A 144,179-nucleotide genomic window follows, 5' to 3' on the forward strand; every position below is an offset into this window, starting at 1 on the left:
CCCCAAGATATGCTGCCACTGTCCCCCCCCCCCCCGGAATATGCTGCCACTGTCCTCCTCTGCCCCCCCCCGACTTACCGGAGCAGACTCCCGGGTGTCTTGCGGGGCCGGCGGGGGACATCTACGCAATACGCGTATTCAACTTCCGGTGCCGGCACTGTTGAAGTTGTATACGCGTATTGCGTAGATGTCCCCCGCCGGCCCCGCAAGACACCCGGGAGTCTGCTCCGGTAAGTCGGGGGGGGGCAGAGGTAAAACGCATCGTGCGGACGGTCCGCACCATGCGCTTAGAAAACCTCCCGTGCCGGCACCCCCACCGTGGGAAGTGCTGGCAGGGGAGGCTGTCTGAGCGTATCGGGGAGTAGGATGCAGGTCCCCTGCACCGCTGTGGGGGATCTGTATCCAAACCCCGCTGCCTGCCCGGCGCCCGGGACTGCATGTCCCGGGCGTCGGGCGCTAGACCCCGAATATAGGCCGCACCCCCACTTTTAAGACTTAAAGTGGGGGAAAAAAGTGCGGCCTATATTCGAGCCAATACGGTATACAGTATGTATATATAGATATATATATATATATATATATATATATATATATATCGTGTAAACAGTATGTATATATATGTATATATATATATATATATATATATAGATATAGATATATCGCGCTCTCTCTCTCTATATATATATACCCATACAGATATATACATACAAATATGTACACACGCATTTAAACAGCCAGCCCAGGGCATTGAAGATATTTCAAGTATTTATTTTTTTTTGCAAGTTGCTATTTACATAACCGAATATATCCAAATGCAAAAATGTGCACTCTCCAATGTATGCATGAAAATATATGATTTGCATACTAAACAGGAATATTATTGTCGAATCTCTGCCGCACATTCATGAAACAGACAGGATTCATATCCTTGTTCTCTACTTCTTCTGCCCTGGAGCCATGCAATTAAAATACACTAGTTTCCTGCATTTACCTCTGATGAGTTCAATATCAGGATAGCGCGCCCAGAGACCATCTGTATGGTTTTTAATAAACGTTGAACATACACGTCTTCAGTTATCTTTTGGTTAAATTTGCTTGAAAGGTTTTGCTCTGTAAATAACCACTTTATTCAAGTCTTTAGATGTCAAAAAGCACAGCAAACAATAATTTAAAAGATAAACCTTATTATTGCTGGAGGAAAAAAATAAAAAACTATGCAATCTAGTCCCCACATATACTATAAATATCTTTTAAATGCTGAGTACTGCAAAATCTGCTGTTTCTCTTTCATAGGCAATATGCATTGTGGGTAATGATTTTTTTTTATTATTGCATTATTCCCCTATATAATGGAATCTGTTAAATTATGTGGAACCAGTTTTACTTGCCTATTTTTTTTTCCTATTTAAAACATGCAACTTAGATTATTCTCTAAATTATGTATATATAGTAAATTATCAAATATTCACAGGTTTAGTTTATCTGGAATGAAGCTGAGGTTTTAACAAATATACCCTCCAAGGTGCATCTATTTCCTAAAACACAGGTCATGTTGCCATGTGCACTTTACAAGTCTATGGTATTAATGAGTGGCATTTTTGTTGGCATCTAGTTATAGGGTGACCAAGGCTTCTTAATAATTAATATATTATAAAATGTATTTTATGTGCATGCGACGGTGTGTATATGTGAGTCAGTGGGCATGTGAGATATATATATATATATAATATATAAAATGTATTTTATGTGCATGCGATGGTGTGTATATTTGAGTCAGTGTGCATGTGAGATATACAGTATATATAATATAAAATGTATTTTATGTGTATGTGACGGTGTGTATATGTGGGTCAGTGTGTATGTGAGATATACAGTATATATAATATAAATTGTATTTTATGTGTATGTGACGGTGTGTATATGTGAGTCAGTGTGTATATGAAATATATATATAATAAAAAATGTATTTACGTGTATGTGACTGTGTGTATATGTCAGTCAGTGTGTATGTGATATATATATATATGTATAATATAAAATGTAGTTAGGTGTATATGGCCGTGTGTGTATGTGAGTCAGTGTGTATGTGAGATATATATATAATATAAAATGTATTTACGTGCATGCGACGGTGTGTATATGTGAGTCAGTGTGCATGTGAGATATACAGTATATATAATATAAAATGTATTTTATGTGTATGTGACAGTGTGTATATGTGAGTTAGTGTGTATGTGAGATATATATAATATAAAATGTATTTACGTGTATATAGCCGTGTATATTTGTGAGTCAGTGTGTATGTGAGATATATATATAATATAAAATGTATTTACGAGCATGCGACGGTGTGTATATGTGAGTCAGTGTGCATGTGAGATATACAGTATATATAATATAAAATGTATTTTATGTGTATGTGACAGTGTGTATATGTCAGTCAGTGTGTATGTGATATATATATATATATGATATAAAATGTATTTACGTGCATGCGACGGTGTGTATATGTGAGTCAGTGTGTATGTGAGATATATATATATAATATAAAATGTATTTACGTGCATGCGACGGTGTGTATATGTGAGTCAGTGTGCATGTGAGATATATATATATATATAATATAAAATGTATTTTATGTGCATGCGACAGTGTGTATATGTGAGTCAGTGTGCATGTGATATATATATATATATATAATATAAAATGTATTTTATGTGCATGCGATGGTGTGTATATGTGAGTCAGTGTGCATGTGAGATATACAGTATATATAATATAAAATTTATTTTATGTGTATGTGACAGTGTGTATATGTGAGTTAGTGTGTATGTGAGATATATATAATATAAAATGTATTTACGTGTATGTGACGGTGTGTATATGTGAGTCAGTGTGTATGTGAGATATACAGTATATATAATATAAATTGTATTTTATGTGTATGTGACGGTGTGTATATGTGAGTCAGTGTGTATGTGAAATATATATAATATAAAATGTATTTACGTGTGTATGACCGTGTGTAAATGTGAGTCAGTGTGTATGTTAGATATATATATATATATAATATAAAATGTATTTATGTGTATGTGACGGTGTGTATATGTGAGTCAGTGTGTATGTGATAGATATATATATATATGATATAAAATGTATTTACGTGTATATGACGGTGTATATATGGGAGTCAGTGTGTATGTGAGATATATATAATATAAAATGTTTTTACGTGTATGTGACGGTGTATATATGTGAGTCAGTGTGTATGTGAGATAGATATATATATATAATATAAAATGTATTTTATGTGTATGTGACGGTGTGTATATGTGAGTCGGTGTGTATATGTGAGTCAGTGTGTATGTGAGATAAATGTATATATATATATATTTAGGTTATGGTGTTATATTTAGATGGTCACCCTAGTTCTACGCCCAGGGTGGGATTTGCATTCTTGATGCCCCAGGCGCAAGGACTACTGCCCCATCACCAAGCAGAAAAAAAATAGAAAAAGCTTTGTACATGAGCAGAAAATAGATAGAGCATGAGCAACCATTGATCACGTGTATATTTGAAATGGGAAAAGCATGATAAAAAATACCTGAGGCAGGAGTAGGCCAAAATATCACAGGAGCATCATTAAGTCAACGGTTTTGTTTGTTTGTGTTTGGTGTTTTAGACATGCCTAATCTAGTTATTGAAGAATTCTAAATTGTAAGTAAATGCAAAGTTGCCAACATTATGTGTTATAGGATATATGACGATTAACGTGTGAAAAGGTTTATATAAATAGAAAGACCAGATGGATGAACTACATCAAACGTTACATGTTCAAGATACATGTATTCAATTGTGAATCCATCATATTTTATTAAAATCAAAATCAACAAAATAAGAGCATTATCACTCGACTCAACAGCATGGGAATAAAATTTCAGTAAAGCATCATTTTATTTTATACATATACACACAGTTTAGCTACTACAGATACACAGAAAAAAAATGACATTTAGTTGGGAATTTTCAGTTACATTTTACGACATTATTATATGACAAATATTCAGTTGAGCAAAAATTAAATATTTTTCTTGGTAATTCTCATTTCTCGTCTGCAGTGAAATTTTGTTTCACTGACTAATGTGTGCCACTGGTATTTATTTTGAGCCTATTATCCTCAACATTTATCAATCTGGTTAATAGCAGTATCGTAATTACTTTACACAGGAGAACAGAGCACAGCACTGTACATTAACCTTTCCTTACGTCGACAGCAGCTAACAGTATAATGCTTACCAAAATGTAGAGGGGTTTGTTACTACATAGAACAAAGTATTATTATACTAAATATAATACGCCCATGGAATTTGCTATTATTAAACACTGAACGAGCATTAAAGCTTAACAATACATTTCTGTTATTTGATGAATAAACTTTATTTTTTTAAGATGTTGAGTTCTGCATTTGATTTGTTCTGCATTCTGGTTAAAATGTCTGATGTCGGCTCCGATATTAAACCTAATAGTCTTAGTATCACTAGCAAATGTTCATCTGTAACAATAAAGGAAACACTTAATGTATTTGCAGCAGCCGCCAACTCAAATGCCACAGAGAATGTATATATTCATAAATCTCGCAACGTTTGGATGTAGCGGTGTATCAAAAGCTCACCGAGTATAACGGGTATGTCTAATGTCAGCAATCCACCAGGCTGCAAGCAGGTATAAGGAGCAGAACAGCATGCAATAAAAGAAACTCTTAAGCTTCAAAATATCCACAATTCTCCAATGAAGTATAAAACAATAGGTCTGGTAATGTAGCATTCAACAATAGGACCACAGGGAACATAAATTAATGGTCTGGTGGACAATAGCAAAAAGGGCTTTAAACCACAGCATATGTGAGCTCAACTAGTTTCTGCATTATCGAGGTGAGTCTAGTACGCCGAAACCGGACGAAATCATGTATGATGTGGTTTGGGTCTTGGATTGGCTTCGTTTTCAAGCATTACTCTACATATGTTTTTTTACTCATCCCAATAGCAGCTATTATACATATTCACTGTTTATACCACATTAAATTAAAGTGAACTGTGTCAGTTATATTATAATACGTCACTAAAATATTGAAGCCAGTCTTTCACAAGGATTTCAATGGGTTTATGGTGGAACTTGATCATTGAGGCTACAAGTATTCCTGTTAATAACTGCTCTTTTGGTGGAACCTCACAAAGTCACATAACACCTCGTCTGCTGTGGACCTCAGAAAAACCCACATAAAGCCGCAAAAAAGAATGAAGGAGACTATTCCTTGATGCCTGATCTACCCCCGGGAACTTAGGTGAATAAGAGCGGTCTAGGAGGCAGATGAAGAAAGAATACCAAACCCTAGCATGCTGCATGTGTATTCTACTTAAGTGTCAGAGTAAGCTTGACACACTGGCAATATTTCCACTTTTTGGTTTTTTCTTATAAGTTTACCAACAAGTCTCCTCAATAGATTCAAAGTAAAAGATGTCTTTGTACTGTAAACATCAAATAAGTGGTGGACATAAGAATCTCATTGTAGTTCATGGAACAATAGCAAAAAAGGGACAGTTCCCCTAAGGGACTCAAGACATCAGTAAATAGTACAACAGACAACTAATTAAGATGAGGTAGATGATGAGGAACAAAATAACTGGGCAGAATTTAGTCAACTCATCCAACTACCTTTGCCTAAAGACTTTTGCTGAGATCTGCTGAAATGAGTCCACATACATTTAAATGAGGACTTGAGGTTGTCAGCTTAAATCTAATAAAGCTATTCATTAAACCAGTGTTGTCTAGTTTCTAAAAAGGATGTCATTGGGAGGCATAAGTAAGTTCTGTAATGCAATTTAGCCTAAGGATTTTTTAGATGGACTGTGGCTAAATAAAAGCTCCCGAAGGGCTATGTGGCCCCCGGTGCTATTAGCTGGACACACTCCACATTAATAAGTAACATGGTACGTCTCCTCCAATGTCTTTCATTTATCTGTAAATACATGGGTAGTCTGTATATAACAGTTATTATTATTATCCTTTATTTATATAGCGCCAACAGTTTACGCAGCGCTTAATACAATACATAAATTCAAGGGATATGACAAGACAAGAATTGACAGACTAAGACAAACCGATACATTTGGTGGAGAGAGCCCTGCTCGCAAGCTTCAATGAACTCTAACAGCGAGTTATCCATCCTTCACTGCCCTTGAATACATTTTGGTGCACTCTCATAAGGGGACCTTGGTGGCCAATGAACTCATTTGGCACAGTGACCAAGTAAGGATTATGACAGTAGCATATTGTCGGAACAATTGAGCTAAAAAAGTAGAATAACAAACAGAATGTGTATTGGTAATTAACCAACAATATCTATATCTCCTGTGCTCCTGCGTTGCAGTGTCCACTTTATTCATGATCCTTCTTTAAGGTGTGGGTTTGTCTCTGGGGCAATGCATTTTCCCTAGGATCAATTTTTGCATTGGGAGTGCATCCACATAAAATACATTTTGTAAATCATTCAGTCCATATTCGGGGTTAGGACCGATGTGTTTAATGCACCCCATCCTTGGTATATTATACACAATTGTTTTCTGTTTCTTCTGTGAGTGCCGCATGGATTATTATTCATATCTTTTCTGTACACTACATCCTATTATTTGTGCCTTTATTGTACCTTTAAATAATCGTTGTTGTATTTCCACTTTCACACCACTAGAGGCAGCATATTACTTTCTTTTGTATACTTTCAACACACTAGGGTTAATATGTACATTTTTAGGCCACACATTGCAGGCTCTTTTTAAATCAACGACAAACAACTTTTATTGTATTAAAACAAATAAATAATTTGCCCACCTATACAATTTCTGCAATGATTACGTAAATCGTTGAACGAAAAAGCGCATTCCTACTACATGCTAAATCTCTGGCATTCCCTTGGCTTTATATTGATTTCAGGACTTACATTTATTTATATAGCAGCAACAGATTCTGTAGCGCTGTCACAATAGGGGACCGTGAAAATATTTAACAAAGACAATTTAAAATGACTATAACATTAATGCACAAGATGGCTTTTGCTCTTGTGAACTGACAATCTATTGGCTGGCAATTACATTGCAAATCACAGAAGAAAAGTTAAAATGAATGGCGTGTGTGTGTGTGATTCTCTGGTGGATCACCGTGGGATGAGTACAGTATGAATGCCTAAAGCACAGAGAATACTTTAGTGTCTTTACAGAAGGGGCGGGGCCGTGTGGCCACAGAGAGGGTGGGGCTGCGCCTTTACCCCTCCCACAATCACAGCAAGAGGTGAGCTCTGTTTTAGCAGTCTCACAACACGCAGCCAGAGGAGCTGTCAGCATTCTCTCTCTTGTGCGGCGCGATCGCAGCTCCTTGCAGTCTTGTACGCATGGCACTGATTGATTTCTGAAGGCTATCGTTGGGCTGCAGCAAGTGGTTTCTCTGGCAATCAACAAGTGAAAAAGGCTCCTTAGGGGAGATCGGTCACTGCGTGAGGGTTCGGGCTCTGCCGCTTTAATCCGCCAAGCTGCTCTTCTACATGAAACTTGCGGAAGAAGCCGACTTGGAAAGTGGATGAAGGATTACGGTGTGAATGGAGAAAAACGAAGCTGGATCTTACTTGACACATTACCTGTATTCCTTGCAGCACATGTGTTTTCCTGACTGGGACAGTAAACTAGCACTTCATCTCTGCTAATTCCCTAAACATCGCGGTCAGCGTCACCTGTATCTCTCCGTCCGCGGAGAACATGCTTTTATTGGCTTAAGTCTTGTTTTTGGAAGACTTTTGGTAGCTATTCATATCCGCCGCGTGTGATCAGCGCTTGCCTGTTAAGCGATCGCAGCGACAGCCATCAGGTTTAAGACTCCTGAGCCTGGACCTGCCAAGGAACCTCATCTGTTTGAGTTGATCATCTTCTCCGGGGAACTGTAACGTTACCCCCGGTGGAAGTTCGCCGGGTTCCATGTGAGCACCTTACGGAGGGGGGAGTGTCAGCGGATCAGCTGCTGCAGCGGGAGATCAGACGGCGAGCACCGGCGAGGCTGATCATGGCGAAATGGCTGAATAAGTATTTTAGCCTGGGCAATAATAATAACAACAAGACCAAGAGCCCCCCGCAGCCGCCCAGACCGGATTATAAGAAGAACGGTGGCACCGATCGCTCCTTCCACCTGAGTCAGCAGCAGCAGCAGTTCCCCCAGTATCACCACCACACGTCCCCGCTGCCCGGGCACTGCAGGGAGGAGAGCGATCTCATCCGAGCCTATCGGGCCCAGAAGGAGAGAGACTTCGAGGATCCGTACAACGGGCCCGGCTCGTCCCTCCGCAAACTGCGGGCCATGTGCAGAGAGGAGCAGCAGGAAGAGGGCATAAGGGGCAGCGGCAGCCTCTTCCAAGAACCGTACCCAGGCTCCAGCACCAACACCACCTCCTCGTCCTCCTCCTCGTCTTCCTCGCCGCACCTGTACCGCAGCAACAGCGAGAGGAGGCCGGCCCGGGCCAGGCAGCAGCAGCAGCTCCTGGGGGGCTCGGAGCTCAAGTACATCGTATCCCCCAAGCACCGGCTTATCAAGATAGAGAGCTGCGGCTGGGGGGACAGCGGGGGCAGCACGGGCACCGCCGCCATCACCTGGAGCCCTGCGCTCACTGCAGCGGGTACCAAGAGCGAGGAGCCGAGCAACCCCGGGGGCAAGAAGGAGAAGGTGAGCGCTTCGGATGAGCTGCCTGGAGGGCATCCTAATCATAATTACTATTATTATTTAACAATATCCTCTTTATTGTGGCTGACACTTTTATCTTATTATTTCTATTATTACTATTTAATATTATATTATTTATTATAGTCACATTATTATTGTTATTGCCAATAATAATATATATATATATATATATATATATATATATATCCTCCTTATTATGGCTTTCTTTACCATTTTTTATTATTAATATATGATGAGTTGGTAAAGTTCTTTTATTAAAGTAGACTTGATGCAATAATGTTGCAACAGTTGTGAGTCATATTTGCACCCGCTACATAATGCTTTCACAATAAGTGGGTCCTGTGCTAGGTACTATCCCCCCCCCCCACTTACCTGGCAGGTGACACAATTATCTGTGAAGGAAATGACATTTTATTATTGTTTCCCCCCTTTGAAGTGTCTATTTTGTGTGACCATTAACCCTGTCAGTGCTGTCGGGTTACGCAACACCTTCCTGGGCATTCTATAGCATGCCTGTTGAGAAGAAGGTTAAAGGTGCTCTGCTGAATTTAACAGGTTGTTGTCATCTTTAAAGTTTCTTTAACGCGTTAAAAGATAAAGGAATAAAATGCCCGTCCGTGTTGTGAAACATGCACTGTCCCTTTAAGAAGTGTTGCAAAGCTCGGCAACACCATAGAGAAGAAATGGTACTCTGGAAACGGAGAGCTGTCACACTTCACCGCTAGTTTGGTAACAAAAGATTGGTTAACAGTAAAACCAGTTTATTTGATCGGTTTAAGGATTAGTTGGGAAATTACATCTGAACAAAACTATGCGCCGCAGCCGTAAAGATTATCTTCTGTCCCATTCTTAAAGGTTACGAGGTTTGATTCGATATTGGACGTACACCACGGGCAACTTAGATACATGGCAGACCCAAGTCAATTTAGACATATTTCAAATACAGATCTGTACTTCTTGGGTTTTGTCCCTCATCCTGTTTTGTGATGCAGCTTTCACATGCATGCATGTTTATGGACTGTGTGGTTGTCCGTCAACACATGGCAGTGTTTGTGCTGTATTGTGGTTACAACAGGCGTGTTACACATGTGGTCCTTCTTGATGGTTATGCTGTACTCTCTATGATACCTTTTTATAGTGTGGTTTGGCAGAGTACACCAATGCCCATGACCTGGGCTGCAGATGTCCATCACTGTCTATCCCTGTCTAGTACTTTTGGCCAGGTAAGGATGCCCCATTAGTGTGTTCCCACTGAAGGGCTCCATGGTGGTGGCATCTTATGTTTTGCTAACTGTGTGGTACCTTCAGTGAAGCCGCCCTCACCTGTCCATGTGTTGATCATGAGGGTCTGCTGACACTTGGATGCTGCAGGATTTCCAGCTCAGGAAATCCTCTGAGACCCCAGTCGCTTTTCAGCTGTACCATAATACTTGACCTTGTTTGTTTTATGCAGGCAGACATGCTGTGCTTTTGGCCTTCACTACTGCTGTCATTCATAACTGTCTGAACTGTGGTGGAGTATTTTCAGCTGTTCTCATCATATTTCTCACGTCAAGACTTGTAGAATGTCTTCTTCCTATTCTATAGCGCATACTGCTATGGATGATAGACACTTAAGACTTAAGCTCAGTGATGTGTAATATAAACACTTTAAACCCTCTGCAGCTCTTTTGTCAGTTCTTTCTCCCATTCATGAATAGAATAGCAGATTGTATTTTTCATGGATCCCACTCACCTTAGTACAATAGCATGTTGTCAGTGTGTACACACTAATAGTGTTTTCTCACTGCGCATGGTGCTGTTATGTATGCACACACTCTTCTGGTATGGTTACTCTTATTTAGTGTATTAAACTTGGCCATGCTCATCGACACTAAAGCTTCTCGTTCAATGATGGAGGGGGAAAAGAATTTTCAATCTGTCACATAGTCCAGCATCAACACAGACTTTTAATGATTGAGATCTTGTCTCTTCTCAATAGAGATTTCTCTTCTCATGCTTTTTTTGATGAGGTGAAAGGGACACTCCAGCCATCATTATCACTTTTATGCATATGATAGCTGAGGGGTCCCTTAAATTTTTGTGATATCCTCCTTGCAAATGTAGGGGAGGAGGATTCTGCAGAATCCTTCCGCCACCCCCTAGCTATTTTCAGTGTAGCAGATGTGTTCCGTCGATGAGGCACCTGATCAAGTACGCTAGATAATGAGTTACCTAGACACGTACGGCCAATGTACATTAAGACAATTAATTAATATGGCAGATGTTCGTTAGAAACACAATACAGCTATTTTCTAGCCCCATTTATTAGACAATGTTCTGTAACGAGTGTCTTCTGAGGTATATGGTTCATAATGACTTGAACTGTACGGAACTAGCTTTCCTCGGTATTACTTGTAGGTCCCCCTTTATTTCCAGTAGGTGATTACTAGAGTTGTGCATTCAGATTCGTACAAATCAATTTTAACGAAATTAGCCAATTTTGTCAATTAATACGAATCCCTGAAAATGAGGGACCAAGTGAAAACGAAGCAAAGAGCTCTGAATTAGCGTTTGAATTTTGTTGGTTCTCTTACTCTCATTCATGCTCTCACCCTTTCATTTACTCTCTTGTTCTGAATGTCTCCCTACCTTCTCTGCCAACCACTTCATGTGAACCGAAAGGACAAAAAAAAAATGAAATTTGCTGTCCAGAAACAAAAAAAATGTGTCCAAATAGTTTAGTCCATTTGCAGAATTGTAGTGATTACCGCTTCTGTCTTTTTCCTGGGACATCAAATCTAAATGTTCTGTTTTTGGTTATTCCTTCATTCTTTTATTTACGATTATTGGAACCAGGAAAGTCTTAGATCCTTGGAGATCAATATAAAGCTGCGTAAATGATTGTGGTGCTATCGGTATATTTCTAACCAAACCTGCCTATATGAATGAGATTGCATTTCAGGGAGGATTTCGCATAGGTTCAGATAATCCAGGATTTGTTTATGTTTATTGGGCTTGTTGCATAAAAGTAAAGTATGAATGGAATTCTTAGAACGAGCCAGCTACCGCCTGCTTCCTACTAAGCCTAGCTCAAGAATTGAATTCATATTCTGATATTTCCTGAAGAAGTTTAGTGTATGACAGCTGTTTTAGAAGGAACCTTATCTGCCTTGTGGCTATAACAGCAACAAAACGGTGTACATGCCTTCTCACCCCTATTAACCTTTGAAATGACGGAAAAGTCAGGCAGAATCTAGTTGTAACGTAAGCAATGGCTTTTAAGCCAGCACGGCATGTTTTACCTTTGCTCCGCTGAGATATTACTTGCCAATCAAATGATCCACTTAAAGAAAAACCCCAGGATCCAGCCATTTGTTGTCATAAAGGTTTGCATCATAGTCTCCATGCAGCCAAGAGAACAAAGCTGTCCTGTTCAAGCCATTAGCAGTTCTCTTGGTACGTCTGGCAATCGGCATTGTACAGTCGTGCATATGCTATGGGCAGTGTGAATACTCCAATGTAGACAATGAATCGGTCCTTCGCGTGTTAGATACAGCAGAAGACAGACATTCTTTTCTTTCTGGCTTTCTCATGTCATGCTTCATAATGAGAGGTACTAATGCTTCGACGAATTGCCCTTTGCCAACAGACTGTTTGAAATGCATATGCATTGTATTTATTAAAGTGATATCGCAGATGTTTGGGTTGAATTTGATTTCCCCTGAATTCTTAGGTGTTATCCACCTTTAAACATCTTTAAAGGAAAATCAAAGGCAGAATATGCTGTGCTTAAATATATACTTTTTTTATAATTAACAATGTTTGAAACTCAAATGTTGACTCAAGTCCTTTTAAACCACAGATGAACTTTGTATTGTAAATGATGTGCAGGGAGTCTTGGCAGATCCACATACACTTTGGGTAGGTAAGAGCTACAGGCTGTGAGGCTGATTTTAAAGGGACATTGTAATGTAACATTGACTATGATATATTGTCCATTATTAATCATGTAGCGTCATCGCAATATAATGTTGTTTGTCTTTCTATTCGCTATGACATTGATCATCTGGGGAGTCATAGGGAATCGGGAAAGGCCCATGTGTTGTGGCCCCTGAAGTAGCTTAGGAAGAAAAAAAAGTTTTGTTTTTCTTTTCTTCAGGATTTACATCTTTTCAGATTTAGTTTATTTTTCCACAAGAGATGGTAAGCATTCCATCTATTAATTTAGCTGTCCTGTAGAGCTGAACTAGCAATATTCACATTATGACCTTCGTCACCAAACACCATGTTGTAACCATGAACAGAATTTTACATTGTTGATTCTCATAAACTATTAAAGCTACTCGCATTGCATTATAATGCATGTTATTCTGACTATGGGATGTGGTTTTTTTGAGTGTGAGAATTTGAATAATATCAAATCGACATGCTTAAAGTAACATTTTTACATTGCATCTGCAGTGTTTTTCAGCTGGTGGTGTTCTAGATCATAGCTAGTTATGTGGATTAATTATTAACTTCCTGGCAATGTATTATTAAATAATGTTGAAATGGTAGACTGCATTGCTTTTAGGCCTAGAAAGCGTGCACACCAAATAAATGATTTGCACGCTTTTATCCTTTCTGCCTCAGATTGCTAGATGCTTCAAAGTGTTTTAGAATAGGATCACTTAAAACTCCCAGACAAGTCCACTTAGTTAACTATCTCTCTCAGTGCTTCTTACCTTATCACAGGCAAAATGATTTGCTTTTACATAATTGCAGGGCTTTTCTGGGCTCTTCCTTTTCTCTCCTCATCACTCCAATGTGCAGGCCTCTGTCGTTGCATTGGACTTTAGTGTAGATCTTCTGAGTTCTACGGTGGCATCAAATGTTCCATGAGATAATGACTAATCTAGAACCTTAGACCTAAATTTCTTTAAAGGGTTTATCTACTAGTGTCTGATGCACCCAGCATCATAGATATTCGTGAATGCACTCTTATTTATGAGGGATTCTGGAAGTAAGAAGATATTTTCATATAATATCATTAGTTACTTGCCCACTTTAACTTCCCAAGCAATGTAGGCTATTATTCTAGATTACTGCAGTAGAATGGCCATAAATATGATCTGTTTTTCACAGAAAAGCTTTTGGATGAAAAAGAAAGCCTATTAATTTTATAGAATATAGACCCATGAGAATATGGGCCCATGTGTTGTAAACTTACTGTGACTAAGTTGCTATATTTTTAGCTTAGGTTCTTAAAGACATCTTGGTGGACATGGTGCAGATAGACAATGCGCAGCACTAAGGACTTTCTTGGAGTTTTGCCGTTCGAGGGCAGATACTGAAATACTTTTTGTTTGTTAAAAGGCGTGAGGAGTGCTGTCAATGTTATCCTTTCAGTGTTAACTGATAACATTAAATACTGTAAATGCTTCAGGACTATTGAGGGCCTTTTAAGACAACTGACAACTCGGGCCCTCGTCCTGAAATCTTGCAGAACATTTTTACCTTTTCCAATGCAGTTCTTTTATTTTTACCCCTAGAAGTGTTTGGCAACGTAACTAGCCGTGCTGAAATAATACCATAAACATTCTCGCCTACCAAGAATTTTCAGGTTCAGCCCAGATAATTGTAAAATAACTCTTATGGTTTTGTACTTGAGCCTGGTGACAATGCCCTGAATATTTAACATAGATAAGAGACTGTGACTCGGCAGTGATAGAGGTCGCCGAGGGCTGTCATTGCCAGAGAACCGTGTGTACTATGTATAGCCTTAATGTATCAAAAGGCTTGGGACTGTGTGACACACTCATCAGTGGTAGGACATAATAATTGTTTAAAGCTACAGCAATACATGGTTCTGTGTTACTCGGGTTAATAAGTAATTATTTACTTACCCTTTAAAGGGCTAGGAAATCAGCACACATTATACAGCATTGTACAAAGGGTATAGAAGAAAATGATTACCCAAACCCAAGGTTTCAAAGGGCCACGCAGGTGACCCCATTCCAACTAAACCACTTTCTTTACCGATTTATTGGGATCTGCCCTTTTTTCCCCCCCGTCTTCTTTAAAATACTATTGATTTTGTCGCGAGCTAGACAATCATATGGTATTCTTTCTATTTTACTTGAAATTTGACAGTTCTGCATATAGTCTGTTATCCAAGTATACTACTGTTGTAAGATCACATACAGGATACATTTTGGCATTGGACCCATTTGATGAGGGTACAAAGCCACTCGCCAGAACACATTGTGTAAATATTTTATAGCAGTTTAATATAACACAAATGTCGTGCTATTCCCTGCAGGATGTAAGAGTGACAGGTCCCTTGGGTTCTTGAGCAGATTTTTCATTTGTAATGGGGGAAAACGTTTTTTTTTATATATCTATTTATAATAAAATGTTTCAATGTACTTTCAGCTAACCCTGTTTTCTTCTTTAGTTATAAAACAAATATTAGAAAACAGTCACCTCCAACATGCTACCCAATTAATTCTACTCAAGCAGAATGTGACTATTCCTTTAAATTAGTAGCCAGTCGTGAATGGATGGGTCGGTTATTACGCCGGGACATGTCGGCTCCGCAGAAGAAACAGCAAACGGCTGTTAGTACAATCATTTTGAGGAAATATATGGGGTGTTAAAATAATCAATAAAAGACTTGGGGTATTTTTTTTTCTATGCCATAATTAGTGTACAGGTTTTTTAGCTGATAGAATCTCTTCATTTATTGCGAAGAGGATATTACAGCCATATAACCAAAGTCACCTTGAGTATTTATTGCACCTCCTGTCTCTTGGTCATTACTGAGCAGGAATTCCTCTGCTGTCTGCGAATCTTTTTGTACATCGGTGTTTACCGAGGTTATATTGTTCTGTACATTGTCTCTGTGTTAAGAAAGCAATTGTGGTTTTAATAAATATATTGTAAAAATTAGGTGTTTGGTGCAAAATGGGGGGGGGGGGGTATAGCTGTATTAGCCTCAGAGAAGACAGACTCTTTAGTTGAAGTAGATAACTTTTTTTGTTGGACCAACAAGAAGAAAGATGTAAAGTTTCAATAGCTTCTAGGACCACACCTAGAGGGTGATCTTCCGATTTCTTCTAATATTTTTTATCCCACCACCATCAAACCAGACTTTGCGCTTTGTATAGGGATCCGAAACTCGCGTAGGTTTTAGTAAATTACTAGCCCTCAATGTGTGTGTCAAACCTTTTCTTTATTCTTACTATAAAAAATATATAAAATATAAAAAGCTTCTGTGGTGTATAAGAGTTAATGTGCCTCTTGGTCTTTCTGCCTCCAGCATGCTAAAAGCAATACGGCGCTAACCCACTTACGTTATGGAGTCCATTACGATTTATCACTCGTGTCAGAAAAGAAGCAACGTCGACCAATTGTTCTGACAGATCTGCTGTAATATAACCAGAAGGAGGTATTTGGAGTTAATGAAAAGCAACTAATTAAATGCAGTTGCTATCAATTGGCTGCTTCTTCGCAGATCGCTTGTCTTGACAAGGCTGGTCTTATTCAGGGTCAGCAATGGAAGAAAATGAAAATGCCATCTAAATCCACCCTGTCTTCCATCCGCAGAAGCTGCATAGAACCTTGCTGTCTACGTGCGCTTCCCAGAAATGGGTTTGAAGGGAAATTGACCGTCGGAATGTTTATATGCCATCAAAGCAGGCATCCTGTTGAAACTCGTCCCCTGCAAGACAATGTAATGTCTACCGAGGCCTACAGTGCTACGCAAATTTGATTTTAATATAATTAAGAGCCTGGATTTAACACTTTTCTATCTAAATGCTGCATTAGAAACATGACTTCTAGCACTAATAAATGCCCAAACCCTTTCTAGAATGAATTCCTTAATCGTAAAACAAACAAACAAAAAAAAATGATCTGATTCCTAATTTCCTAATATTTTTGCAAATACATTCACTTCTTAGAAGTCTGCAATCGTAACGGGCAGCGGTATTTGGGATTTCGCTTAACCCTTTCACATCGCTATCTTGGAATCTGAGCAGAGGCGAGCTTACTGCTGCTCTTCCTCTGTTGGAGTTCAGTGGATTTGCCTGGGAGTAGCTGGATAAGGGTCATGGGACTTGCAGTCCATCATCAGCTACAGAGCTGCAGACTGTTTGCATTGTGCCTGAATTTTATATATAAATATATAAATTATATATATATATGTGTGTGTGTGTTATTTCCTTCTCATCTGGATTATAGGACGCCTTAAAAGGTAGCAGCCAATTGTTAACAGGCAGGTTGGAATTATCATCTGTCTGATCAGGCTGTTCAAATGCAAATGGCAAGTTTTTAACTATGTGCTAACATCTTGATTGTGTTTAAACCCTCCGGTGCCACACAGTGTAACCTATATGCTCTAATGTTGTGCATACAGAAGGGTAATTGCATGTAAACAGCTTTTCCTCATATTAGCTTTCATGTAAATGCTGATATCATTAAAATGGAATGGGACTCCCTTCCCTGAAGAGTTAACACACAGTCCCTTCCACTTTCAAATTCACGAGAGTTTCACTTTTTACTTTATTTATTTAAATAAATAATCCCCTTTTCTAAATCTAAAAACCTTCTGTCCCCCTCTTAAATGGAGACTCCCCCGTACGCAATTAACCCAATGTCCCCTTTGGAAATGCGTGGATGATTCTGTAGACTCACCCCGTATGGATTTGCCCCAACCACCCCTTCCCAGCTTTTTGCTGCGCGGGAGATGTGTTTGGCAGAACACATCCCCTGACATGCGATACGCGAACCGCTAGTCAGCTCTGGCGCTGGCTGTTTTATGATGATAAATAGTCCGATCCTAAGCCAGTTCTTAAATATCTTTGTCTTCGATATGCTTGGTTAATAAACATTGTTTTCTTTAATGATTGATTGGATGGCAGAGAGTTATTGCACAAATGGTTAATAATAATAAAATATATATATAATATACGTAATATATATTTTTGTAATCTCTGGGTGACGTTATCCAACATCATGGCAGAAAACCCTTGCGTAGTCATTTGGCATAGTTCGGGTGTACTTTAAGATGTGTTTATATTGGTGTGTCTGCCTCGCTATTCACGTGGTTTGTAGTCTTCTACATAGAATGCAGTTCCAGCCGCACAGGTTACCATCCTTTATCAGCAGCACTTTTCAGCATGTGTGTTGTTTTACTGCGGGTTCAATGTCTACTCCAAGGTTTCTTTACTTCTTTCCCAGAGCCATTCATTGCTGGAGTGCCTTTAGTAACCTTGTAGTCCTTTTAGTTTTCCGACGCACGCCATAATACATGTTGTTGTTGTTGTTTTTTATCAATTCTTTTCTTGGAATGAGATTTGAATTCTTGTACTTTGGCCAGGTTTGACCCTCCAGCTTCTGTACAACTCTTGCCATGCTGAGCCAGCATTTACCTTCATGAGCTTATCTGGTTGTGGTTCTCAGCAGCTGGGTTGCCTGGGGTGGTTCATGCGCGTATTGCACCGTGCAGCTGCGTATTAATATGAACAATAAGAGTTTGAAGTGCATACGCACGCTAATTCCGAATTCATTTGACACATCCTTGAGCTATGAACTTTTTTGTCAAGGAATTCTCATGTGCGATAATCGAACACGATGATCTTTGAGTACAAAAACTAAGAAATGCCAACGGCCACGGTTTAGTTTTCTTAATGGAGTTTACAGTCCGCTGTCAAACAAGCAGACATGGGTGTGTGAATTTCGAGGGCTGAGTTATGAGGGAGACTAATACCTTTGGCATGAAACCAGTTTAAAGAAGTTCAGAGTGTCAAAGTTCTGACTCATTATTCTTCCTCAGATTGAAACGACTATGACTTGAGTTACGGGAAAGCTCTTGATGCAGTGAAATAGTTCCCTCTCAGGGCTGATGAAAGGACCTTTCTAGCAATTTTTACACCGTTACCATTTGGGATCTAGAGGAGCTTAAGCCATGTGGTGGTTTAATGATTCCCCCCCCCCCCCAAAAAAAAAGTGGTGGACAACTGGCGTTTTTCGTACATTAATCTAACAAATACTGCAGGTTTTTAACAAAAATGTTAATATTCTTGAGGAAAAAAAAACAGCTTTTCCTTAGAATATCTCCAGTTTAATACTGTATTCATCTTTGTATTTTACAAAATACAGATGTTTGTAGGCCTTGGCAAGCAGTCGTATATATTTCAATACGATAATATCACAAAATAAGTTTCTTGAGATGCTCCTGACAGGCTATTAGGCTGCCGTCCATTCTTGATGAGTTTTTTTTTTTTTTGTTTTTTTTTCCCCCCCCATCAATATTTTTTTTGCTATTTTTGTTTCTAATTGGAACATTTCTATTTATAAGCTGGTAGTCAATAAAAACGGCTGTACCATTGTGTCTGCTTAATTTTTCTGCTGTAAAGACTTTAAAACCTTAATCGGTCTAATATTCAAATTTCCGGACACCATTTATGTTTACATTTACTTACAATTGTTATCTTGCAAACCATTTTAATTTACTGAACACTCAGTGAGACCTTTTATATATTAATGCTAGAACATTGCAGTGGCAGGACCATGTTCTCTGGGTCTATGTGATTGATGATTTTTAAGGCTGCATTTGACACATGTAAATTCCATGATGTCATCATGCAGAACTGAAAGTTATGCCACACTATGCCCATTCATCCCTCCCTGCTCTTTCCATTATGCGTAGATAAGAAAATACATTTACTGACCCATGATGAGGCTCTTGAGTAACAGCTTTTGGGCATTCTTAAAAAAAAAAATAGGGATGTTAATGTCAGCAACAGTAGCAAAAGGTACAATTCGGTTAAAAACCCAATGAAGTCACGATACTGCCGTACAGCACATGAACATGTTTTTCAAATTTGTTTTGCTATTTGCTAGTTTGTTATGTCATAACCGATATGCTATCTTTTTGACTACGACAGTTGTAATTCTTTGTAGGCCACTGTAGAGCAGATATCTGTTTCTGTCTGTACCTGTAGCCAGGTATATAAAAAAAAAATATTCTACTTTTATCAGAGAGCCTTGCACAACATAATGTTTTTTTCACAGCTCTTCAATATTCAGTAAACTGTTCCTGTAAATGTCAATTTGTTTCAAAGCCGAGTAATCTTGTACGCCGCGGAATTTGAGAGTGCACTTGTATACCGTGTGAATTGGGCCACCGGTAGCTGTACGTAGTAGGGAGACTGTTAAAATGTTCTCACTCGGAACCCTGATTAAACCCTAGCCTGCCAAATGCTTCGCCGCAAGAATTACTCCAAGCTTTTCATTATCCAATTTTTCATTGTCGTATATTACTAATTTGGAGTGTAGTTGTATGGCAACAAGGAAAACATATTATTTTGACCCTGTGATTTAAACTTTTTTTTTTGTAACAAGTACGCTTAGTCGTCTAAAAAAACAACACAAAACAAAAAAAACTCCCTCAACTTTAGTGCTCCTTTCTGGTGCAGTCTTCCGCTGTCCTAAAATGTAGAGTTTATGAACCTATGTAATTTAGTATTCTATAATATCCCGGCGTACTTTCGGTTCAGGTTTTGCCTCAACCGCACTTAACTGAAGCCTTGCACTAGAACTGCTCTCTCCGAGGAATTTGGAAGGATAATATATGGCTTCTAAAAGCATAGTTGTCAGTTTTACAAGTTTGACAACAGGCTGTTTGCACTTTGACACTGCCTTCCTCTCCTGGTGGATACTAATTCACACAGTGGTTTCAGTTGCCAAGAAAATGCAGTAATTCAGGGTTAAAGGAAAAGTGTCTTAAATTTTTTTTTTTTTTCTTTTTCTGTATTCCAAAAGTCCTGCGCTAGACCCTTTCCTATGGCAAAGCTTTATTTCTGTGAGAACCCTGCTTCGTGTCCGAGCCCTTCCCTTGCTCGTTCACCGGCAGGCTAGCCTTTCAAACAGGGCTCTACTGGGTTCACTGCTGTACCCCGATTCTGATACCCGCTCTGTTAAGTGACTGGCATCAAGGGGCAATCAGAGGATAAGTCCACGGAACAGTGTTCATCTGTAAAATGATCCAGGATTGTCTTTTTTTTTATTTTTATTTTTTTTAAGATAAGAAAAATTTGATTATATAAAACCTAAATTCCTTATGTGTATATCACTTGAACATATGTTTATGAAGCAATGTTTGTTTACAAGTAAAGTTTTTTGCTATTAAATTAGGGGGGAAAAAATCTTTACAATTGCAGTATCATATAGTATAGTTCCACATTTCTGCCCCTCTGTGACTGTTAATGTAAAAAGAATCCTGGATTTTACAATGAACTTTTTTTCTTCTTGAAATGTAATAAAATACGATATTATTTATCTGCCACATATATAAAAAGCATAATTTATTTAACACAGAAAAATAGAATGTCGGATAACCATTTAGCCCACTTAGTCGGCCCTTTTTTCTCATGTAAAGTCCCTCACTATTTTAATTTACAATCCACTTATTCTGGGGCTGTAAAAGGTCCATACATTACATCTAAGCCTCTGACCCTCTGGTTTTAGATTATGATCTCTTGTTCTGACATTCTTCTTTTGTATTTTGTTACATTTCTTAACATTCTTGTGTTTAACCTCTGGTGTGTTTCTATTGTTAACAAAATTTTACTTTGTCTTTGTCTTACCGTTATTGGGAATTGCAAAATGAGGAGTAATGTCTGCTGTTCACCCCATCCTCTATACGCTTGCCTAATGAAATAAGGGACAACCTGGAAGTGGTGCCTGACCCACCTGGTCAGCACCCAAGACAGTTGTCTACACCTCTTTTTGGTAGAGCTCTCCATAGTTTCTATGCATATAAGAGAACCTAGTTTACAAATTCTAAGCATATGTTATACTTTTGTGGTGCAGGCTTGCTTACTCATCAGGAGTTTTACTAGAGAGCTAGAGTTACACATTCCAGGTGTCCGCCCGACCCCTTTCCAACTTGTTTCCATCAGCTGTCACTGCAATGGAAAGGACTGCAGACTTCAGACAGGGTTAGTCACAGGTTACATGTGACGGGGAAAGGTGAAAACGCAATCGCTTTCCTCATCAAGTGTTTCCTTCTGCTGCAAGCGGCCCTTCAATATTAGTATCCACTCACAACTGCCCTCTTTATCTTTTATGTAGATACATTGCATCGAGTCTTGTATCAAGAGTGCTTCAAAATTTGTGTTGTGTTACTTAGTTTGTAAAACCAGATTAAACAAGAGAACCCAAGAGACATAGGGGAAAATATAAGGCACATACAGCTTGAACGCCTGTAGGATTTACGTTCCTTCATTCTGCTAGATGTGACCAAACGCCATTCTCTGCATCTTGTGCTGTCACTGGTACTGTTGACTGTATGATTACGATGTAAGTGAATTTGAAAGCTCCAGTTAACCGTTCAACTTTGTTAGTGAAAGTAGAGGATTCACAATGGGAGCACTGGTAAGTAAATAAAGCATAACCCTTCGTATAGTAAGACCGGCAAAGCTCCGGTTGTAAGTTCTAACATTCTTTAATGTCGGCAGATATCCGAAAAAAGGAAGATTTTTGTGTGTATGTATATATAATCTCAAACATCTGCTTAATTTACTTCATTCTAGAACATACACTTTCACCATTTTGTGTAAGGTAAAGATACAGCTAGCTTTGAAATGATGTCCTGTTATGCCCCTTTCCCATCTGTGGTGATTGCACCAACACTCATACAGTTCAGAGTGCATTTTTTTATTTTCTACTGGGTCTCATATGGTGACTTTGGGCAAGAAGGTACCATGGCTAGCAGGTGAAAATATGTTGACTACCAGGAAACCAAAGGCATCTGGGCTTCTTTAGTACCTGCTCTTGGCCAAGTAAAGCAGATCTGTTTATTTTGGACATGATTCCTATGTAAGAAGGCCAAGTCTTGTATTATAGTGGAAAACACTTCCTAAAGTACTTGCTTCTCGTTCCCAGTGGCAATTAGGCATCCATTCAGAATACATTTCTGATCTGTGGCTGGTATGAAAAGGCAGGTCTAGTCTGGTTACGGTTACCCTTTGAGACATGCAGTTTATTAGATCGCTTGCGTTGTAGGCACTATTGACCCTTTAACCTTACAAAACATCTCTTTATTCCCGGCAGCTGTGTTCCATGGGACATATTTGACCACACACACACTGTGAATTCATCATGCTAACCTGATATAAGATTATGCATGCATGTCATTCCTGTGAGTTTCATTTTTTTCTTTAATAGTTTTCGAAAATTATAGCTCGGTGGAACTGCTGCACTAATTATGGTATTTCCTAGCCATCTGTGCTAAATCAATCTTGTTTAAGTAATTTCTCGAAATTCTATTTCTTCTGCAGGTTTTTTTTTTTTTCCGCCAGTGTGCATTGCAGGCCTTGTGAAAAAATTGACAAACAAGCCCTTTTTAGGTTAGAATGTTGAATGTTTGTACCATTAGTGAATATGTAAATCCATAGGGTCAGGTGGTAACTCCTTCATATTCTTTGGTGATTCGATTCAGAACATCTTCACCCCGACACATCATGGGTATTCACAAGGACTGTTGCCACTATTAATGATTTGTTAAAGTAAAGAATGAGTTGGCTCCAGACTGTGACCCTGAGAATTTGGCCCTTCATCCTGAGACTTCTCAGGTATGGGCATGGGAAAGATGCTGTCTTCACAGTGACAATCTTATACCCCTCAGGTTATTACTACATTTTGCTGCTTTTGCATGTGTGAACTTGAAATCTTGATTATGAATGCGGAGTCAAAAGTATAAAGAAAGCAAGTAATCCATGCTGGTATGCCCAACTGAGCTTGAGAACATTGCTTTCTAAAACTACAAACTATGTAATTTGGAATTTATGAGGTAGATGGTTATGGAAATATAAATATGCTGCACGAAAGAAAAATGTAGACCCATCTCTTAAATTAAAGCTTTAGGGAACAAGTGACCGTGGCCAAAGCTTCCTCAAATGAGGTGGCTATGACCTTCCATCTTCTCTCTGAACTGGAAGTGATGGGTTTTTTTTTTTTAATACAGGTTCTGGGATGTGACATAGATTCTACTCTAGGGTACGCATGAAAGCATGTTAAGAATTAGGTTAAGTTACTGGGCTCCAGGATAAAATAAGGATTCACTATCGTACGTTAAATAAATAAATGTGATTTTTTTTATTTTTTTTTAAATTTATTTATATATATATATCTCAAAGTGCCATATAGACCAGAAATGGCTCTAATTCTTATGTTACAGACTATTAACATATCATTATTAAATTGAGATATTGCATTAGCCGTTACACGTTATTGACATGTTGATTGTATAAATAGGATTTATGTATAGTGGCAATCTGTTAAATTATTTTGTATTGGCGCTGCAATGAAGTGACGGCTTTAATCATTTCATCCATTTTTTTTATGGTTTCTAGTTAATTTGAGAAGAAATTAAATCAGAGATAGCCAGGATTGACACTTTATCATTTTTATGGTAGTTAATTACAGTAATGGCAAATTTGGAAGGACTATTTCAGAAATTTCTAGGGCAGACAGCTGTTTTGTTCAGAAAATGATGTTGCTTACTGACGGTGTTGTATGTATGTTTGATCAGTAAACCAATTTGAGTCAAGCCTTTGTAAAGAAGAAACGATAAGAAAGCAGTAGGAATAGTAGATTGATTGCTCTTTTGACTTTCTAGTGTGTTACATGTGGCAGCGTCCTGTCCTGTGTCTTCTTGGATTGAGAAGAGTAGACCAAATATACCTTTTTTTTTTTTTTTCTTTTCTTTTCTTCTTCTGTCAAGTGCATTTGAATTTTGAGTAATGAAAAAAGCCTCCGTAGTTCTTAAGATTTTCCTTGCCCGGCAAAGCACATATTCCTGTGTCCACATGTGGGGATCATGGGATTTGAGGTTCATCAATAACTAGAAATTCGACTTAGATTACCCCACAAATGGCTTCAGATGTGGTGGTTGCTTTGTACTGTCTATATTATAAGATCAACGATAGATTTTGTGAAAGTAAAACACAAATGACAGCAAGTCTGCTCTCCGCTAGATCACCTTGTTAATACTTCGTAAGCAGTTTAATGCAATGGACATTAAGAAGTTCGTTGGGAGGACTATCTGCTTGAATAACTCTTCTGAGTCTTAAAAATGATCAATACTCAATCTGAACAGTAATCCGAGAGAGGTGTATGTGCAGATATAAAACGTGCTCTGATGACAGCGGTTCCACTTGTATCTCTTTTTTGCTTTAAATTTAAAAAAGCTTATCATTTTGTAATGTAAATTATGTTGGTGTATCACACATTTAGCCATGAGCCTCTGGATGTCTGTTACTGTAAGAGTTAATGTGACATTCACTGTCCTTGAAAAGGCAGCTAGCATATCCAACATAATAAAGCAATCTCCTAGCAAAAAACGGTATCAATTCCATAAAGATGGAAAGCAGATGTACCCAAAGGAACTTCAAAGCTGATGTGTCGGCTGTACATCTTGAGATGAATTTTTATTATTCTGTCTTCAAATGGTCTGTGTATATTGTAATTCTGATCGCAAACATCTGCAAATCCTGGAAGAAGCAGTCTTTGAAACTTGCTTCAACTCATGTTTCCTTAAATTGAATGTTATTTTCAGCTTTAGATATGTTGACGTTGGATTATCAGCTAGCCTATGCATAGCCAAAACGTTCTTGAGTTGCAGTTCCACTACACTGGTTTCCTGCCTTTCTTATAACTACTCTTGACTTGTTCTTAAAAAGTTAGTTCATATCTGTATGTATGTATATTTGGATAGGGATGGAATTCTAGCTGAACTAGAGATAAATACTAGAAATCTGTATGATTAAACCCGAAATCAATTAAAGGAACCCACCACCCTTCCTGTGGTCCAGTTTTCTTGCTGCTTCAAGCTGCCAGTCCATGGCAGAAAACTGCTCCCAGTAAAATTAATAGGCACACTTCCTGCGTGCAGAGGGTCTCGTCGGCCCCCCTGGAACTGTCACGAGCCAGTTCTGGAGTTGATGGTTAGTATTGTGCCGGTGCTCAATGATAAAAGAGAGATGTGTTAAGCTAGACACATCTCTTGAAAGACAGGGACAGAGACAACTCCTGGGGAATTCTGCTAAATCCCACCATGCTTTTGCAAGGAGGGGGGGGGACGATTTAAAGGGGATACTGAACTATCCTATATATTAAACTACATATGAAGGCTGGATTGTTCTTTTATATTTTATGTTTTTAAACATTTTTATGTGCCTGTCGATGGCTTTGCAACAGTAAAGGAATCTGCAGTGATATTTAATTAGTGGTCTGAGTATTTCTGTTCCCAGGTTTTCATGAATTCTTTACTTTGTTTGCATGTACTAATGCCACTACTGAATATACGTTTAGGAAGTCCAGACTCTATAATCTGTTTGAACTGAAGACATGAGCATTGTTTTTTCTTTCCCTTTTGAGGAAGGGAATAAACCTACTGTCACAGTCAGTGACTGCAAAGGGTCAGTTGAGCCAAATGAGTGCTCAGGATTCCCTGTCTGCGCAGACCATGGAGGTCTATTGCTAATTTATGATCACACACACATATGCTGCTAATTATTTTGGTCAGATGTTGTCTATTATGTTGGAGTAATTACCAAGACAAATCTGGCTTGTCTTCTCTTTAAATCATACGTGTAACATAATGCTTCGTCCCCTGGTACTAATTTTCAATTGAACTCCAACACAGCTATCCTCGCTCATCAAATCAGTCAAGCATTTAATATTTATTATTATTATTAAGTAAAACTAATGTCCAAATATAATTTTTCTATGGTATTTACAGTACTTGTCTCTGAAGCATATGTAATGTAAATCTTTTGATTATTTTTTTTTTTCTAAGAACAAAAGCAGTACTGAACAAAGAATGGAAACCGGAACCAAAAATAAATTTAGTGTAAACAAAATATGGACTTTAACACTTAAAATTAGAAAGTGTTTTCTTTTACGTATCAGAGAGGTTACAACACCTGAAAAAACGGTTCCAGGTTATTTTGTTTCATGTAAGTTTATTTCAAAGGAGGAAAAATACTAGAAGTGGTCATAATCTAAGACTAGAGGGTCAAAGGCTTAGATTTAATGTAAGGAATTAGGCAGTGGATAATACATTAAGTGAATTAAAACATGCATGAGATAGCCTTATGTCTATCTTGCACATACAACAACACCAAGGATTGATTAAGGTTTTAGTGTTTACATCAGGAAAACTAGATGGGAGGAATGGTTCTTATCTCCTGTCAAATTCTGTGTTTCTATGTATGTGGGTGCATAAACTTTCAGAAGGGAACTGGTTACTCGCAAGGCTGACGTCTGGGTCTCCAAGTCCCAGGCCAAGTTGAGGTTGTGGGGTCCCTTTGTCCTTATGGAAGGGCACGTGGACCAGTGGGATATGACATCATATCTTAGGGCTCCTCTTTACTCAGTGATGCAGACTCCACAAGTGAGGATGAGAAAAGTGAGCAACGGAACTTCTAGGCCCTGTATTAGGGCAGCCCCATTAACTCTTACATCTAGGATTGCCATATATGTATTTATTTTTTGCAAACATTTAATATTTACATGTTGCTATCCGCTACTTATGGCAAACCTACCGACATGCTTCATCAGGGCTCGACAAATCCCAGGCGCCAGGTCTGTCCTGGCGCCTAGGTGTTTTTGAGCCAAACCTATAATTGGGTTTAGGATCCAGATCCCCCGCGGCGTTGCAGGGGACTTGGATCCTCCTTTCTGGCAGCAGCGGGTGTCTGTGCGATGCAGACAACCCCGCTGCTGCCGGAGGCTCCGCCCACCCTCCTCACTGAACGGGGCTATCACCGCCCACGAAGGTCACTGAGTCGCGCTGGCCAGCTGACTCAATTCTGTTTCGGATCAACGTGGACGGCTTCTTAAAACGCCACCCTTGTCGATTCAAAATGGAAGTGAGTCAGCCGGCGCCGCTCAATAACTTTCGCGGGCGGCACCAGCGCTGCTCAATGAGCTTTGTGGGCGGTGCCAGCCCGGTTCAGTGAGGAGGATGGGTGGAGCCGCCGCCAGCAGCAGCGGGAATGAATCCAACAGAGTGCACATCGGGGTCAGGAAAGTTGAAGTAACTGGGGGCATGCTTGGCAGTGGGAGGCTGGGGCAAAGATGCCTATGGAAGACTGGAGGCAAAGGCAAACTAGCCCCATGTTTAATGACAAAGATGCCTTATGGGAATCTGGGGGCAAAGGCAAACTCTGTCCCCAGTTTCCCATAGGCATCTTAGTCACTAAACATGGGACTATGGGAAGCTATTTAGTGACAAAGATGCCTATGGAAACTGGGGACAGAGTTAATTAATGGGATTAATTAATGGTAATTAAAAGTATGCACTGGTGCTTTTTAGTGTGGGCAAAGTGTAAGTGCAGGGCAAAGTGAGGGCTAGGGTAAAGTGTGAGACCGTGAGTGCTGGGGCAAAGCGTGAGTGTAGGGCAAAAAAAAGTCCTGGCTCCTAGATTTAAAAAAAAAAAATTGTCAAGCCCTGTGCTACATATTACAGGATAATACTTTTACATGTCCAACCCCCAAAATGCTAAATGCAACTGTAGTGGACCATTTCTTTGGTAAAGGTTTGAGTAAATTGAGTTTCTGCAAACAAAATGTTATCTGTAAAGTAACAGCATATACTTAAGTTTTTCCATTATTTGGTTTTCATAACACTCTGGTACAATAAAATGAATGGCCCATGCAGACAGTGAAAAGCGATACATGCTTCGGGTTAAAGTGCATTGCCTTCATTTCCAAATCTTGTTAAAACCAGAAATCATGGTGTTAGCACAGGCAGGGCATGTTTTCATTTTGTGATACATGAGCCCATACAATGTTTAGATTTGCTACATTACCGGGATTAGTTCGAGATTGAAGGAAAAAATGTAGAAGTTGTATTAAAATAGTGCATTGGAGGACAGATAAAATACTAATGGAGTGGTGGAGGGGGTAACGACTGCAAGCAATGGGTTAAAAATGAAGTCCCATATAAATAGTTAAATTAGCACTCAAGCCATCATATGTTCTTTAATGCATATGATGGCAAAGTGGTCCCTGTTACAATGCTGCAGGAATTCCCCCTCCCCATAGGCATTTGCCTCTTTCCATACCTTGACCGAACACATCTCCACTGCAAATACTGTATTTGCTAAATTATGTGTGTTCCAAACTTTGGATCTTAAGATAAAAAGAAAAGGCTTGATTATAATATAAGAATACTCTATTCTTGGTCTTCTGCCTTCTTTCTTCATCTGCTTCTTCTCGGAATCTGCTCAGTTATCCTGGTACTTCTGCAAAAGGGAGGAGCCATGGCGCACACCATGGAGGACAGCCTTTCCCCTGTTCATCCAATCGTGGGAGAGTCCGTTGTGCATTTTTTGTGGAAGTGCCGGTATAACGGAGCTTATACTGGGGAGAAGCTGACGGAGAAAGAAGACAGAAGAACAAGAAGAGGCAAGAGAAGAAGTGGAGCTGTGGAAAAGGAGACTGGGGACGCGGAAGCAGTCAGCGAAGGTAGGGAGACATTGCGAGAGAGAGCATGTCATAGTGTGAAAGTATGGGAGAGCGAGTGAGGAGGACAAGCCCCTTGGCTTAGTTGGCAGTGCCTCAGATCTGAGGTGTGAATGATAGACAACCTTGATTATAAGACAATGTAGTTTTTTCAGACGATTTTATTTCTTTCGGGCGAATACGGTAGATTGGGAAAGTGGTAAATGCATATGCAGAATCCCCTCATGAGTTTGTAAAGGGGAAACCACTTCAAAAGGGCCATCCAGCTTTCATATGTATTAAAGTGCTTATGATGGTTGATGTTTCGCTGTGAGACTAAATGCATTCTACCTATTGCTGAAAAAGTGTTGTTGTTGCTTTAAAAAATGAAAATGTAGGCATAGGTAAATTGAGGTCAGTAAATTCTTTTTCATGTAGTCTTCTCATATTTCAGCAAGAGTAGAGACATTCAGAAACACTCATTGGAGGTAAAGAAACTATGTACCAGTATTTATTTATGTGGCTAATTTTATAATCTGTCTGCCTCAACGTTTATTAATACATACTGTTTTTATTTTTCTCCTTCGGCTTTTAGTACAGCTTTTTAATGTACCATATGCTGGATAATGTTTGCAGGGTGATTTAGTTTGTAAAGAAAACTGAGATAAGTTAGGAAACCTCTGTAGTATTTCAGGAAAAAAAGTTGCAGACTTTTGTAGACTTGGGCCCAGAAAAGTCATATGCCTTTTATAACCCACGTGCCGTTAAAAAACTTTCTATTTAGATTTGAGTATTTTGTTGTAAGGATGTCCTTTGATGACTTTACCAGAGGTCCAACATATGAGGCCCTCAAGATTTTTATATCTCTGAGGACTTCACAAACAACAACATTTATTTCACTTCAAAATGAAAACCATCAACTGCCAGATCAGATTAATTGTGGTTTTGACTCCTGTGGTTACATAAATCAGGACAGGGGGACAGCAGTGGAGTTATTTTTTTTATTTATTTCTAAGTTTTTGTTTTTTCAAAAAAGAAAAAAAAGAGACCAAGCTGCACATCTTGTTAGAGTCATGAATATTGTCTAAAAGGGGCTTTTGGTGATGAGGGACCTAAAATAGCCTAGTTTCTTGTGCTTGGCATTGGTTATGTGCATCAAAGGAAAAGAAGGATTAAGAGCTGGTATTTTTTTCTTTCTGAAATGAGGTGGAGCCAGTTTGACCTGTTCATGAAGATTTATGTATTAACTATCTTTAGAAAGTAGAGGGGTAGAAAGCTTCCTATCATAAATCAACTGTTCTGCCTAAAGATAATGGGATTGTTGTTGCTTTCACTAAGTAGTGCTTTCTGGGATGATAAATCTAAACGAACGAAAGTCTTCACTGTGTAGACAGAGGGATCAGAGTGGCTTTACTAGATGTGGGCCACCATGTGTAACATATTGTGTGATACAAAAAACTAGAGGGAAGTTGATTATTAATTGCAGTTATTTTCTCCCTAACAGTGGCACATTTCTAGATTCTAAGCCCCTATGAGCAGAGCCCTCCTAATCTTTTGTTTTATGTGATGCACTACTACTATGTACCATGCTGTGGAATATGATGGTCCTAGACAAATCCAATAAGTAAAATAATGACCCCACATCACGCAGTGATAATGAACATTTTCTTTCACCTTGATTTGCATACCTGGGAACACCAGAGCACTTATGGATGCATGATGTGACTGCGTTGGGGTAGAGGGCAAGAAGTAGGAAGAACCAATGTAGTGAGTGGGTGAGGTCAGACATCCTTTGCGACTCACAAAAGCACAGACCTCCATGGATTTGTTTACAGCTCCCTGGGCCAGTCAGGGGAGAGCAGAGGACCAGCTAGCACATGATCACCACTGTCTACAAAAGTGGGGCAGCTACACATTACAATGGGACAGTCCCTGAGAATCCATGCTGCCCTCAAAGACCAGGACACTTGGGATGTATGATCAAGGCCACTATCGGGAATTTCAGGGCCCAGTGCAGATGTATTTGCATGAACCCCCCTATCAGTGTTGCAACCCCATGTTCTCTGAGACCACTACTTTCTCCTGGTCCATACATACTTGCCCCAAAATGTCCACCCCCTGTGCCAAATCTACTCTATGACCATCTCCCATCTGTGCCTACCTTTCCTGTTTGCTTTCCCTGTGCATAGAGCAGGGCTGAGTAGCAGGAAGGTAATGATTGTGATATCTGAAGCAATAACTCATGTTTCCTGCTGCCAGCATGACTCTTCACACTGCATGTGTGAAAAGCAAGAAAGATAGGGGCAGTGAGCTCCAATAGGGGCCTGTGCCCTCCTGGAGGCTGGACCCCTAACGGATGTATCAGCGGTACTCCCTGATATCAACCCTAGGTATGATATATGTATATGTAAGTCAGGTCAGTATGTTATCTTTATTCTTGCAGTCTCTGTGAAGAGGTGCGCCCAGGTGGGCCCAGACTGGTCATCTGGCACAACGGGTAAATGCCGGGTAGGCCCCTGGTTGACAATGCCTCATAATCACACGATCTGCTGCTACAGCATGCGACTGGGTATATCCAGCTGTCGGCTGCACTGACGTCACCAGGCTGCCAACAGACAAAGTGCCAGGGTTGCCCAACCATTGCCAGCCCAGCCCTGTTGAGCATGGATCAGGTGTGATCTTACTGTAAAAAGCAAAGTACTCCAGACAAAGCTGATCCCCACCCCCACCACTGAGCAAGGCTTGATCTTTCCTTTAAGTGGATTAAGTTTGCTGAGGAGGTCAGTACTGTTTAGGTTTATGCTAATTTTTAACCTCATGCCTAAACACAGACTCAAAGTGGGTTTTCTGTTTATCGTAGAACTTTGTGTTCAGTGTCAAACTTATTTCTTGTAACCTGCAGCTGAGGAACATCACGTTTTATTTATGTTAATGTCCGTTATGAAACCTGAGCTTATAATTTGTCTGGTCTATTTCAAAATGTGCTGGAATGTGACAAGTGGGGAGTGGGGAATGAAATCCACAGCATGTAAACTGGTTAAGGATAAAGAGAAGTTCTGCAACATACTATTAAGAAGTGGTGTAATCACCATAGCAATTTATGGAATGTTCATGGTGATTGCACTTAACTCTTTAACAGTTATTCCTTGTACATAAATATCTCAACATATATAATAGACATTTTTACATAGATATGAACAAATTTTGTTTCAGCTATCCTTGGGGTAGTCAACAGGCATTTCACAAGCTGGAGTGGACGTCAACCACCGTTAGTGGTTGCAGGTAGGAATGTAGTCACAATCATGAGTTTTGTATGTTGCGTTCTTTAATCTTTCAGGTGCCAGAAGGGATCACGGATTGAAGCTCAGCAAATGCCTCTCCTTGAACTTATTCAGACAAGAGAGACGCCAGTAGAATGGAGACAAGCTAAACACTGTGAATTTCAACCACTAGTCATGTTGATTTCATAAGATGTTCAGCTCAGATTGCCTTCAATGGGAGTGCTGCAACGCATGTGCAGGAAGCATACTTTAAGGGAGACTGCGTTCGACCAATGAAAGGGATGGGAGATAAAAATTTAATGGTACATACTTGATCGGAATTCCCCCTCCAGTGATTCGGGAGACTGCATTGGATCCTATATGTAAAGGCGAGACACGCTGAAATCACCAATCAGAGGAAAGTTAGAAGCTGAAAACAAAACACTCCAGCTTGCACAGAATGCTTAAATAAATGGATTTGTATTTAAAGGCAACATGTGAGCATTCTTGTAGCAACACTGCCCAGCAGCTGCGGTGCAGCAAAAATAACATTCTGGCTAGTCACCCTGAAATAGTCTATGCAAACAGCTGGGGTAGCAAATCACACTTACAAACAAGCACACCCGGCTAGCAATGCCATCTCCATGCTTACATATATCTTAGAATATCTTTGTTTCTGGCAACTTGTCCAGCTCGCTGTGTTTGTTTGTACATGGTAACCCAGCTCATGAAGTCAGAGAAGCATTGTATAGGAGGAAATATTACAGGCGTTTGATTGTCGATGAATCAAATAAAGAAAATATTTATTATTTTAGTGCTCACAATCTTCCTCTGCCGTTGCACCAGCCTCCCTAAGAACTTACCTCCGCAGCTGTCATCTTCTATGATGAGAGCTGCGATATGTTGTCATAGCCCTGTCTCTTGAGTGAGGTTGCTGTTGAATCCAGCTAGGATTATACTTCACTTATATAACTTGGTTAGTAGCAAGGGAAATCTCTCATCTCCCCAATTGGCTTGTTGAGCAGTCGTGCACAAACAAAGCAGTCTGACCTTTAGACCTGCCAGACTGCCTGTACATGGTGAACTTAATACAGCAGTCTAATGTCCCACACAGTTTATTGCAGGTATTGATATCGGAGTTAGGAGCATTTGCAGGAGAGTTGTGTTTCAGCTCCTTAACTTAACAATTTATCATAAATATCCCAACCACATCGATCCTCTGCGGCAGGAGATGCTTAGCTGGCCTTGTATAATGTGTGGTTAAACTAGTGAGATGTCTTCGCTCTTTGGCTTGTACATTATACAAGGCCAACTCAGTGTATTGCTGGATAAACCTGCCATTTTTGTCCAATGAAAAGCAAAATGAGCAAAATTAAAACTCCTTTTGTGAATAAACCACGTTGTAGGAAGTGAAATAAAACATTTTAACAAAACCTTTAAACAGCTGTTTTTTCCCCGAGTCATGTTTAACTAGGTCCAAAATTTGACATGTATCAGTTTAACCTACTTACAATGATCTTATGACTGAAGAAATCGTTCTTTGCTATGTCATGAATAAAGATGCCGAGGTGCCCCCTCCCAATATTCCCCAAGCTACTCCTTAAATGCAGCCGGCTAGACATTTTGGCAGATGTTTTCTGAAATCAACGTTCTTCTGCTCAGAACCTCCCATGATAATAAACACTGCAGAGCTGAACCTTCACTGTATAGATTTGTTCACCTACTAGGGCAGAGCTTCTCAACCTCTTATAAGGTCACTGAATCCACTAGAAAACTTTAACCTAAACTGGACAGTTGCCAAATGTGAACGCTAGAAGGTGTAGTGTCTCTTGGTAATGGACCTTTGTTCGAAATACAGGAGTAGAGTCATACAGAATATAGTATAAAATCATGTATAGCAGGACATTCTAAGAAGTCTTGCTATTTAACATCATGTACTTAGAACATACATAATCTATAAATAAACAAAATGTTATTGGGAAAATAGTTGAATATTTTAAACCATGAAGTTTGCATTGCATGTATTTGTTTAGCATACCGGAGAGTCAAATAAGTGATTTGTCTAAGTGGAACAGCACGCTTAAGTTGCATAGAAAGCTGCACAGACCCAAGACATCAGGATGCTGCCAAACAATAAGTAACTCGAAAACATTGGCACTGGGACAGATTAATTTTTGTCTTTCCTTGGAAAATACATGTATTTTGATCACCAAGATGTGAAGTTAATTTGATGTTTCAGAAGTTTTATAGATTTTTTTTTTTTTTGTTTGTTTTTTTTTGTCATGGAGAACGGGGTATCCTTTTACTAATCTTTGTAGTTTGTTCCCTAGAAGTACATTTCTGGAAGACATATACCATATGTGTCTCAAAGAGACATCTGTTGTGTACCATAGTATTGTCTGGAAATCCAGGGGTTGAATTACTGAGCCGATTCTTCTATACAGACAGAGTCCTTGCTTATAACAGCAGTTCGTGCTTAGATCATGTGAGGGGACATCGGCTGTGAAGACGTGTGTTTCAACAGTGCTGGATGAGATGTGGACTGAGAACTGAGAGCTTCTGTCTGAGGCAGAACTTTGCCAACTGGGTGGCAATGTGCTACCTGCAGTTCTGGTGTGTTCCATATTGGCAATGGACCAAACCTCAGCCCTGCGTCACCCTATTACTATTATTGTAACATGACCTGTTGTGTAGATCACATTGCAAAAAACTGTCAGTTTACTTATCCACATGCAAATTAATTTATGGAAATAACATATTTGTTAATTTCATCTAGAAAAAGAGAGCGCTATGCAAATCGGTGTTAAATTGTCACTTTCTCAAATCCTACAATTTATAGTTTAGTACCCTAACTAAACCTGTATAATGATTTTTATAGTTTAAAACTAGCATATAATATGTACACACACCTACACTATATGGGGCACCCGACCACTACACCAACAGGAATTTGGATGACATTGCAATCTAAATTCATAGACATAGATATGTAGTTGATCTCCCCTTTGTAGTTATAACAGCTTCCACTCTCCAGGGAAGGCTTTTCACACAATTGGGGTGTTACTGTGGGAATTTTTGCCCATCCAGCCAAAGAAGCATTTGTGAGGTCAGGCACTGATGTTGGAAGAGAAGGCCTGCCTCACAGTCTGCATTGCAATTCATCCCAAAGGTGTTCAGTGATGTTAAGGTTATGGCTCTGTGCAGGCCACTTGATTTCCTCCACACTAAACTCATCAAACCTATATATACGCCATATATTGCGGTAGGCACTCTACATTCTTCCTGGCATCCACCAAACCTAGTTCTTTACACCACTCCAGCCAACGCCTGGTATTGCGCATAGTGATCTTCGGCTTGTGTGCTGCTGCTCAGCCGTGGAAACCCATTTCATGAAGCTCCCGACACAGTGCTTGAGCTGATGTTGCTTCCAGAGGCATTTTGGATCTCTGTACATATTGATGCTACACAGGACAGGTGATTTTCTTTTTTTTTTTTTTTTTTGTTGTTGCTCCAAGCTTCAGAACTCAACAGCCTCTCTCTGTGCGTGCACATGGCCTAGCGCTTTGAGGCTGGGCTGCTGTTACCCTTAGACACTTCCACTTCACATTAAGAAGTAGCAGGGCAGAAATATCATAAACTGACTTGTGGCAAAGGAGGCATCCTATCACAGGAGCCCTTCAGTATGACCCATTCTGCACCCAATGTTCTGTGGAGATGGCATGACTCTGTGCTTGATTTTATATGCCTCTTAGCAATAATCAGGAGGTATGCCCACATACATTTGGTCATATAGTGTGTGTGTGTGTGTGTAAAAGACTTCATAAAACTGTTAGGTGTTCTGGGTTTTGGCACTGTGTACAGCTTTGGCATGTGTAGGGGGGGATAGTTACAATGATTTGAAAACTAAACTACAATTTTAATAGTACATAAACGAGTTTTACTAATCTGATGATTATTAACTTGGATTTCTGTATGGCATGGTGTCTATAGCGAATGCATAAGTGTTAACGTCCAAGACGCAATGCTTTCAAGTGAGCATGTTGTTTTGTCTTGTATCTGCTGCGAGGAATAACAAAAAGTGATCTTTCATCGCTAATTAACTGCCCGATGAAAATGTATGTGTTTTACACATCTGAGATTAACTATGCCGTAAATTCACGTAGTGTATATTTAAAATAATTTCTTCGTGTAACAGGTTTTTTTTCCATCCTTGGGAACATCATCTGATTTAGGTACAGAAGAAATGCTAGAAGATTATTGAGATTTAAAACACGTAACCGATTAGATAGATGAAGAGGATTATACATGATATTTTCTGGAACAAATGAAATCATGTTTTTCAGTTTGTATAATTTTATTTCTACTTTTGGCATTTTAATTAATGGATGCAAGACTTGTTGTAGGCTGCGAGAAGAATTTTATTCTGTGTTCTGTCTAGACAAAGCCTGTTCTTTGTCTGAATATTATTATATGCTTGGAGATGTTTATCTACTGAGAAAAGTTGGTAGTGTATGACAATTTTGGCCAAGGTTGAAAGCGGGCATGTGTTTCAGGAGATTTAGTATGTATGGTCAATGTGGTTGGTAGACATACAAGAACTTAGCTTCACAAAGGGGCAGAGGTTGCCACGTATAGTGGTCGGGCTTGTCCCAGACAGCCTTTATTGGAAGGATGTAGGAGGGACGTTGGTGGGGAATAAGAGGCCAAACGCTTTTCCCCTTTCCAGTGAAAGAATAAACTGACATGAGGAAACTGAGCTTCGCCTGGAGACTCCAGGTCAAACCCTCCGAGTTCCCAGGTATGTTGGTAGATGTAGACTACCCTTTGGAATATGACATCCCTTTTCTTTTTTTGAAGTAGGTTGTATTTTGTATTCTGTAAAAAATAAATAAATAAATAAAAAATTTGGGTGTTTTCCTTTTTCACAAATCAGTAGATATGACACCCTCGGGGCTCACTATTAACTAAATATTAGATGTACAAACAAATGGAACATATCTACCTGTCTTTAAAAAAAAAATAAAAAAATTAAAAAAAAAAAAAAAAAGGACCATGGCTGTTTTAAAGAAATGTAGTTCAAAAGGCAACCTAACGGTCCTATAATTTTTTTTTTTTTTTACATTTCTGTTACAGATGGTAGCCAGCTGAAAAAAATTGTATTGTTTTTAAATTGACTCCTGAGTATATTCGATATAAATATATTAAATTTGAGAAATGGTATTGCTTTTCTTTTAGCTTTTATTAACCTTGCTATTCCGTGAGAAACGCCTAGATGTATAGGTAACGTTGCGGAGTCGTTTCATTATATCCATTACAAAGGTAATCACTTTATATTGTTTCTGCCTAATCTCCTCGATCATACCTCCTTTAAACAAATCTAGATGGCCGTTGGCAAAGCCTTGTCAAAGCACGGATATTGATATGCAAAAACCAAAGAGCTTGGTCTATATCACACCTGCCCCTCCATTAGCGTTTACCACCTAGCGTGTATTTCACTAGCGGGCCAATATACCTTTTGACACCAAGAATAACCTTTTGCATGTAATAGGAAGGTTTTTCCCATAAGATCCGATGGCTGCACCCATTTATCAGAATCAACGGAGGCAGGAGATAATGCAGTAGACTTTAAAGAATAAAAACACTCGAGTCACTTTTTTGTTACTTATATTGTGTGCCAAATGCCATATGGCCTCACGCTTTGATCTTTCTCTTTAATAAATGGAGAGCAGCATTACGGGTGAGAGGCATCTACGGAGACATTGTGCCTTTACGAGGATAGCACTCTATACGCTACAGCCATCTTAACTGTATACTGTAAACACATTAACTCACTTAGTTTACCTGCGCATTGTGCTGGGTATTCACAAAACATAGCCAGCGTGCCCTGGGGGGGGGAGTGCTGAAAAGTGTGTCTAGACGTTATTTGGGAGGAGAGGGGTATCTTTTATATCTCACCTGAGAAATATCCAGAGCTCATTTCTTTTCCCCCTGACTCTTCTCATTAACACCTTGAGGAATCTTCCATGTTCCTACTGAAAGCTTAATCATCACAACTGGAGCAGAATCATCACTGTCACAATTGCCCATCTGTCTGTTTCTCTATGTGCTGTTAACAAAGAAAAATCAAGGTATTATGCAGAAAAAAAACGTGTGTATATATATATATATATTAAAAACAGGGCCAGCCTCCCCGTCTCGACATTTTGTGTCCATAAGTGGGAACTTATTAGAAAAATCAGAAGGCAAAAACGTCACAGTCACAATTTAGACATGGCAGTAGCACTTAATTAAATGTTCCATTTGAGAATTATTTCTTCTCCCACATTTTTTTTTCTTCATTTTCGTTGGTTATTTCAGTTGTATTTTTGGAGTCTCCTTTAGGGGTAGATAGCTTTTTGGTTAAGACTTCCCTATTGAAACATTCTGTTACATTATAGGCAAGACTTGCTGTAGAATTCCTACTGACCCATTGTCATCAGAAGGCTGACCATCAATCCAAGGGGCTCCTCCATGTGTAACGCTGGGCAATATAGAATAACTAATTTCCTGTTGTACACTAACTTTCATTTGTAATGGTGTTTTCTATGTACGATGAACTTTGTAATAAAGAGAAACCATGCGAAAAGGCACTTTTGGTTGTAGTATTGGTTAATAAACATATGAAAGAGCATTACTAGAGTACTTTGTACACTGAGGACAATAGAAGGCAGGTCCCTCACCATAGGGAGGCTGTAAAAGCCAGTAATCCATCCTGCTTTTTGAAACTGTAAGATCAAGAGATGCTCTATGATAACGAAGCAAATTTGCAAAGATAAAATCTGCCTATATGTATTAGGAGGAAACTCCCGAGAAAAATTTACTACCATCCTATAAAAAATTAGTTTCCAAAAATATTGATTTGGTTTTTAGAGAAGTTCTAGTTTTCACATACTATAATGTTTTAAGACGTCTAGTTGTGTTATTTTAGTCCAATTTACTAGACAAACACTGTCACTCTTCACTCGGTATGTATAGTTTGGAGGAGAAAAAAAAGAGGTGGGATGTGATAGAAACATTTAACGGATTTAACAAAGTACAGATGGGATGTTTATTTGAAAGGAGGGAAAATGTTAGAAAAAGAGGTCATAACCAGAGGTTTATATGTGATGTAAGGAAGTTTACCTTCAGTGAATAGGTGGTAGTAAAGTGCAACAGCCTCCAAGCAGAAGTGGTAGAGCTTAATACATTGAGGGAAATAAAATAAATTAAATAGGTATATGACAAGGTTGAGCTGGCTAGATGTGTGGAATGGTTCTTATCTGCCGTCGACTTCTATATTTCTATCGGACCAACATAGAAAAATATGTAGAGCTACCAAAGCCATCAGGAGCCCAGATGGAATAAATAGGTGAATAAAACCACACTTTAATAGGCAAGGGTGGGCTTCAAGTGCAGAGAATAATGTAATGGAGAAGAGAAGCATACCCACCAATAAAACAGTACGTGGCCAACTTTTTATTACACTGCAAGCTAAGGTATGTTGTGAAGACCTTGCTAGAAAATCATCTAGTGGTAAACATGCTAAAAGCTACTTTTGGGTTCATTTTACATCTTTGATCTCTCAGCTTTTATTATTAGTTTGTTTTATTTGAGTTTTTTAAGAGGTACTGCCACATCTAGAATTAAATCATAATTGAATCCAGCACCAAATCACCTATCGCTTGTATTCATTATATACGATGTACTTCTTTTAAATTGAGAGGCATATTTTTCAGTCCTATCAGACCTGTCGCCACAAAAAGGCAAGGGCACGTTATAAAATTTTCTTGATTTCCCAGAATGCCTCTGTGAAGGAGAACATGCAGTGTTCTTTATACGCATTGTTTTAGCACTCCTGTAGATACCTGGATTACTTGAGATTATTATTATCTTTTATTTATACGGCGCCAACAATTTACGCTTCTTGCAATACATATATTCAAGGGGTATGATAAAACGGACAGACTAAGACAAACCGATACATTAGGTAAAGAGGGCCCTGCACGGAAGCTTACAATCTAGAGGCAATGGGGTATGAAGAAACATAAGGTATACAGAAAATGGATCAGTAATGCTATAGATGGATGTGGGGGTTGTATAAGTGGCAGGGGAGATAGCGGTTAAGTCTAGTAATATATGGGAGCATTACGTTGTACATGAGAGAAGACTCTTTGCCCTAAGCCATATTCGGAACATGTAAGAAATACTCCCAAATGCAACCAGCTGCTGCTGAATTGCTCAGAGTTAATCCTTGGTGTGTTTACAGTCTGGCTGCCATCAGCGTACCACAGTAACCATAAGTAAATGCAGGGCAGCTATGATATCCAAAACCAACGTTTTGTTCTATTGTTACAGTCACTGCTAAGTGTGCCAGGAGGAAACAGGCTTTGCTGGGGTGCGGCTCGGCGCAGGCTGTGTGTTTATACCCAGGCTTTTCGGAAAGTGTTACACAAGACAAAGAGGAATCAAAGCTTGTTCGACCAAGAGCCGATGGGACCTGGCACAGTTACCATTAAAGAGCCTGTAAACTCCTTTTTTTATGTTTAAGCAAACCTTAGCCATTGTGCAAACCTCATTTTTCTATAATTAAGTCTTAGAGTAAAAAGCTGTACTTACCATACAGATACTTACTGACGTCTGCTTTTTCTCACCGGCAGTGCCCATAGCGTGCGGTCGGATTCTCGCTGTCATGAGTTTGGGTTTGTGAAATTGTTTTCTTAAGTGCTAAAAATAAAGGTTACCGGCCCTTTAAGCAATTCGATTTTTTGTTTTTTTTATATATATAGAAATCTTTACTCAAGCAAAGTATTTTATTTTTGAGTGCTTACAAATGCTCTAGTTTTACACTAACATTTAAATGATACTGGTACAGAACGGGAAGATCGTCCTTCCCGTGTGAGCTTACATTCTAATAGAAGAGAAAAAGTGAACAACTTGTATTCAGTGGAGATTTTAATGGTTGTCTTTGGTCTCTGACCCGGCGGTTTGTTGTAACCATTGAAGGACATCCACTGTCTTTCCATGATGAACCATGGCGTTCATTAGATATCAGTGATGACAGGTGGTATACCTTGTTCATTAACACAAAAAAGAGGCCTCCGCCACATTGAAACACACATACCTAATAATAATTGTTAGAATTAATAACATTCTTAAGGTAATTGTCATTTCCCATTGTAATATTGGAAAACCAAGCCCTTGTCGCGTGTTTGCTGTTACTGAGCATTGCTTCCTGCTCTGTGTTTGTTTGGCTTTGTCTCTTTAAGTGCAGTTGGTTGGAAATAAGATGACTATTACAGTGTAAGCATGTGGAGTTTGTGGAATCAGCAGGGAGTCTGAGACACCATCCATCTGCTCATGACAAGCCAGCATCACAATGGGACTGGATGGCGTTTCAGCTCCAGGGCTTTCATGGATAAACCTGCCCTTTTTTTATTTTTTTATTTTTTTTTCTGATGAGAAATTACTGCTGGCTGATGCACATTGTTGGCTTTGTACAGTGTGCGCTGCCTGTGACAGGCCTTTTGATTACAGCTTGCTGTATACATCACTAAAATCACAGATGAATCCCAAATACTGGCCTGTCAATCACACGTACTAATGACACCAAAAATAATCCTTTTATTTTTATTTTAAATATTGTTTAGCCCATAAATTCTACTTGTACTGGTAAAAAGATAACCACTTAAAATAATAAATAAAATGTTACATTGCTTAATCATTTCCTTTCCTGTCTTTAAACAAAGTATCCCGCAGGTGTTTTACAGTGTTTTTCTATAATGACATTTTCAGTATGTAATTTTCGGTGGAATTGAACCATAAAAAGCACATCAAGGGTCATTGGGTCTGACGGGACACGCCAATGTTTGTCCTTCTGTTTACTTCTCCAAGGCAGAGACTCAATGAAAAATGAATGTTGCCGCTTCAGGAGTATTTGCTATTTGCTCGACCCTTTGGTTCTTATCTTACATCTCATAGCTGTTTTGTGGCTTCTTTGTTTAGTTTTTCTTTAGCTAAGCAAATCCATCTAAATCCTTGCAAACAAAACTGGCCTCTGAGCAAACCCAGCTTTCTGATAGACCTTTCATCCTAGGGTGATAAAAGATTGCACGAGGTGAGAAGTTCTCGCCCCAGAGCACTAAAAGGACCTCTGGGGAAACCTGGTCATTATTATTATTTGGACTCTTTTATATTATGGTTTGACAACATATAAGAATGATAGAATATGTACAAAAAGGCTTGAGGTTGCTCACCTTTATAATCCTGTTTGTGGTCAGCCAAGCGAATTACTTTTTGGTTAATAGTCCCATACGTAGTGGCAAGAAAGGTATCTCAGGAGTACCTGTACATACAATTTTTACATAATACATTTTAGTTAATCTTACAGTTTTATGTTTGTGTTTTATTTAAATTAACTAACAATGGCTGGAAGCCCATCAAAACTTTCATTTAGATGGTCAGCCCCAAAATGTTTATGCGCCCTTCACAATCTTAAAATAAATGAAGTAATAACGTTTTGTCCCTGTAGCTATGGTGTATTTTGGAATGATGTGTGGGAGAAGCTTATTATTTATTGAAGGATTGAATTTAGTTAATGGAATTCATTCTAGTGTGAAATGTAAAGGATTGTATGGCAAGCAATGTTTGGAAATAATTTAGCGTGTGCTCTCTTGCAAAGATAACACATTTCCAGTATCTGTAAATATTTTTTAAGGCTTATCGGTTCTTGAAGCCGGTTTTGCAGGAAGCCAGTGTCATATCTGCAATAGGTTGATTGGCTTTATACAAGAAAAAAAGTTTCTACCAATAATCTGTATCTGGCAGTACTACTTAGGAAATACTATTTTCTCCCCATTACTATCAGTAGGAGTCCTAAATGTAATGTTATCAACATGTCCTCAAGATTGTAAGCTTGCGAGCAGGGCTCTCTCCACGTAATGTATCGGTTTGTCTTAGTCTGTCAATTCTTGTCTTGTCATCCCTTGAATATATGTATTGTATTAAGCACTGCGTAAACTGTTGGCGCTATATTAATTGGCAGTTGGTCTTTGAACTATACATGTTAACAATTTCCGTTGACTCGATGCCGGTCGATGCTCTGCTCTGAGTTATTCCTTGGTAAACGCTAATTTGAGTGACTACACAGGAACAATACACTAAACATACATGGAAACTTGTTTTGACCTGAAGTGCCTAGGTAAACCCCTGCATGGCTGGGTTTGCTGGTTAATTTGTTCTTTCTCCGGGCAAGGGCATTTCTCTGGCCCCTGTATCCACATGTGGCTCTCCCTGCCCATTCACAAAGCCTCCCGAGGTACCCTACCTTGTGCAAGTTCCCAGGTATGGTTCTAAGATCAAGTCAGTCGTGCGTTGGAGGTCTAGGAATTGATCTTTGAGTTGATTACTAAAATATCTCATGGTGGCATCAAAAGGTCTTCAAATTGTCCTGGTTCAATATTACTGACAGGCACTTTCACTGCAGCTTCATAGAAGCCTCAGCGTAAGTGAAGCGCAGTAACGGAGACTGTCTGTGCGATTCAGACCCCCACCGGCTGACAGAGAGGATGATTCTCTGTCAGCCGGTGGGGGTCTGCGCGCATGAGAGCCTCCGTTACTGCCCTTCACTTACGCTGAGGCTTCTATGAAGCTGCAGTGAAAGTGCCTGTCAGCAACGGAGTCGGGAGAGAGGCAGAGCGGTGTATGGGAGGGGGGAGCCGTGAAAGTGCCTGTCAGCAACGGAGGTTCACAAAGCACCAGGGAGTTGGGAGAGAAGCAGAGTGATGTATGGGAGGGGGGAGGAGTCAGAGGGGTGTATGGGAGGGGGAGAGAGTATTCTAGTATTATAATCCTATCTTTGTTTGAGGTCGGATTATATAAGGAGAGGCGTTTTTCAGAGCATTTGCTCTGAAAAAAACCTCTTTTTATAATCGACAACGATTTTCATTATCGATTATTATCGATTAGTTGTTTCAGCCCTACTTTTGGCACGCAGGATCCAGTTGGGTATGTTTGTTTGTAATGGTATGTTTGTTCCAAATGGTGTAAAATTCAATATGAACTTTGCTTTGTGTGAAACTGTTTGTTTCCAGCCTATTTCTCGTAGGACACACAGATACTGGGTCCATCCTCTGTATTGTAACTGTGGGAAAAAAACGCCATAAAAAACACCAAGGCAAAACCCACATGGCTTTTTCACTCCCATAGACCTCTATTGGAGAAAAACGCCAAGATTTCCTTGCAAAAAACACCAGAGTGTCAACATGCTGCGATTTTGAAAAACTGCCAAAGAGCCCAAAAAAACGCCACAGAGGACTGAAAAAACGCCAAACAGAAAAACGCCAAGTGGATATGGCATTGTGCGATTTCCTATTGAAGAACAGCTAACATCTGGCTGCAGCCGTGTGGCTGAATTGGCGTTTTTATGGGCGTTTTTAGCACAAAAAAAACCAAGTGGAAACCTAGCCTTAGTCCATTTTATTTTGGAATTATAGTTAGGCAAGCCTGAATAAACTCCCTTATAATCAAATTCTGATTTTCTGTTAAATCATCTGAAGTTTAAAGGTTTTGAGTTCCAATTGAATTTTTTAAAAACCATGATGTACCAACCTCTTGAGAATACAATTCCCATTGTGCTCAGAGACATGTATGCTCAGGGAACGCCAGAAATGATCTATCTCTGATAGCAAGAAATTAACTAAAAGTTTCACCATAGATTTAGATTTCTTATTCAGCTAAGTTTTATTAGGTACGTATACATCTTTTGCCATCTTAATCTGCAGTTGTTGTAAATTAGTTTTCAGTACCTGGATTTGCCTTTGCAGCACAAAATCACTTTATATTTGAAGTAATTGGTCTCTGCAGAAAACATAATTGAAGTTTTGAACTAAGCTCCTGAGAGTTGTACCAGCTGCCACAATTTCAGAGCTGGTTGCAAGTGTGTGTGTAACCTTCTAATAGGGAGTATTGATTTTCTGTGTGTTAATACAATACTCATTTAAACAACCTATCCCACAAAAGTTTAACTTTTTGACACGCTTTGTATTTTTAAGGCAGTTAATTGTTTTATTTTTTTCATACAACATAGTTATGTAAGTTTTTGTAGAGAGACTAACTTGGGGCTATTTTGTCCCATGAATCCTCCCCAAGAAAGAACAGATATTACTTTACAAGCACTTTAATATGCATTCTTTACCGGTAGAGAGAGAGCCACTTACATTTAGGAGACCGCCTATCCTCCACTACAGTCTGTTTTTTACACCACTTTTGGCTAAAAGCAGCCAGTCAGGCAGTAAAGCACCCCAATGAAATCAATGGGAACACATTCTGCCATGCATATGGGGTCTCATCAGCATGCTCAAGAACAGTCAGGCTCCAGCTACTTGAAGCCCTCCCTTTTCAGGATGTCTGTGGGCGTACCTCAATGCCGCTCCTAGACCCAGAGTCTTTCCCCGGTGACCCATTGACCTAGAGAAGCGGTGCTTCACCTGGAGTCTCCTGAAAAAAACCCACAGAGTTCCCAGGTATACTCATCATACCCCACCTTACTGTTGTGTGAGCCAGTGCTGAAGTTGGCTGATAGTTAATATAGCATGGGTACGCAGTGGCAACCCAAAAATATCTCCTGTAAGCCAAGTAGCCTAGGGGTCAGAGAAAGGGAGTATAGTGGTGATTCTGCTGAATCCCTCTAAGCATTTGTAAGAAAAGAAAAAAAAAAAAAAAAAGGGGTTATAGATAACTATCCGCTCTAACGGAAACCAACCCCAATGCTATACCCCTCCTACTACGGAATTATTGAAACAGAATATTTGGCACAATCCCCTTATTTCTTGTGCTCTGGTGCTAATGTCATATTATTGAGAAGCTATGTGATGTATATTATGGACTTTGTTTTACTTAATATTTCCTGCATATGTTTTCTTTCAGCTTGTAATACCTGATGACTACTCTGATCCATTTGATGCCAAAGGTGAAAAGAACAAAGGGCTAGGGCCTGAAAACAATGGCTACATGGAGCCTTATGAAGCCCAGCGGCTAATGACAGGTAGGAGAAGTCCTTTTTCTTCTTAGATGTCTACTCCCTAGCACCGCTTCTGCCAAAAAACTCACATGGATGTCTGCTTTGTGCTTTCATGTTTGTTGCCGTATAAAAATGTGTGTGCGCAGTGTATTGCAACATCTGTTCGTGTTTAGTTTTATTCAAGTTTCTACATAACTCAGCTTTCACCAAATTACATGACTATCCTGCCCTTGGGCTATGAGGACCTGTTTCTGCTGGTACATACAAGACTCCAAACAAAGAAAAAAATACTAATGGCTACTGCTAGCCAAGAACAGAGCTATGTATAGTCAGACCTCCAAATGCTGGGAACTCTGTACAGGGCTGGATTGGTGAAGACAGGACGGCCGGGCATATCTAGCGTATTTTCCGGGATCAAAAGTTAAAGGTCTCTATAGAGTCTGGCCATATGGCAAATGCCCAGTGGGCTGCTGGTCAACTGCACCACACACTCGCCCTATCTGCCGGGGCTTAATTGCCTGGTGTGCCGGATGACTCTATTAATACCTTTTCAACTTCCGATTCTATAAACTATGTTTAAGCAGGGGCTGTCAGGAAATTTTCATGTAGTGGTAATCCTAAAAAATGTAAACCATGTTGAAATCAGAGTTCTATTTTAATCTGACTCTAGTGGCAGGGACGACAAGCAACCATTCTCAGGTTCACATGCTGGTGGCTGATGTCTTGCCTAACGCAAATATGTAGGGTGTTATCTAATTTTCTGCGCTCCTTTACTGCTTTTTAGCTGCAGCACCATCCCGTAGGGCTGAAAGTCCATGAAGAAAGCATTAGTCCGTTAACAACCAGGGTTACCATCTTTGGGTCTTATACAAGACTCTTATTATAAGCCCACATGGCCATCAAAGCTTTGTAGGAAAGCCTCTCTGCTATCAGAAACACATGTTGTCCCATGATAAATTAGCTTTGTGGTTTAAGGGGGCAACATTTTATGGAGGAAATATTAAAGCATGTTACCTTCCGGCTTCACATAAATGGATTTTCTATCTCATCAGCAAATCTTTTGTTCCAAAGATATGGCACAGAAACAGATGTCTTAAAAATGTTTAAAGTTGCTTTTTCACCTAGTCTGCTGGTTAACATTTTATAACTAAATCTAGCATTGTAATCAACATTCCTGGTACTATTGAACACTCAACCCGTTACCAGAAATACTTATTTAATCATGAAAAAATTTGCAGCGTTCAGGAACAAAAGCAGGTACTGAGAGTGTTGCTATAGAAAAAAGCTTTTTTGTGGCATTTTTATGTGATTACACCCTCAAAGGAAAGAATAAAAGGACACTTAAGTTCTTTTGCTCAACATATACTAGAGAGAGTGGTTAATGTTTTGTCTAGGAGGAACAGCCCTTTAATTTTAGTAGTGGTTATAAAATATTTGCTGGAATGACTAGGCTTTTACAATAAAATGATCTGTCGCTCCTAGCAACGCTAGCATCGTGTGGTGGGTACATTCGGAGGTCACCTCCCTGGCCCAGAGATGGGACATCAGAGGATCACCAGGACTAGCCCATGTACTTGCCTGCAAAGCTGGACAGTGGGGCGCAGCTACACGGGACAGTGCCCGTAAACCGGGACTGTCCCATGAAAACCTAGACTGTTGGGAGGTATGTGTGTCCTACAAAACAAACTTGAGGCAATGAGATAAAGCCTCCTATTGAAACCTTACCCTAGTAAGGAGCTTGAGGAAGGTCATTTTTTCCCCTTCCTAGATAAGGTCAAAATGATGAGTCTTGTGAGTTTCCATCTTGAGGTTACTGTGAAATGCTTTTTTGGCTAAGTAATGTAGACACAAGGCAGCCGGGATATTGTATCTGAGCTCATGTCTTTTATTAAAATGCATTGAACCTTTGATTGCATTGTAAGGTCCCATATTTCCCAGCACCTGATGCCATAAATCTGCAGGCATTACAGCTTGTGTTTTGTCCTTGGCTGAATCCGTGTAACAGACATATCCTTTTGGCTTATGCAGATCGCATATGGACAGAGTTGTCAGCATGTTTTCCAAGCAAATACAAAAGTTATACCATATGAGCAATTGCTGGGTTCAGCCGAGAACAGTCTGTGGTTAACAATAAGCTGATTTTACTTAGTTTTATCTTTTGTGCTTATATTGAACTTATCTTTATTTATATATATATATATATATATATATATATATATATATATATATATATATATATATATATATATATATATATATATATATATATATATATATATATATATATATATCAGAATTTTTTTTCATAGTCGGACACTGGTAGTAATAATACTGGAAGTAGCCAATCAGTGTCAAGACTTGTTGAACCTTGGAGGAGGAGGGCAGCTGCAGCATCTACCCCACCTGTTGTGTGGTTTTTTTTTTGTTTGTTTTTTTAAAATGTATATTAAATACTCCCAGAATATTTTAATATGCACTCTTCATTAGTGGAGCTGTCAGGGACAATAATTTCCCTCCCATGTTTTATTAATAGCACTTTCTGACTAACCAATCTTATTAAAACATAAATATTTTCATAGGGGTTCATAAGATCATGTGGCAATTATTCGAAAGTGACTGCTTTCCTAAAACCTTCTATACTATCCCTTTAAAGCATATATTTACTTAATCATAAATAGATTGTGTAAGTTTGTCCCTCTGTGATTTATTATCTTTTATTTATATAGCGCCAACAATTTACGCAGCACTTATTTCATTTTAACAGGACCCTCTTTAAACAATATAAGGAATGCAAGCAATACGAGAACAGGTTGATCTGGATAGAATCTCTTGGGCTAGGAACACTAGAAAGCAAATTGTTAAGATCCATAGGAAACTTCCAGATCGACAGAGTATAATACTCTTTCTGGGTTTATAGGATCCCCTCTATTGTAGAACACTGCAGTATTTATTTCCTCTTTGAAAACACATAATATATACAGAGGTGCAAAGGAGAATGACGTTTAAAATATCCGTTCTGTGTTTCTAAACATTAGATGATAGGTGCGGTTTTGGAGAGTTTGGGCCATTAAAAGAAAAAAAACGTTTTAACAGTTTTTTGTTTTTTTTAATGCTATGTTTTAAAAAATAAAATAAAAGTGTAGGCAAGGGTTAACAATTGTGTAAAGAAGCTTGTAAAATTGGAAAGCTGTGCAAGAACCTACAACAGATTAACACTGACAAAAAAGTGCCACAAATACTATAATATTCACTAATTACCAAGATTATTTAATCAAGCACCTCCGCTGTTGGGAGACCTGTCTTAAACGGAATATGAAATGCTTTTCTAGACAGTCTGGGTTTAATGAAGCTGCCAGTGCATGTCTTGATAAAGGGTCCCCTGGGAACAACAAGCTCTCAATCTCTGCTTATCATAGGGTTGCCCTCACAATATTTGACAGAAGTGCCCACGTGCGGAAGCAGATAACGTGTGCACAAGAATGTTTTTGCTCAATGCTAAGTATTTTATTACACAGCGGGTCAACCTCCTGAGAATGATAGGAGATGATCACTCATCAACCAGTTCTTTCAATTATGGTGAAATCTGATCCATAGCGGGACCCTACACGAGCATTACTCTAGGTAGACTGGGTATATCTATGAGATGTTAGCATAACATTACCGTTGGTTGAGTATCCCTTATGGGAAATCAGCTTTATTTAGAACGTCTAATTTTGGAAAACCTGGCAAGTTTTACCAGTAGTGTCCAAGAAAATAATATTGGGCCCAGTTTGGATTGTGGATTCACAAGGGTTCCTCAGCCATGTGAACTGTTCCAGGTCAAGGCTCTTTCAATCTCAACCCTATATGGTTCTCAAAGCTGCATCTAAAACAATGGGCATATGTAAATGAGGAACCCTGTGTACCTATGGGCAAAGAATCAAAAAGTGACATACCTTCTGTCCTTCTCTGCATTAGTCCATATTGGCATAATAAGTATATTTTTGCTTAGGTAGCAAAAAAACATTGATGGATTCCTATGTTTTGCAATTTGGGGACAAAGCTCACAGTGGGTTGTGGATTAATCTAGAATCACCTTTGGGGGTAGGATAAAATTTGTTTGGAAAATACAAAGTTCAGCAAAACTCTTAAAAGGGCTACCTGTAGAAGCTTATCTAGCTTGCGCTCCACGTTAATGGTAAAAAACTCAGCCATTCATGTTTACTGCGTGCCTTCTCAATACGTAAGAAGTTTCCCATTGAAGATGTTCCTAAAAAGCGCTTAATAACCCTATTTTATTTTAAATATAAAATGCATATTCTTGCTTGACGTCTTATCCTGATTACTTTTTTTGTTGGAGTTCCCGTTCTTAATGGTAAGGTTCTTAGAAGAGTAAATACGCTAACCGCTAAGTCACACGATGAATGATAAGTGCTTAGTTCCTGTTCTTCTTCTGTGTTAGGAAGGTAGAAAGTCAAGGAAACCCTGAACAATACATAACGTTTTCATAGCAGTAGTTAACTTCATTCCAAGGTCATTTTACTTTAATTCTAATTTGTCTAGCAGCTGGACACATAACTGGTAGTAACTTTATGGTGAAAATTTGGCGTAAATATTATTCATGGACCACCGCAAAACCAGACTAAATAATTCCCATTGTTAAATAACTGTGGTGTCCAGAATGTAACTCCCAAGATGTCAGTAAGTAATGAAAATCGCACACAATCCAGTAAACCAGTATTTAAAGTGTCCCACATTGTAAAAATATAGTATTGCCCTCATTTTACTAAAATAACGATATTGGGCTTACATGTATTCTGATAATTATTTGTTTTCCTTTATTAAAGAGGGACAATTTTATAAAATATGTAAAATAAGCCACTGTTACTGTAAATGTTAAAAAGCTAAATGTATATGACATCATGTCTTTTACAACTGTGCAAATCATCAATATATCTCGAGGGCAGCTCTCCATAATGTGCAGTTCAAGCAAGCAACACGGAGCATGTTGAATCACAATCCCACCTGCTCGGAAGATATGACCACATGTCTGTTAAACAGATGATATCTTGCATCACGAGTCCTTGCTTGATAGGTACCGCTGGGCAAAGAGACACAGAGAGGATTGTTTTTCTGTGCTTATGAATCATCAGATTTTGAGTAGATTGCCCCTTAATTACTCTTTTGATTAAGAAATGTGGAGATGTCAGTTTGTTCTACCTCCTATTCACTATAAGCTAATTTGGACAAGGGGGATGCTGAATATACGAAGGGACTTCACAGCTACACCACGCAGTGGCCAAATATAGACGCATTAACCATGGCCAGACACATATAGTACTCATTCGTGTATGTTCCTGTGCTTCTTAATGCATTCTTTGACTCGGCAGTTCCTGTTGGCTTCAGAGCAAGTTTTGATATCCCTTTACATTTGGAGCTTCCTATTTTATTTTATGATCTCCTTAAGGTCTTAGAAACAAAATGCTAAAGAAATATGGGTGCATATAATATAATTGACCAACAACAAGCCTTTATTGGCTGAGCATGTTCTCAGAACATGCATCATGGAGGAGTGTCATAACTAGATTATTATGTAGGGTGAGAATATACAGATATGTGAATTCCTTTTCTTTTAATTATACTTTAGGAACCATGTCAGATCTTCACGTGTTGAAAGGGTGTTGCTTAACCCCAAATACCTCTACTGTAACTCACTGCTAATTATTATTAATTAATTAATAATAAAGTAATTGGTGTTCATTCCTCCTTTTAAGCTTTATTAAATTGTGTTTGCTGTTATATAGAGGATTGCATAATTGATCATGTGACATACATATTAAAGAACTACTCTTACAGGTAGATGATTACTCTGCTATTCATGTGTCTAATCCAGAAGCCGTACATAGAATTTTCATATAATATCTCATCCAGTATGTGCGTGTAGGTTAAGAAAGATAAATGGCTCCTTTTACATTTAAAAGTTTTAACTTCACAATGAAGATGGGATGATTGTATGTTTTTTAGTACTTTTAATGATGATTTACAACCCCCTTAACACAGTTCTATGAGTAAGGTTTCCCTTTTCGGTTTTCTCTGGCCAACGCCATCTGTGTTTTCCCCGATTTCTGGCACAGCCCGAGGCTACTTCTCACTTGGGTCAACGGCATGCGGCTCCACTTCAACAATGCGTTTTCTTGTGACTCAATATTAAGGGTGCACTGCGGTATTTTTCCATTTGAGGCTACCTAAGATTTTTTTTTTTAAGGTAGGAAAACCATAGTCATGTTTGTGAATTATCTCAACTCTTACATCACTCTGTTGTATTCCACCCCCACTCCAATCCAAATAGCTTGTCGTTCAGTTTCCCTCCAGGGGAATCCAAACTCCGTTTTCTTCTGTGCCTGAAATGTTTGCGATAAAACAGCTTCCTCTTAGTCACATGAACGGTATTTGCTTTCGACATTCTGGATGGGAACTAGCTACGAAGAGGTAATAAAAAGAAATCATGTTAAAAAAAAAAGTTCAGGAATTTCCGGTGTGTTTCTGTATTAGTGGCACAGCTGGGTATCCCGCCCTGTTGAAGTATGAGAACACAAGGTAAGCGCTAACATGTCCCTGACACTAGTGTTCTGCCATTCTGGAACTGTTCCTGAGCAGCTGAGAACACTGGACAAATACCAGCCTGACAGCAGAGCACGAATACAAAGGCCATGTTCAGAAACAGCAGAGCCTCTCATTTACTGAACAAAGGACGTGGCAGTATAATTCTTAGAACAAACAAAAAAAGAACAAAAAAACAAACACACTGATCCACATTATATACACTCAGAAATGAGGCAGCTTTCTCACATTCCCCTTAGCCTCAAATTATAATAGATATACATGTTTGTTTCCATATCGCGGAATTAAAAAAAAAAAAAATTGGCCTATTAGCAATAGTATTGTCCGACCAATCTATTTCCAAGATTAACAAATCACGAGCCAATTGGCAGGTACTGCCTTTTGTTGACTATTTTGTACTTGTTTGAGGGTGATCTGACACATTTAACATTTTACGCATACCTAATTTCATTTATTACAACAACCGATCACCAATATTTAAGTGGCAGAGGGCCATTGGGCAAACTGGCCAAATATATGGTGGGCCTCAACCAAATGACGTCAAAAAAAAAAAAAGCTGCTTGAAGAATCGGTACAGGAGATGAGGAGAAATTTAACAGTAGGTGAGAGATAAATAAATAGAATTGAGATGGCTGCTCCCTTGGTAGTCTGGTTCAGTCCCATAGGGAAACCCTTTTAAGGCTTTTCATAGCAATAAATGTACTATTTGTATGCAAGTTGTTTGTTTTTACAATTGAAATTATTCATCCGGTCAAAAGGCAGAACAAATTAGTGTGCTTAAAGCGCTTAAGCCCATTGTTTTAATGACGGCTTCTATGCTGAATCTTTGGTTATATATTAGTGGAGGTGGATTGTTGCCCTTTTTTAACAAGCAAAACAGGAAGTTATACTAATCACAGTTTAGGACAACAAAACGATCAGGTAGACATTAATAGTATGGAGATCGTTACTGAGACTCCACACCCTGCTCACGCGCTTAATGACTTGTATTATCAGATTGTTGTTGAGTACAAATTGAAATGCTACAGAGGTTAAAGGTTCAGCAAGGCCTTTCATAGGTTGTTGTGTATTTAAGGGGGAATCGTTTTATTACTAATATCAGATCAAAAATAAGCTAGTATTTGCATGTTTTCAGACAGCTGCATATTGGCCATATTGAATGTCTTCTAGCTCTCTTACATTGGCCTGAACTACAAGACAAACAGTCTGACTGCTTTATGTTGCTGCCTGTGGTAAATGGTAGTGTGGCTCAGTCTTAATGTCCAGCCAGACACACTGACTAATAAGAGTCTATGGATGAAATGATTTCTCTGTTCATTAGCATTACCATAAAACATCGGCATAGTGTTGTTTGATCAGCGAGGGTCACCCAAAATATCACGACTGACAACAGTGGCAGCCTCCAGGTCTGCAGATAAAGGAAGTTTATTGGAACGCCTCCGTGTCAATACTAACCTCTATTGCTGTATACAGCAACTATACATTTTACCCCCAAGAATTTTTTTTCCATGGTATACCACGATTTGGTAGAGTTCCACTCCTTTGCGGATGTGGGGTTATGTTCCCTAAAGTGTCAGAGGCTTGTGTTGGGGTGTTCACATCACCTCTAATTTTGAGATATTCCTGGCCAATGAATGTAGTTCTACACCGCAGTATGTGGGATGAATGAGTTTATACTTCCCACACTGCAGGGGGCAGCACTTTAACTGGTCGATAATATCTGAAAATGTTGTTCTGGAAAACATGGCCAATTTGCTCAACATAGCTTGTGGGTATGATGGGTTTATATAAAGCCTAAAGCATGTGTCTTGGACTCTATTTTCTCCTACAGTCGTGGCATACAGAAATTGCAAATTAGTGTGTGGGGGTCATTTAACACAGTTGGAGGCTTTGGGACACCCACCAGACATACCACAGGAAAGTCTCTGTACAGCATGTGGCATTCTAAGTATAGCAGGAAGATAAATGGCATATTTGTCTGTGGCACATAACACTGACAGACCTCACTAAATAACATACTTTATTCTTTTGCAAACAAAACAGGAAGAAGAGAATATATGAAGTAATTATAGATCCCTGCTTGTGCTGTGGGATGTCACGGTCTGTAATATAGTAGTGCAAAGATCATTTTACAGAGCTTGATGCTGCTTGGACTTGGGTGTTCGGGTAGACTTTCAGACCTAATAAAAATAACACCACAAAGTCACAGAGTAATTATTTCCCAATTGTTAGTAGTTTGGAAGTGAAGCCAAACAACCGTTTTGAGAGTCTAGTAATCTACGCTGTACCAGCCACGCAGCCCAGGAGCCTTGCTGCCACTGCCCCAGAGAATGATGCATGTTGAGAAATGGAAGGGATAAACAGGAAAGAAGACTCTTTTCTTATAAACTGGTTTCAATGGATATCTCCAACATGTTCTGGGTGTAGGTTGAGGCAGATATAAAATCTCCAACATGAAAACATTGTTTTAGTAGGATGACCAAGTGTCCTCTTTTTAGGGGACTGTTACAAAATAAAGGTCATGTTCCACCTACTTTTGTATCTGAAGGTGGCATTATGGATATCATTCCTAATACTGTTGAATATCCAAACCCTCACCAGAAATGGTTGTTTAGTCATGTAAAATGTTCTTATTTTTACTGGGAATTTTTAATTGTCGTGTGATACAAAAGTAGACAGGGATCGGTGGTTGTCATAGAAACTGAAAAGACTCATTTCTTTTTTAATCTGGGTAAACCTGTAGAGGAAGGAATAACATGAAAGTTGTGCTAAGGTTTGTGCCCAACCAGACGGCTATAATTACGGTTTTGGAATTGGCAAAGTTATAAAATCATTTTTGTATACATTAGCAATTTGGTAGGTCCTTTTAATGGTTAAGTGTAGTATCCCTTTTAACAAAAAAATTTCCTTGGATTTCTTTAAACAGAAATCATTACTTTGTTTGCTTACTGACTTGTAGGAACCTCACCCTCTCCTGTATTTGTGCAATCCCTGGAAGACAATATCTGCTTGTCACTATAACCTATTCTGTCCTGCCGTGGCTTACACCAATACTATGCTGCGTGTGTTGAATGTACAGCTTGTAATCACACAAAGTTGGGCATGATATTTTTTTAACATGACCTTTTGAGACTCAATAGGTTCTTTCTTGGGAGGTTTTGCTATGCTGTAATGAAGAGTCCCTGCCTAAATCACCTTGGCTCAGCTCCGCACCGCTGTGTAAGATGGGCTTTACCGTGACCTTCATTTTAATGGTTATCTTGCCGCAGATGACAATGAGCCCTTTCTTCGCTCCTGCTGTGACAGTACGTTCGATTGGCCATGTAGTGTGTCATTACATGGGAGAGCACACCTGGAACCTCAGACTACTGCAAATGAATATGTGATTTTCTGCGGCAATTGCAGCTCTGTTTTTAAGGAATATACAGCACAGTTTGAAAAAAAAAAACAAAAAACCACCAGCTAGGCTATTGCTTTTTCTAGAAGTACGATTGAACCCAAGATGACTTTTAATCACTAAAATTTTTTTCATTGTGTCCACCATCTATACACATAGAAACAATTCGCCTCCCCATAGTAATTTTGTGGGGAGCCGTGCAGTTGTCATATTAATTTCTGATGGCTTTGGGCTTTTGCTCTTAAATGTTTCTTGACATAACTGAGACTTGATCAGATTTTACTCTGATATTATTTGGTGGACCACAAAGTGTTGGGTTAAATATTGGAGGCAGTGGTGTGACAAGAGATTTGCTTTGACAGACTGCTTATTCATTCACCCATATGAAATCCGGTGTTCCACTTGAAGTGAAGCCTTTCTCCTTTTAACCTGTTTCCCAGGAGGCCTCTTGCGTGTAGAAGTCAATGGAAAAAGTCACCTTAGAGATTAATACTGCAGCCCCCTACGGAGGCCGTCCACCGCTTTAACTGTTAATAAACTCTCAATGTGTATGGCGCAAGAATCATTGATTGCAACCTGGGCTCAGAAGAATGAGCGTCCATGGTTTAACCCATTTGATGTCACGGTGCCACTTAAAATATGAGAAATTGTTGGCATGCTCCATTAATTCGTTAAAATAAAAACTCTTATTCTGTGCTTAGGGTTATACAGGCATTAGGCATCGGCAGCCAGTTCTGGACTTGTTTGTGTGTTTGCCTTATGCTGTAGAAGATGAAAGTGGCAGGTTTAACCTGTGTTGTTTTTTTTTTTTTGGTCTCAGCTCCTCATGCCTCTAGCAGAGAACTAGAAATGAGGTGGAAACGTCACATTTTTATTTTGTATTATTGTTGTTGTTTTCACATCTTGTGCGCTCTGACAGCTGCTGCTCCCTCATTTACCAGCAAGCTGTCCTGAAGATATTGTTGCTGCTGTCACCTAGCATCAAGTCATTCTTCCCAAACTGTAGCGATCTATGTTGTACTTATAAAATATGAAAGATAATGGCTGCTTCTTTCTGGCTATTTCGTTTCGGTGTGAAACTGATGTGCACTCTGCTGGATGTGTGCCCGTAAAACTTGTCTGCTTGCATGCCTTATACTGTATATAAATTAATAATGGAATTTTAAAAAAACAAAAAACTTCTTTATAAAACCAGTCTAACTAGAGGTTCATTAGATGGATAGTGGACATGAAGGTTCTTTCTAAGGCCCTCAAGCTGCCAGAAAACCAATTAGGTAGCTGTTCTGCAACTACAGCGGTTGACTGATGCTTGACTAATATCCCAAAACCACAAGAGCTGAGCATCATGGGAGTTTGCAAATAACTGGATAGCCTCTTGGCTTTCATAATGGTTAGAGGGACACTCCATCCAGCATATGCACTTTAATTGCATATGATAGCTTAGAGGCCCCTTTACATTTTTACATGTAGATGTTGAGCTGCAGCTGCTACTTAAAGGTAAGTGTTTTATTAATCGTTTAGGCGTGAGGAATCCACATGAATCTACTTAAAGTACTTTAATGTGCATTTATTGTTAAAGGGGGCACCCTGGGACACTAGAGTGTCCTTTTAATGTAAATGTAAGTAGCAGAGTCGAAAGAGGCAAACTAGCCTCCTATATAGTCCATATGAAAATACTAATTAGAGTATGAAAATCATATGTTGAGGGTTATTTAAAAAGAAAAAACCTTTTAGCAACTTGACTCAACTTTAGCAACAAGGTTACTTGCAGATTGTACACATACCTCTAGTTTTTAAACAGAAAATGACCCAAACGGGCATACAAAACTCACCATACCTTAATTGATAGACGGAAGCAAATTCAAAATAGAAAAAAACTGTCCTTGAAGACTAAACCTTCCTATGCAGTTTAATACTTATGATGTCCCCTTCTTAATTATGTTTTTTTTTCCTGCTTGCATATAGGGATTCATTTAATTCCACTTATATATTTCACATTGCCATATCTTATGAAGACAGACTTTTTTAATAAGTTCTCTTTTGAATATTGATTTTATTCTCTCTACGATGTTTTCAAGCAAACTGGCCGTTCCTCAAATGCCAGGAGTGGCTGTCTGGCATGTCCTCACATGCCTCTTTCACTGTGAATTAGATCCCCTGTCATAATTGTCTACATGCATCAGATCTGCAACAAAAATAACTTTGCTGTTTTGATGACACTGGTTAAGTTCTCCTTTTTTGTGTTTGTGAATGGGTTAAAGCAGGTAGTACTTTAATGTACAATTTTGGCTTAAAAAAAAAAACAAAAAAAAAACTATTACTGGCAGCTATTTCATTGAAATCAATGGGAGCTCCAAATATGCATGTGTGTAGAGGGGGAATGTATATGGAAATTAGGGGGAGCCTTCATCGGAGCTTGTCAGAGGTGAGCTGAGCAGGAGACACAATCGATCAACTGGATCTCCTCCAAAGTCAAAAGAAAAGGAGGTTGGGGGGCAAGGAAACAGACCAAGTTTATAGACAAGATTCTAATAATTCATTCTATTGATTTGGATTGGAAAAAAGTTATATAAGGCTTACTAATACAAGGTAGCAAATGCATGCTCGCAACCTTGGCGCTGAGTAAAATATATTTTATTTTCTTCCCCAAAGGACTAGAGCTATATGATTCCTAATACAGGTTGATCTGTTGGAGATGAGGTGTCCAGAACCAGATTCTGTCTGTTTGGCCTTTGTGGCTTTTAGTTTATCAAGGTCAAACAAGTCCATGGTCAGGTTTTCTGCATGACCGGGGAACATTGCATCTCATCTGCAGTACCTTGCTCTCTTCTTCTAAATCTTCCAAGTTTACAGCTTTCTTTGATTGTGCTACTATTTTCAACATACTGAGTAGAACAATTGACTTCACTTTCTGTGCAATTTAATAACGGGGTGTTCTTGGAAGTCACCGTAGGATGTGAAAAAAGCTGAAGGAAATTGCTTCCTTCTACTGGTTCAAAAATAGCGCTTACAGTTTCAATGGTCTAGAATAGATACTTTTAGAAAATTGTTTTAAATGTTAAAAACAAAAATGTCCTTATAGATGAAATCTGTAAAGGTTCAATAAAATATAAGACGTTTCCTGTAATCTGCTTTCTTTACAGCCATAATCTACTCACACAACACACCATTTCTCAAGGACCAGCAATGGTGTATTGACTACCAAGTAGATGGGACCCAGGGGCGTAAGTAGAAGCCTCAGGGCCCCGGTGCGAGAATCTGTTAAGCCCCCCCCCCCCCAAAACATGATTTTTACAAAACAATTTTTTTTCAACACACTATCAGGCTATCTACCCCCTCTCCCTCCCTTCTCACTATCTACCCTCTCCCTACCCCCCCATTCTCACTATCTACCCTCTTCCTACCCCACCATTCTCACTATCTAGCCTCTTTCTACCCCCCCCCCCTCACTATCTACCCCCCCTCTCACTATCTAACCTCCCTTCTCACTATCTACTCTCTCCATACCCCCCCTTCTCACTATCTACTCTCCGCCCTTCTCACTATCTCCCCTACCCCCTTTGTAGGTCACTGACTGTGCAGTCCTGTGGTGGGAGTGCGAGGCCTCCGTCTCGCTGCTCTGCCGCGGTGCGTGCGACTTCACTGCTGAAGCGCCAGCACCCGAGACAGACGCCTCACGCTCCCACCACTTCAGTCGGGGCAGCGCTGAGGGCGGCGGCAGAGGAGACAGAAGGGCGCCGAGCGGTTGCTGAAAACGACCGCTCGGCACCCCCTTGGGGCCCCCCTGACCGGCAGAACTCCAGGGCCGGGTCGCAGTCGCGACCCCGATAGTTCCGCCACTGATGGGACCTCTCTCATCATCTTTACTACTATTTTTGTATTTTGAGCTTCAGATCATTGACACATTGCTTAAGTGAGTACTTTCACAGTTTTTTGTGAGCTGAGCAAGCCTGATTGATCACCGATGAGAATCCCTCGCCCCATACCAGCCATGCTTTCCCGGGTTTAGTGGGGTTCTTACAAGAAACCCCAGATTTACACAGTCATTTCTTACATTGCCCTCGTGATATACACAACTATTTTATTTAATTACTTAAAATTATTGATATTTTCGATTTTAATGTCTTTTTTTTTTTTTTACGTTAGTAAGATTTCATATATGGGTATATCAGAGCATGTTGCTAAAAAGGACAAGTCCTATGGGTGAGTTACCATTTCTCTGAGGCAAAGTTCTTGAATAGAACAGTATTATATCTTGAAGAAGGTCCTTTATTTAGATCACGGGAAATGCTATTATCAATAGCAGACGGGAAATGCTATTATCAATAGCAGGCATGTACTCTGTGTTGAAGTTGACTTTTTAAGTTCCAAATGTAATGCTCGGCACCTTGCTGAACTTGGCTCTGACATAGGATCTCCACCACCATACCTGGGTGCAAAGCCTCTGGTACCTCTTATCACGGATGGTCTTTGTGGCATTTACTTTTAACCTTTTCCAATTTAGAGTTACATTACAGCAGCTATGTTTTTTTTAGTGCTGTTTTGTTTTGTGGTTTTTTGTTTTTTTCGTTTTTTTTTCTCTAAAGAAAAGTACAGGCAGATGGTTAGGTCATCATAATTTGGATCCCTGCCTCAACTACCCGAAACATGATTTACACATGCAGCGCCTCCTTTCCCGACTACTGTCAAGTCCATCTGCGTGGATTGCATCCCGTGTAAACTGAAGTCTTTTGTCCTTGGGCAGAGACCCAAAGAACCAATAAAAATCTAATGAGTTGCCTGCTTTAACGGCAAGCGCTTTTAGCAAAACAAGGCCGTCTTGGCTAGCATCGCAGCAAAGAATTTAGGCTGTGACTCATCTAGCTGGTATCACTGTTCTACAAAAAATGGCACAGAAATAAACCCGCAGGCTTTTTATTAAATCCAGATTTCAAAATATGCCACGCCAAATAAACTACAATATGGCCCACAGGTACATAATATGTTGGAGCAAAGACAGAAAGTGCCAGCAGCCAAATGTGAGCAACGAGCAAGAAGTTCAGCTTGTTAAAATAGCAGGAGTATAGATGAGGCTGCCATATGATATCATGTGTATTTGTTGCTTTTGGTCATGTGAGACTAGACTACTGGATAAAGGAGGTCCCTACACCCACATTGTTTTAATGTGTTAACCTGGCGGACATGAGTTACATTTTTAATAGCTTTTATATGGTTAAGAGATTTTTTTTATCAGCCCTTCCTGCTTCTTACATGCTTCAGGGATTAATTCCAGAATCGGCTTTCTCAGATGCATGCTTCCAATGAGATACAGATTGGATTGCTAACGCACATGCCTACTACAGATCCATGTAATAGTACATGTACGTTGGGCTAACCAAATCAGTTGTTGGACCCCACATTGAATATAACTTACAATTTCGGGTGCTGCTTCTAGACGAAAAGCCCAGACAAAAGCCGCAAAATTAGTATGGGTAATGGTAGACCTTTGTTCTGAAGAAATCCTGGGGGGAAAAAAACATGTACAAGTGGATATAACCTTATACAAATGAAAGCCAGGAAAAAAGGCTGTAGGGATTTTTTTTTTAATATTTAAATGTATGTACAGAGCACCAGCAGATTCCATAGCACTATTACAATGGTGAGAGTGAAAATTTGCATTCAAATTGACAATGTACTAAATTGACTGTAACATTAACACATATTAAGACATACTATACGGGAGGAGAGGAGGACCTACTAGGAAGTGCTGACATATAACATTTACATGATGTCCCCTTTGCTGTGCATTTGTCCCGCCAACTAGTTGCCATATAGCACAGGCCAGGATTGGCCATCTGGCACATGGGTAGCTAAATTCCCGGTGGTCAGATCAGGTGAGGAAGCGTGCAGGCGGGGGCTGCAACTTCTCCCCAAGTAAAGTCCTTTAATATGCATTTTTCTTTTGTGAGACTGTGTGGGCCATGAAACTGTCTCTTTTAAATAAACGACGTTATGAACACATAGAATATGGCCCTGCTCGTGTAAGCTATCAGGAGGTTGAGGGAGGATGAGACAGAAGTTGAGATATAATCTTTTTTGTGTGCGTGTTTTTTGTTTGTTTTTTTAAGTATTGCCTTACACGCAGGGGCGTACCTAGAGTATTTGGCACCTGGGGCGGATCCTGTATGTGGCACCCACACACACACTTTAAAACTGCATAGCTTCTACCATTATATACCGGCGCAGACACTGAAGGTGGTACAGCATAACACTTACTGTTATCATTATATACTGAGGCAGACATTGACGGTGGTACAGCATAACACCTATCACTATATACTGAGGCAGACAATGACGGTGGTACAGCGTAATCCCTATCACTATAAATTGAGCCAGACATTGACAATAGTGCAGCATAACTCCTATCACTATATACTAAGCCAAACATTGATGTGGTGTAGGCCTACCACTTCATTAGTAGTAGGGATGCACCGAAAGGAATTCTGGACTGAAACCGAAAATGCAGCATTTACCTGGCCGAAACTGAATATGACCCCCCCCCACACCATAAAAAAATCTAACACTTTTATTTAAAGTAAGTAACACACCAAAATAGGACAAAACAATTAAATAACAATATTAATATATATATTATATATATAATATATATAGATTAACAGCAATCACATTCCTGTCATGCCCAGGCATACCCAGATTCCAGGATGTACTCGCAGACTTGGCATGATAGGAGTATGATTGCCCTATATACCCCTTCTCACTCCCTTTTGTCCTACCTACCCTGTCTCACTCCCTTCTCCCTATCTACCCCCTCCTAACGACCTAACCTCTCCCCCTTTGTGAAGTTCACTTACCTTTCATGAGTCCTGCGGTGGGGGTGCAAGGCCTCTGTCTCCCAGCTCTGCCACTGTATGGAACAGTATAGAGTGATGGGAGTTATGATGTACTAGAGCATAATTATATAATGAAAAATACATTGGAAATGGTACAGCATAACACCCATCACTCTCACACACATACCAATGCACACACATACCAATGCACACACATACCAATCCACACACATACCAATCCACACACATACCAATCCACACACATACCAATCCACACACATACCAGTTGAACCCGGCTTAAAATCACTCAAGGGAGCCGGAGGTCTGTCCGTCTCTGGAGGGGTGCCGGGTGCCGGCAAGTTGGCACCCCCCTGATGAGCGGCACCCGGTGCGGACCACCCCGCCCCCCGCTAGGTACGCTACTGCTTACACGTACAACTTAGTCTTGAAGACCAGGCAGCAACTTTGGCAGTCTGTTAAAAAGAATATTCTTGAAAATGGGTTGCCAGTTTTAATTAAAAAAAATATATATATATTTATATATTTATTTATTAATGGGTGTGAGTTATTTGTTAGTTAAAAACAGGAATTTCTGATTATTACATACCACATTTTTTCCTGGATACACTTTTTCCATACTTTATGGGGGAGTTTAAAAAAAAATGCAGTCGGTATGTCGTGTTCTACAGCATAATACAGTGGCCATACCACCTTACAAAAGCAAGTTTTGTGTTTCTATGTATAGTGTTACATGTAATGTATGTAGGTCTATATATTGAACGAACAGAGGCAATTAACGAAGATAACCTATTAAGGTTTATAGAACGCACACCCCTTTGAGGCATAAGATCGAAGTAGATGAGACCTTGAAGAAATTTGTATGTGAAAGACCTGGCCTATCAGCTGCCCTTCAAGCCTCTCATCAAAGTTACCTTGACAGTCTTAGTCCAGGAGAAAACCTTGGATATGCGAAAAGATATAATGAGATTCAGACCTCAGATGCTTCATCAAGAGCTCAAGCAGTGTTAATGCCTTTTTTTTTTTTTCCTTGTACTCATTTTACCTAAAGCCATACCAGTTAAGCTCCGGGCTCCTTCAAGTCTGGATTGCTTTTTTTTTTTTTTTCTCGTGTGGATTTTGAATAAAAGACCTGTATGGTTTAGTCTTTGATGCCATCTGCTATAGTCAGTCTTTTGTCTGTCCGTAAAGGAAAGAAGTGCCAGTTAAGCTGTATTTGTATTTCAGAACTCCTATGTTCATGCTGAAGGTACATGAAGGAGGCAAATCTTCCAAAACAGCATGGAATCATCAAAGACGTGCAAACTAATTTGAATGTAGGCAAAACAAAATTGTGTAGTTTATTGGATTATTGGGATAATGGCTGAAAAGTTGTACTGATTCAGGATATCGGAGAATTCCCCTGAATGGCTTACGCTGGTTTATTCACTAACCAGTGAGTTTTTTTTAAATATATTACGCATTATACACCAACTTGGACATTTCTGCAGCTCAAAGAACACCGATATAGTGGGAAAGGGGTAGATGATTTTTACCAAGGAAAATTCTTCGAAGTGGGATGCTCGTGCAGTAAGTGTGTTTTTCAGTAAGATGCACAATGTAGTGTGTTCGGTGGTCTATGTGGTATGTGAAATGCAGAAATATGCTTAGGAACATGGTACGGCTGATAAAGTGTCTTATTTTGAGGTGGCAGTTCTGAATTGGCAAGTCAATAAATTTTGCCAGAAGCCACAGTTTTTTTGATTCCTTGACTTTTTTATTTTTTTTCTTCTGACGGTCAAATTTGCTCATCTGTGTAATTGTTTTGATAATGTCTAATTAAATGTTAATCTCAGATTCAAATATATGTCCTGATGTTCTCTCCCCTTTCCTTGCCCACCCTTACAAAGGAAGCCTGAACCGGTCAACAATAATCAACTTAAAAACAGGAGAGAGCTAACATAGGATCTGTATGATTATTCCTCAATCTTAAGAAAAAGTTCAGATACCTTTTTGTATAGTAGACACATTTTGCAGGTTTTTGATATACATAAATTGCTTATTTTAATATGGAAATACCATTACATTGGTTTATTTAAAGCAGTAAAATGGCTTTTGGGGAAAATGACAGGATACATGTTAACTGGTCCTGGTCTACAGCAAGAATAATTAATCTGGGTTCTCTGCTCATAAAGTATGGGTACAATGGACATAGAATTTTTCTTCTCAGCTACAACTTACTTCCCTCACCTGATTCATATATATCGCTCTTTCTCTAGAGAGATACCTTTTTTAAAGTGTAAAAAACATGTTTCCAGTAAGCCTGGGTAAAATGTCCAAGATGGCAGCTGCTATGTCATCATACTGCAGTTATTTAATCTTCCTATTTAATATTTGCACAGCATCATTACAAACATTCACTTAGTTCTCATGACTAGCCTTGAATGCACTCAAATTGTGTACTGAGAGATACCAAATCTAAAGCAGGCAGATTGATGATGACATCGCCTCTGTAATTTGGCGCAGGTGGCCAAGGAGTTTATTCTGTATTATCTTTTATTATTATTATTAATGTATAGTTTAATGCAGTTAGTGCTTCATTAAGAGCTAGTTGCTTGCTATATTATGTTTCTTTAAAGATCTGTCGCTGTTCATTAATTAAAACTACCTATAACTTTGTGTTTCATATTTAGCAATTGGTGTGAGTGCTTCGGAGGTATTTAGTTTAAAACAACCTCAATAAAGCTTAGGTAGTTGGCAGCCTTTGTCAGGGACGTCAATAACAAATTTAATTAAATTCTCTCCCTTCTGGTCACTTTCCATACAACAATTGTAGTCCTGTGTGTGTGTGTGTGTGTATATATATATATATATATATATATATATATATATATATATATATAAGTTTATATAGGTTTATCAAACGAATGCAGCTGTAAAACGTAAGAATTGGGTAAAATTAAAATAATTAAAGAGGAAATGCAAACCCTAAACTCCAAACAATATATGTCCTGTATATCATAACACAAGAATGATGCAACAGGTTAATGGTGGAATTAAAGAATTGGCTCTTTAAGCCCTGGATTGCTCAGTCTGGTGAGTGAATCAAGTTGTGTTTCCTAGGGCAATGGTTTTTCCAAGGAACTGTCCCAAGCCTTAATCAATGAATGCAATAAATTTTACTATGAGATTAATTTCTGGAAATTATCTGGACAGGCTGTCATGCAGGGCTTAAACTACATTGACTATATTGACATCTTCAGCTACAGAATGGTTAAGACTCTTCGATAATCAGGTGTCGGTAGAATTCTACTAGGCTCTCAAAGAAGAGGAAGAGCAGCAATTTATTTTGCCTGAGAGGTAATGTAATTTGAGATACGCGGCCCATCAAAAGCCTTGTTTTACAGAGCAATTACTGCCATCTTTAAATTGTGCTCTTATTCCTGACACTGGCATTAAGATGTTCCTTTATGAAACTCACTTTTTTTCCTCCATTTCGACTGGCAATTTAATCCACATTTCCAAGCAGATCGACTGAGATGAAGCTGTCATTTTTCTTGTGTTAAACCTCCCTATTAAAAATAAATAACCTTGAAGCTCTAGAATACCTTCATTTCCATAATAATGATCTGGCCTCATCACAATTTAAAAAAACTAAATAAAAAAAAAAAATCATCAAACAGTGTTATTAATCTTCATTGTGTACACCTTTTTGCACTAAGCTGCCTTGGACACTGACTAATGAAAGCGTATGGAACAACAGACTTCATTAACATTGCCATAAAGAATTGGCTCAGTGTGGTTATTGTACAGAGAAAGTCACCCAAAATGTCATGATTGACAACAATGACAGCCTTCAGATAAAATTAGTTTATTGGAACACAAGCAGGTAAAACCAGGTTTCTGTTAATGCTAACCCAGTATACCGTATACAGCACAGGATTATATGCTCAAGAAGATTTTTTCCCCCTTTAAAGGAGCAGTCGAACACTTTTTTTTGGGGGGGGGGCGATCTTTACAGCATTATAGCTGAATGGGTTAATAATTACACATTACGTAGCCTTTTAAGCTTCTAAGCAATGCAGTTCAGTTACCAAGTAAAGGGTGTTTAATGGCAGACATTGTACAGTTCTATACCTCTAAGCAGTAATGTATTCTGGCCTAGGCCATACCCATTAAAAGTGAGATCACTGATCTCCCCAACAAGCCCATTATCACTATAAGGGCTGTGCTGAGTGCTTATAAAGATGGTTTCTTATAGACAGTCTTAGTGGCTGCCACCCATTTCCAGGCATTTAGCACTTATGGGTATACTCTGAGCAAGGCCCATACTGGTCCTTCTGTAGCAGTATTATTAATATGTGACCATGCCTGGGAACTTCTGGGCTCCGGCAACCCGGAGCCTTCCCTTGCGGGACGCGGCCAGGACTGCCCGCTGACGTTAATGGGAGTTCCCGCTGGCTTCGGGGGCGTTCCCGCTGGCGGCAGTGGGAAACACCCACATTTAAAGGAAAAATGGGCAGGGAGCGGGGCCTGTCAAGACCCCACTCCCGCGACCCGGAGGATTCGGGTCTTGACATGGAGAACCGGAGAAGCAGCGCTCACCCGGCAATCTCCGGGTCAAACCCGGAGAGTTCCCAGCTATGGTTATGACATTTACTTCCACTACCTCTTGTAACTTCGCTACTGAATCTGCTGGCGCTATATAAAGTAATGTAATACTGTAGTAGTGTATACTGTACGCTTCAATTTTCCGTAACAGTTTAGGATTGAACCATGACAGGGCTAGTGGTGGGATTTGCTGCTGGACAGTTACTGTGCTAATATATATATATATATATATATATATATATATATATATTATATAATATATAATTTTTTTTTTCATTTTTTTGGAAATATATGACGGAGAAAGAATCAGGGCAGGATGTGTTAATGAAGGCTAAAAATACACATGTAAAAATTTAAAAAGTCAATAAGAACTGGATAAAATAAATTAAATTGGATAAAAGTTTCTGATATAAGAAAAGCTAACTTCCTGGATAATGCATAGTTAACGAGGTGAGATGAAATTCTTCCTTTATTGGGTAGGTAATGACATGGCTTCACAGTATGTATTGAATACGCATTATAAGCCGGAATTGGCTGTATGTAGACAAACATTTTGATTCTGCGGAATTGCACAAGCATGGTAATGTTTAATATACCCAATTTTGAGAAACAAATGCTTTTTGTATTTAAGAAATCGTTCTGCCTCTGTTGGCATTCACCTTCTACTTGCCCGCTTTCAATTCTAGATTATTCACATATCAAACGGAAGAAAAATGTCATTCTTGTTAAAAGAACCTTTGAAGTATTATGGCAGTTTGTTTCTGCTATAAGGTTCCTTCGGGGAATGTCCTGAATATCACGGGTTTGTCCTTAACAAAGGTTCTCTTAACACAATCTACTTCTGCAGCACACTTCTCAGAGATTACATGTCACGGCTGTTAGGCTTGTATTTTTCTTAATTCAATTAAAGCGTCAGCATTATGAAAGTCTGAAACTTTCTGAGCTTCAGGTGAAACACCTTTTAGTTTCTGGCTAAGCGGAAAGAAAATGGGAAACAAGGTATTGTTGAGGTTTATCACTTAGTTGCCAATGTTAAAGAGACACCCCAGTCATTATACAGTATGCACTGTATGTAATATCTATGATAGCTGAGTGACATGCTCCATGTAATCATCTCATATACATTTGGTGACCCCCTCCCCATTTATTACGAGCCAAACACAAATCTCCTGCCACGTGATATACTTACCAATACTCAGCTTCAGTGCTGGCTCTGCAAAGGTTTTGGGGGCCTAATGGGGTCTTTAAGCAGCCAATCAGCTGGGGAAATTATTGGACCATAGAGGAGGCTGGGAGCTTCACCTTCTACTAAATGTATTTTGGGGTTTTAAGAATGGATGCTAAAGTATATAGAAAGTACTATGCTATGCATTCTTTGTTGAAAGGGTTGCATTTGATGCTGGGGTGTCTATGTATATAGTGGAAATGAGTAACTTACTGAAATCTTTATAGTGTATGGATCTTCCCGTTGCTGTGACATCACTACCGAAATTTCATAATCCAGATTTCTATGCCACTTGCTGCTGTTGAGGTCCTGTAGGAGAAATATATTTATTATATAACGTGTAAATTGTTGGCACTATATAAATAAATATAAATAGTCTTTATCTTGCCACAATGGGTCATTCATGTGATGCCAGGAGGTACCAAAATTGTAAAAAATAAATAAAATAAAAGCAATGAATAGAAGGGTGTTCAATAGGCAAAATACCACTATCTACATAATGGTTGACGTTCTCCTTCCACCTGTGTAATGATGTCATCTAGTCTCCGGTGTCGTTAGAGTGAAACGAAGTTAGTATAGGGAATCCTGCTATAAGGACTCTGAAGCTAAATTTGCTGCCTTTTCTCCAGCTTTGGCTTTCGTTTACTTGCATTAACTATATTTGATGCTGTCATTAGTTTCCTCATTTATTACCTCCACCACCCCCCAACATTGTATGGTCTGCCTTCCCAAAAAATGTCAGCCTTGGGCATGTAATTTGGAGCAGTGTACATACATATCGGTTTGGAGATCAGGCAAGAACCTTTTCTTTGAGTACGGCCTCTTTTTGATTAAAATAAATGAAACTTGCCTGAAAGCAAGCTGGGCATGTGGGTGCAAAGGGCATCATTACAATTAGCACTAGGCCCCTACCGATGTATGAAAGTGCTTCTCTCTAGAAGAAGCAAATTCTGAGGTCTGGGGAGATTAAAACCTGTGTGAGTCCCTTGGCTGTTCTTTACATTCTCCAAGAAAAGGGTAAGGTGTTAATTTAAGACTTTAGAGTGAATGGTTGCCGAGGTCCATTAAAGAGCACAGCGGGGGCTTTTTGAGCCCAATCTTGCATTTTATAAGCTACAGGCGCAGCAATCTTTTCTTGACATCCTAAACGGTCTCAGAAACCTTTATTTGTCTTTTGTTTGAGCTCAGTGTTGATGGATCTTTTTTTTTACCCCCTTTTATTATTTTTTGCAATGAAAGGAGCACAGAGACTCTTAATCCTCATAGACAGCCTTCAGCATAAAGTGATTTAAGCTCTTTTAATGCTTTATTGTCTTGTCCAAAAAGCTGTTTTAAAGAGCAGCAGAGATTAAATATCCTCCTGTCTAACGTACATTAGTATAAAAAAAAATAGATGGTCCCTTTCACCGCCACTCAGTGCGCCATAAACATGCTTTCTGCCGGAAACATTTCAATTTTAACAGCTGTTTAATAGTTTGGACTAAATATCACATTTTATATTTTGAGAATTATTTTTTTTTTAATTAATGGTGCTCTTTCGCCTACCCTGAATTTAACTGTCCCGTAACTAAATGCAGCATTAGCCCAAGTACAAGTTGTTGTCCCATTCTATTCATATTTTGTGTCGGGACTGTGTAATTGTCATGCGACACCACAAAAGCAGGCACTGACAAATTGTTGCCATAGAAACCAAAAAAAAATCTTCAATTTCTTTGTTGCATTTTGTAATTAAATCTTTAGAGGAAGCACTGCTTTTTTTGCTTGGCAGCCTAGAGAGAACCATTAATGTCTTGTCTGCGTGAAACAGCGCTATTTAACTACCGCCTTTCTAATTTGAAACTATATATACATCACATATACCAATTCATCGGACAGCTGTACCTTTAAGACAGAGTCCAAGCACTAGCCACTTTACTAATGTTAGTTAATATTAAGGCAAATTTAATTGCTTTTGCAGATAGTGGTCAAAATCCTTTTAAAGACCGCTGAACCTTAACCAAGGTCAAGAGATAACCATATGATGTAGTATGTCCAAATGTTGGTTCAACTGCTTGCCTGCTATGTTCCCAGATGTTATTTACATCCACACAAGTATTCAGATTTACAAAAAGTCATTTTTTCTTCTTTAATGCACTTTGATAAACACTATATCACACCCCTTAGATATATTTTCATTTATTTAAAAAAAAGAAGCCATTTTTATTTCTTTAGGAACTGTGCCAATATTTTTTTTTAAAAGCCTTTTTGACTATTGTCCAAAGTCCATTGTATATTTTATTGCTATAACGTTGAATAAATTTTACTGATCAAATGCAACATGCAACATGTGAGGTTTTAGGAAATGTTATTTTATCCACATGTAGACAATTCACTTGATTTTTAAATGGCACTTATCACTTAATATACTGTTATGTAAAAAGCAAAAACAAACGTTAGGGTGTGTTTTTTTTTGTTTGTTTGTTTTTTTTGGTTTTTTTTATGAAAATGTCTGGCTCAGAGAACAGATTTTCCTGCTGAACATCACATTTTTCATGAAACAATATAGCCCTTTAAGGATACTAAATAGGAATAATAATTCCCTATTTTATTTTATTTTTTACATTTGTTGTTATGTAGATATAACTTATTTACATCAAGATTGCCTATTGCTAGAACAAATAGAAGAAAAGGGTTGTGTGTTTGTAGCTCACACATAATAGCCCTGAATATGATATGGTGCTTAGGAGATTCCTTGTGTTCTGGTCTCCAGCAGCCATATTATTTCAATAATAAAGAGTGTTGAAATTCACTGGAACCTGCTGATTATAGCGTTTTATCTTAGCCACACATAACACGGTCTTTTTGTTTTCTTCTTTGTCTTGATGCAGATATTCAAAAACAAGAAAGTCAGAAGCCACCACAGAAAAATATTCAGTTGTACGACACACCGTATGAACCTGAGTGCAATGGGGTAGAGGAGTCTGATTCGGAAAGCTTGATTGACCTACGTTTGAGAGAAAGCAAATTACCGCAGGATGATGACCGGCCAGCTGATGAGTATGACCAGCCGTGGGAGTGGAACAAAGCTTTGCCGGCCCTTGCGGGTACTCAATCTTAATAACTAACTCTACCTTTTATTGTTGGTGTACCATCAGGTGGTTTGTTCAGTGTTTCTTCTAAATTCATGATGTCCTATTAGAAGGGTTATCATACAGCTCCAATCCTGCTTTACAGTACATCATTTCTAAAATGTGATATTATTTTAATAACATTTTGCCTGATTAAAAACCTGGACAACAGTGGTTTTCATACCTACTAGTTATTAGGAATGACCTTCCACAAGGAATTTAGATTCATTTTAATTCTAAGATTAGAATGTCTAGGACAACATTGTCCAATTCTGGTGTAGAGTTTCGGTTCACTAACAAATTGCTTTCTGTTTACTTTACACCCATTCACGTTTTCTTTGTCTCGAAGGAATTAGAAGCCTTCTGGCTCCTGTAAATTGGATAATCTGTTTTCTTTTTATGTGTTTGCTTGTTAATTCCATGTAATCCTTTATTACGCCATGCAGGGAAGTTCAAAGACAGTGACTTAATTTCCCAAGTTGCATTAAATATGAAGAGCGTTTCAGCTTTTTTTAATGAGGGCCAGCAGTTCCTGTGGGTGCAATTCTGACCTACTAGGCTTTTAAAGAGACACATTGTTGATTTCACAATTATAAGTGTATTTTCCATGTTTAATTAGTCTGACAGACCACCCAGGGTCCTCACAACAGGGACTCTGGCACTTCAGCTAACATGGCATCTGTTTATATGCAAGAAAAAGTTATAAAAACAGGCTAACAGTCCCATCCTGTGCGTGATTAGGTGATTTCTGAAACAGATGCCTTTATTTCTGATAGGGAGAGCATGATGAATTGGTTTTTCTGGTTCGTTGGCTTGAGAGTAATTTGCTTTTTACAATCAAGCTAATATTTGATAGAGATCAGTTTAGACTCAGTATGCGACCCGTCATGCTGGCAGACAACACGTTTTCTACCTTTTGGCAACAAGCTTAATAAAAATAGTTTATTGTAACTGTTGTTTTACCCATAATGCTCTGCAGATTTCAGTTTACACAAGACAAAGCTGTTATCCACATAGTTTGGAAGTGGATTTAGTAAACTGAAGAGATGAGTGGTTCACAGTCTAATTCATTCACAAGTTCAACATCACCATGACCAGGGCCGGCCCTACAATGGAGCAGAGTGGGGCAATTGGGGAAAAAAAAGGCGGCACTTTGGAAGAGGCGGCACTTTGCCGCCCCAAGCGGTTTTTTTTGTGGTTTTTTTTAAAGCGGAGGAGAGAGAGGGGCGCCGAGTGGTTTTCGCTTACCAAGTTGTCAGTACCCGCTCGGAGAGAGAGAGGGGCGCCGAGCGGGTACTGGCATCTTGGTAAGCGCAAACCACTCGGCGCCCCTCTCTCTCTCCTCTGCGAGCCCTCTAGCTCGGTCTCGGTGCCGGCTTGTAATGCTGAACGCCGGAAGTGACGTAAATTTCCGGCGCTCAGCATTACAAGCCGGCACCGTGGCAGAGCAGGGAGACTCGCCGCAGGACTGTTTTAAGGTAAGTACGAAGGGAGAGGGGGGGGGTAGGGTAGATAATGGTGTCGGCGAAGTTTAAAATGCCCCTGATGTCGGCGGGGGGGGGGGCATTTTAAACTTCGCCCCAGGCGGCATTATGTCTTGGGCTGGCCCTGACCATGACATGCTACTTTTATATGTGGACATGACAGAACTGTGATCTTTTATGTTTCTTTCTAAAGTCTCATATGTTACGTTACATTTGAACCTCCTTTTTTACCCTGGTGGCGATGGACGCAGACAACCCCTGCTGCTAACCGCACCTCCTTCCGGCTGCAGCGGAAGTTGTCTACACGAATCGCGTAGACGTCTACACGCTGACCCGGGTACATGACCGGGGAGTCAGAAGCACCGGTAAGTTTGGGAGGGGGAGTGTTAAATGGGGGGCATAAGGTATTTCTGTAGGCAGAGTGCTCTATGAAATGCCTTTTAACCCCCTTAATGCCACTCTGCCTCCAGAAATGCCTTTTAACCCTCTATATGCCACTCTGCCTCCTGAAATACCTTATACCTCCCTATATGCCACTCTGCCCCATAATTTGCCTTTTAACCCCCTAAATGCCAGAGTGGCATATAGGGGTATAAGGTATTTCTGGAGGCAGAGTGGCACATAGGGGTCAAAAGGCATATCATCATAGCTTTTATAGTTTACATAGTTTACATGAATTAACATTTACTGGTAAAACTTTTTTCCTATAGGGTCGTGTTATATTCAGTTTTTTTCTTTTTTTTTTTCTAAATTAATATTCAGATTTGGGGGGTCGTAGGCAGACCATCAAACCATGTGCTCTCCTTGAACAAAGTGGTGTTACACGTTGTTAATTTTATCTTTTATATATAGCAACCAGTTTAAGCAGCACTTCTTAAAGCGCACACAATCAAAGGGTACGACAAAACTAGAACTGACAGGCTAAGACAACGCGATACATTAGGTAAAAAGGCCTTCTGTCTACAGTCCTTATGAGGTCTATACTGTATATACTGTACTGTGTGTCAGGGCTTTTTAAAGACTTTATCTTGTTACAGGTACTCATGCAAAGTCTAACAGAAAAGCAAAATGGTGACCTCGCCTCACAGAGGACACATTCAAAAGAAGTATTGTCTTGGGCAGCATAGTACACATTTTCCATAATTGGTTAAAGCCTAGGTCTGGTAACACTATCTTTGGACTCATGTTTGCAAACTTATTCTAAGAATTACATACAAGATAAACCATATAGCAGATAATGGTCATCAGATTAGAACAATGTACTATTATTTTTACTGGGAGTCTTATCTGATATCCAAGATTACCTTCATATATGCACCGTACAAAATAAATGAGTACTAGAAGAGCATATGGCTACCCATATATTAAGTAGGACATAATCTTTACATGTATTGGGGTACATCTATATCTCTGTAGAAAGTCTCAAGAAATCAAGAGATTATTATTTTTGTGGTTAGACATTCCAAGGTCTTGTGCCTATATAACTCCTCGTTGCAGTCCATACATACACACTAAGAGGCTGTTCTTGGCTTTTTCTTCCAGCCGGTTCTGGCTTTAATGTTTTTTGCTAAGAGTTTCATGGTGTCTGCACTTCCTTGTCTTAGGCTACAGGATATCAAGTGACTTCCAAAAGCTTTTATATATGATTATATAATACAATTCCCAGGGTGATGCTGTTTGTGTTTAAAACACCAGCCAGATAAGAATTTGAGAAAGGGCAGGGCTGCTTCAAGTCTGTTTTTCAAAGAAGCGTTATCACTTGACTATACCAGTTTTCGTTAATTGTAATATAGATTCCCCACCGTGATGTGTAATTTATTTTTGGCCAACTAATTTTGAAGAACAATATCTTCATCACACTGATCATCCATCCTGCCCATTCAAGGTATGCTCAGTCCCTCATATCCCTCATATACACTTTAATGCAAATGATGGCTAAATGTTAAAAAGAGATACTTGGAGTGATTTCTCAGAGCCCTGTCTATAAATTTTAAATGATTCCCTGTCCCCCCGGGTACTTTACATGGCAAGAGATAAATGCATCTCATGCCTAGAAATGCAAGGTACTTACTATCACCCAGCTCTAGCTTTGGCACACATACATGTTGAAGTGTGAGGGACTAATATTCTGCCACTGAGCCCCAGCTTCAGGGGCTCTAATGAGACCTTGTGCCCTCTTTTTAAGCAGTCAAAAGTAGTGCAAAACTTCAATATGTATTCTTTGCTTTACATTGAATCGCATCTTACATTGGGCACAGACACACAAGAATCCAATGGGAGTGTATCAAAGAGTAAATATCAGAAACAAAAGGCAAACAGGAAACAAACAAAAAGACGTCCGTAATTAGAAAATAAATTGCTAGCATGAAGTATGCAAATCCCCCTTGCTTGACATTTTCTTAAAGACAAAAAGACAAACTTGATTTCAAAGCTTTATTTACTTATAATTCATACAGTTAATTAATCAAAAAGCTAAAGTTTTTAGGCTAGCTCTTTAGAAAGACAGCAGCTGATGTTTAAGTTCATTCAGACTTGTGAGCTGATGCCTTAGACCAACAACTTCCTCAATCAGAAGCCACATCGTACCCTTGGGTCATTGGACTCTGGGAATTCCTCTCCTGGTGTCTGATCTCTGTTGTGAAGATCTTAAGCGCAGGCATTTTAGCTGTAGCCTCCCACATGAGGTGTCCATCAGAATCAGTAGTTGATTTTCCATATTCAATCTCCATGGTTGCAAAGGCCTCATGATACTCTTCCAGTTTGTTGGATAGACTCATGTTCTCCAGTTTGTTTGTTACTAACACGGAATTTAGTTCTGAGTTCCCTTCAGCCAACAGGTCCCTTTCCCTTGCAGAATTAGAGATCTTGATGTTCAGGTCGCTCACCTTCTTTTTCAGCCCATCAGAAACCTCTTCCATTCTAAAAAGTTTATCTGTCAGTGTTTGGATGGCGTTCTCTTTCATGTCCATAGTCTCCTCCAGATGGGACAATCTCTCAGTCTTCTCCTCCAGGCAACATTCTAACAACTCCATCTCCTCTGTCAAATTGAAAATCACTGCCTGGAGTCTTCTGATCTCTTCATCCTGAGAGAAGGTGTCCTTCCTGGAGTGATCCCTGGAATGGTACTCTTTGGGTCCACATCTGGATTTTATTTTATTTTCAAGAGCCAATATTCTCTCTTCCGCACGTGACAGTGCACGCCTTTGGTCAATGTCCATCTGCAGTAAGGTCTTCTGAATATTTAAAACATAGCTCATGTTGTTCTCAGAAAGACTGGCAAAGTGAACATCATGTTCTCTCTGAGCTTTACTTGATTTTGATAATCCAGACAAGGATTTGACACAAAGTATAATTATAATTGCAATGTTCAAAAAATTGCATAGATACAGCAGTGTATCATCAGACTCCATATCCCACATCTTTGCTCCTGCCTTCTCCTCTGAGCAATTACTAGCCTGGGCATTTCAGACGGAACACCCTACCTTTTGTCACAAAGCTGATGTCATCACAAAGCATGTGTCTGGTAATGATGCAGTAAACAAGATGCTTGCTGTCTCTGGGCTTATGCTTGGTGGAGTTTAAAACTATATGCATTTTAGATTTTAATCTTATAATTGATTTTATTATTAGATGTTTCATATGAAATTTGAAAAAAGATCCCCCAGGAGCAGAACATAAATAAAATATTTAAAAGGAAACAATCGCACTGCATTTTAATGAGTATGATAGATGAGTGGTCCCTCAAGCAAATACCCCTTTCCCCACCCCCTCAGCCTAATTAAGAATTTTCTTTCCTCCTTAGTATATCTACAGTGGTTTAATAAGCATGTGTCAGTTGGTCACACAAGCACACGCACACTGTTTGAGCCAGGCATCTGGAAAAGGACAGTTTAATACACTCTTATTTTTGTTTCTTTGTGGAGCTGTTGCGTATGTTTTGTTTAACATACTCAATACGGATGTGTTTGTGTATGATTATAGTACATGACATATTTGAAGAGTGGCAGGGTCATTTGGAAAGCTCTCGGGTACTGTGACTAGCCAAATTTTGAAATTCTTTAATCCACTGTAAAAACCTATGACCTCAAAAAATGATTTAAAGTAAATATATCTATTTTCACAGGCACAAATGGAGGGGAGAATGAGAGAGCAATTCTTTATAATAGGCTGTTGTAAGTAGCTTTTATTTTGCATCTACAAGTACGAAGACAGCGTTATCTTTTTCCTTCTAAGTGGAGCTGAAAATTGCTCTGTACTTTACCACCCCATGAGGGGATGTTATCATGAAGAATTAAAACACAGTTAATTTCAGCACTAAGTAGGGCAGGCAGGCTGCTGGAATGGGCTTTGCTTTGCATCGCTGCATTTAGAGGAGGTAATTGGCTTTTAATAACCTTTTCATGCAGTTGGAAACAGATATAATTAAATTTAATCCTCTTGTACAAGACAACGAGAGACTTCGCGATCATTCTCTTGTGAAAGGTACTCTATGACTTCATTTCGGCTTCCGCTACATTAAAATTAGAAACCGCCATGCGCAACCCCGCATTTAAGTAGGCGATAGGGTTTTTTGACAAGTGGAGTTGGAACTCGATAAGACCTTCTTTTTACTGACTTCCAACTATCCATGTTTGGAGGGGTGGTGGATGCGTAGAATGGGACAACTAGTCTATCCTGAGCATAAATCATGTCCAAGGACACAACAGGTCTAAAAAAACGGGCAGACTAGATACGCATGGATTTTACTTATCAGGTTATGTTTCTATACTTGGGAATTTCATTTATAAAATATGGCTTTTTTTTTTGGCGTGACATTTCTTCATAATACTGCTTTTCAACACTACAAAGCTATGCGAGAAGCATTAGTAAAAGCTATAGTTTTCGAATAAAGAGCAATGTGTCAGAGTGTCTGGCACAAAATGGCTTTTTATTGTATGCAAGCCTATTAGAGACTCTTGGAGACGAATAGGCGTTTATAGCTGAAGGCTCAGCTCAATGAATTGGGTTTGGAGCACTTTCCAGGGTATATTCACTAAACAGTTCATTATCAACATAATAAGCCTTGTAATAATCAGTCATGGTGAGTTTGTCCTGCAAGGAAGAGCCAAGTTGGCTGTGTGCAACACATATTTCAATCATCAAGGTGACATTTAAGAAACCTTTAATCGCAACTCGCCTGTTGCCGCTTGATGTGTTAAGTTTTCCCCTTTAAACAGTGTACCCCTCTGTGTATAGTAAATCAACATTTTGATAAATAGCGTACAATTATAAAAGGTGGTTTTAACTTAGTAGTTTTAGAAAAATACAGCTTTATTACTAAATAGCTGGCACACCATGAAATACACAGCTATAATTTTTTAGGCATAAAAATGTAGTTTTAGTGGGGAAATCTGCATTCGCCTTATTTTATTTCCTGTTTCAGCCCGGTAAGCAAATGTAACAATATTGCTGTGAAACTGTATACTCAATAATTGCCTTAAACCATTTAGCACCTTTTTGTAACCTTTTTTCTTTATACAACCTAATTAAAGATATTGCTTTGTCGCTTTGGGTCATGAAGTTAATTCGAGAACATTCTTCTCATCCCTCAAGACTAAACACTTTTATGTGTTACAGGGGTTTTTTTTTTCCCCCCTCCTTTCTTTTTATCTGTAGTTCACAGAAGTGAAAAATTGTGGCTAATTAAGTACTATTTTCAAATGAATTAACAGAACATATACATATTATTTAGACATGCTGGAGTGGTTCAATAGAGCTTTGGTTTTTATTTATTTCCAAGGCTGAAGGTGCTCTGCAAAGCCATGGAGCTATTTCACAGAAGGGTTACATCATTCTCCCGTAGCTTCTGTTACCGGCTGATGGCTTTTTGAGGTCCTGTCCCGTTGCCCACTCCAAAACCTATGGAATAATGGCCATATCTGTGATCAACTGAGTTCTTGAAATGTGTTTATTTTATTGTGTAATGGCAATGGTTAGAATGTTCTTTTGTACAAAAGAATGTTTCTTACCAACATTTCTGTAGGATTATTAAGGTCATTCTCACCGTGTAGTCTCGCTATTTACATACCTCACACATTAGACAGAGACAATCATGGTCAATTACTCTTTTTCTGGACTCGGTGACACAAATTGACATTATCAAGCTGTTAACTTGTCGGTCAGGACTAAATCCTTAATTCTAGAGTGATTTAAAAGAATACTTGGTATCTCAGGTCGGTTCCTTGATATGTGTCTAGACAGCGCATTCACTAATACACAGGACAATTTGCAGACGTGAGTAACTGGGTCAAAACCGGGTGAAAAAAAACATAAAACCATACATGCGGGTAAGGGCAATGTAGTTTTTTTTTTTTTGTTGTTTTTTATGCTACTCCATGTGCAGGAAGTGTATAGTCAGTGGTACAAAGTTACTCAGATGTCCGCCTCATTCCCCTTTTTAAAGTAACAAGTTATAAGTGGATTGCTGTGAGATGAAACGTGTCTCACTCTGCATTATGAAAGTCCAGATCCAGTCGGTTTCTTTAAGAAAATTAGTCAAGTTGGTCGAACGTAAGACATGATCCGATCTCGTATAAGAGGTATCACAGGTATATAGTATAGCACATTAACTAACCCCTTGAGGAAGGACGCAACGGTAGCTCCTCAGTTACTTAACAACACAGGACGTACTGTTATGTCTTCTTCGGTACAATATGCTTCATCCTTAAGGGGTAAATAATGTATGTGAAATGGCTACACCACCTGAGCTGTTCTTGACAGCTGGTAATGGGCAACCCACTGAGCTCTATAGCTTGACCCTTAGTTAATAGGTTACTAGTTAATTGAAAAGCCAGCTCAGTCCATATATCACTGGTTAATATGAGCAACATTACTACACAGGGTTAGAGAACATTTTTATTGTTCTTTATAATAGATCACTGTGATTAACACTGATTTTAATATGATAGGAAATTACTTAAAATGATTGCCTTGCCCACGCAAGAATCTGACCTGTTTAGTAAGCTATTAACACATACACAGCCAGAAGTCACCCCTTTAAATGCATGAAATTCCCACATTCTAAATATAGAATATTGACGTGGCCACTGAGCAAGTGATTTCATGGACTTCAAAATCTGTAATCTGGTACGTCAATGATAATTAAAATGCCTGCCATTTCATTTTAAGGAGTTGTATTAAAGCACTAAGGGTGGCACAAGTAGATTTTTTTATTTAAGCAACGAGGAAGATACCGAACCACACATCTGCTGCTATCCAAGGCCTTCTGCTTTTAGGAAGGGATTGAATCTTATTGGGCATTCCTAATAACTAGCTTTGCATACTTAATACAATTTCCAGAGATATTTCATGAAACTCATCTTAAATAATATAATTGCATTTCACAATATGTCACATTGTGCAATTTCAACAGAATTCCCTCTTGCTATACAACATGAACTGTCCTGCACGAGAAGACAATGCTCGAACATGTTTCCGCTAGATATTTTCTTAAATACCTGTATCTTCTGTATTTTAGTTAAGTAATAGAATATAATATGCTATAAAATGAAAGCACTCTTCCGTCTCTGGTTAAGAAAGACCTTGAATAATAAATAGAAGAAGTAGCAGCCACAAAACTATGGGCCGGCAAAGTATCTATATCATGCTGTACCCAGAACCACATGTCCTCAAGTGACTGGACGTACCTCTGCTTAAGCTCAGCCTTTCTTCTCTGACTTTATTTGAGATTGGAATGTTCTTGCTTGTGATATGATCATATCTTGCCAAAGATACATATACAGAAGTAACAAAATGAAACAAATGTAATATAATTGAGAAGTGGACTTTTATGTGATTTTACTGTGTGATTACTAGACTTGGGCACCTGCAAAGTCTTTGTTTGTCTTCTGGAAAATGAAAATCTTCGTATGCTACAAATGTTTGTCCATTCCAGTGCTTGTTTTAGGCGACTATTCGGTATACGTTCTTCGTATTTGGTTTATTTTTTTCATAGTTTTCTGCCGGTTGCCACGTAAATGCCGTGAAACGGTGATGAAATCAATAAATGAACGCGTAGAAGTAGTTGAATAGGGAATTTTTAGACCAAATTTCCATACTTGTCTAGCAGTTGCAACTTACTTACAAGGGGCATACTTGCCTGCAACCCAAATTTGACGGGACAGGACGTAAAGAAACGGGATTGTCCTGAGAAATTTGGGACTGTTGGCAGGTATGCGGCTGGAAGAAAGTGGGTCAAAAACTCAAAATAAGCTTAGACTTAGTTATAGGGTTAATGTAAGGTTAAAGATAGTAGTAGTGCGCTGGTTTGGTTAAAGACCTATTATCAATTTGTCTAATTTTAAATTTAATAGCTGTTATTAAATGCATGATGTCACAAGAGTGAGCTGATTGGACAAACCAAGATCAGCTCACTCAATCAATATCCCCCTCTTTCAAGAAATGGCGAGCCCGACGAGAAGACAAACACAAACAATGATTCTTAGTGTTGTGTGTCTTCATCTTCGTGTTCGTTTATCCGCCGCCATATTCATTTATTCGGTATGAAAGACGAAAAAGCAACATTCGGGTTCATGTTCCCCCGAATACAAATTCACAAGTCTAGTTATTAGCTTGGTCTGTAAAATTTTAAAATGTATAATGAATTAAACCAGTTATCTGTGGTCTCTTGCAGCTCAGTTCAATGGGGGTGAGAAGAGACAGTCCTCTCCATCGCCATCAAGTGACAGGCGCAGACAGCTGAGGACTCCAGGAGGTGGCTTTAAGCCCATAAAGCATGGCAGCCCAGAGCTCTGTGGAATCTTGGGGGAAAGAGTGGACCCAAATGTTGCACTGGAGAAGCAAACGTAAGTACTTTTACCTTCATTCTAAAAAGAACAGCATAGCACACAAATGATGCTCCAAAGGACCGCCAATCAACTCCAATGACTTGAGCTTCCAGAGCAAATCCAGATTGTCATTATAGCTGTGAACTATGTCTCCTTAAGAACAAACACAAAATCTTAGTTCAGTTCTGTAGGAAGGGTTCAGTCTTGCATTTAAAGTTACCTTCTTGGGGCTTAAAGCCCTCATATGCGGCTTTAACAAAAAAATGATACGTATTTCATATGTACTGCTCTGCAGAATATGACGGTGCTATATAAACCAATAAATAATATAGAGAGATCGCTAGGCTTTAGCTTTCTAGTGAAAATGTAACTTGATAGTTCTGCCTCTGAAGTTCTGTACTAGCTGTAGAACTATGGTTTATGTCATATGCCTTATGTTAACAAGCTGTCAATGAATCCAAAAGGCAAATTTCTGCTTGCTGACTGTATAAATATGCTCAGACTAATGAGCGTTTTCTGTTTGTAGATGGTATCATGGAGCCATCAGCCGGACGGATGCAGAGAACTTGCTACGGCTCTGCAAGGAATGCAGCTACCTTGTGAGAAACAGCCAGACCAGCAAACACGACTACTCCCTGTCTCTGAAGTGAGTTGTGTTAACTGAATGTACTTTTCCACGTTGCCGAAATGCATAATTTTGGTTAGATTGTTTATCCGCTATTATTTTTTTTTTTTTTTTTTTTTATTGTAGCCTCTATTTGCTAATGGATAACATGTCCACATACTTTCTCAAAATAGAGACCATCTTGGATCTTGGATTGGAAATAGACTCGGTTCTATATAAAAGTTGGGCCTGTTCCAAAAAAAACAAAAAAACAAAAAAAAAGCATATCCTTTCTCCTATCCTTCAAGCTATACTTATCCAGGTCCCATAGTCATTATTTTTCTTAATTGAGGGTCCCGCGTGTCTATCCAAGCCATAGACTCCAGCAGCAAAGAAAGTGTACGCAAGGTATTTGATACGCAAGGAAATATACAGAGGCTTTAGCATTGTCTCTAAAGTGGGTAGATAACAAACATTTTTTTAATTCCCTTTCGCTGTGTGTTTTGTTTTCATAGTTTCCTGTTACTCAGGGCAAATAAGGAAAGGTTAAATGAATCAACTTTGTTGACAATTTCTGCAAGGTAGCTCCAGCTTGTGATCCATCACGCAGCGTATGAATGACAAGGCTTCCAATTTTAGACGGCTGAGCAATATTTTTTTGTAAAGTGCTCGGAATTTGAGGCGTAATAGTAGAGTTCAAAGGTTTTCCTTCTTGTGGATGTTTATCAAGACCAGTTTCAGAAGGAGGTAAAAAAAGTTGCTACTTGTTCTATGGGCCACTGCTTCTTTTCACCAGGTTCAAGTGATGGTTAAAGGTGGTAAAATCCTTTTTGTTCTTTTGCAACAAAATTTAAAGATGCAGTTCCACATTCTCTTCTGATTTAGAAACATCATTCCTAGTACTGGAGAAAACCCAAACCTTTCCCAGAAATAAGGCTTTGGTTATGTCTATTTTTTTGCCAGGAACACTCAATTGTCATGTGGCTCAAACACATACACTGATTATTGGGAACCAGTCCTTGGTGTGGGCCGTCAATCAGCAGTTTGTTATTCTTACTGTTGTCACCAGAAACCGTATCATTTTGTGGCAACGTTTGACAATTACAGCCCCTCTGCCCTCAGGCCACATTTCAATTTAAAACTGAATTGAATTACAGCACAGCTTGGTCTGAAGATTGATATGCCCCAGGTGGGTCCCAAACAGGTGAACTTAATGTAAGACTTGCATTCTGGACACGTACGTAAATACTGTATGCAGACCATACGTTGTCCATGGATCCCAAATCAGATAGAGTGACTGCATATATTAGATTGGGTTCCATCAAAAGGTTCTATAAGTAGGATCTGATTTTTACCTCCACATAAGGTATGCAAGTTTGATATCATTTCAGGTCTGATAAATCATTTATTTAGAAATGGGCTATCAAAGACCCGGAGTAACACCATAATGTACAGTGTACTGTATGTAGTACCCTGAACTGTACAAGTATACTGTTATCTCAAACTGCTTTTCATGTGGTTGCAGAATAATATACATTACACGGAGAGGAACATGGGACCGCATTCTTTTCAGTGAGCAAAACAACAATATGAAGGCAATATGTTGTATGAAGGAGACTTTAACTTGAGATTACAGGCAGGGTATAAGCGTGACTTGCTGTAAGGTAAAGGAACGCAGTATGAGGACAGCCTGTACCCCTTCACTTATACTGGTCGTAAAATCACAGCAATTACAGCATAGTTGTAAAACTAGTATGTGGATAGTTTGGAGATACCCTAGCGCTTTAGCTGTTGCGCAACTACAATTCCCATATTGTTTAAACAGCTCAACAACTTTCAACAATGGCCAACATACGGTATGTGCAAATATATGACTTCACACGGTCATCATGACCTTCAGTTGATCTTCATCGTTGAATCACTTGCTATTAGCCCTGGCTGCTCAATCAATATTTATGGCTAAACATATTAACCAGCAGTAACAATTTAAATTACCATTAGCAAGTGGGGATTAAAACACTTTACGCCGGTGTCAGTTCTCATTATTAAAACCTTCTCAGGTTGCCTGCTGTTTAAAACAGTTATTTTAAGTAACTTTTTGAAAAATTGATTAATAACTCGGTTATGTGTTCTACTGAAGAAAAAATGATACAATTTGATGTAACTCTGAGATTTAGTAACCTTGTGTGAATAAAAGGGAAGCAAAGCATCCCAATGGGATCAGAACTTATTTTACATTGTGTTCTGCAAATAATGCATACTTTGTAGTAATGTATATTGGCCTGTGCTGCATAGGTCTGGAAGCACTGGTCTGGGATGGGGCAATCCCCACTTGTACCATGCTGTGGAATATGACAGCGCTATATAAAACTAATAGAGATCTCCATGTAATCAGCTGAATTATTCTTTGGCGGTCTGGGCTTAGCCAGCACAGCCTCCATAGCATACCTCCCATGTGTTCCTGGTTTAAGACGATTTTGGAGCCCTTTTCCAAGTAGGGGTCACCGGCGATCCAAGGAGATCCTCTGATCTCCCCTAACCAGCCCAGGGAACTGTAAAAGCAATGGCGCTCTGTGTTATGGCCACCTTGCAATGTTCTGGTAATTGTTTTCAAAGCCAACAAAGCTATGATTTCTGTTTTTGGTTTTTTTTGTTTTTTTATAATTTATAATATAATGTAAAATTAGATATTGCTGCTCTATGACTCTTCGGTTCTTTTTAAAATTATTTTAATTAAGCTTAACAGAAACGAGTGTTACAGCAGTAAATATTTATTCTAGATACATTTCCACATATGTATTGACTGCTATTTCCAGAAGCCCTATGTATAAATCATTGTGCTTGTAATTAGTGCAGATTGAACTGAAAAGTGGGCAGGCTGAAGCAATAAAACAAGGAAATTCAGGTCATAATGAGGACACCAGGATGTAAATGCAAGTATTAAAAGCTCCTGCTCAGAGTAGTAATCGTTAACCCTTTCCTGTGCTTAACAATAACCAGGGCATTGAGATATTAAGATATGTAAAAACATCCTTTAGTTGGCAAAGAATTGTACTTAAGTATGTCCTAAACTAAAATATATGGCTATTTTAATGCATTTATTGCTGGCAAAATTAGATTGAAACCGGATCCATGTTGTTGCTTGTACTTCTCTCTCTCCTGACCTGTTTACTCAGATATATTATGAGTTATATTTAAATGGATCCGTTTTCATACAAAGAGTTTTTGCACTACCGTTGTTAGTTGCCCCTATATATATTCAACAGTTTTGCATTATCTCTAACAAGCCAGAAAAGCTAAGAATTGTCTCACAGGTTGAGAAGTTTAAAAGGGACAACAAAGTCCCTACTCGCCTCTAGCTGAAGCTTTTTCTTTTTGTTCTTGTGCTTTACTTGCATTTCTACCTGTAGCCACTAGGTGGAATCTACAGTTACCAGGACATTAGCATTTTTCATAACCTGATCCATTCTGTGCTCTGTTTATGAGTGCATTCCACATTTGTAAATGTGTTTTTTAGCCTGGGTTCTGGAAAATCAGCATGTTGTCTGCCAGGGTTGATTTTGTTACTGGGCCAACTGTTTGGACTGCCCGATACCCACCCACCCCCACCCCCACCCCCGCCGCCAGGCTTACAATGCTGCCTAAGAAGACTTTGAAATCGCACAACATCTTATGCATAACCCCCTATGTTTGATGTTAAAAGGGTTATCCTATGGAGCTATATTTTCATGTTGATGACGCATTGCTTTATAACCCTTCGCCTGTTACTAAATCTTCATCAGACTTTTTAATTATTATTTTTTTAGTATTTTGCCTCTTTCTGTATGTCGGGTCCCTTTTTATAAGCAACATCTACAAAGTCTACTAAGAGTTTTACAAAACTGTGCTCTTTTTAAATCAAAAGAGTGCCACTTCTATTCAAAAATATAATCTTCCAAGTCACCAAACACTAAATGTTCCATGAAGTGTTGAGGTCATTGGGCTGTCAAATGTTCCCATCTAGAGTTCCACCTTTGCCGAAATAGCACTATCTTTATTATATTACAGTAGGAGAGCATTGCTGTTGGTGATTTTATATCGAGGAGAGAAAAAAATAATCAGATTGAGGGATGTATTGCATTTCCATAAAACCTAATTTCCGTCCGCCTACGCACATATAATGACTTTTAAGAGAATAGAGTCTCTTTATACATAAACTTGGAAGTCAGCACATTATTACATTTGAATTATTTAAGGTATGCGTGTACTTATTGAAGCATAGCTTCTCACACAAAGGGCTCTCGGTTTGAGTTTGGATTTCCCCAGGAACACTAGCATTGGAATTTTGTCCATTGGCACCTACTACAAATTGAATAGTGACCAGGCTCCATTCTTTTAACACACGTCGCAAGAGTGAAGGGTCCCACATTACAAGGTGGTCGCCATCTTCTCCATCCTCATGCACTCCAGCTGTGACCCGTTACCTTAACTGGTAATCCCTAAAACCTCCAAACTACTCAACAATGCAGACATGTTTATGTAGATGACAAAGCAAGCATGTTTGTAAAGAGGAGAAGTATGGCTCATGTAATTATTAGTCTTCCACTGCCCATTTTGTCCGAGCCAGAGCTCATCCAACATCGCCTTTTTTTAGGGCTGCCCTATCAGCCAATTTTTACATGTTGTTGACCGACCCTATAGTCCTGCTGAGCAGTATGTTGGATGTATAAACTCACAGAATGAAATGAGTTACGTAATCCAGTGTATATAGCACCTGTAACGCAAGGAATCACTTTATCAATGGGTGTTGGCAACATTAGACATGTCCTAATAGAAATGACTTCTAATCACTCAATTTAGAATTCCCAACTTCTTTACATAGAGAAAAACTGTGCTTGTTCAAGCTTGCTAAACTCTATTAAACTTCGCAAAATACAACATGTCATATTGCCCTGTTCGGCAGTTTTTGGATTTCTCTTGGGGGTTTGTGTTTTTAACCAGATAACCACAGTGTAACACTATAAAAGTGTTATCATGGGACCTATAGGTTATGTACTTCCTTCTAAACGGTATTGAACAATTTATGCTCCTAGATGAGACCTGCATTTATAAGGCAGTATTTTATAGCAGATCATTGCTTAGAGCATTTTATTGCTTTAATCATTTTAATTTTATAAGCCATTTGGGAAGTAACATTTAGGAAAAGTCAGGCAGACTCTTTAATGGTTTATAGATTTTTGAAGAGACGCCTGGCTTCTTAGAACTGGTTCCAATTACAGGGGTCTGAAGATCATTACCATCAACCGACTGCCTACCATCTGCTGTCAAGTTCCTTCCAGTACCACTCCCACTAAAAATCAAATGCTGAGCTATGTAGTAGCATTAAGTAGTTCTATAACCTACCAGTGGTTGTGTTTTATGCACGTACCTGGGAACTTTCTAAATGATCAGAGGCGCCTTAAATATTTAGCACTTAATAGCCCATCACAATGATTACATTGTAGTCACTTGCTTATTGTAGAAATCTAATGGTTAAATAACATTATTTTTATCAAGGTTTGTAAAGACTCAAACCTTAATCAGTATCCCTGCAAATGAAATTTCCTTGAAATAAAATAAGCTTTGCTATTTTCTAATTGTTAATCAATAGAGTGGAAACAGTGGGATGTTCTCAAATCAATTATCAAAATAGATCAATAGATAACAATCATTCTTAAATGACCCCAACAACCCTATATACGTCTTCTACAAAGTGTCCCATCACAACCTAAAACCCAAGGGGGTTGCAGCAGAAACCCAAATCAAAGCATATGTAAAGTACATTTGAGCCAGTGTCCCACCTGCTAGCCCAAAGCTACTATAGGATAATTTAATTAGCATTTTGATGTATTCTAGTAGCATAAGCATTATTGAATAATGTGCCACAGTAATAACAGAAAAAAAAATACGTGTCCAATTGAAATCAAATTAAGGAAGCACATTGTGAGGGCTTAATTTTCTATGTCCTCCTCTGAATGGAGTACCTAATTCTTAATGCATGTAGATTTGTGTGTGTCTGTGTATAATAAGTCTATGATCTTGATGAGCAAAACCCAACTCTAACGGTAAGTAATAGATGAATTGTTGTTTTTTTTCCTTAATGCATTTTTGGAGTCTTTTATGATACATTTTAGAGCATGGATTTTTAGTTACTGGTTCTAGAAACTGAGAAATCATACATTCTCATCTAGCTTCTTTTACTTAAACCAGGAAGAAATAGTTTGTAAACTTTTTACATATGCCAGGTAGCAATCCTAGTATGCTAGCAAAATATCAGATAGCATGATATATCACTGGGTGATGCTACTGCCATTGATTCACTGAGCATGTGCAAGAAGCATACTAAGGTATGCTCCTTGCATTGAGTGTAGCAGCTGAGGGTGGAGTTAAAAAAGGTAAAAGAATCCAATAAGTGTAGAATGCCTCCACTTATAAAATGCACTGTAGTCCATACAAAATATGTATGTATTAGTACCCCTCCTTAGGTCTTGTCTTGCAGTAACTCTTATTTTATTTATGCTGTCTAGCTTTATTTTTTATAATTGTTGGTTGGAAGATGCACCTAGACATATAACATTTTTTTTTATTTTTTTTTGAGACCGAGTGTGGGGCTACAGAAGTGCCCCATTCTCGCCAGCCATAATAAAGCGAGTTAATAAAATATATTGGATGCTTTGAACAGTCGGATTTCTGTAAACTGCAATGCGTGTTAAACATAATGCTACACAGCACAACATACGGTCGTGTTAAAACAAATATTTCCATTCCAGAGAATTCTCTTCTGAGCTGTTGTACGAGAACATACGCAGACATTGCTTTGACATTCTGCACTGGAATGCTTTAAAATCATGCCTAGAAGATTTCTGCAAATGTTGAGGTTTATGCAATTCAAGCTGGTGTTAAATTGAAAGTGTTTCATTTGTTCCAAATTGTTTAGATTGCTTTCATGCTGTTGCATATAATAATGATTGACAGTGATTAATGTGGCGAGCATAAGGAGGCATTTCACAAATCAGTATGTGTTCTTAATTAAATAAACAGACTAAGAAAAACAGATTGCGTTTGTTTATCTCCAGTGCAAACGTTTAGTAAGATGTAACAGCTTGAAAGCTTGTAGTGGAGATATATATATATATATATATATATATATATATATATATATATATATATATATATATATATATATATATATATATATATATATATATATATTTAAAAGAGCAAATAGCGTTACTCTGTTAACAATGGAAGTACATGACACAAGTCAGGCTGATATCTTTAATAGGTAGAATTTAATTCTGGTTTAATTTTATAACTTGCCAGACCTAATTTGTCTAGAAAGCTTGCGCTTTAATTCTATTCAATTATTCAACAAAGGTGTCTTCTTCACTTTGTGCGTTGTAAATGAATAGCAGCTTTAAATGTGAGGCTTTGAATGCTATGCCACTCTCCATGTTACGATACTGGGTAATACTGCCGAAGCATGTAATATGTAGCTTGCCTTGAAATATGAAAGTGCAATGGATCCAATCTGTACTGCAATTTATTGACATAAGTTTTTCTTTGCAGACTACGGAACGGTGTTGCCCGTGGGTATATGATGCACAAGCTTAATCTCACTTGGGGTTATATAGATATTAAAACAATTCTGGTGGAATTTGAAAAGGGACCTTATTGCCATAGCAACCAACAGAAGGTTCCTGCTGATTCGACCGTTTCAGGGTTGCTATGGTAATAACAATGTTTTTAAACTTTGCACCAGATTTACTATTTATTCCTAATCCTGCTGTCTCTTGAACTTTTCTGTGCTTCCCACAATGTCAAAAACACCTCACAAAGCATATTTAATTTTCTATAAAACAAAAGAAAGAGAGAGAAATTCCATAGGTTTTCCAGTGAGTCATAGCTGTGTGTGTGTCAGAATTCCGAGTGGCAGTGGACCACAAGTGAAAAACCTTAAATTACTGACTGGAGTCATTTATTAACTCACACCTGCCCCGCTGTGTGGGTCGCATTGCTACTCTCTGAAGCTGAGGGCCACGAGGTAGCTCTTCAGGTGAAGTAGGTAGGCAGTCCTGCCTCTCCCACCTATGATCAGTCCCGGGAACTCTCCGGGTCACCATCAAGAAACTCTGGGACACAGGAGTGGCACTCCAGACCCACTTCCCGTCCAGCCCCTGTGTTTTCCTGCACGTGGGGCGAGTCCCGCGCGGAATGTCAGCGGGACCGTCCACCAACATCAGCTGGACCACCAGTATTGTATAGTGGCCTGCCAATTATTACTGTTGCCACCATTACTGGAGATTTAACTTGGTGCTGGAGGTGCCCTCAACACCCTGTCAGAGTTGTAAGACTCCTTTATTCTACTAATCCAGTTCACATTACTTATCACTGAGAAGAAGGCTGGGTGTCATGCTGAACTCTTAGCTTGACCGTGGCCCTGCAGAACTGGAATTGGACACTTGTAGTGATAGCTATCGCGATGAATGAGATTAACTACCCTGTTCCATCTACGTTTTCATTTGTACATTTGAGATTGAGTCAACAGCTTTAGATTTTTTTTGTGTGTAAGAACAAACTATCATAATTAAAGCTTTCTTTATAAACAAAATCTGAAATAAATATTTTTTTTTTGTATTTATTTTTGTAGAGATAAAAAATATATATATATACCAGACACCCTTTTTTCCCTTTACTTTAAAAATAGATTGTCGTGTTTTGTGTTTGCTATGATTTATAGAGAGAGAGCACTGCGTATGACATGTATACCCACAATTTCAGAGTAAATATTGTTTTTGCACATTACCCGTTAATTCACCGCTATATGGGCAACTCCACAGAGGAAACCGAGACTCTGGCATACAATGTGTATGATTCCGTGACATGTCACATCTGGTCAAATCGAACACGAAACTGCTGCCTGCGGTCTACCATCTCCTAAGTCTTGATCAGGGACAGATTTCAAGCTGTTCCTTGGGGCACACGGTTTTTTGCCTTTCTTAACAAAATGACACATTTCATCCAGATCAGCTAACTGCAAAGGTTATTAACTAATGATGTATGTATTTTTGTCTTTTTTTTTTTTCCTGTAGTATTTCTTACTGGCCAGCGGGTCACTATTACGTTAGTTTTATCGGTTCTAGGCAGTGATGGTGGCTTCCAGAACAGATAGCAGCTCAGCGCTAGGCATTTTGGTTTGCTGACTGCTGACCACTAAATATTATGAAGTTAAGAGCCAGTGCGCAGCAGTTGCATTGTACTGATGGCATAATACTCAGCTCTTCTGGCATTATATGGGTTAATCCTGAAACAATAACTGTAGCAGAGCATTGATGAAGGGTCTTTGATCTCCAATAAGGCGTGGTTATTTCGGCAGCAAAAGCCGTACACTTTTTCTCTTCTCTCTCCCAAAACCCAATGTCCGGATCTGCTTACCGGAACAGTGTGTCAAACTAGTAGAGGTTTGTTCAGAGTTAATCCTGCCTCGCTGCAGAAAAATGAGACTGATATACAATATGAAAAGCTAAGCCTTGAGGCCAGAATAAAACGTCAGATAATTAGCAGCCGCGTGAGAATAAAAGATGCTTGTCACTTGTAACATTAAATCGTTTATAATGACCCCATCTATTATTATCACTCTAAAGACGTGCTAAAGTCAGGTTAATGTAGGAGTGTCATCATGTGTTATCTACAGAATCTAAAGGCCAAAGGCAACCAAAAGCCCCGTGGTGTCTGCAAACAAAATTCACTTCTGGGAGAAGAAGGAAAAAAGAATCCATAAATATATAATTTGTGATTATTGCTCTCCGTGATGTTTTTTTCTGTTGTTAAGTTGCTGATTGTTGTTGATTGGTTGAGGCTTCCTTTGTAAGGTTGGATGGGGCAAAAGTAGAGTACTTTCCAACCTTCTTGAAAGGCACGTTCCTTAAAGGATAGTTCAGTTCCCCCCTTACACTTACCAACTATGCAAACTACATCGCTGTTCTTTCTTGTTTGTAAAAGGAAATTGGGTGGATCTGTCTTTATAGTTTTACAGACCGTGCAAACGTAATAAAAAAAACAGTGTTGTTTTTAGTGAAAACAAATACCCACTTCATCCACTTCCCCTGCATGCGCTTAAGTTAAGAACGAGCGCATCTATTTGGTGGAAAGGAGGTGTACTTAATCTTCACTGTAGGTTCTGCCAAAACCAGTGTCACATTGAGCAAGATCAGCAAATGTTCTACTTTTTATCCAAAGAAAGAAAACATCAGTACCATTACACCAAGAATAAGAGTTACTTTTCAGCTGTCTTGTTAATAATATATAAAGATTTTGAGCTGTCTTTAAATTCCCTAGGACTTACTAGTGACAGTAAGCTTCTTGAATATGTAATGCGTTTTCTGTATATTATGCCTCGTGCCACACCTCAGCGGCATTGAGTGGATTTATTATTAACACTTATTTATTACATGCAGTATATTGTTTCAGAACGATACTAGCAAACAGAATATTGATATGTAACTCGTATATGGATCATGAAGAAACTATGGATTATCTGACAAGCAGGGGCGTAACTAGACGCCTCAGGGCCCGGGTGCGAGAATCTGTTAAGGGCCCCCCCACCCCCTCACCCCCCCCCAAAAACATGATTTTTACCCAACAATTTTTTTTCAACAAATTCAATTTACATATTGAATCATATCTGTAAAAAAAATCAAAGAAAAAGGGGCGCATGTACAAAGGGCATAATCCAGGGGTGTCCAAGTTTTTTCTGCAGTGGGCCACTTCATCAGAATTGTATACATGTGAGGGCCGCACTCATTTTTCACTGTGACAAAAAATATGGCCTTTAATAAAATATGCAGATTAAAATAAAGTAAAATGACACAAAACCTTTACTCTTCCTCTCACTGATTTCTGGGCCATGAAAGTTTTGCGACTACAAATTCAGGATTCCCTAGATTTATTCTAGGGATGAACTAAAATGAAAATTCTGGACCAAAACATTCAGGGTTCACTTAGCCAAAACTGAAAATGACCCCCACCTTTAAAAATAATAATAAAAACTCACATGTTTAATAAAAGTAGGTAACACACAATTGGACAAAATTAGCAATATGACTTGGCATGATAGGAGTGTGATTGCTGTTAGCCTAGGCAACCAGTAAATGCTGGTAACTAGGCATGATGGGACTGTGCTCGCTGTGATTGCTGTTAGCAATCACACTCCTATCATGCCAAGTCAGCCAGTACATGCTGGTACAGGGTGGCTGTAAGTGATGTGCAGACCCCATACTGCTGGCAGCATCACTACACAAGGGGGGCAGCTAGCTAGGTTTCAGCATGTACTGGCTGACTTGGCATGATAGGAGTGTGATTGCTAACAGTAGTCACAGTCCCATCATGCCTAGGTTCCAGCACTTACACATCCATCTAGTAAATGCTGGAACCTAGGCATTATGGGACTGTGATTGCTGTTAGCAATCACACTCCTATCATGCCAAGTCAGCCAGTACATGCTGGTACAGGGTGGCTGTAAGTGCAGACCCCATACTGCTGGCAGCATCACTACACAAGGGGGGCAGCTGGCCAGGTTTCAGCATGTACTGGCTGACTTGGCATGATAGGAGTGTGATTGCTAACAGCAATCACAGTCCCATCATGCCTAGGTTCCAGCACTTACACATCCATGCTATCACACACACACACACACACACTCATTTATTCATATAATCATTAATTCACAGATTCATTCCCTCAATCACACACACTCATTCAAACACCCTCCCCACCCCATTACCCGCACTGCAGCTCCCTCGATGCCGCTCACAGACTTCAGCAGGGGGCGCGGCCTCCCTCTGCCTTCTCTGCTAAAGCACAGAGGAAGTAGGATGTCACGTGAACTCTGCTTCCTCTGTGCTGTCCAGAAGACCCTCCCACAAGTAAGTAGCAGGGCTTGAGGTGCGGCTCATGTAAGATCGGTTGCCCTGGCTGCCGATCTTACGCGGGCCGCACCTCGAGGTCTCGCGGGCCGCATTTGGCCCCCGGGCCGCATGTTGGACGCCCCTGCCTTATTTAAAAAAAATAAATAAATAAAACGTAAAAAAGATTTCGGGCGGCCCCTTGGCTTGGGCCCCCCTGCCGCCGGGTCCCGGTCGCAGTCGCGACCCCGGTAGATCCGCCACTGCTGACAAGTCTTCATTAGCCAACGCATTGTGGGTTCCTGAAAAATATATTGAAAATATGGGTTCTGACCAGGTTAAGGATAGAGTCTTAGGTCAAAAAGCAAAAAACTTTGTATCCGAACAAAACAATAGGATTGCTATATACTGAAGTGTGGGGACGGTTTCCAGTGACCGAGCCATGGAAAATGTACAATATATTGTATTAAGGTTTTTTTTGCAAAATCAGACCTAAATAAATGTCTTAGTTGATCTGTGTGTAGTCCAACCTTCTTCAGGAATCGCTAAGCATGCTTGCATTTACATAGCCCTTGGCACAGACCTACAATCAACATTTATAAAAAAAATAATAAACTGTTTTCGATTGGTGTGAACAGTAGAACCAGAATTAAATTAGACTTTCTTGTTCCTTTTTAAAAAAAAAATAGACTTGTCTGTACTGAGTATGCTAACAACACAGCAACTTGGCAGGCAAGAGAATAAGCTTATCGGAGTAAGATACTTCCACACGCCAAACAGTGGATCTGGCTACATTTCCAATGATGTCATCTTGTTTTTACATCTGTCTTCCCCACCGCTATGGCTAAAAGGGATTCCACGAGTCCGGCTCTTACCATTTCCAGATGTGCTGTACCCCGTCCTTTACAACGAAATCAAGAAATTTGTATTTTAGAAAGTGAAAATGTGTTTTTGTTGGCGCTTGAGAATATTTTAACAGGACAAAAAAACAATACCTTTATAATTCTCAGGTACGTAATACGGCAACCTGATGCCTTAAGGTCGATAGTACATGTATTATGCTCATTATTTATTAATAGGCAGGAGGCAGGAATAGCTGTGCTGAAGGGTGTGACTAACCACAAATCGCCATTGCAAGGGTGTGAAGTGGGAAAAGTTAGGCAGGGAATGACTGGAGCTATGGCGATCCGTTATACACAGGCAATACCCTCTTTTTGTATCCCTGCTTACCCAAGCACAGAACTCTGTTCCATGCTGAAGCAAAAAAAAAGGCACGTTGGGCCAAAATACGTGTGCAGTTATTAAACACAGGTATAATACATGTACCTATTACTTAAAAATGGGAGCTTATGTTCAGTGACTTGACTTTAATAGATTGTGAGTCCATTCCTAACCTCTTGTGTGTCTTTGTTCTCGCTCTCTCAGCAAAAAAGCAATGCTACGAATGGAGAAATGGGTCTGACAGTATTCTGTTTAATGCCTTGAACAAGGCTACGAATCATCTTACTTATAGGCCTATAGAGACCACACTTGGCAGACCATATCCATTGTGGTATGGAAGGAAAAAAGAACAGATGTGCTTACAAAAATGTAACATAAACAAATATGCCTTTCTATTATCCTGTTATTTCTCTTGGTTCTGCTTTTCCATTGAAAGCCAGAGCCATGTTGATATATAACAAGAAATACTGGATGACCAGGTGGCACCAGCAGTCAAACAGCAGGGCTTCCATTGTACGAGAATGCCACAAGCTCTTTGTGAGCTTCCTTGGGGGGAAACATCCATTATAACACTTTTGGGTGAATATGCCCTTTAATGGCAGGTTTCACCAGAGCGTACAAGACTCACCAACTTAATCAGTGGTCATTTATCCTAAAATTATATTACCTATACCTGTAAAACCAGTTAAATCTGTAATGTAGTTAAATACTGTTATTGTGCAGAAATCATGTTCTAACATATTACTTTTTTGCCTATACATGGCAGAAAACATTGGTGCCAGCTGTGCCAATTTATTGTCTATATGTATTAAAAACATTTAAATAACAGGTTAGCTCAGTTCTTGATATGATTCCATTGTAATTAATAGGAACGCGCACTTTTATCATTAAGGCAGCAGCCTGTGAAATTAAAACGGAGGGTCCCAGCGAATGCCATTACTTGTGACCTTGAGAAAGGCCCGTAATAGCTGCTGTAACTATGCTGGTTAAGTCCAATACATTAAACAGTTTGGTGAATACATTTGATGAAATTGCTACAATAATCCAGGACCTATTGCTTTCGTTATCCTGATAAACTAGAAAAAGTATTTCTTGCTGGTCTCACTTGGTAAGATGCTCTACCTTCCCACTGTCAGACGGCTTCCTGAGCTTTGAGACTTGAGGCTATCGGCACAGATCGATTATGTTATTAATGTCCGTTATTGCTCATTATGTACCTTTTTCTTCCCTTGTTAGGCAATGACTGTGATGTTCACACCGGCCTAATATGAGACTGAATTCCCTCACAGCAAGGTGTTCTCAAAAGGAAATGTGTAATCATTGTTGTAGAATTGGCTCATTCTGAAATATATTGCTCATGTGATGTCTGAGTAGGTAAAAAAATGGCAGTGAAACTGTAAAGGGAAGATTACAAGAGAAATATTTGCTACGTCTTATTTCACTGTGTGCTCTTTTATTACATCTTTCTTTTTCTGTCTTGCTCACTCATGCTTTAAAGTTTTTTGTTCTGATCTAGAGGGTAATCCAAGGGTGTAGGGTGTTCTCAACAGTGAACTTGGAGTCTGGCATTGAACTACAATGTTTCTGAGTAAAATTCTGTTTGTTCATTCTTTTCGGTTAAAATGGGGTGGGATTCTAGACTATATTTTGAAGTGTCTAGAATTTTGAGGTAGGGTAAAGTAGCATTAAATACACCGGTTAGTTTATCCTGTTAATCTCCACCTGAAAAGCCATCAAAACGTTGCCTTGACTATAAAGCCTGCTGTATGCTACACACTTAAGATATAGTTTTGATGCATTGTTAATGGACACCTGCTGTATACGCACCCATAAATCTGCATAAATATATGTCAAAAATGACAGCGTTCCTGCTATGTGGTAACAGCTTTGCCTGAAACTAATATCCACGCTATAATTGCGTTGGTCTCCATCACAGACACTGGCAGATAATCCAAGTAAAATTCAAAATGTTATTGGCAGAATTCTCCATTAATCATTAGTTATGGATAGAATTTGTGTATCAAAGCAATGCATGAGACGGGACATGTAAGAAGAAGATTTTCCTGCCGGTTTTGGAGCTTATGGTCAGTATAACCTGTAGAAGAAAGCTCCAATTTATCACACGGTGCTAAACATCTTCGTGTTTAGAAGGTACAAACAATCCCTTGCTAAATTTTGGCTGATGTAAACTTTTTCCGTTACACGATTACACTGGAATTTCACATGAGATGCTAATTTGACATGTTACTTTGTGTCATTTGTAAATTATTCACAACGCAATTTGACGCAGGAAAGTCGGCGAGACACACACACACCAGTGGCTTTGGGCTTGTGTGCAAACATCTGTGCAGAAATCTGTGATGTATTCCAAAAATGATTAGCCAAGTACAACATCATAGGATCCTTCAAACTATCAAATGGATCACAGTTGGATATCCTAAATCCAAAATGACCTCCTTTGTTAACATAATGAGAGATTTCTGATAGCCTCGCTATACCACGGCTATCCCTTTTAATTCATTTTTACAGCAGTAATTGGGATGGTCTCCTGGTGAGAGAGGATTAATTTTTGATTAACTCTCTCACAGCTGTATGCGAGGTGAGAGCCCATGTAATGGTTGGGCTATGACAATCGCAGTTTGCTGCGGTTCCTGGTGAGTTATATTGCCGTAGATAATGCTTGATCTTTATATATATATATATATATATATATATATATATATATATATATATATATATATATATATATATATACATACTGAGATCATTGGGTAATATGAAGACTTCCATAATATGTCATAATATATCCGATGCCCTGCGCAGACACATGCAAGATATGCTAGATGAATTCTCTAGACACTGTGTGTCTGTAATATCTGAAGTCCAGAAACTAGATGTTTTTTTGCCCACTTTGTTTGGTTTGTTATATTTTATTTCTTTTTGCTTATTGTTGGATACTGCCATTTTCAGTATTCAGACGAAGTAGTGTTTGTGCGTGTGTGTATAGAGTTGACGAAGCACATAATGTCATATGGGCAAAGACACATCTATTAAGTGCATGTTCGGATACGATTTTAGATTTTACTTTGATGTAAGGCTCTCTGCTAAGAGAGGCATTTTGTTTCCATAGCAATTTAATCAACAACCTTTCTGTGAGCGAAAATGAATGTTAGTCTTCAGTATATGGTGGAAGGGATTGTGATGTCATCTCTCCGAAGGGAAATAAATTAAAAACACCCAATTTGATTTTTTTTTGTTGTTAACCTCAAGGCCATGAAACTAATTGTTTCAACGAGATTAAGGAGCTGAAAGATATTTTACTAGGTACATATACTGAGGTTAGAAGCAGCATACTTAATATTAAAAGCAATTATTCCACAGTCATGTTTGAGATTACCAATAACCACCTACACTACAGGCATATTGATTGTGACTCTAGAAATGCACAGTGTTGGAGCAGAAAATGAACATGTAGCATACAGATGTGATAGAATGTCATTAGTCTCTAGAAATAAGATCTCGCTAGTAAAAAAAAAAACAAAAAACAATATTGTAAATTAATGAAAGACAGTTTTAAGTTATATACTTTAACACATTTTATATTAATATTCTTGTCATTCTAGCGAAACTATTGTAAAAATTCTGAGGATTTTTTAAAAAAATGTAATTTTTTTTTTTTTTTTTTGAATGTTACCTCTTTTGTATTTATTTCCAAGGGTTTATTTCAAGTTTAGATGCCTTACCTGTATTTACAGGTACATTTAGGTAGTCAATATGGGCATTCAGTGTATGAGCAGAGTTATGGTCTCGTCTTCTATGGGGACATTCTGCAGGAGCTCATGCCCATGGCCCAGCAATGGTTTCTACAAGCTCCTTATAGAATTGGCATATCTTTGTGTTTTTTGGGAGGGGGGGGTTTCTCAGTGGAATGATTCAAGGTGCCATACGACCACAACAAGTTATTACTGTGTTTATCTGAGTTTGATTATATCTGATTTAAATCAGAAGGTTACTGCTATGCAGTTTGGTGTCTGAAAACATTTTTACAATATATTGACATAATAAGCTTACAATACTGTTACGGTTAGGATTGCAAGGTGTTGACAAATCCCAGGTTTCGTTTAATGACATGTCCACAAAACGAATGCTATAATGTATCTTATAGATCTTTGAAAGCACAAAGATCGATACAGAACTGACCTATCTGGCCACCAAAGTGTTAATCAAAAAAGCAGCTCAAGAAAGATTAAAGCTCTAAGCCTCTTCCGATCCTATTCTTAAAAAAAAAAAAATATATTCTCTTCTGTAATTGTCTGTCATTTCCCTGCTAAGAAAAATATATTAGTGTCAAATTCCTCCATCAGCCAACAGGAGGGTTTAATGAACAGTCATTCCAGAGGTATTTATTGCATCGTAATTATGTATGTGAAGATGTCACCTTGACTGAGCAATCGTGGCTACCGGAATGAAATCATTCCGTTAAAGAAATGAGATTGAAATTAAAATTCTAGACCAGACGATCTATAATTAGAAAGTGCCCACAGACTTTTAACTCTGCTAACGAAGACGATATCATTGGAGGGTGATAAAACGATGCACAGCTTTCAAGTCAGTGTTCATTAAAGAATAGTTGTGTACAGATCTTAACTGTATCAGTTTTATGTAAATTAGTTAAGCTAAAGTATCTGTATTTATAAGTATGTGTGTGTGTGTGTGTGTATATGTGTGTGTGTATATGTATATATATATATATATATATATATATGTGTATGTATACACACACACACACACACACACACACACACATATATATATATATATATATATATATATATATATATATATATATATCGGTATATAGTTTTGCAGTATGTATTTAGATACTGATATAGATATATGAATCCTATGAAAGCGCATCGATCTTGATCAACTTTTAAAATTGTGTACAATTTAATATGTCACTAGGTATATAACCTGATACAGTGCCATCAGTGCATCCATGAAAGCAGATGTGAAGAAGGGTTGTTAGATTACCGCAACATTGTCATCTCTGACAACTCTGCCTGGAAATGAGCATAGCTGATAGTCCAAAGGTTGAAATCTGTTTCCGATAAGTCTTTGTAGCAGGATTGGAGATAGCCCTGTTTAGGGAAGGTGAAGAGACATATTGATTACATATAGTAGTTTATACTGGGATTTTCCTTTCACAGCAGTTAAGGTATGACACTTTTTTTTTTTTTTTTAGAATACTAATATTTATTGGTGATGTTATTTGATTCTTGGTTGTCTAGAAAAATCTTATTGTTTTCAATTACAGTCGGAATCCCTGTTCAGTGAAGATATAACGCAGAATGCACCATTTATTCATATATATATATATATATATATATATATATATATATATATATATATATATAGTACTCTGCCTTGACCGTTCAAACTCCATTTCAGACAGCATACAACTATAGACAACAATAGTAGTGTGTTGAATGAGGTTTCCTAAATTGAACCTAGATGTGTCCAGTTTCTTCAGAATGCAGCCAAATATCAAAGTGGACAAGATTCTGTTGGCTCTGGATGGCGTGTAGTACACCCCCTGGCTCATCAAACATGGATAAGTCTATTCCAAAACCGAGATGACTACAGCACACCATCTCTGGTGACCATTTGTTTCTTGCTGCCATCTATACAGGTCTTCTGGTTTTCAATGTCCCACCAAGTACATTCTCCAAGATGTCATTTCTAGGTCAAATAAAATACATCAATATTTTTGCTGCCCAACACTGTAAGCCACATCAACTAGAGCACTTGTGCATACCGTCTGCTAGCATCAGTCTCAAAATAAGTTTGTGTTTTAGCTACGGAGTTAACAGAATAGAGTGTATAGTGCTATACTATATATATGTATACATACTTCAGGTTTCCCGTGTAGTTGTGAAGTTTATTTGCACATATGGCAGTAGTGGAAGTTTGAATCTAGGTTTTCTACTGCGATTATTGCTCTCTTTTTTTTGTTCTTGGATCCTCTTTTGCATGGGCAAATAATAACACAGAGGATTTTTGTACATGCGTGAAATATCAGCCTCTATTTTTAACCCCTTAATGACAAAGCCCGTACATGTACGGGCTCAAAATGCATTGTTTTCAGTGGGTTTAGGGACCTCCCATTGTCCTTAAGGGGTTAATAATTGCTTGGCGTATTCTTATGTTTATGGTATAAATAAATGCCACGTTTTCATAACTAGTTGTTGATCAAATATTTGTTGCTGCCAACAGAACATCTTCTGCAAATTAGTTCTTTTTCCACCACTTGGATGTAATAACTAATGTTTCTGTGGTGTTATGGCATATGCATCACCAAGCTTCTCCTTTCGCTGTATCACAAGCTGTGATAGCGTGTTTTATTTTTTTTTCCATCTTCCCTGATTTGCAAACTGATTAGCATTTTTATGTAGGGCTGTGATTGGGAGCTAAGAGAACGTTGGAATAATTTGCTGAATTAAAAGTCAGCAGGGCCTCGGGTACCCAAGGAGTTGCGTTTATACAATTATGTACATTTATGACGATCTGGAGCTAAAAAATGTGAGAGCAGCTGTCTGTTCTAGGTTCTCTAACTTTCAAATGAACTTTAAGAATTTACAGCAAAAGATGAGCAAAAATATTAAAACGGGAAGAAAAAGCTTTGGCAGGGAAATAAATAAAAATCCGACTCTTTGTCATATACGCGTGAGGAGGCTAATGAGCACGTTCACAGTCAGGGTAACATATGTTTTGTTAGACCTCCTGTCCTGTAGCACAACAGGACCTGTCCATAGTGGCATCTGTTATGAGACCAAGCATGCCTAACCAGCACCTGCCTGAGCACGCACAGTCACTCAAGCTGTTTTAAGTGGTTGCAGATGTTTGCGGCCTATTGAGTATTAGCTAGCGGGCTGCATGGCATGAGGGCTGTCATGGGATTTTTGCATCCAGAGTCTGCTTATTTTGGAGACCAGATTCAGTTCACAGGAGAGACTACTTCTCAACCGGATTCAAATCCTGGCCTTGTTTCGTGATTCTGATATTAACACATTCTGTCACACAGTAGTCATGCACCTCATATCACATGATGACATAACGATACTTTGGGAACACTTTTCTTGTGACTCCATCTGATGGCTGACAGATCACTTTATGATGGCTCTGTGCTGGAGCCGCTTCGTTCCCCATACTTTTTTTAGTGGCCTATTAATTCTGTTTTCCTGCTGGCTGCGAACAGAGCTGTTATTTCAGATTCTAGTGCTGGTGTTATGGAGCTATTATTTCGTCTGACAGTTACACTGTGGCACTATCCATCTATATTGCTGAGGTATTAGCAGAGAGAAGTTGGTTCAGTGGTTCGTAGACGTAGTCTGTTTTCGTTATCAGCGCTGGTTTGTTGTGTAGTGAAAAATAGACTATATATCTAACAAGCCAGCATAATCCATGTTAACAGGTTTCTCACTTGTACGTGTATGTAACGTGACGTAAGGCAAGGACTATAGACTCTTCTCCAACATGATCGCTGCATGTAACTAAAAATGTTTGGACCATTTTCTCAGAATCGCCTCCGTTTCAGAGAACAATTACATGCATTATAAATAACGAGTAATCCTTGTGTTAAAAGCATGCATTTTCTTTTATGCATTTACACTTTTACCACCTTACACAAGAGCTTCCCTTTATACGTAACCGCAATGTTAAATGTTTGCACTGTCAAAAGTCTAGTTGTGAGTCTTACACCTATACATTTACACCCCAGTGCTATGTATATATTTTTATTTTTGTAACTATATATTACTCTATTTGTTACTAGCAGGTTAGTGAATACAGAACACGAAAATGGGGCCTTTGTTACGAATTCTCCACTCAACTTAACTCATGTGCGCTGTATGGCATTATGAATATTGCATTGGTTCTGTTCCAGTCTTTCCTTTCTAATACACTTTTTATTTTCCCTATAGGAGCAGCCAAGGCTTTATGCACATGAAGCTGTCAAAAACCAAAGAGAAGTATATACTGGGTCAGAACAGCCCTCCTTTTGACAGCGTCCCTGAGGTCATCCATTTCTACACGACTAGAAAGCTTCCAATCAAAGGAGCCGAACATTTATCACTTCTCTACCCTGTAGCTGTGCGGACCCTGTAGTGTGGCAATTGACTCGTCTGCCCCTTCCTGTGGACAGGGGTCTGTGAAGAATCTTTGTAGCCAGCACAGCTGCACTATAAGACAGCAGGGTACTGCTGGAGGCTATTCAAGCACTGGCATTGTGGAACGTAAACTAGAGGCTACAAACGCTTGGTTGTATCGCACTCAACATATTTACAATATTGCACTATGGTATTCACGATGAACAATACTTCTATTACGAAGAGGGACGGTGAAAAAACCCAAAGCTTTTTATCTGCTGTGGTCTGTATGTTGAGCAGCTCTGAAAGTGGAAAGGAGTTCTGGAAACGCATTGCTTGTTTGGGTTGCGAAAGTTAGCAATCCACCGAAAAGAAATGTTACAATGTGAAGCAATGTTGATTATTTGCCAACAACGATGTATTTATTATCATTTCTTTATTTTGCCAAAATCGCTTTGGAACCTTCAGTATTAATTTTCTATTCTATTAATGAATCTGTTGATGCTACTTCCTGATGACACTGAAGGAAGCAGTCACCGCAATGTGTAATGTGGTTCCTCGATTCACAGATTGTACTTCTAGGTTCTGAGGTGCAGCTTATTCACAAAGGATTGACTAATCTTGCCTATTCAAGCAATGCCACTTTGTTCATAGAAGGGGAAGTGTCAAGCAAAACACTGGTGTAGATTTCTCACCCAGTTGCTTTGAGGGGTACATGACTGGCTTCAGGATCATTATCGTTCAACCAATATTGACTGCTGAATCCAAACAAGTTCTGTTCTGCGGTACCTGTGGAAATAAATGGTGCAAGGAAAGCCTGAACGGAAGACTCAGGCCTGCTCTGACATTACACCCACAAACACATGCCTCTTGGAGCAATAATCTATCTTTTTTTTTTTTTTTCTTCACTTGCGGCATCCATTAATCCTAAATTGTCAGTTATGCGGTAGCAAGTTATGGTTTAATTATTTATGAATAGGTTATGTAAATAAAGAAAAATAGCAATTTAATATATAAGTATATTTTTGACCCCATTTTTGGTACAAAGAACGTGTGGTTGTGCACCTTCTTACAGTCGGAATGCCTTAAAAGGCAGGGTTAACCATGTTTTGTGTTTGTACAGTGTGACTGTTCTGTTGTGGGAAAGCGTTACTCTACTGTTAATAGGTTGATAAAAAACAAGTAAAAGAATCAGGGTATTGTTGTTTTTAACTGTTTGCTTGTGAAACCTGTTTTTGTTTCGTTTAACTTTCCAAATAGCAAAAAAAAGTACAGTATTAGGGTCCCAACTGTCTTATCTCTAATAAAACAGATCTTTGGCATGTTTCAGTAAAACTTACGGTGTCTACCAAAGCAGTCATCAATTCTTCGAATGCTTCTTCTTGTCTGTGCTATCTGCTTTTGTATTTCTGATTACGGTATTCTAAATGTAATAGGACGTGTTTGAATTCTCTTAAAAAATATGACAATTCCTAATTCATATCCGAACTAATGGTTTATTCTCTTATTAATTCAAATGCTATTCACTTTTGCTTAAAAATTTTCACTTCATTACACTCTTATTCTAATGCAAATTGGGATCTTGTTTGCTAAGAACTTAGCCTAAGAGGTCAGGCCCGGAAAAGGGGAAAAAAAACCTTACGTGTCCTGATGTGAATGGAAGAAAATGAGAAATCCCCATTGTGTGGAAACGACGCTGCCTGACATCTGACATTTAATTATAAGCCTCTCCTGCTAGACTCCTAAATTATACTACTCCAGTGATTTCTATAGAGTTAGTTGACAGAGACCGTACAGCGCACCAGACTTAAACCATCAAGAATGCCAATCTGAAAGAAGGCCATCTTATGAACAAGGGTACATTAATATACAACATGTAATTTATGCAGGAATCATTAGGTGTAATCAATGCCGGTTCGAAGATGTAGGGTTTTTTTTTTTGTTTTTTTTTTTGTTTTGTTTTTTTAAATTTACCACTCATTTTATTATCTTTAGAACTCTTGAGCCATAATGGCATTTTTTTAAATTATACATTAATTTTTCCTTCATTAGAATCACTATTTTGAAATGTAGTTTTCTTTTATATCACACTGAGCTATAACCATTGTGGTTTTTCTTTTTGTTTGTGTATGTTAAATGATTTTGTAGGGGACCGTTGTTCTTTTTATAGAACCACTTTAGTTCCAGCAAAGAAAGCACTAGTCTTTTGCAGTGCAGGAAATGTTTCAGAAATCTGAAAGCTCTAACCACTGGTTACCTTTAATATAATGGGCAAAGCTGCTACAAGAGCATTTATAATTGTAAATATGCTGGTCATTAAGCTTAAACGGTAAATATGTTTGTGTGTATATATACATTAAAGTTTTAGGCAGGTGTGAATGCTGAAAGTCAGAATGCTTTCAAAAATAAACATAATAGTTTATTTTTATCATTTAACAAAACACAAAGTAAGTCAACAGGAAAAAATCTAAATCAAATCGATGTTTAGTGTGACCACCCTTTGCATTCAGAACAGCAACATTTTTTTAAGGAACTCGGCGGGAAGGTTGTTTCAAACATGTTGGAGAAACCACAGTTTGATGGATTTAGCAGCCTTTGTTGCTTCTCGCTCATGTAATCCCAGGCAGACTTGATGATGTTGAGGTCAGGGCTAAGGGGGTCCATACCATCACTTCCACGACTGCTCAGTCTTCTTTATGCTAAACATACTTAGACTTTAGCCATATGTTTGGGGTTGTTATGCTGCAGGATAAATTTGGGGCTAATAAGATGCCTCACTGATGCATGATCATTGAGTATCTACACTACTCCACACTTATAAGATGCCCCTGTTATGCGTCACTGTTTTTCGCAAACACTTAGATTTGTAGCGCTCTCCAGCTCTGAACTGAACTGCCTTCTGCTACAGCCAAATATTTCAAATTTTGACCGGGGCACGTGCCACCATATTTCTGCACCCCAGTCGCTGTGTTTTCATTTAGTTGATTCCCCCCCCACCATGTCAGAGGTATGGCTTCTTGGCCGCAAGTCTTCCATGAAGACCTCTTCTATCCAGACTTCTCAGGACAGTAGATGGGTTCATCAGGGACCCATGATTTTCTGCCAATGCTGAGCTGATGCCTCTGCCGGACATCTTCCGATTACGAATTCAAGGAAGCATGATGCTTCTTTCATCTGTGCGCTAGGTTTCCTTAGCCAACAACTGCGTCCACAGTCATCAATATTGTCAATTTCTTTGTGCTTCAAAAGAGCTTGGACAAAACATTTGTAAACCCCTATCTGCCTTGAAATTTTTGGCTGGGAGAGATCTCGCTTAAATGGATTTTGTCATGTTGTATTAAACTCTTCACCCAGTTTTAGTCCTCCAGCACAGATATTTTTGTTTCAGTTAATGTGTTTCACCCTAAATTAATGATCATTAGCACCTGTTTGGTATAATTGTTTAATCATACACCTAACTATATGCCTACAAAATCCCTGTCTTTGTGCAAGTGTACCTAGAGACCCTAAACCTACTGTTGCACAGAACATTATGCCATAACATTATGATCGCTGGCAGGTGAAGGGAATAACACTGATAATCTTATCATGGCACCGGTCAGTGTGTGGGATATATTAGGCAGCATTTCATCCTCAAAGTTGATGTGTTAGAAGCAGGAAACATGGGCAAGCGTAAGGATCTGAGTGACTTTGACAAGGGCCAAATTGTGATGGCTAGACCCAGATGGCTGGGTCAGAGCACATGCAAAACTGCAGTGGTCAATACCTATCCAAAGTGTTCCAAGGAAGGAAAAGCGTCAGATGCAGCGACAGGGTGATGGGCGGCCAAGGCTTATTGATGCATGTAGGGGTGAAGGCTGGCCCATGTGGTCAAATTCCACAAGCGAGCTACTGTAGCTCAAATTGCTGAAAAAGTAAATGCTGGTTCTTATAGAAAGGTGGCCGAACTCACAGTGCATTGCCGTTTGTTGTGTATGGGGGTGTGTAGCCACAGACCAGTCAGGGTGCCCATGCTGACCCCTGTCCACTGCGGAAAGTGCCTACAATGGGCACATGAGCATAAGAGCTGGACCACAGAGCAATGGAAGAAGGTTGTCTGGTCTGATAAATCACGTTTTCTTGATCAACGGTTTTTGAATAAAGTGGTAGTGATGCAGACATAACTACTAATACCCCCTCTCATTTAAACGTTTTCTGTGTGATCCTGGTTACCAATAATGACAAAGAATTCCACAATGAACAAGGATAGAACAAATTGATGCTTCAAATACACTGTGGCCTAAAGTCTTCATAGCACCAAAAAAGTAAATACCAAGGTGCTGGTTAAAGGTCATTGCACTGGAGACCAGAATACTTACTGAAGCAGAAGCTATATGACATGTAAATAACGATGGAAGAATGCATTAAAAAAACAAGCAATACCAAATGAGTAATGCTTGAGTTTCTTTTTTCATAAACCTTTTATGTTCTTTTGTCCATTGATGCCCATATTTTTTATTCTGAGGCCCATCTGTAACGTACATGCTATACACTTGAGCCTCAGTCCTGAAGACGTTAATGAGTAATAGCATTATTGTTAATTTGTATAACTCACAGTGAGTAGCCAATCCAACAACAGTGGCCAGCTGACTCATTTTAAAGGGGAAATGTTTGCATAATAAAAAACTGGGGGGAGGTTAAATTGCCTTAAAACCTCTAAATCTTTAAAATAACACCAGAGGTTTATTCAAATGACAAAAATCTAGGGCATCTCATCGTTTATTAAGCAGTGTCCTTTTTTTTGTTCCTTTTATCAATTGACTTTGGAACACAATTTGGTCAAAAACTTTAGGTACTCAAGAAGAACATTACATTTATGCAACGTGCACATTGTTATGGAGTAAAATTTAGACTCAGATGTTTACTTCATATTTTTGGGGTTGGTGGGTAGTGTGGAGAATACAAAATGCTTTATTTTATATGCCAGATGAAAGGAGTATTGAATTTGGGGGGACATAATACACTGAGGACAAAATACATTTTTTTCTTTCTTTATGAGTAATACATCTTGAGGTCTTTGTAGATCCCAAGTATCTGTGAGGTTACTTGAGTTCATTTCCCGGTGAAATGGTATTTTTAATTCTAGATATGTAAATAAATTTTTGTGAAGAGGTAGAAACACCTTTCTCTCTGTCATCTCCCTGCCTAATAGGCATACACTAATCAGAAAGCAGGACCTTACAACCCTTCTTTGTTTATCACCCTGTGTGTGACCTGGGGGACCTTCCAAGACCCCTGTGGTGTTTTCGCTTATATTTGTTTCATTGAGGGATCACTCCTGTTGTGTTACCAATGAAATAAGTATGGGCATGTAGTGCTGTTACACTTGGCAAACACATCCATTGAGCCCTCAAGCATGTTAAGAAAATAAATGGATCTGTAATTTTATTTCCTCTGAATATTGAAAAAGGATTTCACTTTGTATGGCAACAACCTATCAGTACTTGCATTTGTGCCACATTGACAAGGCAACATTTTAAATGATTAAACAATTATTTTATTCAGGGTGGTGAAGTATACTACAGTACTAAGAAGTATCATATTGCATTAGGTTACGGTATTAAATTCTGCAAACCAGAAAAGTGTCGATCCATGAGGGGAGACCATGTGTTAACCATGATTGTGATGCACATTAGTTGCATTCACTAGTATGTAAAGCAAATAAACCCTTAATAATTCTGTCATGTTATTCTTTCTACTGACGCTATAATAATAATAACATTAAAAAAAAGTGCTCACCTTTGGAAAAATTCAGAATAAGACAAAACAGTTTGACTTAGTCTGTCAATTCTAGTTTTGTAATTCCCTTTGAATATATGTATTGTAAGAAGCACTGCATAAATTGTTGGCGCTATATAAATAAAAGATAATAATATTTCTGAAGGATTTAGGCATCCAACAAACCAGGGAGCCCTAAATAGAGGGCTGCCACCCCAGTACTAGGAATGGGGGTTCTAATGCTGCATTTAGTTGTGGTAAATATAAGTGCTAAATTCAGCAGACTAGGTGGAACAGCAGCTTTAATATATATATAGCGTTAGTACCCATTTAATAAGGAAGTCCCATGGAAAAATATTCTTGAGCGTAAGCCTAGAGGCTGCTATTAATTCCAGGCGTGATATTTTGGGTGACTTTCCCTGCTCAAGCACCACACTAAGCTGATTTTTTTTATGGCAGTTCTATGAAGTCCTTTCCTCCATATACTTTCATTAGTCAGAACATCCTACTCAGTGAATAAGACATTATTTTGTCTAGATTGGGATAACACGGCAAAAAGACGATACAAATGGTTAATATTCATCTTCCTGTATTATGCAAAACTAGATCTGTTTTAAAAGAAGAAAACAGAGAAATATGGAAAAAAAAAAATTGGAGTCTAATTCTAGTAAAAAAAAAAGAATTGGTGGGTGTTCTCTTTTAAGGTCAGCTGTTGGGGAACATTAAGGCAAACTGTATTGATATATAACAACGTATGTAAAAACCATAATGCCCATGTCCACTTATCGTTATTGTGCTATCAACGTTTGTAAAGTCAATGATTTTCTCTTACATTCCTTTTGTTTTCCATTTTGTACTGATATACTTTGCAGCGAACAAATTGTGATACACGAGGTGTTTTAAAAAAGGAAGTTTTAATCAAGACCAAGCTAAGAAGTTAAAACATTTTTTTTCAATAATTATTATTCTAAGCCTCACCCTGTTCTTCCTCTAATTGTAGATGTTTCCTTTTTTATCAAACTGTACTTGGGTTTCCTTGAACCATAAACAATGGGAGACTTAATGCTATTGAAGATAGAAACATCTTTTGCCTGCCAAGTGTGTTAGTGTATAAGTTTTATAGTCTACTGAGCCGCCGAGAGTTACAAGAATATAGAAATGGGTGTAGGGGTAAAAACAGAGTGGTATTCTGAATAGTTGTAATGGTAAGCAGGGGTAAATAAGGTATGTAGAACTGTTAGGTGGAGATTAAAATATAATGTATTAATAGTATACTATGAGAAATGTAATTAGGGATCTTGGCAGCCGGGGATAAACAAGATAAAAAGCGCCCCTGGTTTCAGAGCGGGTTGTGCCACAGAGCTGATTTATCACCGGAGACACAAGGAGGTAAAGGGGCATTGCCACCGGGCAGCTCTTATGCACCCCTTACCTTGCGCTGCTTGAGTCAGCTGTCATTCTTGTACTGCGGAGATTAAGACTATGGAATGTGTTAATGTAAATGTAATAAAGGGAATGTAGTAATTCTGGCAGAGGGTAAAAAGTGAAAACGAGGGAAGTAATGGGATGTCGTAATTTTGCAGGCTTTCAATCCAAATGACAGATCTCCTCTTCAGGAAGGGAGATATGCTTCACACATTCCACTGACTTTACGTAGAACATGAGACTTAAAGACAAAACAGCAGTTGATCTCAGCGTTTCCCATTTACATTATAAGATAGGGGAGCTGTGTCATTCAGTATGTGTGGAATTTCTTGGGCTATCGATTTGGAAAATAATACTGTATTTTATTTGATTATTACAGAGGGACTGCTAGCGTACATACATTAGCCATCCAGACGTTACAGGTAAAGGAAACATGCATGTCAGAAATGTATGCCAGTTTCTTATGGTTAAGTGCAAAGGCTAACCCAGGGTAGTGCCCTCAGCTGCAACCAATCCTATACACATACATACAACATACACTTGATGACATCACATTTTAAATACATAGACATTAATATGTAGTTGGCCCCCCTTTGCAGCCGTAACAGCTTCCACTCTTCTGGGAAGGATTTCCACAAGATTTTGAAATGTTTCTGTGGTAATTTTTGCCAGTTCGTCCAGGAGAGCGTTTGTGAGGTCAGCCACTGATGTTGGGAGAAGGCCTGGCTCGCAATCTCTGTTCCAGTTCATCCCAAAGGTGTTCGATGGGGTTGGCGTCAGGACTCTGTGGGGGCCAGTAATTTTCTTCCACACCAAACTCATGCAACCATGTCTCTATGGACCTTGCTTTGTCCGCTGGGGCACAGTCATGTTGGAATAGAAAAGCACCATCCCCAAACTGTTCCCACAAAGTTGGAAGCATACCTACACTAAAACAAGCCAACAAAAAGTTGCTTTTGAAGTATAATTGGTTTTAAAGGGGAACTGTCATTGTCATAAAATATATAAATCAACACAAGTGGCAATTGTTCAACTTGCACCCTTTGCCAGCCCTCCCCAAGGGTTACGTGGGGAAGAAATAGAGACAAACTGGTTTGAGTCTTTATGCTTACAAAGGAGGGACACTTGGCTCTTTGATTTTTCCTGTTTTTGTTTTAAAGTGTAAATTTCAATTTGACACTAAATTAAATACAGTTTAAAAACAAATGTAATAAATGCTTGCAACACATCTGCTATGCATCTGGATTTAGGATGACCAAGTTCAGAAGAAATAATACAGAAATGTTCCTTGGTTCATAGTTTTCACATGCTCACATGCAGTAAGCAGCCTGGATATTGCCATTGGGTAGAAGAGCAAATATTTCATGTCAGGGTGATGTGTAAAAAATACCAGGTTTGGGAATTCCAGAATCAGTCTGTCACTTCCTGAAACACACGGAGATCTACACGGCAAGGACGGAAAACAGGAAAGGCTATTATAAACACGGTCATCAGATTTACTTTCTCCAATTTCACAAAGGCAAAAGAATCCGTTTTGTTTTAAACTGTTAACTATAGGAAATAGAATTGGTTTCACATTTGCTTTGAGAGCTGACATCTGACTGAATACGCATACTTCGCCCTCTTTAAGATGGACAGTCCCTCTTTGGGCCCCAAATTCCTCTGTTCTACTTTCCTCCCTGATGTTCCTCTTCTCTAGGAGCTCAGCTTGAGTGTATCACAGTGTTTTAACACTGGTTTATAGAAACCGCAGAACATTGGTAAATAAAATAAATGAACCTCCTTGTAATTGGCCGACTTGCGTTATAGCTTGCAGCAGGTTGCATCAGAATTCATGGTAAAGCACTGCCCCCAAGCCATACCACGAATACAAAAGTGTCTCTCTTTGGCCATGAGGGAGGTATGCGTTAACAGTAAAACGCTTAGTAGTAGTCCTAGGTGACACTAATAGCTAGCAAAAGTGGCATTGTAGGACTCCATTTGATGATGTGGAGAAGCAGGGCCCTCTCTACCTAATGTATAGGTCTGTATAGTCAGTTCTAGTTTTGCCCTTTAAATATATGTATTGTAGAAAACGATGAGTAATTGTTAGGGCTATACAAATAAAAGCTAATAATTATTTTAAAAAATTATATATAATTATATATCTATATATATATAATGTGAAAGGGTGAAGCCGTATTAGTCCAGTAGACACAATGTCAAAAAATCAGAGTTTTGCAGAGTATGCGGTGATACCTTTTTTATTGGACTAACATAATATTTAAAAAACAAGCTTTTTGTTGTTTTTTGTTTTTTCAGTAGTTTTAACCCAACATAAACAATAGATTCCAACCTATTACAGCAACTATATATAAGATTATATATACAGCTTTTTGGAATTAAATTAGGCATTTTTTAATTATTATTTCTGACCGATTATACACCAAATTAAAAACTTGTACTGAAAATGTGTTTGGAGAGACCTTAGCAAATAACCACCTGTCATGTAAAATCTTCTTTTTAAAAAAAAACCTGGTCACACGGCATCTGAGAAACAAAATCCATCATTGAATAGGTTTTCATCTCCCTTTGATTTCTCTAAAATCAATAAAAAGCCTGGGGAAAACTAGATGATTGCAAAGGAATTATAATAAGACAGTAGATGTAGGCCTTTGTATTGGTCGCTAATAATCAATGGCAATGTATTGACAATACGGACATTTTCCCATGTAACTGATTTCATTAATTTCAATAACTGATTGTCATTAACTTCATACAATGTGTCAGTAATGTTACAATAATAAAATGCCACTGCGTAGTCCGAGGAGGTTTTTGGATACCAGCCATCGCCCCTTTTCTTGTGAATGAATCAAGATTCAGCTAAGAAAGGGACCTGTGAGGTCTTAATAGCTTATGTCGGTTCTCGCTATGTAAAAGCTGACTTACTAAAAGTATCACACATTTCTTTGGAAATCTATCCTCTCTCGGATCAATACAACAGTATCAATTTGTGTTTAGGTAAGCCGGGTTAAAAAAAAAAGTTACACATATAAACATTGGAAGAATTCCACAAGGAATTGATGGACGAGTCTTTATCTTCATCCTTACGATGTAACAATTGTTTTTTCTAATAGAAGAACAGCAAAACTGAATGTTCAATGCATGTCTTACACAGCAGAGGCCATTGGCCAGTCATTTGCTCTGTAGAAGTAGGAATTTTACTTGTGTGTAGGAAAATGAGCAGAAGACTTGCTGTTTTATGTTTTTAAGTTCGTGTTTGTTAAGTACAGAGGCGATATCATCCTTGTATCAATGAATGATTGAATTTAACCCCTTAAGGACAATGGGCGGTCCCAAAACCCATTGGAAACAATGCATTTTGAGCCTGTACATGTACGGGCTTTGTCATTAATGGGTTAATGTCTGTAAGGCACGCATAACCCTCAGCTATGAGCTTGTCATTTCACCCAACTACATATTCAGTCTGAGATTTTGTGTATCCCGTACGCACGTTCTTGTCTACACTTCCAGCCACAACCAGTTTCCCTGTGATGTGGCAATTCCCTTCGGTGCTTAGTGATTGGAGGGCCAGCTCATTTATGAAGCACGGCCTAATTACGAGCTGCACAGCAGAGTCGTATCGGTAATGCATTATCCACAGCTTCTGACTGGCACATCCATGCTGTGAGAATGATTCCTTCTAGCACAGGCGTTAATTACATTGGTGACTACACCCAATCAATGCTGATTAATAAGCTTGGTGCGTTTTGCCCTTGAAGCCGCCGTTTTAACAAAGAGATTGATTTTAAAGAGTGGCTTGATTTGTATTTGTGTTGCTTATTAAGAAAGATATATTTTTTTAAGATGCTTTGCAGTTTATCATCGGGCGAATGTAATGATACCAGGTGCAAATATTTAATGCACACACGCGTATATATGTGTGTATGTGTGTGCGCAGAATCTATACAGTGTGTATTTTTTTGGCGTTATATAGCTAACAAGGTCCATAGTGTCATTTCTACCCTGTCACCTATAGCTAACGTGTTATTTCACCCGCATTTCCATAAAACTCAAGAGAGGGTAGTTAGCTACACCAAGTGATGTACTATAGAAAGCAAAACATGGCACAGCCAAACACAAAGCACCAAGGTATGGGCTTTAACTCTTACAGGCACCCCATGGCTCATGGATGATTGCCTTATAACAATCGCAATCTCATGCTTTATGACAAGGTTTGGAATATATTTTATACAAATTAATAACTAAACATTTTCACACAATGCTTGTGTTTGTTCATCAGCTAATATACACAATAAAATGTAGAGTTATTATACAGGCTGTGGATATTCGCAATGCCATGGCATGCCACATATGGTCCACAGGTCTACAGAATGAAATCAGTGCAAGACCTAAACACTCAAAGGTCTTTGATGTAGTTGAACTCTCCTGGTTTAAATAAGATCATTATCACACATCAAACTATGAACAAGTTCTGGCAGGCCAAGGAGAGACATGGAGGGGATAAAGCATTCATGCTTTTTGGCTAAAGTTTCCAAATAATCACTATTGATATTTCACATACAATAAGAATTACTCTTTCCTGGAACCAATATCATATTGAATCTTAAATACAAAAAAAGAATTTTGAAACATGATAACTCCCTGTGTTCTTCCAACTTAGTGAAATCTGATTATGTAATTTGTAACCATCTCTTATCCTTCTGCTATAGGTTCACTTCCTGGTGATATAGTTAGTGCTTTGGCCGAATTTCCTAGAATGAGTATTCTGGCTGAGGGTGATGGGAGTTTTGGTCCAAAAAGCTCATGATATGATTTTGTTTTATTAAAAAAAAATATTTAAATGTGTATTTCTGACATTTTAAATTTTATGTTTTTGTTGGAGGTTGGGGTGTTTTAAGGTGTGTGTGTGTGTGTGCGGGGGTGCGCGCTTGAAATGTCACAGCCCCAGATTCCTGGATTTTTTCAGCATGCTACCCACTTTAGGATTTTGCACGGTTTCACAGGTTACCATGGTAAGATGCCTACTCCATGGAGCCGAACGCTGCCAATTCAGTTTACTCTCGTATTTAACAGTAAATGTGAGGTACCTGTCGTTAATGTAAGTTTTACGTTTAGTCTTTAAGAGTTCCACTGGTGGAGAATACTGTAATAAGGTGCTTGTTTATAGCTTCAACTGCATATACATCCTCAAATTATGTTGGGAGACGGCTGTTTCATGGCTCCAGATCTTACCTGTATGAAAAGCAACTCTATTTACCATCTCTATCAGGCTGTCATCCAAGATTGTCCCTCATTACACCAATCAGTGGGGAAAATTCACATCACAATGGCACTAAATTTGGACTCCTCTTAAAAGCTTTCAGTGTTATCACTAATCAAATTCAAATCTGGCAGTCTAACAAAGGGATGGAGAAATGTCATTTGTACAAGCTCTAGTTTAAGACAGTTCACAGGGAGGTCATTTCTGAAGGAAGCTTTTATCACATAAATGCAGCATTTTTGGAAGAAGAGCTTACAACTGGGAGGTTTAATCAAATTATCATGACACAGCAGTCATTTCCAACTATATGCTACAGAAAAAGTTACCTCCCATTTAATCTTTCAAAATGATGCAATATGAGAAATCGACAAGAACGGTCAGCATTCACTAAACATTGTTATCAAGGGTGTAGTACGTGCATACACTGTGCTCATTGATCTTGCCATAGTGTATTATTAAATATACCAAATTCCTTACTGGCCACTTGACTTTTTAGTGAATATACCCCATTGCGTCTTTATACTAGCGCAGGAGTGTGGCTTCAGACAATGTGTTACAACATTAAAAATAATGATGCAATAATAGAACACAAATTCGAAATGAGATTTGTGACACAGCCACTTTTATCTACTCAGTTTGACATTTATTAGTTTTTGCTATTTCACATTGGCATTTGGGTTAAAAAATTATGTATTTTTATTTTCTTTTGCCGACTGAGAAAAATAGTGCTAACACGGCACATGGTTTAACTTGCAGCTCTGAATAAATGCTTTATTAAGAAAAATAACTGAGGTTAGTTTCAATCACCATCAACCCCTGTATGTGTTTCATGGCTTACATACCTAATACAAACTTCACTTAATACATATGATTAGTTACAATACTACACCTCCATGTTATAACTTGTCTCTGTTTTATAGAGTCAGCCTTTAATTTATGAAGGCATGCATCAATATTAGCACATTGAATTGATTTAGTGTCTGGCTCATTTATTTTCATTTTTGTAACCTAGGAATGTACTGAACAGCATTAGCAGTTTTTACACGAAAACTGTCAAATCAGTTTTCTCATTTTGACAACTGTTTTGTCAGCTTCCTACATTGGATATTATTGGTCCCATAATGTTTAGTTATTTAAATATTTATATTTTTCACAGTAAATTAAGTGCAAAGTTAAATATAAAGAACTGCTGTCTTGAAGGTGTCACTTTCTTACGTTGTGCGTCATAAGTTTATAAACCAGATATTACATCCGTAACTGGGATTGATAATTAAATGATACATTTGTTTGCTTCACTCGCAAGAGTAGCTATGGTGGAATAAATCAGAAGCTAAAAATAAAATATCCATTTGTCAGTTAATTCCATCTGACATGGGTTAATTTACCGAAAAGAAAGGATTTGACATGGTATTTGAAATCTAAACTGCTAAAGGCTAAAGTTGCACCCAAAGCAGAGCCACTGACGTTGAAGAAGTTACAACAAAATTAATAGGAAAATATATGTATAAAGGAATAATAATAATTTTGCATAATGAGATGGCTCATAGCCGTCTAAGTATTCGTTGACTAATCATGCTGCGTTAATAGGATTCACCTTCAAGCACTGCAAGGGAAGAAAATTGCTGCAGGCTGAAAGGTCTCCAATTTTTTACTGTGACGGAAATCCCTCGTAGGAACAAACTGAAATAATGGCATTGGCATGATTAATAAGGTTACATATATGTGATTGATATTTTAGTTGAAAGAACTAGACAGGAAGACATATTTGTTGATATGTACATAATTGTCAGAATATGCTACGAAAGGTCAAAAGTGCCAACTGTCCCAAAAATAAAAAATGTACCTTGGTACAGAAATTTAATGACACCAGCCACTTGTTATAGATCACCCAACCATTGTCAATATCTGTTTATATTGCCTGACCAATTATAGGACTTAGTCGCAGCCACCATGAAGCTGATATACAGACCTTGTGGAGCTAATTACAAAACGTAGTCGATTGTATGCCTGCATGAGCAAGGCCCTCTTTTCCTTCTGCAACAATCTGTTTTAATGTCTGTTAATCTAATTGTAAAAATGGAATCTTGTCAGTTTTAATGTTTACTGTGACCCTATTGTAATAGAGCTATGGAATCTCCCGGTGCAGTTTATATTTCCATAATATAACTTACTGCTTCAGCAAGGAAAAACTGATCATATTAAGTTTTTAGCACTGCAGATAAACAAACGCTAAATTATGATTATCACCTCATAAATCCTAAAATATTTAAGATGCGTATGCAGGGCCGGCCCAAGACAAAATGCCGCCTGGGGCAAAGTTTAAAATGCTGCCCCCTCCAGTATCTACCCTTCCTCTCCCCCCCGTATTTACCTTTCAGCAGTCCTGCGATGAATCTCCCTGCTCGGTCTCGGTCTCGGCTTGTAATGCTGAGCGCCAGAAATGACATCATCAGCACCGAGACCGAGCTAGAGGGCTCGCAGAGGAGAGAGAGAGGGGCGCCGAGCGGGTACTGACAACTTGGTAAGTGAAAACCACTCGGCGCCCCTCTCTCTCTCTTCTCGGTTTAAAAAAAAAACCAAGGGCTTGGAGCGGCAAAGTGCCGCCCCTTCAAAAGTGCCGCCTGGAGCGGTTGCCCCACTCGGCTCCATTGTCGGGCCGGCCCTGTGCATATGTTAAGTGGGTCTACGTGAAATATGCTTTACAGTATGTGCATACCTGGGAACATTCCGGGTTTGACCGGAGATTGCCGGAGGAGCGCTGCTCCTCTGGTTCTCCGGGTCAAGACCCGAATCCTCCAGGTCGCGGGACACGCCCCGTTCCCTGCCCATTTTTTCCTGTAAATGGGGGTATTTCCCGCTGCCGTCAGCGGGACCGCCCACTGACATTGTGTTTAAACATAGCATATACACACAGAGGACATGCACACATGATTTTTTTTTATTATTAATAACTAGAATACAAAAATGGTCTATATGTTAGCATCTCCACAATGTTTTTTTATATAAAAAAAAATTCTTGAGGGTAGCGTGGCGTTGAATTGATTTGTCAAGATGACATGTACAAATAGTTTAATATTCTCAGGATCAATGTCATTTTTGTCAGAATAATAGCTCATCTTGAGTTTAAAAAAAATGGGTTTTATTTCTACTTTCAAATGTTTTTACTATATGTGAGTTATCAGCTACATAATATTTCATCATAACGCATAGTAAGGATCTTGATTTCACCTTACTTACCTTTAAGTTATAGTTAGTTCAAGGTTTTGTGAATGTATTTTGTGATGAATGTAAAAGGTCACCCAATTTTAAATCACTTTCTAGCGCTAGAATTCTACGTATTTAGAACATTATTATTCCATAGTACTAATTTGTCTATTTATAAGTGTATTTATACATTTATTCTGGGTGGGTCCCCTCTTCTGGGGATATGGCTTTATGTGGGGGAAGAACTAGCCCTGAAAGAGTTGGGGTCACTGTCTAGGGGCAAGGCTAGCCCTGAATGGAGGTGAGACTAGGCCCAGATACCCTTAAAGGAACTAGGCATAGCAGGGAATTGGGTGGGGAGGGGGAAGGGCGCTGATGTCAGTGGGCGGTCTTGGCGCATCCCGCAAGGAAAGGCTCCGGGTAGCCAGAGCTCAGAAGTTCCCAGGTATGCCTAGTGCACAGTTACTATATAAATTGCTATAAATAAATGGTATTCACTTGCAGTAAATGTCAATGCGGACACCCACCAAAAAGGTCTCAAGAGGAGAGAAGAAACTTCTCCAAACCTTGTGGGAATCTATGATTGTGTCTGGAACCGGGTATACAGGTCGGTAGGAGCCCATGTACAGGGGATACTGGGGATTCTGTCTGTACCCCTTTATGCATATTGATGGGTAGGTACAGACAGGCACACAGACGGAATAGCAGGACTGGAAAACAGAATAGAAGGGAGCTGAGGCAGAGACAGGGGAGCTGAGGCCCACTGGCAGGGTGGATGGCAGGTGAGCCCACTGGCAGGGCTGATGACAGGTAAGACCACTGGCAGGGCTGATGACAGGTAAGCCCACTGGCAGGGCTGACGACAGGTGGATATACCACATGTATGATTAAGCCATGGTTCAGGCAGCGAAAAGTGGACCCTGACAGATTGTCCCTTTGCTGGCTGATAACAAACATTGTGGCTTCATCAGCAATGCAGGGCTATGGAGTCCTGTTTGCTGATCACAGGGTTTTTAATACAGAGGAGGATTTCATCCAGAAAAATGAAAATAATAAAAAAAATAAAAAAATAAAAACTTAATAGGAACCTCTGTGATATCACTTTGTCGTACCTGGCATTTGTAAGACACAAGAGAACTCTCCAAAGTAAAGAAAAAGTTCAAAATAATTCTAAACACATCATCTACCCCCAAACCGTTAAAGACAATCGATTAAAAAAAATACAATGTAATGTAATACATAAGGGGTGGATGTGGCTATCTAGGACATCACGCATGAGAGTTTTAAATGATCACATGAGCATGTATTGTCTATCTAAATACTTTTACTGATGACGTAAGAAAAATAATTGACATGTCCAAATGGGCCAAAAACATTTCCATCAAATTTTTCGGTTCGTTTTTGGCACATTCGTTTTAAGGCAACAAATTACCTTCCCAATTCAGTTCGGCTGAAAATTCCTGGACATTTTTGATTTGGTAACAAAATTTGTTTCCCAGTGCCCACATTCACTCTCTCTCACACCCTCATTCTCTCACACTCTCATCGTCGTTAACCCTCTCTCTCACACTTTCTAAATGTTCCCCTACCTTCGATCACTTCAACTTCCACATCTTCTTCTTTATATTTATCTTCTACCTTTTACCTTCTCGCCTCTTTTCTCTTCTATCTTCGATATGGTATCTTCAATCTTCCATCTTCGTTCACATCTCTGCAAACATAACCCAAATGGAACATTTGGGCAAAATGACGTCGCTTTCAGTGATACCCTCTCCCCAAAGGCCAAATCTTTTTAATTTATTTATCAATGACTGAAGGTACTGGAAGTAATGTCTCAAATTTTGCAGATGACACAAAATTATGTAAAGTAATAAAATCTGAGCAGGATGTAATTTCTATGAAAAGGGATTTACACAAAATGGAAAAATGGGCAGTTTATTGGCAGATGTGTTTGATATAGAAAATTGTAAATAATGCACTTGTATAAGAAAACCAAAAAATGCTAAATGGTTGTGCGTTGGGTAAATCCTCTATGGAAAAGGATTTAGGTGTTCTTATCGACAATAGACTGTGCAACTGTGCACAGTTTCAGGTAGCTGTTGCTAAAGCAAGCAAAATGCTGACATGTATTAAAAGGATTGCATTGTTCATCTTTTATATACTGATATGTACTAACATTATTCATTTATTGTGGGCCATAGTTTATTGTTTCTACCAGATAAAAATGCTTCATAAATATTTTTTTGTGTTTTATTCATACTTTCATTTATTCATAAAAAAGAATATAAAAGAATATAAACAATATAAAATATAAAAATGTTAATAAATAGACAACACATAAATTACTTTTGAATAAAATTTATTTCAGATCAATACCACATGCTCTTTGTAAAAATAAATTATAATTCGTAATATATGTACAATGGATTGATAAACTATGTTTAGATACATGCTTATTAATCTATTATAAATACATTAAGAGATATCTTATGTTTGATAATCACATTTATTTATATCTCAGCATACACCATACAGAATGCACATCACAATATATCAGGTGACAATTGTAAATTGATACTGACAAGCTCGTCATATAACAATATCACTCGAGAATTGCAATTATTGATACAATTTATATTTGACATTTACCTTGCTATTCAAGCAGACATTATTGGCCACTATAGAAACATAAATGTATACATTCATTCAGAAATGGTGGTAAACGGACACTGTCATTCATGCTGCATGCAAATATTCATCCAATTAGATTGACTGTTACCCAGCTTGTAATATATATATCCAGTTCTTACTGCAATAAATCTCTAACAGTGTCTCTTCATGGTCTCTAAATGTTCTCTGCCCACTTATTTGGATGCGTCAATGTAAGATGCTGTCACAGCAAACCAATGCTGCAGCTAGCTCCTTTTGCACCCGAGGCAAGAATGGAAAATTGTGCCCCCTCTAATTTTTTTGTTTTATTTACACTACCTTAACACACAACTGTCCATAAAACACATATACACATGAACTGCCCATACACACTGCATTTACACACAACTGTCCATGAACACACACATATACACATACACTGCCCTTATGCACAAATGCCCATACATGCATATGCACTGCCCATATACACACCTGCCCCTTACAGCATTCCTTGCTCCCCATCATCTACCCTTCTTTTTTCCTCATCATCTACCCTCCCTGCTTTCCATAATCTACCCCCTTTCTCATCATCGTCTAGTGGGATTCTTCGGCACAGCTTTCTTAAAGAAGCTAATGGCTAGTCAGTGAAATTTGCGTTGGGCATTTTTCTTTTTGTGGGATTGAATGGGCAAGAACAATTCACATTTTTATCTCTAGCTCCCAATTGTGACCTATGTATGTGGTCCTGCTTTTTAGCACAGATCAAAGCAAAGGATGTTCAGGGCTGTTACTGCTTTCAGTTATTAGAATGGCACTAAAATAAAGGCAATAGTAACAGCCTTTCCCGAACACTTCATTTACAGTAGATCGGTAATTTTAACTCTTTTGTTGCCATTGTTGTATTTTTTGCACTGCTTTACCTAGAACACACTTAGGGAATCATATTAAAAGTTAAGTTTTAAATTAATTTGTTTTTAAGTTATTTGAATTTACCTTCAGTTCCTCTTTATTTTGGTGTCTGTATTTCTTAAACAGTTTGGGGCACCAGTAGAAACAATATACTGGACATATTGGAAATTGAAAGGGTTCAGAGAAGGGCTAAAAAAATGATTAAGATTAAAGGAATGGAACATTTTAGCTATGAAGAAAGTCTGTATTCATGGGGATACTGTAAACCTTTACTAGTATGTTCAAGACCAATACCTGCCAGACAACACATAGGCATCCCTTAAGATTGGAAGAAACAAGTTTTCGTCTTAAACATAGAGAAGGTTTCTTTAACGTTAAGGTGGTTAAATTGTGGAACTCTCATCTGAAGTTGTTTTCTGCCAATTTGATCAATATATTCAAAAAAGTTTGGATGTTTTTCTAGATACAGTATGAAATGAATACAGGGTTGACTGCCTTGGAGTCAAGAAGATTTTTTCTCCCTTGGAGATGATATTAACGTCTCAATGTTTCTTTTTTGGAGATGATATTAGCGTCTCAATGTTTCTTTTTTGGAGATGATATTACCGTCTCAATGTTTCTTTTTTGCCTTCTTCTGGATCGACTTATATGGGTATGTGGAATGGTTGAACTTGATGGACTGTATTTCTTTTTTTCAACCTAATTAACTATGTAACTATGTAAGAGGTGACCGCTGTTCAATCTTCAAATATAGGGCACTGAAATATTGTGTATATTTTGTACTAAAGAGAAAACACTGTGAAATATGGATTTTAATTTTAAGATACTAATATAAAACTGACAAATATAAAAGGCTTCAGGATAGACAATGTCACAGAGCTGGATAGTCCGACCAACTACCTCCGCTGACTTGTGCTCCCTTAGCCTGGGACAACATACTCTTTACCCGGTTTCCCAGTCACTAGCCGAGACTCAGTGTAGGGTATAACCAAAACGAACACTACTTTATTTTTCACACACATGGCTGGATATAGCCAGCAAAGCACACATTAACATAAATCAAGATATTGGGATACAAACCGCCCCCTTAATCTGCCTCCCAGAGACAATAGGGAGAGATACAGAGACTCTTAGCCTGCAGCATTCACATTGTTTTAAAAGTTTTTCTCCTGAGGAAGCCGTTTATTTTCATGGCGAAACGCGTTGAGACTACCTACTTTGAACAGAGATCTTGGATTCTGATCTAATTACGGATGTTTTACCATCACCCGGCACTCAGGATTTCTATGTATACTGCCTGTTTTGCATAACATTTCTTGGTTATGCCACCAGCTTTGTAAGTTTTTTACCTTTCACTATTAAATTTTGATACCAATGATACTGCACCATTTGGGGTTATTTGCCTATATTCCAGATTGCAAGAAGAATTCAAGCCTTTATGGTCAATTTCACACTTTCACATATTAAGAGTGTGCTTACTTACTACACTATTATTGTTGTTTTTTATTTTTCCACATATCCTTTCGCCCAATTTTTTATGTATATTCTATATGAACATTTGTGAGGAGTGTTTTCTCTGGGAGCTGCAGAACGTGTAGGATACTCTTTTTTTGTATATTTATCTCACCTTGATTCATGTGACTGGTGAAAGCCTTTTGCTTCTATATCCCAGAAACAATAGGGTCAGTAAAGGGATTAACAAAAAATGGGGTCCCAGCATCCACTATCTATTACTGGCCGAAATTAGTTCCAAGGTTTGGCCGGGGTAAATGTCTGTAGTAGTGGAACTGTGGAGGGGGGGCTGACTTACACAACATATTAGTGCACCATGGGGGGGTGACTTACACAACATAGTAGTGCACCATGGGGTGGGGTCTGACATTAAACTGAAACAATGGCTGTCACTCCCTGGTCTTTACAAAGCCAGGGCCCATAGTCGGTAGGGAGGAGGCTGGCTCTCAGGCCTCTCCAGTGGCCCAAGTGATGGAGGGTTCCATCACAGACAAATTTTAGTATTATTGGGTATCCATTTAAAGCAAAATATGCAAAACGTTTATGAAAATGGAGGAAGTGAATTCATATGTTTATAGGATGCACTTAGTCAAATTACTTCCCTTTTAACATCACTTAACCTTTATGTAAAAGGCTTACTTATGCTATCTGTCTCCCTTTTGGGAAACAAAAAAATCACAAGCTTTAAATAACCACTAAAAAGCTATATGATAAAAAATATTAAATAAGATGTCTGTATAATAGGTCATTGATGTCAAATTGCTCTGTGCCCTTTCTTTTCAGTAAAAGCTTTAAATATATACACATCATTGAACGTATCTGCTTGGCACTGTAGATGTGACTCGTCAACTATCATTATCAATTCCACTTTGGAAAAACGTTTGAAAATGCTATCAAGAATTCAGGCTGATGTGATAAAGGGCTGCCATGGGAACACATCAGCCTTTCATAACTCATGTATATGAAAAGAGCATTTCCTGTACACAAGAAAACAGTATAGGGGAAGGCTGACACCTTCTTGTCCCAGGGATTTTCTAAGCCAAGTGCCCCCCAAGTATCTAACAAACACATACCAATACACTTAAACACATTTATACTGGCACATATATTCACTGTAACACACAAAAACAGAAAGACTCACTCACATGCCTTGTCCGGAGCCTCATCTTCTCTTCAGGGCAGGCTGCACGTGGTGTGAGCTGCTGCTCTTCCTCCTCAGGGTCATGTGTCCTTGTTTGGATGATTTTTCAAAATTGTTTTATGTGTATAGGGAGCTTTTCATCTTCATCTAGCTGAAAAAAAGCCATTTAGTTAAACGTTAAGGTGTGCTTGTAAACATTAGTCTTTCATTTTGGAAGATTTCAAGGTATCCACGAAAAAGTGCTTTCAAGTGCATTGTTTTCTACAATTCTGGATTTTTTTTAAAAAGTTATTATTTACAGTATAGAGACTGTTACAACACAGTTTTTCCTGGAATTGGAAATTCAAAGATTCCCCATGAATCATACTTAAGGGGACATGAAGTAGACCACAAAGCTAAGGTTTTAGCTAAACAGAACCAAGTACCAGTATTTACCTGACCAAACATTAAAAAAAATCTTTACATATGTCATAGTAGCTGAGATATTCCTTTTTCCCTTATGTAACTATTGTCACGAAGCCGGACAATTTGGTGACCTTGCAAACCTCTGAAGGTGAGGACTGCAAGGTGACTCTTCAAGCAAGACAGTTGCCCTGGCCATGACCACTTCTGGATACCCTGTGCACTTCCGGGTCCAGCCTTGCCCTCACCACCACTATCTACACACCCCAACACAGGTCTTCAGATTTGGGCACTTGAAATGTAGGAGGGTATACAATCTGGCTTTTAAATCCAAAGGCCTACCTGCACAGAGTATCTCTGTGACTGAAGGCTGCTGGCTGGGAGATCCTGACACAGTAAATCTGATCCTTACCATTTTTTACAAGCGGAGAATCATTGGCAAATATATAAATGACACTAAGTAAACATCAAATTGCATCCTGCCCCTTTCATTGTTAATTGTTCTTTTTCTAAAGAAGAGTAATATCTTGCTTTACGCAAACTATACATTGTATTTCGAATTAAAATAACTAATATAATAGGTTCTGAAAATTCATGCTGTCTTTTTAGAAAGATTAACCTGCGTGAAGAAAACTATTCCCACACTGGTAATAATTTCTTCTGGAACTAAAGCTTAACAATTCAAATACTTATCACAATTATTATTAAAACTGCTTGTAGGTTACCAGGATTTTTTAAATCCTTTTCATGTTACATATAAGAACTGACATTATTGTATGTTTAACATAATTTGAAGGATGGGGTAGAAGTGGAAAACCACATAAAAATCAACTCAGGACAGACAAATGCTTAATAGCCTGCCCTACATTGTATCCAACATTGGGGGGCCCTCAGGTTTTAACTCACTTGCGCCATTACATAGGAAAATTCTTCATTGATAAATCAGTCTGATCCTGCCCACAAGAACCAAAACACAAGGCTTTTCTTCTTTTTCAGTCGTGAACGGCTCTTGTGTGCAGGATCAGACTTATGCACCAGTTGTGAACTCTCATCTGTAATAGTAGAAGTGAGATAAAACTGGGGATGTACCATAGCACCAGCTATAAAGTAGCTGTCTGTTCATGATTGATATGTTCCCAAACCTTTTGATATATGGTTTCATCCTTTGGTAATCTCTTGGGGTTCATCCAAAGAGTAAAGGTGAGTCCCGATGTAGCCTTCTTGCTAAGGTGTGCCTCAAAGGATACCAACCACACGCTACTAGTGACGCCCAAGAAGCTTGAAGTGTTGTTGGTTCTCTCATGCTGAGGAAATTTTCCCTGCATTTTGGTTCTGGAGTGCTCCTGCCGGCAGGATCAGACAGAAATATCAATGAAAATTTTCCTCTGAAATTACACAAGTGAGCTAAAACTGTCGTGGGCATGGATGCGCTGTAGCGCAGGCTATTTAGTGCATGTACATTCTTTGTTTAATTGATCTTAATTTTTTTATGTTTATAATGGAGTTGAAGTGCCCCTGAAACCCAAACCATGTGTCTTTTGTTTTTATTTTTTGCTATGATGCAGATAGGGACATTTTTACTAAAAGTATTTTGTTTATATTTTACAATTATTGATCAATATATTTAAAGAGCCACTTAATCTGTGCAGTAAAATGTTCCTTAATTAGAATACTAAGAATATTAGTTCCAAGTAAAAAAGAAGCTTGTTGCTTGTTAATGATGTGCTCGGAAAGGTATTTACTTTACTAAAACATACCAAGGCTACTCATGATTTGGGAAACCCAAGTAATATGCTGGGAGACCAAAGGCTACATATTTTGCTAAAAAGTGAATATATTTTGAATTGAAATATGCTTTTATTTTAAAACAATAGTGTACTACCTAAATCATCACAGATGTGGCAAAAATATGTCTTGCTTACTGGGCCTTGAGCCATTGTATATAAAAATTAAACCCACAGAGTTACACATGGAAACTACTCATGTGACAATACACAGATCGTCTGGATTTTTATGTGACTGCTTCAGAAAGATATGGATTCTATAAACTAATAGAGAAAGGAAAAACTGACAGCATAATCTCGGGGAAAGAGGATTTGTGTAATGTAAGTGCAATTCATCTGTAGACTTTCAGAGATTTCAAGGAATGGTAATTCAAAACTGACATGTGTAAATGAACTCCACAGTTATGGCTCATTTTTCATTGACAAAATATGCTTCTTGCAGTACATTATATTTGTTCTCTATCAATGTAAATGTACGATTTTAAAATGACAGCATTGCATCACTTCTGTGGTGCGATATTTAGTTATCACTTGCTAAATAAAGCACTTTCCATATGCTGTTACAAATATAATCTTCTATTCTATTTTATATGGCACTGCAAAGTTATGTAGAGGGTTCCATTTTTTCCTTGCCCAACACTTCATATGCAAATGATGTCATTTGCGGTCACATTAACATTCCTTGGATCCTGTCTGGGTCCTGAACCTACGATCATAGTCTTGTCACCTGAAATAGATATTATGCCCTCATTTTACCACCACTTCTGTCTGACTACTCTTGGGTTTTAAGTCATTATTTATTGTTGGTTCTTTCAGTATCTGTAGATTGGTGTTTCTTGCATAAAAGCACACATACTAGTTGGTGTATGCGGAAATCTTAAATATACAACAAATGTAAACTTAGCATTGCAGTTAAAGAACCATAGGTCCCCTATCCGAATTTCGCGCCGTGGTCCCCTATCCAAAGTCCGCGCCGTGGTCCCCTATCCAAAGTGCGCACCGTGGTCCCCTATCCAAAGTCCGCGCCGTGGTCCCCTATCCAAAGTCCGCGCCGTGATCCCCTATCCAAAGTCCGCGCCGTGGTCCCCTATCCAAAGTCCGCGCCGTGGTCCCCTATCCAAAGTCCGCGCCATGGTCCCCTATCCAAAGTCCGCGCCGTGGTCCCCTATCCAAAGTCCACGCCGTGGTCCCCTATCCAAAGTCCGCGCCGTGGTCCCCTATCCAAAGTCAGTATCCTGCCGTGGTGTATCTGCCCTTATCACGCTTATTGACCAGTCATGTTGCTCCTGTTCTGCCAGCACACCAATATAGACTGTTATCTGTATATATATATCCAACCTCTTTATTTGGCCGTCTGTACCCACTTACCAGTTACGATGCAATGTGGGTACAGACAGAGCCCCTGGTATCTTCTGCAACTGTGCTCCTACCCGACCTGCTTGCTCAAGTCCTGACACCCCCTCTTTCTCTCCTCCCTTATTATTTATTTTAATTTAGGGAATAAAAATGATAATACATGAGTCATGACTTTTCAAATTAGTAGTGAATATTACCATTTCTGCATCAAAGTAACATTTAAATGCTCAGACTGCATTTTAATTGATCGTTTTATTTTAATCGTGTCTGGATTTGAAATAAAAAAATTAAAAAGCCAGCAAAATAAAACACATTTATCAAGCTGACAAATACTCATTATTCATATTAAAATAGCAGAAATTGTTCGGCTTTTAATGGACCAATGTTTGAAGATTATGACATAGAGTTACAGAAAACCTCAAAGGTCACTTCTTCTTCAGCTCCGCACTGGTTCCTATTTAAAACCTATTGCCAGAATTGATTTATATGAATTCATCCAACTTCTTTAAACATAAATGAATCAGAAAGATCGGTCGACCACCTGAACTGATTGTCCTAATGGGACAGCACAAATGCACAGCTTAAGCCATTGTGTCAGCTGCCTGATGACATCAGTGTGGCCGACAGCTGGAGATGCACAGCCACACACTACTTTTTTTTTGCTCAGGCAAATCCAGTCCACCAAGCATTTGCCAAATATGCTAGATAGCCAGTCTGGGCTTGGTTATAACTGGGAACTTTGTGTGACGGTGGGGCTAGCTACAGTATAGCCATCAATTAAAGAGAAGAAACAGAAATGGACCATGCCCACTCATCTGGCCATAGAAAGTGATGAGGCGACCTTGGAAAGCAAGCTCAGGCTTTTCCCCTGAGTTATTAATAAGGCAATGAAGTCCTTTCTTTTTCTATATGTATTATTTATCTGCAGTTTTCTTGGCATAAAAAGCACCACGCTAAATTATACTTTAACAGGCACAATTTCTCTGTAGGTTCAAAAAAAGTCTATTTGCGTACCAAAATGCCAAGCTCTGTCAACAGCACTTCTCAAGTACAGAGTTTGCTTTAAGTATTGATTGTTTTAAGCAGCTGATACTTATTCTTTGACTAAAAGAGGCTGTGTGTAGTCTATATTATATAAGCTGGGGCTAATTGATTGGAGCTCACTGATTGTTTAGTCAATACTCTCTCCTCTCATTTGTTTACTTTTACTGTCCTTGATTTTTCATCAGTTTATAATTTATTTAGACACCAGATAAAGTTTTGTAGTAGCAGAAGTTATCAACAACTTTTGCCAGAACAGCAGTCCCTATTCATATATATATATATGAATATATATTTTTTTCATGGAGTTCAAATTTCAAATGAATATTGGAAAATTAAAAAACAAAGTGTAATAATGTTAAAATTAAGTCAGAAAAGGTAACATATCTGTTTAAAGTGTTATTCAACTTTTTTTTTACTCTTAAGAATGAGCTTACTCAAAACTTACCTAGATTCAAAGTAAGGTTTACAGAATTGTTTGCTTACTTGCAAACTCTTGCAATTGTCTGCCATCTTGTACCTAGTCCAGATCTTAGGTACAGCTCAGGAGTCAGCTGCAGTAATGTATTCTGTGATCCAGGGGTGGCAGTTCCTCTGCTGCAAAAACCGGGAAGCCGATCACCCTCTTGGGCAATCTGCCCCTTCTTTGAGCAGCAGCTCAATGGGCTGCTTATAAGTGGACCACCTACACTATAAAGGGAGTTGCAGAGTCGGTGAGCCTTTAAGACATGCATTGCCAGGATATGACTCCATATCCCGGCTCTTAGCAGTGAGGACAGTGGCTGCAAAGACGGGGGGCTCTGGCTGGGGAGCCTGTGACCGGTTGTGTCCAACCGGTTGTGTCTACTCACAGCAACTGACTCCATAAATCTAGACCAAGGACAGAACAGCAGGCTTATGTGTATATCACTGGGAGCAGCAAACATAACATCATATGATTTTGTTGCTTTTTCCTCCAAATTAAGTAATTGTTCGCCTACTGTTACACTAATGTTTATAATCATTACAAATCATAGCTTCAATAAGGTAAAATATTCCTTTTAAAATTAAGTATTTCAAAAATTACAATTATAAAATTAGTACATACTTAAATTGAGCTTGTCATTCACTAAAAATTTACAGATATTTTTCATCTTTTAGCAGGATTTTTATCTTTTGTGAAGATCTAGAATAATCTGTTGGCTTTAGAGTAACAGGATTCCATTCCTTACTCCTTAAATTGTGCATTATTTCTCCATCTGAATACTGGAACTTTACATCAATTAGTCATGATTGCATCACTCACTGTATTGTATTCCACTTTGGGAGTTTCTCAAAAGAACATTATGTTGATACCTAAGGTCAACCATACTGCCTATTTTGTTTACATAACTGCAAAAATGTTTTACTTTTTATATTTATCCACTGAAATTGAAACATATATACTGCATACTGTATTTGCTCGATTATAAGATGACCCTGATGTTAAGACAACCCCCCCAAATTTGAATATTAATTTAAAAAAAAGCCTGAATATAAGACTATCCTATAGGAAAAAAGTTTTACTGGTAAATATTAATTTGTGTAAACTATTTTTTCATATTTAATGCATAAGAATACATTTCTTGTTTTTATTTGCCAACCTGCCCCCCAGTGATGCACATCTGCCCTCTGGCTTGCCACTCTGCTCCCCAGATATGCCTTATACCCCCCTATATGCCACTCTGCCCCCCAGATATGCCTTATATACCCTGATATGCCACTCTGCCTCCCTGATATGCCACTCTACCCCCCTGATATGCCTTATACACCCCTATGTGCCACTCTGCCTCCCTGATATGCCTTATACCCCCTTATATGCCACTCTGCCTCCCTGATATTCCTTAAATCACCCTAAATGCCACTCTGCCCCCTGATATACACTCTGCCCCCCCAGATTTACCATTGCATCCCCAATACGTCCTCTTTGCTTCAGACTCCCTGGAGCCAGTGAACGTCTGTGCAATGCTGCACCAGAAGGTCATGCCGGGTAGTAGCGGAGGTTGTCTGAGCGCATCGTGCAGACATTGCCAGAGACGAAGATCCAGGTCCCCTGCAGAGCTGTGGGGGATCCCTCTCTTGGGCAGCTGGTGAACACTGGGGCAACGGTTACCCATGTAATCCTCCTTCAGTCCACTGATACATGAACATCTTCTTTAACATAGCAAAACTGGAAAGGCTAAAGTAATGATAATACATTCCTTGATTATCCCTGTAATTAGTGGTGTCTGATTAAACAGTAAACTAAGTGAGTGATCAGATGAAGAAAAGTTAACTATTATAATTGATATGGTAACTTTCAGGAACATTTCAAATGTGTCCTAACTAATCAAACTAAGGAGAGTGACATCCAACAAATCTTGGTTTGGAATTAACTAGAAGATAGTAGTTGATATAACTACTGTTTTGTATGTCTGTTTTAGTTTTATGCAGTTACATTAAAAAAAAATAAGAACATCACGTCTTAAGAAGTTTATTATACACTACAGGAATTATTGATAAAAAATACAGTCTTGAAATTTTGCAACTGAAGTCCTCTCAGCCTTCCTGTACTTCTATGTAAACTAAGCTCCACGTGATCTGTCACTTTAATATGTGGTGAACATTCCTTAGGAAGATTAGAATATGCTTTAGGAATGCATAAATAGTAGACTTGTGCAACCTGATTTATTTTGGGTCCATTTGTTTGTGGAATACTTTCTTCAAGGTGCTAGAAACATTCCTCAGAGATGTTGGTCCATATGGACATGATGGCATCACGCAGTTGCTGCAGATTTGTCGGCTGCACATCCATGATGCAAATTTCCTGCTCCACTGCATCCCAAAGGTGCTCTATTGGATTGAGATCTGGTGACTGTGGGGGCCATTGAAGTCCATTGAAACCAGTTTGAGATGATGTGAGCTTTGTGACATGGTTCATGGTCCTGCTGGAAGTAGCCATCAGAAGATGGGTACACTTTGGTCATAAAGGGATGGACATGGTCAGCAACAATACTCAGGTAGGCTGTCACGTTTGTTGTACTAAGGGGCCCAAAGTGTGCCAAGAAAATGTCCCCCATATCATTACACAACCACCACCAGCCTGAACCATTGATACAAGGCAGGATGGATCCATGCTTTCATGTTGCTTACGCCAAAGTCTGACCCTGTTATCAGAATGTGGCAGCTGGCAACATTCCAGCTGGCTTCCAGTCTTCCATTGTCCAATTTTGGTGAGCCTGTGCAAATTGTAGCCTCAGTTTCCTGTTCTTAGCTGACAGGAGTGGCACTCAGTGTAGTCTTCTGCTGCTGTAGCCCATCTGCTTCAAGGTTTGACGTGTTGTGCATTCCGAGATGGTATTCTGCATACCTTGTTTGTAACAAGTTACTGTTGCCTTTCTGTCATCTTCAACCAATCTGCCCATTCTCCTCTAACCTCTGACATCAACAAGGCATATTTTCGTCCACACAACTGCCGCTCACTGGATATTTTCTCTTTTTCGGACCATTCTCTGTAAACCTTAGAGAGGGTTGTGTGTGAAATTCCCAGTAGATCAGCAGTTTCTGAACTACTCAGACCAACCCGTCTGGCCAAACAACCATGCCATGTTCAAAGTCACTTAAATCCCCTTTCTTCCCCATTCTGATGCTCGGTTTAAACTTCAGGAAGTTGTCTTGACCATGTGCCAAGTGATTGGCTGATTAGCTATTTGTGTTAACACACAATTGAACATGTATACCTAGTAAAGCGGCCAGTGAGTGTACACCACATCTACTGCAATGAAATTATGTGTGTCCAAATACTTGTTTTTGGGTAACCCAAAATTTAAGGCATGTTGGCTCAATTTATGTCAGGGAAAAAAGCATTTCAACTCTATGCCTGCCAACATAAAATTTAGTAATTTAGTTATGCTTCCCATTTTTTCCATTAAAATTCAAAGAAAATCTAGGCTATAGTGATATTAATTAACTGCAAGTCGCTACTGCCATCTGGTGGATATCTTGTGTATTTAATCAATGGGCAATTTCTATGCTTTCGTAGGTTAAACTGGCATGTTCACAAGATTTAGCTTAACTAAATGCATTTATTAAAACTACTCATAGCTTATACTTTTTGTTTTTCAGTCAACTTGTTGTTTTTTTTTGTATTTCTAAACAAGGGGATATATTAAAAGTGTATATTATTGGGCAAATAATGAACATTTACCGAAATCATCTTTTTTATATAATTCATAAAAAATGTGTATAGTTTCACAAAAAAGCCTGTAATTTATGTGGTACATTAACTGAAAAGGAAGAAATTACGGTTAAAGATCAACATAGCAAAAATACAGATCCTATAGTGTAAAACGGTCCTTGTCCTTAAGGGGTTAAACACTTCCCTGCACTGTGGTATAAGTATTCTGTCACCAGAAAGGATAGAACATATTCAAGCTGTTTGTCCAGCACATCCCACAGATGCTCGACTGGAATGAGGTTGGGGCACTTTGACCAAGTCATGACCTTGAAATCATAGTTGGGTTTCCTCAAGCCATTCCTGAACCATTTTTGCATTGTGGCAGGGTGCGTTATCCTGCTGAAAGAGGCCAATGCCATCAGGGAATACAGTGGCCATTAAAGGGTGTACATGGTCTGCAAAAATGCTTAAGTAGGTGGTATGTGTCAAAGTAACATCCACATGATCCCCAAGGGTTCCCAGCAGAACATTGAACACATTCTCTGAGTATCACACTGCCTCTGTCGGCTTGCCTTCTTCCCATAGTGCACACACGCACCTGACCATCAACGTGGTGTAAAAGTAAACATGATTCATCAGACCAGGCCACCTTCTTCCATTGCTCTGTTGTCCAGTTCTTGTGCTCATGTGCCCATTGTAGGCACTTTCGCCAGTAGACAGGGGTCAACATGGCCACCCTGACTGGTCTGCAGCTACGCAGCCCCATATGCAACAAACTTTCATGCACTCTTTGTTCTGACACCTTTCTATCAGAACCAGCCTTAACTGACAGGTGCCATCATAACAAGATTATCAGTGTTATTCCTTTCGCCTGGTCATAATGTTATGGCTGATCGTTGTATATTGATAGATCGATCGATCGATAGATAAATAGATAAACTATATGACTAAAAGTATGTGGACTCTCCTAATTATTGAGTTTAGGGGTTTTGTCCATACCCATTGCTAAACATTGGCAGTAGAATGAGTTGTGCCGGAGAATTCCGTGACTGTGCAGCACTGCCATAGGTTGCCACCTGTGCTAAACATCAGTTTGCAAAACTTGTGCTCTGCTAGATCTGCCCCTGTACTATTACCGTGAAATGGAAGCGTCTAAAACTAACCACAGCTCAACCATGAAGCAGTAGACCACACAAACACACTCACAAAGCATGGGTATTCAGTGCTGAGGTGCCTACAGGGCCGGCCCTACCATGGAGCAGAGTGGGACAAATGCTCCAGGCGGCACTTTTGAAGCCCTTTTTCACCCCTCACGCTGCTCCCATCAGTAGGCGGCCATCGCACACGGCCGCTGAGTGCTGATGCCGCCGGCCGGTGCTGCTTTAATACTTTAATAAAAAAAAGAATTGAAGTAGCGCTGGCCGTTTAGATTAGATTTCGGGCAGCCGTCCGGCCTACGAATCTGCTGGCCCACCAGGAAATTTCCCGGTATCCCGGTGAGCCAGTCCGGCCCTGAGCAAGGAATGCCAATTGTAAGCCAGGCCTTCTTGTCCAACATCAATGCCTGACCTCACAAGTGTTCTTTTGGCTAAATGGGCAAAAATTTCCAGACATACTGCAAAAATACAATGCAATACTTGCAGAAAGTGGATGCTGTTATAGCCACAAAGAAGGGGATGGGGCAACTTCATATTAATGCTTATAGTTAGAATGGGATGTCATATAGGTCTTATGGTCAGGTGTCCACATACTTTTGGTCGAATAGTGTGTATATATATATATATATATATATATATATATATATGTATTTCTAAATGTAAAAATCTTACTCAAGTGTCAAAAAGAAAGATGTCATGTTCAGTAATGCTCATGTTTCTTTCCACAACATTATCTTTTAAATAGGACAATACATGTGACAAGTTGACTTATCACCCCCGATGATAAAAAAAAAAATATTCTTCACTCGATTAAATTCAAGATACACAACAACCTTTCATCAGTCATGTAGACTCTTGTTTTCCCTTTAACTAGAATGTTTTAATTATACTTGCAGATAATCTGGGGCAGATCACGGTCAACTATATCCCTGGCGCAACACTGTTACAAAATAAGTATATAAAACCTTGAATACCTTCGCTATTTTTGTATCTTCCACTAAATTAACTATTTTCTCAGAAGATTGGAGAGTGTCATTTCTTTTGTGCAAACTTGTTTTGTCATTATTTTCTGTCTCTATGGTACCAGTCCACAGCAGGATAACAATCATGTGTGTCCTGACCTCTCACACTCTCTCACACTCTCTCACACTCTCTCACACTCTCTCACACTCTCACACACTCTCACACTCTCTCTCTCTCTCTCTCTATATATATATATACTCACTGGCCTCTTTATTAGGTACACCTGTGCAATTGCTTGTTAACAGAAATAGCTAATCAGCCAATCACATGGCAGCAACTCAATGCATTTAGGCATGTTGTCATGTCTGGAAGACCAGCAGTGCGGCCGCAAAGTTCAAAACAGCCGCTGAGCCTCCGGCGCCTAATGAAATTAAAGCGCCCAATGGCCTGCCTCAGCTCTTCGTCCTAAAAGGGGTGGGACAAAGAGCTGAGGCACGGCTAATTTCATTAGGCGCCGGCGGAGGCTGCCAGACTGCCGGACAACGGCCGCTTTCAATCTCGCTTGCATCGGCTCAGCGGCTGTCAAGAGTTCCTCATGACAGGGAGAGGATCGTCACGTCGGAGGAGAGCAGGAGAAAAAAAACACAAAACTGTAAGTATTACCAAAACATAGGGGTTTAAGGAAAGCAGACCCATATTTAAGGGAGGGGGGGGATTGCCTTGGGACATCATTAAAAATTAAATAATACAAAAGGGGGAGCTGGGTTGTGGCATCACAAAATCAATATAAACAGTGGGTGTGTGGCTGGGGGTAATACACATGGCAGTGGGGGTTAACAATAGACAAGAGTGTGCTTGGGCATCACATTAATCAATACAAAAGTGGTGGGGGCATCAATACACAAGGGAGGGGGTTAGCTGGGTCATCACATAAATCAATGCTGGGGAGAAATACACAAGAGTGTGGGGAAATAAATGCACAAAGGAGGCAATACACAATGTTGTATTGTGGGGGGAAGCCAATAATCAATACTAAAGGGGGACCTGGCTGGGGCATTAATACACAAGGGGACAAAAATACAATATGGGGAGTTAATGACAAAGCAGTGTAGAAAATATTTTTTTTTATGCTTCAGTGTGGCAGAGCCTGTCCTGGTGTGTGTCTGGGTATCAGTGTGGCAGAGCCTTTCCTGGTATGTATTTGGGTGTCTGTGTGGCAGAGCCTGTCCTGGTGTATGTGTATTTGGGTGTCAGTGTGGCAGAGCCTGCCCTGGTGTGTGTGTTTTGGTGTTGGTGTGGTAGAGCCTGTCCTGGTATGTGTTTGGATGTGTCAGTGTGGTAGAGCCTGTCCTGGTGTGTATGGGTGTGTGTCGGTGTGGTAGAGCCTGTCCTGTTGTGGGTGTTTTGGTGTCTGTGTGGTAGAGCCTTTCCTGGTGTGTGTATGTGTCTGTGTGACAGAGTCTGTCCTGGTGTGTATGTGTTTGGGTGTCTGTGTGGTAGAGCCTGTCCTGGTGTGTGTTTGGGTGTTGGTGTGGCAAAGCCTGTCCTGGTGTGTGTGTCTGGGGGTCGGTGTGGCAGAGCCTGTTGTAGTGTGTGTGTCTGTGTGTCAGAGGCTGTCCTGGTGTGTGTGTCTGGGTGTCGGTGTGTGCACTGTACTGACTGTAGTAATAAATTGATTTATTTAATGTTTATTTATCCAGAGATAAAAAGTCCTCCCGAATTCGTAGTCACTTCAGAGGACAAAACTTTCTAGGCCCAAAAATCAGTGAGAGTATTGTGTTATTTACTCTTATTTCAATCTGCATATCTTATCACAAAGGATTAATCACATAAACTTGAATGGTGGTTGGGATCTTCGGAGTCAAACTCAATTAAGTTGTAAGAACTCATTTCGTTATTCCCTTTGGTTTCACAGTCCTTCCCCTTAAGAGAGGACCTTTTACATAAACAGGCAGAACACTTTGCTCCATGAACTGTATGCATTTTTGAAAAAAATATATAATGTATCTGGGATGAGGTATTCATTGGATGATGCAGTACTAGAACAGTTGTGGTGGTATTAATAGCCAAATGTTTCTTACAAGAATATCGTGAAGAATAATGTGATCACTGTTTTGTTCCACTGGATAAAATGTACCTTTTTAATCTAACAATTTTTGCAGTAGCAAACGTTTTGATTCCATTATGTCTAATGTATTTAATTTATTAGGGCCTTTTAACACTTTTGCTTTCTGGCATTTTAATGCAAACAATGCGATAAAAATAATGTTTTATAGTTATATGTATAGCAAATAGTGTGACTTGGGTATGTATAAGGGGTGTGTGTGGGTACAAGAGCTCGACCACGAGATACAATGTATGGGGCTGGTCTCCAAATGTTTCCAGGGCTGATTTTCATTCCCAGTCCAGCCCTGTTCAGAAGACGTAGTCGTTACATGAAGCCAACGTCAATGATTAGCGAGGAAAATGCCTTGTTCATGTCAGAGGTCAGAGGAGAATAGGCAGACTGGAGGCGAGATGACAGAAGGGCAACAGTAACTCAAATAACCACTCGTTACAACCAAGGTATGCAGAATACCATCTCTGAATGCACAACACATTGAACCTTGAAGCAGATGGGCTACAGCAGCAGAAGACCACACCAGGTGCCACTCTGTCAGCTAAGAACAGGAAACTGAGGCTACAATTTGCACAGGCTCACCAAAATTGGACAATGGAAGACTGCAAGAATGTTGCCTGATGGAAGAACATGAAAGCATGGATCCATCCTAACTTGTATCAACGGTTCAGGCTGGTGGTGGTGGTGTAATGATCTGGGGGATATTTTCTTGGCACACGTTGGGCCCCTTAGTACCAAGTGAGCATTGTTTAAACGTGACAGCCTACCTGAGTATTGTTGGTAACCAAGTTCATCCCTTTATGACCACAGTGTACCTATCTTCTTATGGCTACTTTCAGCAGGATAATGCACCATGTCACAAAGCTCACATCATTTCAAACTTGTTTCTTGAACATGACAATGAGTTCACTGTACTCCAATGGCCTCCACAGTCACCAATCTAATAGAGCAACTTTTGGGTGGAACAGGAGATTCGCATCATGGATATGCAGCCGACAAAACTGCGGCTACTGCATGATGCCATCATGTCCATATGGCTCAAAATGTTTCCAGCACTTTGTAGAAAGTATGCCACGAAGAATGAAGGCAGTTCTGAAGGCAAACCCAGTACTAGCATGGTGTACCTAATAAAGTGGCCAGTGTATATACATATACAATGCATTAGCAATCCTTTGACTGCACAGTAGTATACTTTAAAGAGCTTGTCTTCTAGGGATCCACAAATATGCTGTTGCTCTATTGTACGAGTGAAAAAGATGGTAGCGTGAAGAAAGATGGAGAGAAAGAAGGAAGAAAGAGAGAGGTAAGACTGGGAGGAAGAACAAATGGGTTAGAGAGAGAAAAGAATAACCAGAAAAAGGAAAAAGAAAAAGGAAGAAAAGAAAAGAAAAGAAAAGAGAGACAGAGAGAAAAATGGTAGATTGGAGAAAAGGGAGAAAGAAAGTCTGAAAAGGGGAGTGACAGGAAGGGAAAAAGATACTTTTTTGACCTTAAAAACCTTTATTTTTTTAATCTTGTGTTTATTCAGATGACTGTGACATACAAAACAAAGCATTTGTAGCATAGAGTATGTTTGGTATTACGTACCGTACATAAGCAGAAAGATGAAGGGTATATGCATATACAGACCATTTGTAATTTTACACTAAAAATATACACGGTAAGAAACAATCTTAAAGGGAAAGTAACATAGGAGAAGTAGGATCCAGTTCATCATGTACAACGATGCAATTACAATAGTGTGAATAGTACGAATACAACTACAATAAGTATTCCTTTATTTCTAGTATAAAAATATCAATAAATGCAAAATGCAATAAGGTCTCTCTTTTTCTGGGGCTGGTATAATATTCATTGTACTCTTTTTTGTTTGTTAATTTCTTTTTTTTGTATAATTTTGGACATATATTTTTTCTACATCATATTTTTATTTATAAATGGGATCAAGCATCCGAATGAAACATGTTTTTTATATTATAGGTTTATTTGATTACTTCTGTCTTCATTTGAATATCCAAACTTTGTCTTGACATTATCAACAGACAATCTGAAATATTATTCATCTTATTTTTTTCTAGACTTGTACACATGGACCAAAAATGATTTGGCCAAATTTTTGTGGGAGTAGTCCAAAAGGCCAGAATTATGCAGGCGGATTAGCACACTAAAATATGAAGATATGGGAACAAAAGCTTCTCTTTCTCCACGGATTCATCTGCATTACTCTGGCCTCTTGGAGTACTTCCGCAAATGGTACTAGGCAGAAATGCTCCGAGAGGCAAGGGAAACGCAACGGATAGTGGAGAGAAGTGGAACAAGAAATAATACAGAAGTACAAGAAGAGGTAAGACATAGAGCAGAGCTGCAGAAAAGGAGAATGGAACACAGAAGCAGTTGGCGGAGAAGGTAGGTAGATATTGAGAGAGCGAGAGAGTGTAGGAGTGCATGAGAGACAGTGTGAGTGAGAGAGTGAGAAAAAAAACAACAAAATGCAAACTCAACAATTTAGAGCTCTCTACTGTGTTTTGTTTGTAGGAGGTCCCTCTTCTTTTTCAGACAGTTGTATGAAATAATGAAATTGCTAATTTTGTTATGATAAAAATTTGTACGAATCCCAAAGTCCAAGTCTACTTTCTTCTACTTCTGAAAATACCTAATTAATCAGCTAATACTTTTCTCTTGTTGCCTCTCTTATATTGTACACCAAATGTCTGAAAATTCAAAAAAGAAAAAGGCTCCAGGCACTCAAGGGTTCCATCAGACAGATTTATTGAAGGAAACGGACAACAACGTTTCGACCTCACAATGAGGTCTTTATCAACTTGATAAAGACCTCATTGTGAGGTCGAAACGTTGTTGTCCGTTTCCTTCAATAAATCTGTCTGATGGAACCCTTGAGTGCCTGGAGCCTTTTTCTATTTTGATTTACTGGGGAGCTGGCCCTTCCCGGCGCAGCTAAGCACCTGAGTTCCTGTGGGGAGTGAGTGCTGATTCCTGATTCTGGTGACATAGTATTAAACATGGACATAGTATTAAACATGGACATAGCATTACATATATAGCTAAGATTAAACATGGATATAGCATTAAACATGGATATAGCATTACACATAGAGATAACATTACACGTAGAGATAACATAAAACATGGGCATAGCATAAAACATGGGCATAGCATTAAACAGGGACATAGCATTAAACATACAGATAACATTAAACATGGAGATAGCATTAAACATGGAAATAGGAAAAAACATGACATAGCATTACACATGGAGAAAGCTTTACAAGTAGATATTACATGGTTAATTCATGTAAACTATGTTAAACATGGACATATCATTACACATGGATATAACATTAAACATGGACATCGCATTAAACATTAAACATAGACACAGCCTTACACATGGATATAGCATGGATATAGCATTAAACATAGAGATAACATTAAACATGGACATAGCATTAAACATAGAGATAACACATGGATATAGCATTAAACATGGACATAGCATTGCACAAAGAGATAACATTAAACATGGACATAGCATTAAACATTAAACATAGACACAGCCTTACACATGGATATAGCATGGACATAGCATTAAACATAGAGATAACATTAAACATGGACAAAGCATTAAACATAGAGATAACATTAAACATGGGCAAAGCATAAAACATGGACGTAGCATAAGACAATGACATAGCATTAAACATACAGATAACATTAAACATTGGCATAGCATTAAACATGGACATAACATTGCACATAGAGATAACATTAAACATGAGCATAGCATTAAACATTAAAGAATAAACATAGACACAGCCTTATACATAGATATAACATGAAACATGGGCATAGCATTACACATAGAGATAACATTAAACATGCACATAGCATTAAACATTAAACATAGATACAACCTTACACATAGACATAGCATTACACATATAGATAACATTAAACATGGGCATAGCATTAAACATGGATATAGCATTAAACATGGACATAGCATTAAACATAGAGATAACATTAAACATAGAAATAACATTAAACATGGACATAGCATTAAACATGGATATAGCTTTAAACATGGAGCTATCATTACACATGGAGATAACGCTAAACATAGAGATAACGGGGGGGCGTGCCCGACCTTCAGGGAAGATGGCTGCTTAACTGACTCGCTCCGCCATCGCTCACCGAATTTTCGCTGAAATCGCGTACACGTGCTGCTATGGGTCGCAATAAGAAGCCTTCCTCGGACCCCCCCACCCCGGGTGGTCGGTCTCGACCGGTCTCTGCCTCCCTGCGGGACTACTTTCATACCCCAGCTGACCTGGCCTCGCAGGCCTCTGAGGACCACGAGGCTGGTTCCCCCGCCAGTTTGACTTCAGCTGATGATCCCCAGCCTGCTCCTCCACTTCCTCGGCCTCCTCCCACGCCTGAGGCACTGCAAATTTTTACCTCTGCGCCGTGGAGGACAGACTTCTCGAACCTCGTCGCGGAGCTGAGACAGGTTGTCCGCGATGAAGTGGCGGCCTTGCGCACCGACCTCTCCGTGTTGGAACGCCGGGTAACGACCCTGGAGGACACCGCGACCCTGCACCATCAGGCTGCTCGGGCCACCCAACGTGCTACTGACCATCACCACCGGCTCTTAACCTCTCTCCGACGCCGCCTCGAGGACCTCGAGAACAGGGGCCGCCGCCACAACATCCGCATACGCGGGATGCCGGAGGGCGACTCTACGGAGCGCCTACCTGACCTACTCACGGCCCTCTTCACCGACCT

At 39.0% G+C, this 144,179-nt stretch overlaps 1 protein-coding gene across 1 annotated transcript; it reads left to right on the forward strand.

Annotated features, from left to right (window-relative positions):
- Positions 1–8,103: 8,103 nt before the first annotated feature.
- LOC149285086 (SH2 domain-containing adapter protein B-like) lies at positions 8,104–104,539 on the forward strand. Its single transcript, XM_089495846.1, has 6 exons — positions 8,104–8,757; positions 46,458–46,575; positions 72,079–72,294; positions 82,474–82,645; positions 83,154–83,273; positions 104,356–104,539. The coding sequence occupies exons 1-6, from the start codon at positions 8,104–8,106 to the stop codon at positions 104,537–104,539; spliced, it is 1,464 nt and encodes a 487-aa protein (XP_089351972.1).
- Positions 104,540–144,179: the final 39,640 nt, after the last annotated feature.

Source organism: Sceloporus occidentalis, unplaced genomic scaffold (assembly GCF_023333645.1).
Source record: "Sceloporus occidentalis isolate IW3139 unplaced genomic scaffold, rSceOcc1.0.p SCAF_85, whole genome shotgun sequence".
NCBI lineage: Eukaryota > Metazoa > Chordata > Lepidosauria > Squamata > Phrynosomatidae > Sceloporus > Sceloporus occidentalis.

Coding starts and splice junctions, on each gene's coding strand:
- LOC149285086 (XM_089495846.1), top strand. CDS start 8,104: ATGGCGAAATGGCTGAATAAGTATTTTAGCCTGGGCAATAATAATAAC. Junction 8,758..46,457: donor CCGGGGGCAAGAAGGAGAAG/GTGAGCGCTTCG, acceptor GTTTTCTTTCAG/CTTGTAATACCTGATGACTA. Junction 46,576..72,078: donor AGCCCAGCGGCTAATGACAG/GTAGGAGAAGTC, acceptor GTCTTGATGCAG/ATATTCAAAAACAAGAAAGT.